The 144,179-nt window shown below is 36.3% G+C and overlaps 1 long non-coding RNA gene across 1 annotated transcript; it reads right to left on the bottom strand.

Annotated features, from left to right (window-relative positions):
• Nucleotides 1-58,194: 58,194 nt before the first annotated feature.
• Nucleotides 58,195-136,025, bottom strand: LOC309673386. The gene is made up of 3 exons (XR_014269307.1): nucleotides 135,895-136,025; nucleotides 133,295-133,365; nucleotides 58,195-58,376 (listed from the first exon to the last, which is right to left on the bottom strand). It is a non-coding gene; the product is annotated as an uncharacterized lncRNA (long non-coding RNA).
• Nucleotides 136,026-144,179: the final 8,154 nt, after the last annotated feature.

The following is a 144,179-nucleotide window of genomic DNA, read 5'->3' as shown; positions in this document are numbered from 1 at the left end:
AAAAAAGACAAAATAATCCTAAGATTAAAAAACCACCCTCAATGCCACACAGCTCTTGTGACAAAAACAAGTAACAAGATCACCAACAACATTTTCTAGTAGCACATTTACCATTCTGCTGAAATTTTGGTAATACCCAATTGCAGATCTACTTAAGACAAGGAAAAAAGGTCAAAACGGTGAGTAAAAAGGACTTCATTTAGAAAACATTAAACAATTTTGGCAGGCAACTCTAACTTTCTCCAGCCCTACAGTGAAGTAATATGTTCTTAGAACAGTGAATCATCTAGTCTGACATTTGAGAAACTACCAGGAGACAGGACCAGTTCATTGGACAGTTTGGGTCAGGTAGAAAAACAGATAGAAATCAGAAACATTATGCAAAGAGCTGTAACAAAATTCTAGTCCATAGCAAGGATTTGCAACAATCTGGAGAGCAGCTACAGAAAAAGCCTGGACAGTAATTGAAATACAGACAAAACTTTTTTCAAAGACTGTGTGTGTATATGAGAGATTTGCGATCCATAGAGAAATCAGAAATATTATTCCTAGCTGACTAGATTCTAATGAGCTAGAAAACTGAAGTATAATCATCAGAATAGATCCTGGTGTTTATAGTTTATAGTCCTGCAAATAACTGATGTTACTTATTCTAAAGAAGAAAAAAAAATAGCTCAATTTCAAACCATGGATTTAGAAACGCATATTAATCAGAGTTGAAGAAGGCAGTGTTTTGGTCTGTAATATTTTCTTCAACTTCAGAATTGGACCAGTTTTGCAAAACTATCAGGATGGCAAATTTTCATTTGTCCAAAATAGCTTAGGAAAGTGTGCTCCCTTCTCAGATCACTCACATTAAGGCAGGACTTAGAGGACAAATATTCAGAAGATGTGATTCAAAAAAGTTGATCGAGTAATAGAAATAAAGTCTTTGATGTCTTAATTGAATTACAGGGCCAACAGAAAGTGAAGTGGATGTTAATGCTGTTTTGATATAGTACAGTAGCATAAATTGAAACAATAACAGTGAAATAAAATATGTAGGTATTACTCAACCAAAATACTTTGTAATTCTGAAATACTTTTTCATGGTTTTATTCAAATACATAGCTAAAAGAGCAGAAAAAAGTTGGCATTTTCTCAGAATACAATTCCTCTGTCTTGCTAGTTGCAGTGGAACTGCATTCTCCACCACAGGACCCAGTCATTTTGCTTAATAAGTATTGCTCTTTTCCAGACTACATATGCTCCTGTCTCAAGCATTAGTTACAAGTTTAATTTTGAATTATTGTTAGAATAATATAGTTGTTAAGTCAGAAGGCCTGTTTAAACAGCACTGGAACAATGATGTAAGATTTAAAAAAAAAAAAATCCCTAATTTATTTAACTTACTTTAAAATTACACTCGATCTGTATACAAAAGGCAGTATTTCTTGATTTCCTGAAAAATCAGTCCTATGCTGCTCTCATTTCCAATCTATTAAATTAATTTAATAATTGCTCATATAGCCTTCATGGCTGAGGACATGGTTTGACAATGCAAAGGTGATGGTAGCAAAAACAACTGAAATGGTTCCTGTGCACAACAGTTTTTATACAAATGTTCCACTTCTGAGCTGTGGTGTTAAAACTCTTTTTTGGACTGCTTTGAGGTAGATCAGGGAATTGATCTAGAGTAGAAAAGGAAGAAAAAACAACGTACTGAAGTAACTGAGGAGAAAGAGGAACTGCTTAAGCTAAATGATTGTACCATGGATTCACTATGGGTATCATTGTGGCTTTCTCTTTTTAAATCTGTCAAGAACTGCATTGAAACAATCAACACAGTTCGCACTGGCTTCTGTGTCTAGCTTTCATTAGAGAGCAATGGCATTTAGTCTCTGCCAGGCTGCAAGGGAAAAATTTGCAATTGCTTTAAGATGACAGAATATCTTGAGTTTAATCTCTATTCCTATGATATTTAATATTTTATTTACTCTCTGTTAATTTTTAAGAAAAACAGAATAAAACTAAATACATAAATAAAATAAAACATAGCACAACAATAATCCATGGAAATCTCTGCGACAAAAAGATTCAGATGCTAAGAAATTATCTGCCCTTGATTGAAGACCTCGGAACCTTTGACCAAATAAATTAATTTTTCCAGTTCTGAATAAGTGACGCTCTCTACAAAGCAGAACTTGCCCTTCTGTGAAATGTGTTAAAGGAAAATATCATACATATAGTGAGAATGTTGGATTACAAGGACACGATGTTAATCATAGCGGATCACAGTGCTACGGCATAGCCAAAAATAAAAGCAGCAAAGACAAGGAGAAACATGTACCACAATTTAAAATAGAACTCCTATGCTTACAGCAGGATGACGCTAATGTATTAAACATAAAGAACTTTTGGTAAGTGACCTCCAACAGTTATTATATAAAACACTGTATACAGACTGTTAGAAAAGAGAGCTGTTTAATATGGTAAAAAAAAAAAACACTTTTTAAACATCTTTGGCAGAATGACTACCTTTAAAAAACAGTTCAGAAAGACCACAGATAGCTTGAACTATTTGCACAATCCCACTACATTGAATTGTGTGCCATAGTCAGGGTTATAGCAAAAGAACCATTCATTGCTGACTCTGTCCTTTGACACTGGTATACAAAACAAAGAATCGGACTCTATTTATTATGCTTGCAGGGCTCAGATTGTCAGAACAGGAAAGGAAGAAAAAGAGATTAAGCATGTTCATTATACTGTGAACAAGTTACAAGTTAAAAATAAATAAATAAATAAATAAATGAGAGAAGTACTATTCATGACTTAGGAGCCTGACTAATAGTTCTACAGCTGGAAAAGTGTGATAATGAGCAATATATGATTGTAGTACTTTTATTAAATTTTAAGGTGGGTTTTATTTTGGAAGATGTAGACTATAAGCACTTCTACAAGTGATAAACAAATTCTGCACTTAGTCCCATGAAACTTACCTTGCAAAAAAACCCCAGAAATATCATAAAACTTGTTCTCATTAAAACAAAAATTAAACTATATGGTCACAAAAGGCCTTAGGAAAGCAAAGGGTCAGAAAATGCAAGCACTTTGCAAGATCTTTGGGTTCAAATTCCATATCTTCACACCTGAAGCTAGCACAGCACCTTTTAGCAATTCTAACAGAAAAAGTAACAGGTAAATGATAATGGTGTAGCAGTCCTAATTATAAAAAACAAGGGTTCATTACAAAGTTTTGAACTAAGATGAGCTAGACATTTCCTAGCTTCAAAAAAATCCTGTCAAGATATCAGATTTATGACTCCTTCCTTAGATATGGATATTTCAATGAGAACAGGAAGAATGAAAATTACATGAAACACCAAGAATCACCCTCCTGTCTTGACAAAATGATTAAGATGACTGCAGATGTGAAGGAGAAGAAAACATGGCACGGAATATCCATAGATACAGAAAACGGAGAATTTACGGTACCACAAGTTAACTTTCTGAACAACAATTACTATTTTTAAGGAATAGCTGAGTAAGATTCTTGGGTGCGAATTCCTCATCACCCAAACTCACAGCTAAATTGTTGTAATATCTGATCTCTTATTATGACTTTTAAAAATTTCTTTGTATGTCCCTTCAAAGGAAGTGCATCCAGGACTTCACTATACAAATGGCAGCATCCATACACTAGATAATTTAAAACCGTTATAAAATTCTGAAAAAGATTTAGTTTCTATAAGTATTTGGATTAGAAAATTCTACCACTGTGGCCATTAGCCAAGTTGTGAGAGAGTACAGACTTGAGGAAAAATAATTGGTTCAGAATCTTTCAAGGAAAGGTGAAAAATAGCTCGGTAGTTTAAAACTGGGCAATATCAAAAGGAAAGTAGGTAAAGAGGAAAAAAAAAGCAGCTACAGGTGTTCTAGGTGGCCAGACAAAGCTGCCACATAAAAATGCAAACAAATATTCTGGACACTGTTCACAATTGTCTGCAAGGTAGCTAATGATGCTTTCCTAAACCCCTGCCTTCTTTCTCAGTGTAAGATCACAGTAGAGCTCATACCAATTCCTTGTAGGAAACTGGTTAGCACATCACATATCAATAAGTACTTTTAGCAGCTCTTAAGTATTTCTACTAAGTGCAGACCACTCCTGAGTTTCAAAAGAGGTGGGAGTAAAATGCTACTTCTACAGTACAAAGTGATAAAAGAAAGGACCTTCCAGGAGTTCAATTGACATCTGTGTAGAACAATGGAAGACAGAAAAATAAGTAATCTGCATCAGGAGGATTCAGAATCATGTTTGGAGACAAGTTTTGTGAACAGTGAAAGGAACAAAGCCAGCCCCACATATGTACTGATCTCTTACCTCATTGGCTTGACATGCACTTTATTTGCTCTCCATGGTATTACTGATACAAGAACTTGTTCTCTTCCCATCTGGTTATCACTAAATACAATAATTTTAATGAAAATGTTACCTCTCTTTCTAAATAGGTTCAGATTTGCCTGCTAACACCTACGAACAGAATTAAGAAAAATATTAAAAGAAGGCTAGCTTATCAGGGACTGTGTCCAAAGAATTGAAGACACATTTCATATTCACCTTTGCCTATCGATGAAGTTCTGGGTGACCTATTTGATGAGATTACAATAGTAACAAAATATCACCAACCCAAAATTCCAGGCAAGGCTCTACTAGCAAAATAAATCACAGACCTTAAGATTTATCACTTCTGACTATTTTAACATGAATTAAACAAAATTATTTACAGGAGTTCAGTTTTGCTTCCAAGGTACGTTTTATTTATGATAGCACTTATAGACTTACACACAAAAATGTCTAACATCTATTAAATACTTTCAAACAAATCTTAGATCTGTTTAAGTTCTGAATAAGCACAATTTTTTTCAAAGTATTAGGTGAGAATAGTTTTTAATATAGTATACAGAAAATAATAGTGCAATTACAACCTCCTCTGAAATGTTAACTGTTTCAGGCTTTCTTTTGTTTACTTTACAATCCATGAAAAGACCTTCTTAAACTATTTTGTTTTCCATATCTCTCCAGCTGTACCTAACATTATTAATGCTCCTTATGATCTCCAATATTTACTGCAGCTGTAAGAGGGGTTTTTCTTCCCTATTTTCTCCAGGTGCTTTTCTACATTTTCTGGAAAGACACTACTTTTCTTTTCACAACATCAGAACTTTGATATTATTTATTTTTTGTAACCTTCCATCTCATCTTTATTTTCTCTGTTTATTCAAATCTGCCCACCTATTCTTTCAATAGTAACTCTGTCTTGAGCACTATTTGGCATCCAATGGTGGACATTAATTCCAGAGTTCTACAAATATGTTTTTACTTACAGCATGGTAGTACAAGGGTCCTAGACACTTGTCATATCAAAGAAACAGCATTTGTCATCAATAAAGGAAAACTTTCACACAATTCTACTGTTTTTTCCTTCCAGAAGTCAAAGGCAAGGAAGAGAGGAGAAAAAAAAAAACACCCTAAACAAAAGGCAACTGTGACTGATATTCTCCCACATTCTGACTACAGTAATTTTATCTCAGATGTGTTTTGCATAAGATGTGGGTATGTTTTAATCAGCAGAGTATTACTTGTTTCTTGAGTATCATTTAAAAGTAAAATACAAAAATTAAATTTTCACTACTGTAAAACAACTAGAAATATCATAGTACTATGACTAACAATATCAGCTCCTCTTCTCCCTTAACTTAAAAGTTACCTTAACAACTTTATACCATCTAACCAAGAACATCACACAACTATTTAATTTTATTCTAGATCATATTAATGGAGTTGATTCTGCCATCTCCTTAGTGTATGAGTCACTTTAACCACATCAGCAGACCCATGCAGTGAATTACAATTTGTATCCTATATTCTGGTTCCAGATAGGTTAGTGTACTAACCGGCAGCAAAGCAGCTAGTAGCTTTGATATGAGTTAGTTACTAGCAGAGTGGAACCCCCATTTTTTTTTGAGGGAAAATGTCCAGTAAGTTAGTTGCTATTAAAAGGCCTGGAATGGAAACAAAAATGTTTCATCTTGCTTCCCATTATTATCTGGATACAAACTAGTTTCAGAGCCTAGATAACACTGCCTGTGCTTTAAGTTAGAGAAAATAAATGTACTTTATCTTGTTTATGTCTCCTGTTTCCAAAACACTTCTGTTCTTGACAGTGTCAGAAAGGCAAATATGCAGGGCAAGATATGTCTAAAATCCAGCTATTACTACTGTAAGAGCGGGATACAGAGAGGAATAAGGTTCAAAAATAAACAGAGAGAACACTGAATCAAAGCTAAAAGGAATTTTATAAGATGTAGTCAATAATCAGTATTTGCAGCTGTATAAGTGGTCTGGTACTAGTAGACATTAATAAAGTGAAACATTTTAGTTTTATGTTAATTTTTCCTTGCAAATCTCTGCTCTTTTTTCATATCACGGCGGCATTGTTTTACATGGTTTTGATTAAACCTCTTTGAATGCATTTTCTCTGTATGAATATAATGACCCCCAAATAGTAATACTTTTGAATTTTCAAAAGCAATGTATATTTGCATGTGGTCAAATCTTGAAGATGTATCATGGAGTTCACACAAAATTACAAGTTTCAACGCAGCTGACAGAACATAAATATTTACTGAAAATAAAGAATTTTGAATAAAATGACTCAGCAACACAAAACAGAAAAAGTAAATCAATAATTTTTTTAACGTTGTTACTTTAGTACTTTTTTCTTGTGAAAAAAAAAAATCTAAATTGGGAACTGTTATAAACTGTTGAGGTAGCTCTACCCTTAAAAAATATAAGAGACATTTTAAATTAAAAATACACCAGCTAAGTTTAGGCATGCAAACATACCAGTATGAAAAATGGTCTATGCGTTCAGTAGTGTGAAATTAGCACTTTGTTTTGTTTGTGAGAATTAAAAATATAATTGAAAGACTTTCCTAAAAACCGCAAGGAATATTGCCAGCTCAAAAGAGTAGTCACTATTATTAATCTACATTCACCATGTGCTGCTTCCACTTCTTTTTGAGGAAAAAAAAAAAAAAAAAAAAAGCTTTCATTTCCTTTTGCTAACTTGCTAATGCTTTCCCTATCAAGGCAGAGTTATAGTGTTAGGAAAAAGAAATCAAAGATGTACAGATAAAATATTTTGTCCATGCTTTTATGACAATTGAAACGGATTCCTGAGGGGAATGGAAAAGGAAAGTAGGGAAATACGTAAAATAAATCTTGCAATGAATGACACAGCTTTGTGATTTTATGTAGCAAGACAACCTGAAACATGCTTCTGAGTATTTGGTATATATTTATATCCTACTGATATAAACTCATTGCTTCAGCAAGTCAAACAGAAATTCTCAAATTCTTCTGGAAGTTTGCTCTAGTGGCCTCTGGAAGAAGTGCGCTCCTCAGTTTTCCCCAGCTAACATACAGGACTTCACCAGCTCCAAAGGAAGAAAAGACTATTTTTCTGAATACTTTCATTACAGTGTTTTCTGAGAGAAAAGTACAACTTTGAAATGAAAATACAGTATGAGGGGAAACTAATTTTCTTTTTCTTGAAATCAGGTCTCCACTGGTGAAAATTCACAGGCTAGTTCCCTCCATTAATTCAAACTTACAGGGAACTCAGTTAAGAAATGTAGAGAGGTAAAAGAAGACATTAAAAAGTTGGAAGCAAAATACCCACTTTTACTTCTGCTGCAAGGTTTAATTCCTATAGATAGTATTCCCAAAGCCTGCTGGCCATGGGAGTTGACATATGCAGTGTTCTGCAGATGTAGCTGCAGTAACACAGCTGGATATAATGCTTTATGCATCTGGTGCACAGATGTTTGATTGTGTCCTTGGTAGCTAGCCAGATTCTGAAGGATCCATTTAGTTCTTGGAGTGAAATTGAAAGAACAAGAGAATAGTCCACTGGTAGTAATAATACTCCAAATTTCTCTTAACTGCGTTAACCACTCTCGCTTTCCCTATTAGGCTGAGTCATGGTAGTTTTCTCTTACCTTTTCCAGAATTCATGATCTAGAAGAGACAAATGAATTGCAACTAAGCTGTCAAAAATCAAAACTTCGCTGAAAGTTCTTTGCTATCCCAGAACTCTTGCTTTCAGTCTCTTTTCAGTAAGAACTCAATCCAAAATTCCTTGGAAACAATGGAAAAAAAATATTGAGCTTTGGCATCAGCCCTGAAAAAATCCAAAATAATTACTCAATCTGAGCAATTTCAGCAGTGCTATCACTGCTAAATTCTGTCAGAAAAAAAATAGCCTTCTTTAAAATATATGCTCCTTTTACTCTGCATAAATTACCAACATTTTACCAACGTCCTCTTCAAAATGTTTCAAACTTTGATTTCATATCAGTTTTAGCTACAGGTTATCTTTAAGCTTTGCAGTGAGCTATATGCAGCATTCCAGAAATATGTGTAGCCACATTAGAACATAAGGTACATGTGTGCTCTTACTGATAAAAACTCTGATTCACTTTCTCTCAGCAGAATTGAAAATCAAGTAAAATTTTAACAAATAAGGAATAAACACACAGACTTTAAAAAGACACGTTCCTTTCTGGGAATACTTTTTGTGTCTTGGATCATCCATTCTTCATGAACCCAGCAAGATACCTTTATCCATGGTATAATGTTGCAACTGCAGTTGCAACTACAGTTCATTTATTAAATAGTTACAATGGTAATGGCCACAATGGCATAACTGTATGGAGATAAATTCAAAAATATATGCACAATGAGATGAAATTCAAGGTGTAAAACCAAAAGGATGTATCTTCGTCAGAAAAAAAAATGGAAACTTTGCAAGTGCAAGGTCCTGCACCTGGGGAGGAAGAATGCTAGGCACCAGTATGGGTTAGGGGCGGACCTGCTGGGAAGTAGCTCGGAGGAGAAGGATCTGGGGGTTGTGGTAGACAGTAAATTATCCATGGCCCAGCAATGTGCCCTTGTTGCCAAAAAGGCCAATGGAATCCTGGGCTGCATAGGGTAGAGTGTGGCCAGTAGGTCGAGGGAGGTCATTCTCCCCCTCTACTCTGCATTGGTGAGGCCACAACTGGAATACTGTGTCCAGTTTTGGGCTCCCCAGTTCAAGAGGGACAGGGAACTGCTGGAGAGAGTCCAGCGAAGAGCAACTAAGATGATTAACGGATTGGAGCATCTCCCTTATGAGGAAAGGCTGAGAGAGCTGGGACTCTTTAGCCTGGAGAAGAGAAGGCTGAGGGGAGACCTTATTATGGCGTACAAGTATCTAAAGGGTGGGTTGAAGGAGGATGGAGCCAGGCTCTTTTCAATGGTTCCCAGTGACAGGATGAGGGGCAATGGGCACAAGTTAAAACACAGGAAGTTCCGTTCAAATACACGGAAAAACTTCTTTACGGTGAGGGTGACCGAGCACTGGAACAGGCTGCCCAGGGGGGTTGTGGAGTCCCCTTCTCTGGAGATTTTCAAGACCCGCCTGGATGCATTCCTGAGTAATGTGCTCTAGGCAATCCTGCTTTAGCAGGGGAGTTGGACTAGATGATCTCTAGAGGTCCCTTCCAACTCTGAAAATTCCGTGATTCCGTGAAACTATTTACTTTGACATTTCATATTACAAATATTGGCAAAACTGACATATTTCTGTTTCAGAAACAGAACATTTTGATTTCAACAATAATATAATTTTGGATGGAAAGTTATCACAGTAAATATTTTTAACTAGCTTTTAGTAATATAGCTGGTCTTCCTAATCCCATAAGCAACACTAAGTTCATTAATAATATAACAGTTAACTTCTTGTTACCAAGTTTCTTCAAGCTTCTGCTTGCTCCCTGTCTAATGTTTCATGGTGCTGACCTAGAAAGACAGTAAAAAAAACCCTACTGAATAACTAAATCTCAGTGTGAGTTTCATGCCTTCATTGCCCATCTCGAAAGCTGATTCCATTACTGGCTATTCAGCTACACTGGCCAAAAAAAAAAAAGAGAGACGAGTTTGTATCTGGAGCAGTACAGCTCATATGTCTGACCTGTCCTTTTGCTAATTCCTGAACTGTATGCTGAGATAGAAAATGGAGAGCTGACTGTTGAGCGGTTAAAGGTTTGTTGAGAAATGAATCTTGAGTTAAAATTGAGACTTGGCACTTATACATGAGATGTATCAGTTTCGAAATTCATTCAGTCCTCAGACTTCAAGAGCAGCTGAAGAATATTGCAGTGGTGGTTTTCATCCATAAATAAAGTTACACATTTAACAGCTGAGAAAGCATGCTAAGCGAATACTAAACATTCAAGGGGAGAGGGAATTTTTACAGAGGGGAATCTTTCACCTCCCTTCCTGAGAACACAAGACTCTGGTACCCAATAAGCATAGAATTTATTAGAGCATAATCTAAACCCTGAGGTTTTTTATTCTAATGAGAAGTCTTCTCCTTTAACAATAAAATCAAACAGAAAATTAATTTTTTCCTTCTCTGAGGATCCTTGTTTAGATTGCATCATCTAATTCAAACAAGTATCTACAATCCAAACCATGACGTAGAACAGATAAACCTGAGTGATGACAAGAAAGCTACAGTAGCACATCAGCAACTTAAACATTCCCCAAATTTTACTCAACTGATTTGCAATGGTAAAAACGGAAGTTTTCTGTATTTCCCAGAATGAGATTTAGCCCCACTGAAGCCAATTTGAAACATGCTATTGTTTTAACTGGAAAAAGAATTTCACTGCAGCATAATTCAGTCCACTCATGGCATAGAATTCCAGACAATTTTGATTTTTTGCACCTTTTGTCTATTAGTCAGAACACATTTCCATACAGTACATAATCATACTTTGAAAGTCATTGCCAGTGGACATTGTGGAACACACACAAAAATCGATTAAACAAGTTCATGGAGTATAAGTCCATTACTTAGACAGTACTTCTGGCTCAAGGCATTCCTGTATCACTGATTGGTGCAAGCTGAGAGCATATAATAATGAAAGGATGACTCTACACTGGCCCTTTTTCTTAATTTTTTTGTAGGCTTCTAGTATTGGCCATGCTTAGAGACAGAAGAATGGTTACATAGCCATGAACTTAATAGATTAAGTGACTTCTTAGATAATGACAGCAAATTATGGACATACTTTTAATTATTCTTGACATTTCCTCAAATAGATGACAAAAAAGTCTTCCCCTTTTAGTCATAGAAAATTAGTAAAACAATCACAATCTAAAATGAAGAGAGATGCCACTTGGAGTATTTATTTCATTTATATACATACATCTATAGAACACAACATGCACAAAACTTTTTGTAAGTTTCTCTCCCCACCAAAATCTGTTCAATTACACTAAAACGAGAAACAGCACACTCCTCTTTTGAGCCTTTGGAGTCTCCAAACCATTTGAGAGCTGTTCTTTTAAAGATATGGGAAACCTACCAAAATACCAGATGTTTAATCAATACTCTTAACATTTTGGAAGTCTAGAGTGTGGAAAGAAAATGTCAATTGAATCGCTCTGGAAAATCGGATCTTTTGATTTTCACAGTCTGCAATGCACAATATTGACAGTCAGAAAAAGCTGGCTTCTTTTTTAAAATTACAAATCTGTGAGTGAAACCTTCACCATCTCCATACCATAAATATATTTGCTTAAAAAAACCCAACACTGTAAACAAACAACATTTTGCAGAGTTTCTTTGGAGATTTTGCCTGCATGATATAAGATATAAAATACTTGATCTCTTATTTTTTAGATGGACACCTCCTTAAAAAGAAACGTATTTTCAACTTCTGATGGTAAACAACATTAACTTTTCAGAGTTCTATATCTTTACAGAAATTTGCAAAATATAAGTCCTGACAGCTAATAATAATTTAAAAATTATTTTAATATTTATTTAAGTTTAAGAAATCTTGATTCATATTAATACATAAACCAGCTATTTTTGTTAACTTCAGCCTCATTTAATCATTAGCGTTGCATTTTTATGTTGAAGACAAGAGGATTCTATTATACACATTTTAATTTATCATTTTAGAGTTTAACTCCAGGACATCCTCTTCTGTTTACTAATAGATGCCAAATTGCAGTCTCTGACTTCAAATAGGTCAGGAGGTGCTTTTTGCTGTTTGAGACAGTGCTTTTTTCAGAAACATCTCTACTTCAAGAATTTAATTCAAATGCTTCTCCACTCTCTCACAGTTCAGAAGGTAATACTGGAAGGCAGAGGAAGTACAGGGTTCCAGTTCCTGCTCCCCAAAGTATCTGACTATTTTATATTAAATATTATGGAAGCAGCAGGTAGAGATTCATCCATCTGTCTCCACACTAATATCCTGACCACCGGATCATAAAGTTCCTTCTTGTTTACCTTTTCAGTCCAATGAATATTTGTTTATTTCATGGAAACAGAGCATATTCTTGCCTTATAAGCTGATACTTAGAACTCTCACATGGGAGACAAAAGTGGTGGGGCCAAAATCCGCCAGGAAGAAGTATACGCACCACTGCATCACAGACACCTTGTGTCGTTAGTGCCTGTCCAGCCAAATGTTCCACAACATCAAAAATGATATATTCATATCTATTAATGCTGGACTCCAAAAAACCAAATAGAAATAATGCCACCTCTATAAGCCTTTCTGTCTAAAATCCTAACCCATTCATAAAATGAGAAAGTTTAGGAAACCACTCCTAAATGAAATGTCAACAATAAGCTGAACTGAGTCACACTCATCTCAGGTAAAATCTGCAGATCTGACAGAAATAAGGAGAAATCATACTCTGAAAGTTCAAAATTTCTAAAACCTAAACAGGCAACCCCACTTGAAAATATATACTTCTTTATATATAATTATCATCAGAAGTATGGTATTTCAGATTCATGATAGATGTCCTTTGTTCTTGCCTGTCAGTCTGACTGAAATCATTAATGGTAAAGTTTTCACAACCCAAGACTTTGCTCAGGCCTAGCCCTGAACTTCACCTTTGCTTTGAACAGAAAGATGGGAAATAATCGTTTCCTGACTTAAGTGGAATCCATTTACATCACCTGATATCTGCACCCATCTTATCTAAGAGGATCACTCCGTCAGCCACCCATTCTGCATTCTTAACCGTAACACGAATCTCTACCATAACTACAGTCCTAGACTTACTCAAAGGTGAAGAACACACTCCTAAGTGCAATTAAAAGATTAAAACACTCAAAAATACTGACACCTAGTCTCAGTTTATGTCAGATGTCCTGACTGAAATCAGCTAAAATCCATGATCCTTAGGTATAAGCTTGTGAACCTTAGGCTTGATTTTAGAAATGTGGGTCTATAAATTAAGTAGCAGTATTTTTTCACTCTTGTCCTCAGTTTAACCTTATTAGTTCTCCTAAAAAACAAAAAAAGAAAAAGGAAATAAAAACAAAAAAAAAAACCAAACCCCACAACCAACCACAAAACCCAGAAATAAAATAGAGCAATCATTCTAAGCAACGATAAAACAGAACCCTTCAAATTACTGCAGTAATTCAGCTCTGTGATCCTTCCACTAACAAACACAGACTCCATTCTCAAAACCTGGCCTAAGCTTTTGCAAAGAATAGCAGTCCAGGCTACCCAAAATGTTAAAATAAGTTCTTTGAATCTTGCTATCTGTACACAGTCATATTCAGAAACTGCTGGAGTGAGCAATGAGCCCATGTTCTGCAACTCCAAGCCTTTTTAACCCTAATCCTTACTCCCAGTTGTAGTACTTAAATATTTAGTAGGCATGTCCCTCTTTTTAATTAGACATTCAAACCCACTCCTATCCTCATCAGTGTAACTTGCCAGATCGTCTAAAACACAACCCCAAATCCCATCCTCAACCATGAAGGGATAAGAGAGGGCTCTTTGACACTTACATTCAGGAGATCCTGAGTCCTGAAAGATCAGAAGTTCCATTAGAAAGGAAGACACTGACTTTTATTATTATTTTTAAGGGCACGTTTACCCTGACCTCTTCCTTTCTTAAGCCTATTCTGCCCTGTTATCAGTTTGCTTCAAGTATGCTTGACACTACATTTGGCTAGAGAACTCAGGATGTTTAAGTCCTTTTGCCAAAAGACTATGAGTTCACCCAGAAGAAAACTCATAATCGCTTTTTATAACTAGTTCTAAAGCTGTTTCAATTAATTGGCATATATGACACAATTCTTGCATTATATAAATCTGTCCAACCCCTTCCCAGTGTGCAGTTCCTATAGCCAAGCGTAAAGAGGATCAAATACAGTATAAAGCAGACTACCAGAATAAGCTGTGTTCTGATACCAAAATTCAATACATTATGATAGTGCTTGTGCAACCCCAAACGAGAATCTAATGAGCCTAGTCTGACAGAAATACACAACAAAAACAACCCCCCCACTGACACTGAGATCCCTAAATTTAAAAAGAGTAGCTAGACAAAGGATGACAAAAGAAAGTGTTACGCAAGATTTACAGATGAAGTGTGGAAAAAAAAAAAAGACTCAAGTTCACGTACTAAGTTAGCGGCCAAACCTGAAAGTGAATCCATATAACTTTAGTCTATGTTTATAGCAGAGATCAAATCCAGTCTGATCCAGAAGATTTAACCTAACAAATCTATTGCCCTTTGGAGTTCAAAGTCAGACTTGGGTGTCTGTAGATTGAGTGAGGCAGTAGCTAACAAGGGAACTTGGAGTTAAGAGTGCCAAGTTCTCCTTTTCCTTCCCTTTATTAGGGGCCAAATTCTGCTAGCATTGAGCAGTAAGAGTTAAGAAAACACTCCTCAGCTCATACTGGAGTTTGCTTCACCATAATGGAGAAGAGGAGGTAAACTATAGATCCGGTCTCAAAGGTGAAGTTGTAGCTGTTAGCTGCAACTTCATAACTGAAACGGAGCATGGACACAGGACTGCACTCCTCCCTTATGCCTATGGGAGGCAATGGCTAACCGCATCCCTTCCCCAAATGAGATGTGAATTTGCCACTTCAGCAATGAAGAAAAGGAGATATGTGCATTTGGCTTTGATTTCAGCAGAGAAGAGGCACCTAATGGCTCAGAGGCAATTAAAAGCATCTCTCAAAAGTGACTCTTGGCTGCAACTCGGCAGCTATTCAAAGAGTAGAACAGAGCTGAATGAAGTGGACAAACTTACCACTCACCATGGGACCTATACAGGTAAAAGCTATAATGAGAGCTTTAGTAATCTGAATACATGATAAATTAGAGTACAAACCCAGGCTCTCTGCTGGATTTACCAGAGAACATAAACAAAGCTTAAATCTCAGATCAGTACCTTAACCAAAAGACCAGTTTCCTGTGGCAGCAATCCTTTGTTTTATAGTATCCTGATGACCAATCCTCAAAGGAATTCAACATGCCAACTTCATTATAAAATCAATGAATCAAAGGCATTCGGCACCTTACAGGACCTATGATTGGTAAGAAAGCCTTAGACTCTCTTCTTGTTATTGTGACAGACAAGACTCTACAAAAATCACAAGGAGAAAACAGACCATCAGTCATTCAGTAATTATATAGCAACTGCAAGGCCATTTAGTTACTGTGGGATAAGCAATAGAATGCTTAATAATTTAACCAATTACCATTCATTATAATAGCCAGGTTGGCATTTGATGATCCACAGGGGTCTCACCTGCCTCTTCACATACCCAACATTTAGTGTTGCTATAGTAATGTTGTTCACACCTCTCCAGTTCAACTTCTGTCAGTCTTCAGTGTAAACTCCTATTTCTAAAACTATCAAGAAAAGGCTTTCAAAAGAAGTACAAATTATATAATGCCCTGCTGAAGGCTATTTTTATGGCACCTGTCTATTCTGACAGGTGTACTATTGCCTCAACCATGGGTCCAAAATTTGTTTTCAATCTGCTATACTTATTTGACTGATATATTTAAGATATAAATGAGAAGGTAAAGCTCTGCTGGCCGCAAGACTGAAGTCTACTGTCCTTACACTGTGGTGCATTAAAATGACTGAACAAGAGCATTCATAATGTTTTGTATTGGCTAAGCATAATGACAGTTTGCCTTTTTTTTTTTTAATGGCTATAGTCATTACAGTCACATCTGATAGATAAATATCCTATTGCTGTTCTCCTATAGAAAATGGCAGTTGAATAACATTCAGAAATCTTTGAGTGAATCTATTAAACCTAACACAATATAGCAGTGTGGTGTTGTTTTGGAGTCTGGGGTTTTTTGTTGCTTTTTGGTTTTGTTTTGTTTTGCTTTGCTTTTCTTCCCCTAATTGTTTTTAGGAATGCAGGCACAAAAAAGGAAACATAAAGTCTGAAACACAGTATTATTATCCAAATCCATTGACTCTTTCCATTGTCTTCGATAAGCTTGGTATGACACTTTCAAGAAGAGACTTGCGAGAGATACAAATGATTTAACTACTATAACTTCTTATTCAAAAACGGAAAGGCTGTCATTCTTTATAATCATATTTACATTCTCAAAACCAGTTTTCAGTCTCATCCCTTCTGTTGTACTCATTTGAGCCTAAAAAGCCTGAAATCCTGGACAACATTATTTCAGGAATATTTGTGTCTGGGCACAGGCTTAGGTATTCTGGCTCATTTATAGTTCAAGGTCTGCTACAAACCCAAAACTCAGAGCAAATCTGTGAAAAGAATGTATAGAGGCTGAGTTAAGCTGGTCTTAGCTTTATCAAAGAAGTTGATTCAGGGCTTTGATTCAACCTATGTCAAAGGTGTGGTACTGTTTGTTTAAATGGGATAATAAAGGAATTCCTTATTCCACTTCACTTTAACATTTTAGGTAAAGTTTAAAGAAAATCAGGGCTGTGAACCTACAAAGAATGGAACTAAAATAAACATCCAGAAATTAAAATCACTAAAATGACATGCTAAAGGTTAAGTTTTACAATAACCTCTAGTTATTCTAGAGAATAATTTTAAAGATTATCGTCTAGACTATGGAGTTGCAACAGTCAGGAAGAGACAGTGCAGTTAGGTGAACATGCCAAGGTGAAGCAAGACAGCTGTGCTTTCTGTAAAGGAACAGCTTCTGCAGGCTTTTAAAAATACCTCGTCAACAATCAGAACTACATCTTACATCAGTCTTCAGGTTTGTGTTACATAGTTCAGCCATTTTGTGATGTTTTGTCCTCAGGAGGCTTTGTGGACCTTTACTCACAGCATTCTTCTGGGTGTTGCAATCCAAATTTTGCTAAATTCAGTTTGTGCAATCCCTCCGATTTATGTGTGTTGCACAGTATCCTACCTACAAAATTTAGAACAGCAGCTAGTATCAGAATACAGTGCTGATACTATGTAAAGAGCTAAAGCTGGAAAAAAAGTCAGTTTAAAAAGAGAGTAGGGAATGTGAAGAGAGAGCTAGGAAATAAAATCTTTAAAATATAGATGAATGCAGTATCTCTCTCCCACAAATTTATTTTGGCTTAAGAGATGTTAGCAGGTGGCAGATATGTGACTGTGTGGTCTGCAGTCAGACCAGAACTTTTCCTAGAGTTCCTTAAATTAAGTGTCTCAGAGGAACCAAACAAAGTAATTATGGTAGGTACTTAAGCAAATGGACTGTTAATAACCAGATAGAGGTGATAAGCCTCCCAGGCCAGCTGGAGACTTGCTAGTGAAAAAGAGGAAAGAAATTGAGGAGTAGAATCCGTTTTACTAGGGAAAAGGATTCTGTAAAATGATCTAATTTGTAAAAAAAAAAAAAAAAACAAAACCAAAAACAAAACAAAACAAAAAAACAAACCCCAAAACAAAAAAAAACACCTGTCATCAATGAGCAATCTCATTGATGCTGAAATCTGCTGGCTATCTCCAGCCTCCAGCCTCCTAAATTGCTGGCTGAAACAATTCATAACTAATTTGTTGCATTGTCCTAGAAGAACTAATGGAATGATTTTTTAAATTTTTTTTTTTAAGTTGATGCACGGCATGACTTTCTTTCAAAATGTCTTCTGTTCTCGACAGTATATCCGTAGTCTCTGAAGAACTATAATTGCTATCAAAGGATATTTACCCAACACACCTTCTGGTGATCTCTCTAATTAATGGGCCATAAAATTTCAGAAAAGGCTTTGAAATAATAAATGTGGAAATACTGGGAAACTTTTTCAGTGTAGTCCTTGACAACAGTGGAAAAAATAAATGAAAAGTGCAGTGAGATCCAGGCTCACATCTTGAACAGAAGATACTAGAAATATATTACTACACTGTCTGGACACTTCTAATAAACCACAGAAGGGACACAAGAGACATTATCATAATATCATTTCTTACTAGTATGTTACTCTGGACAATCTGAGTAAGACTTCTGAGGCCCAGTTTTTATTAAGTCAGACTGAGAGGGTCTGGCCACCAAAAAAACCCCTCTCCAACTTCAGACTATAGGAGTCTACAGAAGCGCTTTCTGTTCATTGAGCAGCCCAAGGACAAGCTACAGATCTTAAAAATTCTTTTGCACAATTCAAGTTCCTCCTGTGCTCATGCCAAACAAGCCAGCTACAATCCATGTAGCACCCTTCACACCACACTGGCCTCAGCCAGTCAGCTCTGAAGACAACCTGACAAAATACATTTGAGCAACACAAAATATTTCACTAAATCCCACCCAAGAATTGTCAATACAAGAGGCGGCCCACTCTGTGACCTTTCAGTCAGTTTATATGTGTACCTATTTTTTGCCCTTCACCTACTTCCTCATTCCTTCTTCATATGTCCCTCACTATGCATTCTGTATCCCTACTCAGAATAAAACAAATAAGGTATTCTTTTTTAAAAGCTCAGGGTTTAATTCTGCAAGGTAATTTGGGGGCAGGAGAGTGAGGGGGAGAGGAAGGGAGGAGGGATGTTGGTGGTGTTTCTTTGTTTTTTAATTCCCTGCTGCTTCCCTCCAAGACATACATGTGATTGAGAGAGTTATTACAAACAAGTGGTGCTTACCGCTGTTGCTCAGTTAAATCACATCTGATGTACTTTCTAGGTGATTTCAGAACAGGAACATATATGCAAATACCCAATTGAAAGACTGAGCCTTGTGACCTCACTTGGGACTTCTGGGCCTACTGCTGATCATAACGCACTGACAACATTAGTACACTACACGTAGCCTCATCCATGATTCTTTCCCTTTCCCTTCAGTTTCTGAATACACAGAGGAAAACCTAGATTCAAATAATATTACAATTAAAAAGTCAAACACGCAAAGAGAAAAATGTTCAGTACTCAAAATATCCGATTTGTTTAAAAGGAAAGAGTACAGGAGTTTTTCATGTAAATGATTTGGGTTTTTAATGTTGCCTTGTTCTTGAACATGGTTAAACTGTTTTAGCTGATATTCCCCAAAACATTCAGCCTGATGCAGGCCATCAGCATGTTGAACTTCAAATCAAGCAGCTAATATTTTTTTTCAAAGTTTTAAGCTCCCAAAACATTGTCCCATAACAAAACATCAGGGAAACTTTATAATAGACATAGGTACAAAGCAATACATATAGATGTTCTTTGACAAGGACAGTACAATAGTAAGGGAAACACAAATACAAAAAATTATATTTATTATCAATGGTATTTTAAAATACTTGCTGGGGTTCTATAGTATATGGTGAGGTTGTTCCATATATAATTCTAACACTCTGGGTCCCACTGTTACTTTAAAATGCCTGAACCAATTAATCTAGTTACAGGTGTGCCTAGATTGGAGGGGGAAGGTGGGGAATGGGTGGGAAGAAGACCTGAAGTTGTTACAAAAGTCAGCTCTTACATGGCAGCAAAACAAAACTCTGAAGACCTATACACATCAGCACAGCCCTAACTATATTTCTTCATAGTGTGTCCATTAGTAAAATCACAATGCTTGGGATTTACAGATTCTGGAAGCACAGAGTTTTCTAAACAGGGAGTACCTGCAATTGTCATTTTATATTGTATCAGACAACAATGAAGAACATTTCAGGTAGCTGAATTATCTGATAAACCTGTGTATTCCAACCTCACTTAACTTTATGTTCCACTTGCATAGTTCCTTCTAAGCATATTCATAATTTCTTATACCAGCTATACAGTTTGATGATTGTACATGTTTAGCAGACTTTATCCTGAAAGATCTTGTGTGCTAAAGTGCTCGACCTACAAAACCAAAACATATTGTGAGCTACTTATAACTGGGTGGAAAGGAAAAATCTCCACTGGTGAACTATACCTGGTTGTGGACCGTGTCAAGATGTGGCCTTCCACCCTGGCATAACTTCAACAAGTGATTGCCACATTTTTAGACTTGTTGCTTACAGGTGAGCTAACACAATGCACCCACAAATGACATGTCACTTTGGAGGTGAAAGGATAGATCTTCTGACCTCATATTAAATCTAAAATAGGCAAACATCCTCGGAAAGATTACTACAAACTCTTCCATACATCAAGCTGCTGTGATCTGAAGTTGAAGGCCAGAATCTGTCCTTGGCTATCCAACCAGAACAGTCAAGATCAGTTTTTAATGGCCTGTGAGTGCATGAAATTCCAGACTAAATCATAGGAAAAATAAGGCTTAAAGGGATCTCTGGGGGTCATCTTGAAGCAGAGCTAATTTCAAAGGCCTTTACTGATGTATGAAGTGGTTCCACCCCTTTCATACCACATTCTGTCTGTTGTCTTCGAGTTTCAGTGAGGTTTTTGTCAGTCCATTTCTCCAGCCCGGTAAGGTTCCTTTAAATGGCTGCCTACACCTTCATCATAGCAACCACTCGCCCAAATTTTGGGTCTTGATGAGAACACATTCCAACATATTATGCAGGTCATTGATGAGGACATTAAAAAGTATCAGCTCCAGAGGAAAGCCACTCATAACCAGCTGTAATTAAGACTTTGAACTACTGACCACTACCATTTTACCCCAATACTCCAACCACTTTGTAGTCCACCCATTTTGTAGTTGACCCATCCAGTCCATCTGTCTCAAATGTGGCTATAAGGATACTGTGCAAAGATGTGAAAAACCTTGCTAAAGTCGAGGTAGATAATGCATATTTCTCTTCCAATTTTCAGCAGATTCAATCATCTTTTCATAGAAGGTAATGAAGTTGATCAGAAATAACTTGCTCTTGATAAGTCTATGCAGACTGTTCCAACCATCTTCTTATCTTTCATGCGCTTGGTTTGCATAAAGATTTTTGATGTTATTTTCTCAGGCTGACCAGCCTGTTGTTCCTCAGATCCTCTTTCTTGCCTATTTTTGAATGTGGGCACAGCATTTGCATTTCTGCAGGTCTCAGGGACTTTCCCCAATGAACACTACCTTTACAAGAAGACAGGGGCCTCCTAAATGAGTCAGACAGCTCCATCAGCACCCTCAGATGCATTCCATCTGTCGCCGTGGACTTGAAGGCATTCCTAGTTAAACTCTAGTTCAATCTTCCTCTGCCATGGGTAGTATCCTTCTCTCCCAGACTTTGCTACTAGGTCCAGAGACCTGTAAAGCAGATCTCGCTAGTAAAGACTGAGAAAAGAAGGTATTGAGTAGCCCACCACAAGGTTACCAGCCCCATTCAGCAGTGGGACAAGAATTTTCTTTGTCTTCATTTTTGTTGCTGATGCACCTGTAGAAGACCTTGATGTCTTATATCTCTAGACAGCTTTATCTCCATCCATGTTGTGGCCTTCCCAATTGCATTCTCAGGTCTGCAAGCAGGCTTCTGTTTTGCACCCTGTCTCTGCTTCCACCTCTCATATACTTCTCTAAATTTTAGCTTGGTCAGGAGTTCACTGTTCAATTAAGATGGCCTATTGCCACACCTGGTCATTTTCTTGTCTGCTGGAATAGGTCATTTTTGTGCCTTGAGGAGTTTGCCCTTGATAATTAACCAATTTCTCTGCCATGAAGGGCAGCCTCCCATGGGACCACACCTTCCAGTTCCTTAAATAAGCTGAAGCACTCTGAAAACCAAGGGTTGTGTTCTGCTGCTTAAATGCATCACTTCCCTCTGGATCTCAAATTCCAGCATTTCCTGGTCACTGCAGCAAAGGCTGCCATTTACTGTCATCTCAACTAGTTCTTTATTCATGAGTACCAGACCTAGCAGAACACCTCACCTAGTCAGCCTTCCCAGAAGATGTATAAAAAAAAAAATCATCTTGTACATTATTCAGTACTTTTGACTTTGTCTTCCTTTGGAAAGTGTTAAGAAAAAAGCACCTAATTTTTAAAAGAAGTTATTTTGTCAAAAAAAGATAGCGCTTGTCTCATATATCATACTTTTTTCCTTTAACATTTTCAACAACATAAACCTCTGGGTTTCCAGGGAAATATTTAATGAAAAAACCTTGTTCTTTGTTTTTATGTACATGTTGAATTGCAACTGTATTATTTTATGTTTCCCTCAGAGGCTTGTTCAAAACCAGAATCTTCAGTGGGGCTGACAAGCAGCACAGTAATACGTATGTATGACTCTCCCTTCCCTCAGGATCTTGATTTAAATGAAATTACAACTAGAAATTATTTGATGAAATTGACAGGATATTAGTTGTGAAAAAACTCTTACATTGTTTTTACAAATCCCAAAGTAGAAATGAGTAAACAGTACTATATTTATGGAATGAATTTGCTTAAGCTGAACTGTTGCGTGACTTAAATTACATGGCACTCATGCTGTAATACCACTAAGAAGACTTGGGCATAACAGGCACCCATGAGGAAAAGGATCAGGTTTAAGGTTTAACATAACAATGTTCCAATTCCAAAGATATTCATTCACATGAAATTCTCGTTTAAGGCCTGATCTTGCAATAAGCTAAGTAGTGTACCTTAGTTTAGACCATGCAAGTTTTGTCAGATGATCTGGAATGCTTAAAATTCACATCCATTACTTTTCAAGGTGAGTGTCATTGTCAGCACCTTTTTAATCACATGCTTTTAGTCAGATTTTTGAGACAGACTTGTGATAACAGGAATTTAAAGTGTTGAACTCTGACTCTAATGACACCTTTTCTGTCTTTCTCATTTTGCCTTTTCTAAAATATCCTGTGTTCTAACTCTTATGCAGAGAAATTTTTCAAGAAATACAAGTAATTTAACTCAGATTTTAGATCTCCAAACAATAGTCAGGAAAACTGAAAACTGGACAAAATAATTCAGTAAATATTTTTGACTAATGTATATGCTCCAAAAATTTGTGACCCTTCTGTCCTCCTGAAACCTCATGGACTTTCTTTCCTTTGAGAGGAGAAGAGGCAAACAAAGTTCCTACGAAATCACCATTTTACAAGCTGTTTCCTCAGCTTTTGCAGTGGACAGAAATAACTTAGACTTTCATTGCTTTAATGATATTTCTAGAGGTCAGTGCTTCTGCCACTGCCTTGGTGAACTACCTATCCATTCTGTGTTTTCTGATGTAAAACCAAGTAGCTGCCTCTGGGAAAACTTAGATTGAGATGCTCTAGAATTGTTCTTCCAGAGTATTGTAGATCTCTTTGTAAAGTAAAAGCCCGAAAATGCTGGATAATTTCTGAGGCTCAGCACTGGTCTGCTAATATGCCAGGAAGAATAAGCAATTATGATTTTCATCTAAGCAACATATGCTGTTTGCTGTCCTGTTCTGAACAGCTGTAGGTTAGATGCTGTTAAGATTAGGCCCCTTCTCTCCTCCATATTTCAAAATTCAAATTAAACTAAAATAACAGCACCTGCTGAACAAAAACACTATTTCAAAATGTGTACTTGCACACAATTACTATGAAGAGGCTGGCCACCATTGTTACCAGTCTATTCTTTCTGAATGGAAATGGCAGAGAAGTTTTCGATGCAGCTGCAGCTCTTCAATTGTATAACTAGTGCTGGCCCCAAGCCAACCCTCAAGAACTCAAGTGGCACCAAAAGATACTATATTGATTTGCAATCGAACATAATAGGCCATCAGCTTAATTATTACTGAAGTGACAAGGTTCTGGATATTTCATATTTATATTTCTGAGGCCTGTGAAAGATGAATGTAAATCTTTTAAATGCCTACATTTGCATATCTTCAGAAGGGTTGAGTGCTCTTACTGTATTCATAGCCTGTGAAAGACCTAAAGGACTGGCTATTCAGCTCAGGTTGCTGGATCACACAGTCACTTACTTGCATAAGGAAACTAAGGCTATAAAACTAAACACATTCCTACAGGAAAATATCATTAGATCTCTTGTAGACAACAACAACAAAAAAAAAGTATGTTGATCACTAATAGTATACTCATGGACCTTTTCCTTTCCCTGCTCCCTTAGGGAAAAGATTGCTTGAGTATAATACACTGATTTGGTATCATCTAGTACTGTGAACATCTCCAAAAATACCTATTGCACTGAGTTATTTCTTCCCACTGACTATCACCATATCTTTATGACAGAAGGTCTGCAAACAGGACCCAACATTTTGAAGAGGTGTATTCTAGTTGAATGCAGGGACATATACTGGCTAGAGAAAGAGACCAAGACCCAGGATTTCAATGCTGTCACTAGCCAGCTCCGTCACGCTAAGTCATCAGCTAATGACATGCTTTTTTTTTTTTTTGTTACGCGTATACAACTTTCACATTCAGATCCTATAATCCTTACTTTGAATTACAAAAATGATCATTAAGACAGGTTGTTTTAATTATATAAAGAACCACTTCTATTTAATGACCCTAAAGCCAGTTACTATTTCTATACTTGTCCTGTACCTCTTATCTTCTGTACAGGTTCCTTGATAGCTAGGTCACATATTTACTGAGCTCATATATAAACCAAGCACTGTTTTCTCCCATGTTCCTAGCCTCTGAATTGCAATTGTCCTCAAAAGCATTCTGTTTTGCTTACCATTGGCATTTGCTGTAAATTGCTTTTCACATATTGTTATGTGGATAGCCGGGGGAAAAAAAAAAAAAAAATTGTTTCTCCAGTTCCCAGGAAGATAAACAAGACACAAGTGAAAACATAGTTATAAATATGACCACATTCGTTTTTGGGTTTGCAGGGTGGGAGAAAAGATTTGTTGCCACGCTTATCCTCCATCTCCTGTTAGTAACATTATTCCCAAAGAATTTAGACTGGTACATTCAAGTATCAATGCCCTCTACTGGAGATAATATGCCTGAACTCCTTATGATAAGAATAATCTTTTCTAGTGCTATCCATTTGATAACTTTTAATCACTACCTAAAGACAAGTCCTGTTCTGAAACAGATGGCTGACAAACATGTTTTTTCTGTATACCTACTGGATCCTATAAGACAGTAACTTTGTTCAAATTCTTAATATTAAAGAAGTCCAGTACTTTATGTTTTCAATCTCCATTAAAAAAGAAAGCTAGGGAAAGATGTGCGCCAAATAGAAATGGAACAAGTTTTCAGGGAAATGTTCTTCTTCCTTGTCCTCTGTCATTCTCAACCCCCACCCCTGAACTAACAGTAACCCCCTCCCCCCAATGAAACCACCAAAGTCTAATGTGTAAAGTCAAGGTTTTCCAAAACAGCTAGTGACTCTGTGTGCTTTCCTCTATGAGAGCTCAGTTATGACACTTCAAGACAATTCTGAGAAGCAAACCAGTTTACACATTTCCACTTAAGAGTGTAAATGTAAATACAAACCAGTTCATAACTGAAATCCCATTAAAAACAAAGGGAAAACTAAAAACATAAGACAGGAATTTAGCTTTGCCATGAGCAGGTGTTACTAATTTAAAATTCCTGGTTCAATATCTAATATGGATTTGGGAAAACAGAATGAATTGCTGCAGCGCAGAGTTGTCTTCCCTTTATTTCTTCTTTCCCTCTCTAGTGTACGTCGATGCTGTTTGATTACTTCCTCTTAATAGTATTACAGGAAAGGCAGCTCACAACACACTTGCAATCACTGTTTGTTATCAAAAGGATTTAAAACAAAAGATGAATTCTCAAATATGATGCAAGCAAACAACATTATATGAACAATTTTGACATCATGCAAAAATGCTTGAATACAAACATGGCATTCCTGTGAAGATGTGTCGGGAAAGAGTGACTCAGATACAGGAGTAGTTCAAAAAGTTCAAGAGCTTTCCCTTGGAATTTGTGTCTAGCCCACATAGTTATCATCTAATAACTGATATATACTTTGTGAAGTGACCGTCTGATCTCCATCTCCTGGAAATAATACTGTGTTTATATCTTAAAGACCATTGTCATATTGTACATTCATGGGAGAATACAATGAGACTACAAACCAGCATGCTGATTTAGCTTGTTCTCTGGGTCAGGGTTGGAGTGTATTGCTAGAAAAATTTGGGGGGCCTTCTATTTCATTGCTAATAGCTGTAATGACTTAGGTAGAAATGTACATGTCAAAACATTAATAGAGGATACTGATATAATTTTGCTTACTTATCTTGAAAGTAGAATATAATTTCCCAATCAGAAATGTTCCATTTTTCCTGACAGTAACAGGATGGTCATGAAAAAATTCAGTTTGATATAGTGCTTTGGAATGTGGGCTCTTTTGATGATCATCCTTTAGCCATACATTTGAAATACACTAGAAAAGGAGGAAGAACACAGAGAGGTTAGAAGAAAGGAAACGCACAAGACCTATTGAGACGCACCTATTGAGGAAAAAAAGGTTTTTCAAATTTGGAGGCAATGTCCCTCAATTTCATTTGGACAATGACTCGCTACAGACTTAACAAAGTAAAGTATTTGAACATTGATGCCAAGAAAGCTGCAAACAGACTGCAACTGCATCAAAGGAGGTATATTTGAACGGAACTTCCTATGTTCCAACTTGTGCCTGTTGCCCCTCGTCCTGTCACTGGGAACCACTGAAAAGAGACTGGCTCCATCCTCCTTCAACCCACCCTTAGATGCTTGTACACCATAATAAGGTCTCCCCTCAGCCTTCTCCAGGCAATCTCTAAAGACTTCTCCTAGTGCGATCCCTGCAAAGTGGCCTGGTCTAAAACCAGTCTGATAACAAATCACGTGCATTATAGTCATGCAAAAGGAAAAGAGCTGTACAGCAACCACCTGCATAAGCAATTTCAAAATAAAAGGACGTGAGGATGAAAATTGGGCAATTGTTACTAAGTAGCTGAGAATCCAGCTGAGGTTTTTGTTGTTGTTAACAGGCACAACAAAAGCCCACTTAAAATACAGACAGAAAGTATGCACAAACCTGTAAGAAGTTATCTATATTAGTTTTCTATCCTGTAGGGCCAAAAGGCATCTTTATAATATGAAATATGACTGCTTTCTAATTAAAGAAAAATAAGTGCCTTGAGTAGCACAGAATTAATACACTCTGCTTAAAACAAAGAAGAAAAAGAAAAAAAAAGCACCTTCATATTAGACTTATTTATCAGTAAATAAGAGGGTACTACTCCTTTAAATAATTCATCAATTCATACCTATACAGTGATCACTACGAGATTTAGTTTTTCTCCATTTCTGTATAGAGTGATGGATAACAACTGGTAAATATGTACAGCTCAGTGCAGAGAAGTAGCACAAATAATATAATCTGTAATGGAGCTGACTGGTCTTAGAACACCAAAATATCCCAATCATTATTTAGGCAATTTGGAATTAGAATCTTCAGATTTCAAGCTTGCAATAAGACTTAAAGTTTAGATTTTTCAAGAAATTGAAAGCCAAACACTGAAAAACAGGAAAGTGGTTAATAAAATATTTAAATATTTTTAATATAAAAATCAATAAATGAATGGACCATCTCAAAGAGCTAATACCATCCTCTATCTTCTCAAGTTATAGGCTGGGTTCTGAAGCAATCTCTTCATATTGCTGAGCAATAGGTCACAGGAGTCATTTCACTAAGTCTGTGTAATTACTCGAGACAAGGGCTCATGAGTGAACACAAAAGCTTAACAAGCTGACACTAAAATAGCCCAGCAGAAAACCCAAATTACTATAAAACAAATTCTATATCAAACCAAGCTGTACCATGAAATAGAGAAGAATAAGTGTCTTCCTGGATCTCTTGATTTTATATTACAGAAGTTTTTTTCCTAATGCTTCTTTCATATTGTTTAAAACAAAGACGTCTGTTAGAAGGAGAAAACATTTTAAATTCAGAAATAAAAATATCACTGATTTACATCACATATGCTCAGAGATATTTATGAAATTAATTGATCCTTTTTTAGACTAAAATTATATAGTGAATATTAATCTTACTATATTTCTTCTGTGGGATTTGTCTGAAGGTTTACAGAATAACCATGTAAATTCCTGTTCTCTGCACATGCTACATGCAGGAAACAAAATCTGAGTCAGAGTCCTATTCATTCTAGCAGAAGGCTCCACAGTTTTCTCTCCTGTATTCTCCAGGGTTTATTTTCCCAACTGGTCTCCACAAAGCATGGTATGTGGCTTCCCATGGCTGCTTCTCCAAAATTACTACAAGGAGCATATATTATGTAACTTCAGGGAGCATTAGCTTCCCCAGGTTTTTGAAAGGATAAAATGAATAAACTTTTGGCTCTGTTTTTTCCTGCTCTACAGAGTTGGACTAGATAGTCTATGCTTATGGGAGGTGCTCTGGGAAGAAGGATGCAGAGGCATCCACCATCCTCCCATACACAGTGTTAGTCCAAAATATAAGCCTGGTTTGTAGCCCTAGCACTGACTTCTGAACAACTGTTTCCTCTTTTTCTGAGTTATTTGAGGCACATATCCGTAAAGCATTTTGCACAGCAGGGACCTACTCATGACTGAGACTTAAGTGAAATTGGAATGTTAATACTAAAAAAAGGAACATATGACAGAGACAAAATCACTGGATAGCAAAAAACAGCAAAGCCTAGTATACACCAATAAAGGAGGGATCTTCTCTGCTCATGAAGGCAGACAGGCTAATAGACTGTACATGTCCCAGAATCAAACAGCAAAGTTCTTTGAAGTTTTTTCTTTCCCATGAATACCGGAAATAAGGGAGTGGCATATTTACAAAGAAAGCAAGTCTTAAAAGAAATGTCTGTTACCCTTCATTATTAGAATTAAACCCTGTTTAAATGAGTTAATGAAGTACATAAAATTAGTCGTCATGAAATAGGAAAACTATAATAGTGTTTAAAACTTTATTTTCTTTCCTTCAGCACCCCAAAACTACTGATCTTAGATTCAGCCCCAAATGTTGCTGACAGAAATAGAAGTTCAAACTACATTGTTGACTAAGAAATACGTACATAGAAGGATAGTAAAGCATTGCTTATAGTGGTAAGCAAGACTCTCTAAAATTGGAATAGCTGTAGCCTATATTTTTCTCTGGAGAACAAAAAGGGGGGGTTGCCCTTGGAGTTGTAATTTATCTTCAGTCTTCACAGAATGGTTGAGCTTGGAAGGGACCTCTAGAGGTCATCTTGTCCAGCCCCGCTGCTTGAGCAGGCCCACCTACAGCAGGCTGCCCAGGACCACATCCAGATGTTTTTTTAATATCTCCAAGGATGGAGACTCCACAACATTTCTGGGAAACCTTGATCAGTGCTCAGTCAATCTCACAGCAGAAAGTTTCCTGATGTTCAGACAGAACCTCCTGTGTTTCAGTTTGTGCCCATTGCCTCTTTTCCTGTCACTGAGCATGACCGAAAAGAGCCTGGCTCGATCTTCTTTATACCTTCAGGTATATATATATGTGTGGATAAGTATATAAGCCTTCTGTAAGTAGATATAAGTATACATGCCTTCTTTTTGCTAGGCTGAACCATCCCAGCTCTCTTATCTTTCCCTCAGATGAGAGATGTTCCAGTCCCTTCATCATCTTGGTGGCCCTTGACCATAAGGAAGTAGATCCATCTCTCTCTTGTACTAGGAAGTTCAGAACTGGAGACTACTCCAGGTGCAGCCTCACCAGTGCTGAGGAGAGGGGAAGAAATCACCTCTGTTGACCTGCTGGCAACACTCGTCCTAATGCAGCCCAGGATATCATTACCCACCTTTACCACAAGGGCACATTGCTGACTCAAAGCAGGACCAGTGTAGATTAGTTTGCTCACTGCCTGGGCTTATGGTCATACACGGTCATTTGTCTTGCCTTATTCCCTCTATTAAGTATAAAATTTACCATGGGCTTGATTTACCTACATTCCCTCTCCCTTTATTTTTGTTTAAATTTAAAACTTTGTATGCATGGAATATCTCCATGTATCAAAACAGAAAATCCAGCCACATTCTTAGGCCCCATGTTAGAGATGAGGGCAGTAATAAACCTATAGAAAATAATACTCTTTATTCGATGTAAATATGAGTGGATGGGAATGAATACCTTGGATAAGATTCCCCATTATTAGGTATCTTCTGTAATAACTGTCATCATTGCATGGTGAATAATAAGGGAGAGTAAATTAGGAGGAGTAATCCTTCCATGAATTTTGCTGCACAGGAATAAATTACAAAGTTGTACAGAATTAAAAATTATAGAACATGATACATCAGTCAGAATCATATCAGTGAAAAAAAGCAAAACAACTTTACATTTTCTGATTGTTCATATAGAGTATGTTCATTCTGTCCTGAAACTCTGAAGCTTCTGAAACTGGTAGCATCTAAATGGTCTGAAGAAACAAAATGTTATGTATTCACGTAGGCCAAATATGTGTCTTTGGTGTATCGCCCGTTGGGATCAAAGAAAACAATTTCAGTGTGGCCACTGAAGTCCCGACTCATCTCATATGCTGAACTGAATGAAACAGAGAATAAAATTAACTAGCATTATAATATATGGATGTTCATGCAAATGAGAGGGGAACTGATTGGACATTACCTTCCCTATTCTTTCATCTTGTGTAAGCCAGTATCTTTTTCACAAATGAAGAAAGTCAGAACGTGCAATATATTATATAAGAATGTAAGTTCTTTAACCACCCCTCCAGGACAAAGTGCAATTTGGCAATAGAAACCCATCTCCCAAACTTCTTATCTTTCCTGAGGGAGGAAAGGATAAAAGATATTCTTTAACTGTCCTCTCAAGTATTGCACTGAAGACAGAAATTACCACTGAGTCTTTAAAGTATGTACTTAATGTCCTCAGAAATGCGTCTACAGAGAGATGATAGGAGAGAATTACAAGTATACACCTACACACACTTATTTTATATCTGGTTCATAACATTATTAAACTTCACATAAAGCTGATATGTGAATTATGACCATTGAACAAACAATGAAACATTAGATCTCTTCTAATTCAGGCAGGTAAAGTATATCTGAGGAGTGCATCTGAAGCAACTAATGCACAGCAGCAGAATTTCCATTTTTGAACAAATATATGCATTTTCTATAAAAGACCAAACATAAAAAATAAACTGTTATCATTGTATATCAACTCTACCTATATTGCGAGTCTTCCCTTGAAAATACTATTCTGAATCAAAGATGTCTAAACATCTTTGACATCACGCATATAGGGTATCAGCCTTACATTTAAGAAAAAAAAAAGCGTGTGTGGGGAAGGTATCAAGTTTCTTTTGATATACTAAGTATTCCTGTCCATCCCAATCCATTAGTAGAATTTTTCAACACACCTGGAAGTAAAGTCTGGGCTGCACTGACATTTTAATTTTGGAACATAGTTTCATGAAAATATGCTGATTAAATGGGTTGTAAATTTACAGGTTTCTCAATATTCCTCAAATATTTTCAATTTTCCTCAGTTGTGATATCACAGAAGGACTCTGCTTTAAAATGTCTTAGAGTAAATGAGAGATCAAATTTCCCTGGGCCTGACGGGGTGAAATAGTACATACGGAGCTGGTCCATGTATGTAGCTGCTAGGTTTCTCCTAGCGGAAGTAGCTACTTAAAACTTAGACGCAGCCAACTTATTTTCTCTACATTAATTAAAATGAACAGGAAAGATACATAATTAAGTTCAACATATGCACAAATATTTAGAAAGCAGATTTAGCCTAAAGAAGAGACATACTGCATATCATATATTCTGTTTCAGACAAAGCATTGTCTTTGTCTTTCTTTTAAGCCCAAAATTAAGAACATATAGACTCATTAAAGATATCTTGGAGATGGAGAGTCTGTATGTTTAAAGTGTCCTGGTTTTAATGATTTCTACTAATCTGAGAGTCTTACTAGTTCAACTAGTATTCCTCTACAAACCTATCCCCCAAATGAAAAAAAAAAGCTAACTTGTAAAAGGTACTTTAAGTGTGAACAGCTTTAAATTCGGTACTTGCAGAAGTCCACAGAAAATAAAGAGCATAAGTGAAACAGCAGCACAGAGTGCAAAAGGAAAAAAGTAAGTAAGAAAACAGAAGAGTGACACCAAAACCCAATATATTATTTTTTTCATCTTATTTTTGCTTGAGCCTATTCCTAACTTAGCTTTCACAATCTTTTTTAAAGGAGAAGAATACGTTTCATATTTGTCATTTGCGCTGTAAACAGATTGTCTCTTACAATGGATTGTGATGGACTGATTATATGATAAAATTAAAAAGAAAATCAGGTTTGGATGGATCAAGATCTTAGTATTGACAGAATCCTCAACAGAAAACTAAACAAAACCAAATTTTTTCTACCCTGTTCATAGCTACCTGTGATAACTTTAGGTAGCTATAGTAACTCAGCATTCCTGCTTTCCTGTTAGAAAAAGGCAAAAATAATGTTTCTGAAAAAGTCTGTCAGTCTTTTAAGTGTTGTACAAAACCATAGAATATTTTCACTGATGCTGACAAGTGTGGAAACTAAAATACAATGGTCAATTGCCCAAATTGACTTCAGCTGACGTGGAGGACAGTCAATGTTAAACTTAGAGGGATTAAAACATATGGGTATGAATACCTCATGAGCAAAAATCAAGCAAAAAAAGGCAAAAGCATTTTCTAGATAACCTACCCCTGATCTTTCAATAAGCAGCACAGAAAAGAGATCATGTATCACTGCCTTTTAATTTCCTCTTCCTCTAGTGCTTTTTTAGCTGTCTTGTGCTTGACTAGAGCAGAGACCAGGCAGCAATATTCTAATCGTCTGAATGTATATTTTTCCTCAGATGTCAAAAATCATCTAAAAATGTCAAGGAGAAAAAGAAAAATGGTGTAACACAATAACTAGTCAAAAAGAATTTTAAATGGCAGTCTGCAGTAATAGGAGTCTCTAGATGCCTGTGACTGGCTGAGATACATAATACAGTAGTAATTGCCTTGGTGACAGACAAAACCATATAACACAACATTGTCCACCTAAGCAAATGTACATTTGCAGCCATGAAAAGTTGTACTGACAATTTACAGAACATAATTTAACAAAAATTAAACAACCTTCAAAATGGATAGATCTCTAAAACAATCTCAATACAGATGTGAGATATTAACATACCAGATAGAAAAGAGTAAGACCTGTTGAATGTCTTACACCAGTTATGTTTTATAAGTTTAGTAGCTGGATCCAAATATCTGTTCAGATACTGCAAAGGACAGAGTTTTAGCACAATTTAAAATGCAAAGACAAAAAAAAAAAAAAAAACCAAAACATTCGAATTCATCTATCAAGGGTGCATGAATTTCAGCTGTTTTCTAAGGGAAATAGAAAATTACGTAGAACATCTAAATGAACAATAAAAAAAACCAACCAACCAACCAACCAACGAAAAAAACCCAGCTGAGTTGGATCAGAATCCACAGATTCTATGTCCAAAGAAGTCTGACAGTTAAAATTACTGGAACTTAAGCATCCATTTCACTTTACCAGTCTCACACTGATGTACTGCTTTGTATTAACTCATTGACATTAATACAATGCCAGTGAAGACAGCAGCAAATATAGTTGCTGATTTTAAATTTGCAAATCTGAAATTTAATGGGGTTTCTCTGTTTGGTTTAGAATGCATCTAATGCCAACAAAGCTGCAATCGCAGAAATAAGTGAACATTTGCTTGAGTTTCACAAATGTGCTCACTAACTTGGGTTTGTAATGATCTCATTTAATGATTCTAAGAAACTCGTCTCCTAGAGGACAAATTTTTCTCAAGATTTTTTGAGGGATCTCAAACAATAAAGAAGAAATAGTTGGAAAAATCTCTACTACGTATAGTAGTGCAAAAATCCAACATGCTAGAGTGAGTCTTTAGAAGTCAGTCAGCATGGTGGTGAATACTCACTCAATACAGGCACAACCAATCACCATGTTCCCTATTTCTATAATGTGCTCAAAGTTTCATCAATGTCCTTGCAGCTTGCAAATGATAAAAAAAACCTCCATTTAAGTCTATGGAACTGAGTAAGGATGATTAGAATCAAATGCATTATAAATGACTAATGAAAGACATAACTATATGAAGATCACATAATACAGAAAGCCACAGAGTTGCATTTAACCATAATACCTATCCTCTGTGTCCTGGTTTCTGTTCTGCCTCAAACCAGGACACCTTGAAATATTTTAATGACTACCAGAAGCACCACTAAAACCAGAGACTTTCAACTTCACTAAACTGCATGGTAAGTAGTGCAAAGCTAAAACCCGGGACCCAAACTCAGCTTTACTATAAGTCCATGTAATTTGGTAATACTACAAATCTGTTCCTCAGACTACAGTGAGTCTAGAGCCTGAAATACTTTACCTTCACTACGTGTCATGAAAAAATTATTTAAATCTCTTTCCTTCTCGGAAGATTGCGGGAGAGTAAAGAAGAAATAAGGAAAGACTTATGGGCAATTCCACTGGCTTGAGCTAGCTGACCTTCATGCAAATTTGATAGTGCTACCGTTACTTGAAATAGGATGTGGAGTAAAAGGATGGGAAACTGTGATGTGCATTCTACAGCACGTGGACTAATAATCCCGGGCTAGCAAAACATCCATTTTCATTATGCTGTCCTCTGTTCCAGGGGTTTCTTGGGTTAGAAGAGAAAAACACGGGCACTATAAATAGTTTTAGCAGGTCACTCCATGGTGCCTCTTTCCCATTTCAAAAATGCCATTCATCACGTTAACCCCCAAGTGCACATACCTCTAGTCATATGACATCCTCTGTCATGGAAGAATATGATCACCCATCACGTGGTGCAACTTATTGCTAATTTAGGGAAAAGTTTATACAACAGGCAATCTTCACTGAAGGCAACAGAATCAAAAGAGAGATTTCAGACTTCTGCAAGTAGAACGTTCCTAAAGGGCAAGTACTGTGGGAGTGAATAACGCTGGCAAAGGCAGCAAAGCAAGCTTTAGACAAACAACCTCAAATACTATAAGCTGTATAAACATGGTAGCAGAAGATCTGAGTAGCGTTGTGTAGTGAAATGGCAGCCTATCTGGCTCTAGATCATACGGTGGGTTTGAATCCCATTGCAGAAATTTTAAGGTGGTTAATTCACTGCATCTTAGATCCTCAGCTAGACTAAAACACCATTTTAATCAAGGAGGCCGTCCTCATCTGTACCTCCTGAGGAGCTGGTCTTTATATTCCTCTTATATTCCTCAAAATGTTTTCCTCAGCTGCTGTAAGGTTTTCTTATCTGCTTTTTGTTAAATAAGCTACAGAACAAATGCAAAGATATCCATGTTATGACTAAAATTGCAAGCTTAGCTTTGCAGCAAACATACAAATGCTTAACATTCAATTTACTGAACCTTCTACAAACAATTTCATGCCTCATTTTCCAGCTCTAAGTTGCTACAATGGATATCTTCACAAAACAAAAAAAAAAAAAAAAAAGGAAACCTCCGGTGTTAAGTATTCATTATATACACTCTCCTGCTAAATTTCTTTGACCATCACAATATTTCTTTGATGTCCCAGCATTTTTACATTTCAAAGACTAAGATAACAATGTGATTTTAAGAAGTCTGGAGGGGAATAAAAACAGAATACACATCTAGCGTACAGCAAAGAAACTGCATTTTCTAAGGCAGTTACAGTACACTAGTTCAATTGTCCTGACTTAGTTTTGATTACTGTTGGTAGGTTCTTTACGTTTTGTCTTTTTAAATGGAGCAAAACAGGTCATGGAAATCCCTGTAATTAACAGTGAAAGAGCAATGTTCTTGTAAATTATCACTTGCCCCCCCCCCCCCCCCTTTTTTTTTTTTTAAATCACTTGAATTGTGATACTGTGAAGCAATTCTCTCACTTCACTTTCAATCCTCCACAGGCAAGATGATGAAAGGAACTCTTCTCACACAAGGGAGCCTCCTTTTTACTACACAATGCACAAATGGACTTTACATGGTTGGACTGAAGACCTCAAGAAAAGAAAACAACTGGGAATCGGAAAGATGTGGAAATTGATATTGTTCAAAGAAATTAATATATTGTCACTGTGTAGAAAGTCACTGCGTATCGTCACACGCAGCTTATGTTGCATATTGTCTGTCTGATGTATTTGGTTAAAAATTAGGACCTCTAAAATTAGACACGTTAATTTTCTGTATTGATGTGCAAGTCAATTGTGTGGCTGATTTCCATATAATGGTAGTGAAATCTATCATTTAGTGAGGAAAAAAAAATGCTAAAATAAATATTCTGTAGTTTGTTAGCACCTTGCTACCTGATCATGTTATGTTTACATGTTTCCAGCTCTAAAACCAGCTAGTGAAGGAGTAAGAAGTATATGGAAGGTCGTATAAAATGCATGTTTATTTAAGAACACCAAAACCTTTCCTTTATTTACAGATGCTAAAAGAAACCATAATCCCAAACTGTCTTATGTTACTAACGTAATGACTTTGGCTGCTCAAAAATTAATTAATCCGTTATTGCAAGACACTGTTAGCACAGCAGCATATTGTTACATATGTGGTGCCAAACAGGTATCATTGTCTAGGTCTTGTAATCTAAGGAATGACAAGAATTTTACATGTGGCTAATGTTAAATGATATTTGACTAGGCACGTGAAGGGAAAAGTCAAAATACTCTACATGATGTAGCTTAAAAACTCTAGAGTTCTCTTTTGACTACAGTCTTCTAGCCTAGACTAAACTAATCAAATACACATAGACTAAAATTGCTTTTAAAAATGCACTGTAATGAAGTTTGTGTATTTACAGAGACACTGCCATAGCAATTTCTCAACATCTCCCACTCCTAAGGCCACGCAAGATCAAGATGCAAGTATTATTATTATCCATGTTAGAGAGTAAGTTAAAACACATACATACCTACAGCCTGATTCAGTTCAGCACGATCTAGATACAGTATGGTGTGACAGAGATGATAGCAGAATATCTTTCTCTACAATTTTATACCTTAAGAATTAATCCCCATGTATTCTAATTTCTCCATATTTGAGATGTCCAAGGAACTGGACTTTTTCTATAGCAGTTCCATGCCTAGAGACTGTAGAACAGGGTCCAACATTTTAAGAACATTTTGAGCCAGAGATTTACTCCTTCAGATCTTGAGAAATTTGAGCTGAAGACATCTTGTTTTGTCTGCCAGAACTATATCATGACTACTTCTTGTTGAAGCTTGTTCTTTTTAAATGTCTATTTCCATTCCCTTGTAATTTTCTAAAAAAGGAATTTCTTTCACGTTGTCATATTTCATCTCAACAATTTTTAGTAAAGTCTCTCAAGTATCAGGACGGTTTGTTTTTTTACTGTATCCTGGGGGCAGAGAGGTGGGTGGGGAGGATGGAGAACAAATATCCCTCCAAGAACTTTGTGTCTCTTTTCTGATAATTAAAATATTCAAGAATAAGTAGTTTTAAAACCATATCTTTTCCCAGATTTATCTAATGCAGCTCTCGGGGGGGGGGGGGATCACTGGAGCCGGAACAATACATTTTACAGAAATGTAGGAATGTAGTTTGAGGCCCTTCCTTCTAGATCTTCCCTGTTCAGAGATAAATCAAATGGACATCTTCTCTTACTCATAAAAACAAACAGTGCACATACTTTGGAAAAAGAATGCACAAAACAAACATTATAGACTAAAGGAGAGACATCAAAATCTCTGAATATTTTTTTTGACTTCTGTGAGAAAAATGTGTCAGTGAGAGGGAGAAAAAAAAAAATCAGAATTCTAGTTCTAATTAACCTATCAAAGCCAGAAATTGTTTTTTATTATACACAATGTTTATTTTTATTCCTTATGCTATTTATTATATCAGGGGACTGTAAAATAACACATTTACCTAAAGCTGTTAGAATAGTTTTAAATTTTTTTTAAGTGTGTGAACATACAAAGTCTAAAATAGCTAACTAACAAAATATATGTAATTTGGAAATCTTCAGTCTAAAAGTCAGCAAACATTAATTGTTCTTGATTTAAACATATACTGGACTTTCACTTATGGGCTGCTTGCCTTGGCAGAAATCTTTGACATTTTGACAAAGAACTCCAAAAGGTAAGGCATCAGCAGAGCTGATGTATAAATACAAGTTTAAAATTTTGATCTCTTTTTTTGAGCTGCAATTGTTTACATGGCTAAACTATATTAGGAGAATGCATGAGTTAGAAAAACAAATTCTAGACTTATCTCTATATCTAATTGCTATGTGTTCCTCTGTGTATATTCCTCAGCTGAGTAGTTCTACTGGGTAGATGCTGCCTGTATATTCAGAAACTTTTAATAGTGTAAAACAGTTTCTGTCTTTACCATTCAATTCAAATAAGCACTTTAATAATAGATTACAAATAAAAAAAGTCAGGAAAAATGTGCAGGAGGTATTTGATCAATGAAAGTTTTATCATGACAAAACAAACTTAAGACAAAAAACCTACAGAGTATGTTTATAACTCAAAACAATATACCAAGAGAATGGCTTATGTCAACAATTCTGTGTTTCAAATGCAAATTGAATGCCATTGTTATGGACAGGGGGACAACATTGTACTCCCAGATTTCTGAACTCCCAGAACCTCTGATGGGAGTAAAGAATCAGCACAGTACAAGATGACAAGGATGCATTCATTTGTGGACTGTTTATGGTTAGTAATGAAATATATTTGATGAAAATGACATTTTCCTCTTTTTCTGAGCATATTGATATATCACACATTGGTTTTAAAAAATAGCTCCCACACTCTGCTACAGTAGAACTAGTGACTCATTTGGCTCAAGCTGAGAGGCTTTTTTTATTACTATTATATGACTTTTATATAAAGGGTTTGTGACCTGACACAGCAATTAAAAGATGAGAGAAGACAAGAGAAGACCACACTCATTAACCTTAATAAGTTTCAAACCAAAATAAAACCGAAAGTCACATCTCAGTTTTTAAAATTATTTGCCAGTATTGTGATGAAGTAATTTTACTGTCTCTGGCACTTCACTGTATCTGCTTTACAAGCATCATTCCAAAATTATTTTGAAATGTATTTAATTTCAATCACACAAAAACATAAGGTGAAAGAAAAGGAGGATGTGAAGTACTACATTACCACTGCGTATGTCACACTAAACGATACCTAAGTGGCTGAAGATGATGAAAGAAGTTGAACAGAAGAGTTAACAGAAAACTGAGCTAGAATGAGCAGCACCTTTGGCCACAGAACTGCTGTCATGGTATTTATTTTTTTTTAATTAGCCTATTTGTTTTGCTACTTTAAAAAAGGAAGAGATACACAAACACAAAATTTATTTAGAATAGAAACACAGCTACGCCAATGTATGTTCTTTACCTACATTACCTGCAGTTTATACAACTTGACATTAGAAATTTACAGAAAGATAATGTTTATTATTTCATAAAGGAATTCTGGTTTGTGAATTCAAATTGTATTTCAGACAGGCTTGCCTCCAAGGAATTTTTATTTATTTTACATTAACCATTTTTGGCTGAAAGGTTTTGTTTAACTGTTACTTATGGGATTTCTATGAATTCCTTGGTTTGGCACTATGTAAACACAAAATAATACACAGCTGGTTACTTTGGCATCAGCTACTAGGAATAAACCAGTAGTGCACCTACCAGTTTCTCAGTTTGCTCATCATCTTCTTAATTAACAGTGGGCAACAGTGATTTAATAACACACACTATTTTGAAGCACTAAGTTTAGAGTCCCTAAAGGCAACACCAAACCATCTCAGCCCTCCTGAGCAACAAAATAGCCTGAAAAGTGTAAGAACCAACACATGCCTCGTTTTCAACTCCAGAGAAGTCTTCCACCCACAAAGCAGTGAAGAACTACATATTCAGCCATCTCTTCAATCCATCACACTCCATACAATAATTGCCACGCATCCTGACAAAGTTGGCAGAAGATATTGAACATTAGAAAATATTTAGCATATAAAAAAGACTTTTCCAAAATTAAAACCTTTTAACCTCTACTATTCTTTCAACAGCTGCCTCTTACAATTTGAAGGAGTTACGGTGGGAATCCCTTTATTGTTGATCTTTAAAGCTGACACAGAGACATGTTTCTCAAAAGATGACCAAAACTGTCAGATTTGTAGTTCAAACACGGAACTTCCAACAGAAACAAACAGAAAGTCAAGCTCTGAGCATTGGTACCCTCTACTCAGTGGCATATCCCAGTATGACTATCAGGGGAATCTTTGTATGGATTTAATGATTCTGTTTCACTGCAAATTCTATTTTGTATGAAAGACTGGTCCTTGCCTTGATGCTGTTTTTTACCTTTTGTCTCCAACTAAAGCAGCTAGGAGATGCTTTGTAGAACTGACAATAAAAGTGCTGTAAAGTTAAAAATCTAGTTTATCTGAACAATGAATTCATCCCTACCAAGTTGCTGCAGACATTGTGGAAGAGACAAAGGATTTCTTTGCACCTTGGAATATTTTGGAGTGAACCTTTCAGACTGTATGTGATGTTTCTGTCTAGCTGTTTCCTGTACATCTCCATGTACAGACATTAATTAACTGAGTTTACCTATGAGAATGAAGGCACAAAATGGGAATCTAAGTATTGCTCAAACAATGATTCCAGAAAAGAAATCACTAGAAAGCGCTATGCCTCCATCAAAGCTATGTGTTCTCTTCAAACCTTTTTGAAATGTTTTGATTCAACAAACTTGCACTTTTGACCATCAAAAGGCACATTTCTTGCAGAAATTTTAAATATCTATGCTTCATAATGATAACAACAACGTCAACTATAAAGCCATGTATGAGAAATGGACATTACAGGGAGCTATACTCTGTTCTGGAGCTCACAGTAACCCGTCTGGTTGGTTGGTGGTTAGGTGGTTCTTCTTTTTAGTAGAAGTATGGGAGAATCTTTGTCCTCTGAACTGACTATAAATATCTGTATTACCTTTTCTCTGACAAAATATAACAAATGAACAAGTCCTATCAATTACTGGTATGAGCAGGAGATACCTTGGACTTCCAGGTGATTATAAATGTGGAATTCTTTTCCTCTTACTACAGCAGGTGATCAATTTGAGTTGCAAACACCATGAAGTGCTCATTAAATAGTTTCTAGCCATCATTATCTTCATGATGCTTGCAAGGCAGCATTTTCCACGTGTATCTAAACTACTGATAGCTGATCTTCACCTGACAAGTCATTCTGTTAAGAAATGGAAAATAAACAGCACCAAGCTTAACAGTCTTATCTGGGATTTCTGACTCACAAAGACCTCCTCCCCTATCTCCACCAATATCCCACAAGTGAGGAAGATGTTCATAGCCTTAAAATGAGATCCCCTTTAAAATGTGTCTCTCCGTATATGCCTTATCACTCCATGTATCAACACTGTTAAGAGGTTCCTTTTGTATTATTGGATTGAAAAGAATTTGGCAAAGTAGAAGCATGTCTGAAGTTCTCTAATCGTATCACTGGCACATTCTCCCAAATCAGCTTCTCAACTGTACTGTAAATCATTTTGATACAATACTTTCTATATTAACAAATCAAAATGAGTGAGTTTTAATGAACATTCTGGATTCATCCTATAGAATCCTCAACAAGAGCATGCATTGAGTTATGCTGTCAGTCCTTAAATATGGATCAGAACTGTTGAGATATTCTTAGCCTAATTTTTCTGTTTCGTGCAGAAACCAGAATTTTCCTTCTCCTGTCCTGAAACAAATAGTCTGTTTGATACCAACAGACTAAAACCTCAAATACTTAAAAAAAGTGGAATATATTGGAAATGTAAATCTGGCACAACACAGAAAATCCGTTTCAGTGGAGTTTAATTCATGATTTTATAGGTGCTTTCTGTTAAATATATGCAGACCCTTAAAAATACAGGTTTATTTTCCTTGCAGGAATTTGAACCCATTCTTCCAACCACACAAAATTAATTTGAATTAAGATTTTCTTCCCATTTTTTATTAAGTTGTTCAACCTGTAGTTTTTCTTTCTCATTCCACTTAGGCTTTTGGTACATAAAACCTTTCTAAATGTTTTCACAGCTGCTCAGAAGGTGTTGATTCTTAGTGTCAACTCATTCACTCAACTTAACATAATCATTCCCTTTTAATAAAACAGTTAACAGGAGACTGACAACTATCATTTTACTGATGGGGTCCAATAGCTGGGAGAGAGAGGTGACAGTGGTGTAATTACCAGGCCTGACATACTTTGTTCACTTTTTCCCACCTTTTTAGGCAGATGAGGTAGTACTGCACAATGTCAACAATCAAAATGGAAATGCAGGCAGTGTGAAGACCCAGGTGAGTAATTACCAGGGGCTGCAGACCTGTGACTACTCCCAGTGTGGCAGGGCTGACAAGGTGCAGATTGTTTTTTATCCCCTAGTGTGAATTTGGCTGTCTTGCTGTTGATAGATCCAGGTGGTGGTATTAATTAATACACCAGCAGGAGCTAGTTCAGCTCTTGACAATGCATTATCCTTATCTGAAGAGAAAAGAGAAGGCAGCAGTCTACTGTTGAGAAAAAGTCATTCCTTTTGAATTCTTTCTATTAAGGTTGAAAAATACAGTACAGCTTGAGAACTAAGAGTATATCATGAGAGATGGCTTATACCAACAGATCTAGTCTTACTGTATTTCTGTCTTTGAAAGTTGGATATAAGTAGGGCCACATTATTTAATGATATTACACTCAGAAATGTCAATTCCACTTAGGTAGTTCATATAAGAAATGTTCGGCTGACTAATCCTGTATGTAGACATTAAAATTGTCTTTTCTGTTTAAATTTTTTGGACCTATGAAGTTTCCTTCCATTTGACCTGCAAATAACTTCCAGTGAAAAATACTGCTACTGAATGGCAGTCAACTACAATGCAGACTCAGATTGTGGGTGCAGTTACCACTCTGTATGTTATCTAAATGTACAGTAACAGCTGTCAATGTCCTAATCACCTGTAAACTATTAATTATACTATTACTTAGAGAATGATATTTTTTCGTTCAAAATTTAAATTTGAATATATTTTACAATATATGTCCCATTTGGATGACTAACTCCTGTAGCAAGACTATTTCTTGTGGGAAAAATATGTAAGTCTAAATCCTATTTTCAATAGTGACTTTAAAGTTTCTTATGTGTCTAGTAAATCAAACGTGTTTTGTATCATGAGCCATGCAACACTTCATCTTTAGCTGGGGTAGGTGAAGGGGTATAAACTTGAGTCCTCAGCTACTTAACTCACTCTCATGCAAACTCTGTCCCCTCTGCTCCAACAGTGGCTTACTCTTGTGAACGCTCAATAACCAGTTTTAGCCAACATTGAGCCAAGCCTTATTATTTAAGCTGTTTAAAACATATCCATTTATTTTTACTTCAGTGGATTGGTAACGCTGGCACGATGAGGAGATAATGCTGATGATAAGCTTCAGGAGCATGTTTTAAGCTAAGTTAAAAAGAAAACATAGGTATGATGTTAAATGTATAAAATTGGTTTTGAAAACAGGTCACTGGCTACTAAGTCATTGGGTGCTTCTTAAAAGTTTACAGCTTAAGTAATAACTACTCATGTGAGCATATTTTGTTAATACCATACTTGTAGCATAAAGTATGGAATTTTAAACTCTTCTTAATCACACCCGAATAGTTCTTTTGCATTCAAATTTCGATGTCCAAGGGAACTCAAGAACTCCAAATATACAGGAAAAAAGAGAGCTGCTTGAAATGTAACACTCAAAATATTACACATAGATCAGTATATACACACCTGAAAATTCATGCCTTAAAATGGTCTTGTATAAGAATGCACAAAAATGCATAAAATGTATATACACAAGTGGTATTATCCAAAACCGATATACAAATTTATTGCTGCTATGTCACACATGCAAAACCAATCTTATTGCAATAACACCCAGAATTAAACTTCATCCCTCAAAATTTTACACTCTATTGAAAGGAAATAATAGTGTCAAAGAAAAGCTAATCCTGTGATCTTTTCACATTTGGCTGCAGATGTTATGCCATTTTCAAGAGAAATATTTGCCTGCCTGCCTTTCTACTCACTCAGATAGTTACTGGGCTAGACACACTGCACTCTCCTTGAATAAAATAAAATACCCTGTTTAATTGAATGCCTGACACTCAGGATTGAACTGCTGAGACAAGCCTGCACATGCAGTAGTCAGAGGCAATATTAAAAATAGACTCTACCAAATAGCAGAAAAGCAACATACAACAACAAAAGCTGGTAATCACTACTGAGAACTTCTGATGATGGATATGAAAGCATACTGGAAAAAATGCAAATGAAATCTATGCAGGAATGCAAAGAAAGAAAAATAATTTTACACCTATAGGCTATAATAAGATCTCTGATTGTTGGTATCACACCTGTAGACCTCTGAACTACTATGGCAGGAATACAGGGGCATGACTCATTTACTGCAATAAACAGCTTGCTGACTGATGAGAAACAAAGTAATTTGTACCTTCTATTTAAAACTTCAGTGAGATGATAGGCAATAAGGCACCCTCTGTTGTGAGGTGGCAGTGCAGTCCCTTATGAGATGCTGAATGCCCACAGCTTCATGGATTTCAATGGAAAAACTGCATCTGTATGGTTATTAATCTACATTTCCCTGAACTAATTTTCCTTGGCATCTTGAAACACCTATAATACATTTTATCACTGATTTTATTGACTATAATTTGTTTCCCAAATTTAGTGTAAAAAGACACTTAAGGAGATTAATTTTCTTACACGTTAGCAACAAGCACTGTATATTCCCGCTTATATTCCTTACTCTAGTGATACTTTGGGCCTAATTAAATTTTCACATCAGTTTTACACAGGCCTGTGAACAAGTGTAACCTATTTTAGACCTTTTCAGACTTAGTCCTACTCCAGGGTAAATGACAGCACGAGTAGCTGTTTTAATTTCTTGCCTATTATTCAAACTGTTGATATAACAACAACAAATGTGAAAAGTTTATTAAACATTCTTGATATCAACTTTCCTGGGTACTACTTGTACACAGTGAGCTGTGTTCAACTATCCTCAGTCATTCCTTGTGTCCTTAGTAAGACTAAATAAGAATATGATCATTAGAAAAAGGTAATATGTAAACTGAGTACAAGCTTTTGCATGCAAACAAGAGTGTGCCAACAAGTGCTCCATACCTCAGCCAGCATTCTCCTGTCCTGTGCATTCCACAATAAATGTGAAATAATTCAAACCACGTAATCTTACAGTGAAAGAGGTACAGCTATTGTATAGCTACTATAAAAGTGCGGGTGGGCAGGGTATACACGTAGGCATTAACTTAGGATACTTAATGTTTGTTAGTCCACAGAACCTTACCCATCTGTCACAATTAAAGAGGTGACAGAATCTAACATTGTAGGCATAAATCAAACTATTTTTACAATAACATATTTGAAACATAGCTTGCTTTCTGTGTTCTTCATGACAGCATCTATCTCCAACACCCTATTTTCACATGTCCTCCCCTCCCCCCCCAAAAAAGAAAAGTATACACATACCTACTTTAAATCCTACCTTGGCAGTACTTCCAAAGCTACTGTTTCCATGAATTGCACCCCAGAAGTGGGGAACTGCATCTATATGAAGCGTGCCAAGTTTTTTTTTTTCCTGTAGTTTACACCCTTCATGGTTACTTTCAACTCTCTGGTTTACAAAGTGAAAAATCAGTATGAGAAAGATAATACTCATAACAAGCAATGACTTCCACTTGATTTTGAATGCTCGTTTGATTTTGAATGCTCATTTTGGGATGGTAAGTGTGTTTGTCTGCACCAGATGACTTATCATAAGACTTAGTTTTCTTCTGAAACCAAAACAATGCATTTTGCAGCTCAGTTAAAACGTGTGTTTGTTTGGACACAGCCAAATCTTTCACTTAGTGGTTCAGCTACAAATTTTTGAAGCCCTAATGCTGATTTCCCCCCTGCCCACACAAACATTCAAATTCCAAGTTTCTCAAAGTTTGGGGTTCATCCCATTTGTCAATATCTTTCTGATCTTCACAGTCTCTGGAAACTCGGAAGAGCTTAACTTTGGCCAATAATAATATTTTTCAGATGAGAGACTGAAAATGTTGCTGTGGTGGGTAAGCTAGAAAACTGGAACATTAAGTTAGGCAATTCCTAGGTTTCAGAGCAAGCAAACCAGAACCACAAAGAGCACATTTCCAAGTCTGGTTATAATGGAACTATTATTTTCTTGGGAAACGCGTAATTATACGTCTATGAACTAGGCAACTACCTAACGGATGGCTGACAAAGATCACAGCCCTAATCATCACAATCAGAAATCTCTATTAAGAGTGAAAGTACAATTTAGTAGTTTAGGAATTAAAGACAAGAATTGGGGACCTTGAATTGAAATACTCTAGTGGTCTTTGAAAGAGATTTAAGAAGTCAAGACAGTACCACTTTTATTTCTGAGTATACCTCTGCCACCTTGTCTTGCTTTTTAAAAGTCAGTTAGAATTAAGCCCAGTCAAAGGCTATGGCACTGGCAGTGGAACGGGCAGAATTTAGTTGCTTAGATGCAGTGTTCACCTAGGGGACAAGAAATCCAAACAAAACCAATCCTCTCACAACTGTTTAATTCTGGGAGTGCTTTAATTAAAAAAAAAAAAATATGCATCTTTCTCTGGTTTTAAAACACTAGGACTCTGCTTCTGTCAACTATACCTTACTTGAGCATGGTTTGGATACAGAAACTGGGTCTAACTGAAGATCACAACAGAGCAAGTGTCCTCTGAGGTTCTAATAAACCTGGAAAGGATATCTAGAAAACACATTTGTTCCTACTACTTTTCTTTTACAGTAGTGATGGGGTTGTGTTCATCTTTTGATATAAGTTGATTGGTCAGATAGATATGGGAGGACAAAGACTTTTTCATAGAAAATACAGAAACTGCTCTAGGATCATTAAGCTAGAAGATCATGCTTTCTTTTGCATTTTGTCTGTCCCAGAAGATTTCTTGTTCTTGCTAGTACAGCAAGAATGACTTCTGTGAGAAGTCTCTTCAACCCAGCTTGGAGCCTGTTAAGTGTGGCACTACCCTAAGAGACTAAAGACATGGATTGAAGAACCTCAGACTGTAAAAGTAATTGACTTTAAGTTATCCCACTTTCCAGGGAAAGTGCCTCCCCTCATTTTTCTTCTCAAGAAGGAAAGTGTGTCTTATTCACTACAACTAAGAAGGTAAGTGTAGGCACTTACCCTAAGTTGGCACTCAGTATTAAATGGTCAGGTATAACTCATTGCAGCCCCAACCGAGGTATCAAAGTCCTGAAGGAACAGCATAATCTTAGACTTACTTTCTACTCTGTGTTGGAAATTTTGAATCTCACTCCGTTGTTCTGAGGTTTGAGGGGTTTTTTTTGTATTACATAAAAAAATATAAATGTTTAACAGAAGGTTCAACACAGGGGAGCAAGGCACCTAAAATCTAGTACTGTATTGAGCTTAAATTTAATGTCTTCATAGTTTGGGCTTAAATTATCCATGTGAAAAATATAACTTGGAATAAATATACCTATTATATCTAACAGGAATTTAATGAGCTTAAATAATTAATTCCTGGGAATGACTTTGAGAACCCCTGAAAAAAACAATATAATAGTCTAAAATGACAACATTAGTAACTAGAGAGTTCATAGAAATTTTAGAAGTTATTCATAATGTGAAAGGGGCACCCAGACATAGTAGAGAATGACAGAAAAAAAGTTAAGAAGAAAAAATGTTTTGGACAAAGATGACCAAAGATAACCTCTAAAGTGAGTTAATGTCTAAGTTGTGGGAATTAGCATAATTTACTTTATCCAAGACTTAGTTATTCAGTTTTTACATGTTGTTTTCTGCACCTATGAATCTGTAAGAAAAATTCTGATATCCTTTTTGCATGACCATCCAGCTTTCCAAAATAAACCTATATTCTGCTTTGAACAAAAAAAAAAAGCTTTGCACAAAAGCTTCGCACAAAACTTTTTCTGATGCATCACTATTAAGAGTTCAAAAACTGGTAGAAATCATTATTTATTAGAACTATGCCGAGATCTGTATTTGCAAAAAGTCTTCCAGTCTTCACACTAACCTTTATGATCTAAGTGTTAAGTATGGGCTGCAAATACAAAAGACAAAACCAAATTTAAAGCATTGTCTTAAAGCTGGAAGAAGAAATTGTCAATGCTAATAATATTCTGATTGCAGATTCATTTATATGGTCTTAAATGTATAGTAATAATGTATTTTAACAAAGGAATAAAATCAAATGATTTATTAAGAAACTATGAGTGTGTATCATGCAATTCTATAAAACTGCGATAAATTCATGTTCAAGCAACGCTGTCAAACTACAATACTCAGTCTGGCTTAGTATACATATTTCGCTCACACTTTATGGATTTTCTTAAACCCTTGTCTCCATGCTTTTTGATTCATCTACATGATGTTCTTTTGAATTGCCATCCCTATGAGATCATAATGATCCGTTAATAATCAATTGATAGCAAAAAGTGGAAAGTAAGAAGCCAGTCTAGGCTTAAGCAGGTTCATTGTACTCACACAATTTCTTCCCCTCCCCCACAGTTAATTTACTTTACGAATATATTGGAATACAAAAACTTTGTGTTTCTATTCCATGTGTATTAACAGTTAAATTGCTCATGTGTGTTAGTATAGTCACACAACAATAAAACATCCACCTTGAGTGTGTTCAGAGAAATGCTTTCTGGATTTTTAGATATCCCTTCCCAAAGTATATTTTTCTCATAACCTAGGGTTTCATTTCTGCAAACGTAACACAGATTTTTCCAGCAAAATTGACAAACTATACATACCCAGACTCACCCCCCCTTATATTACATACAATATTTAAAAAGATACGTAACTTGGATATCATCACGCAAGCTTGAATCACTGTTTTTTGTAAAGAAAAATATAACACAATAGCTGGTGTACATGTACACATTACTAGTTTCTTTTAATCAGCATCTAATTAATGACTCACTGGTTTTAATCATATCAGTCTGGTAATGCTATTTATGCCATACAGAATAATGATCTACTTTATAAGAAATCAACGTGGCACATGTTGACATAGGAGCGCATCCAGCCATAATTCACTCTGTGTAAATACATCCACCCATACTTGGATTCTGAACAATTTAGAAAAGATACACTAACTTAGCTGACAAGCATAGGAAGAGAGAGGAGGGAAAGAGAGGAAGGGAGGAGTTAAAGAATGGAAACAAAGGAAAGTACATAGTTATTTTGCAAAATATCAGCACTCTCATGCTTTATATAATATATACCCATCAATATATTTTACATTCAAATGATGATAACTTTATAGTTCATCCATGCTGGCAGGGTTAAAAAGCACATTCACATGTTTAATTTTCATGAAAGCTGTTCAGGTATCACAGCAAAAAATTTATATAGTAGATAACTGACAATAGATGAAGATGATTTTGAAACTATCATTCTATTGGAGGGCCAATAGTATTTCAAAATGCCCACAGAGTATTTCAACTGTACTGAGAGCCTAACAAACTCAGCGGACCAGGAGGGATTAGGTGGGTATGAACTAATCTTCATTCCGAAATAGCCTATGTATCTTAGTTGAAGATCTGTACTTTTGCTTTTTAAACATGTCAAAATGCCCAATGGGTTGCTCCTCCAGATATGGTACTATTTCAGAATACGCACACAAAGCTGAAGCTTTTGATTTCAAGTTACACATTTACCTCTTTCTTTGAAAAAACTCTTTGTAGGTATTTAATGCTTACAATGTTTCTTGAGGTTTATTTCCTGTTAAATAATTTAATTTTCCTTCAAGTATATTCAGAAATTCAATTTGAAAGCTGTATGATAGTTTATTTACTTAAATAATCTAGGCTCACCTTGCAATAAAGTATTAAGAGGAAGACAAGGAGGATCTTTAAACTCGCATTGCTTAAATCTGTCCATATCACAGTCTGTGCTCAGCAATGGTTTGTCACCTGCTACTAAGACTGTGCAGTATTGTTGAGATTTATAGAAACAAAAACTGAGAGAACTGAGGGATAGATTTGAGAAAAAAAAAGAAAAAGAAAAAGAAAAAAAAAAGAAAAAGACAGATATAATAATGGAAAACTAGAGTGTTTAAGAACATGTGATTTATTAAGCATCAGAAGAATTTGCTTTCCCCAGTCATTAAAACGTTTGCAAATCCTATTATTCCTAGTTCTTAGAAAAAGGCAGAGCAGAAAGAAATATTTTTCACTTCTCCTTCTCCAGCTAAATTAAAGCTTTGTGATGATTTAGAACAAAGTATATCAATGAGCTAATCAGTATAAGAATGTAATTTTCATTGTCCTGCCTCTTCTTTTGCAATCGCAATTACAATCATTTCTTTCAATGCAGAAAGTCACCTCTTTGAATCAAGATTCACTTTTTCTCACATACTCATGCATTACTCCACTGAGTTTTAAGCAATAAACCGAGTTTCAATTGTCATCCCAAATCTGGGTTCTTTACCCGGGGTGCAAGCCAATAACACACAGAGCTGAGGTATTTCCAAATTTATTCCACTAACGCGCAGAAATGGGGTGCTCACCCCAAAACAGGAGCACACCTTAGTTTCAAAAATCTCCACTTTTATACCTTGTTTATTACATATTTAAAACAATTAATACAGATTCATTGTTATTCTCTTTAATGATTGGCCGAGATTTCTTCGCTTCCTATGTAAATTAGTGCACAGACTCTGTCGTCTTCTTCCATTGTTCTTTTTTAAGTGGTATCGTTTGGGTAGGTGGTCAACACGTTGTTGGTCGCGATCTCCCCCTGCCGAAATTACCTTTTACCTACTTCTCTAATCTTGGCAGTTCCAGGTGGTTTTCTTGGTTTGCTGGCCAGGCCTACAGTTCATCACTCTCTTGACAAGAATATCCTACTTATCAACAAAGCTACATTGTCTAGTAGATAGTTCCTCATTAAAATCTTAGATAAATCATGTCTAGTTAATATTTATCTATTTTAATATTAGGTAAATAATTAAATAGGGTTGGGGTTGCATAGAGGACTTTTAGCAGCAGCAGGTTTTCTTGGTTGCTTCAATTGCATTTTACTTTTTTTTCTTTCTTTCTTCTAGTTAATATCAATTTTACTACAACATAATCATTATCACTGTCCAAATCACAAGCAGAGTTCAGAGGTTACAGTGTTAAAAATAACTTAATGACTCACTTCCTTGTTTTACAATGGTCCAAAACATTGAAGGCAGCCTGCATTCTGTCAGGAATGAAGAGAATGAAAGAATCCATAGTTTACTGTAAATTAAATCAGCCCTTTCCGTTCTCTGTACATACTTTGCATAATGGCTTCCTCCTTAGTTAGTATATTTCTGTGTTTTGGTGGGGGCTGTCTTTGCTAAATAGGAACTTTAGGGGTTTACCATGAAAAACTGCTGCTTCCATTATCGGAATGCTACCAACTAACCTCTTCTACTGTTCCGTACTTAATGTTGTATCGCTCTTCTGTTTATGTCCCATTGTTTTCACTGTTTAATTTTAAACATCAAAATAGTAATATATGGAAAAATTAGACCAACCAATGATATAATTTTTCCAGCATTGGGCCCTAAATACAACAAAAATTAGCAGGAGTCTTCCTAAATCGAAAAGATGTTTTCATATATATGTCCTAAATATTAGGAAATTGATAGCTCACTTGAAGGAACCCAAACAACTGTATTAGGGTCCAGCACAGGAAATCATCTGCTTAAAGAAAAAAAATGTTTACAGCTCTGGCTCTTCAGCCTTCTGGGGAAAAAAAAAAAAAACCAAACCAAACCAACAATCTAAATTTTCACCTTACAAGAAATACTTCTCAATTTAAAGTATTCAAGATACTGCTAAATGCAAGTGCACAAGAGGAGAAACTTTTTAGAAGCACTCTCTCATTCATGTAACTAGTTCCATTACTCCAGTGGAAAAAAATAAATCACACTGCAGTAGTACGAGAAACTGATTTTAGGATAGATACTGACTCTACAGGCATTAAATAAAATTGTCCGTATAAACATGGAACTGCAAGCCCTTCTAAGGTCCCTTTTAGTTTTCTATCATTTTATGAAGTTAGCTAGAATACTCTACAAGTTAAAACTCTTGCCACAAAGCCTGAACCCTGCCCCTCCCTGAACCCCATCCCCCCAAACCAAAAAACAAACAAGCAACATATATTGTGTACTTTTCAATGGATTAAAACAACAGGAAGTATTACTGCCATAGCTATACCAAGTGAGCTCTGAAGAAATGAAGTTTTACCTCCTAAAAACATTGGTGCTTTTGTATAATTACAAAACAGTATACGTAATGTTTCCATGTTTGCTTATGTCAGGTTGGTTCTTATTGTATTATGCATATAACTTAATGTATCTTAATATACAAAGTACATACATTTTAAAACAGTGTGTAATTTTAGCTGACAGCATACAGTAGGCTTCATAGAGAGAAAAAAAAACATTTGTCTTTTATAGTTATGATCCTGGACAAACTGCAAACTTTGAAAGTGCCACTACCATAAATCTTTAGCTATTGGACACACTTTTTTTTTTTTTTTAATTCAATTGTCAATGCAAAGAACATACACAGAACCAATTGCCATGCAAGTGAACAGACAGTCAACCACTCACATACAATTTGCTTCATAACCAAAATCCTGTTAAGTATATTGTGGTTTTTCAAAACTAACAGTAATCATGAACAGGTCTATAAAACATACATCCCATACTGAAATATTTAAAAACACAATATTGTAAGAAAACAGTGATATGTGTGAGTCGCTGTTTTTAATTTTCCTTTCAGCTGAAACAGAGAACATAACTGGACTATAGGAACGTATATTTTTAGACAGACAACTGACTTATGTAGATACACTATATACGTTCCCAACAATTTGACCATGGTTAAAGGGTATTTATATTCTGATGTGGCTAAAATTGAACATGTCAACACTAATGCATTTTTCTAGGAGAATCACTACTTTCACCATAATTTCCATGGAAAATTTGTGTGTACATGCAGTAATAGACACATTTATAACATCAAAAGGATTCAATTTTCTTTTCAATCATACTACAGTATGAATAGCTTTTCCTATTGAATTTAACAATAAGGCACATTACCACAGTCTAAAGGATGGGGTACTTCTGCTTGCTCATATGAAAGTATGTCAAACAATATATAATATCTCTCACAATAGTTCTGGGTTAACTGCTCCTTTACATAGGTTTGTTTCCAAAACATTTGTGTCAGCAGATTTTTTTAAAATATTATTATTTAAATTTGTAAGATCAGCAGCATTTAAAATTCTGTTTAACTCTCCATAATATTAATGGACTATTTAAATATTATTTAGAGGTATTCAGTGACTTTGTATCAAGAAATTACTTTGCATTAAGAAATCAACCAAAAATCCACGCTTAGGTGTATAGGTTTAGTTTTGTAACACTGATAGTCATTTTACCCACTCACAGACATCATGGTCTCTGTCACTGCAACTCATGAAAGAGAAAGGGAAGATCTTACGCATGAATTATTGTCTCAATCCTGCATGCCTTACGCATGGCAAGAAAGAAAATGAAAAAAAAAAATTGAGCCCTAATACAGTTTTGTTTGAACTCCACATTTATTTTGCTGTCATGAAAGAGGATGCTTTCAGAGCCTTCAAGTCAATGAGAACACCCAGCTTTGTAGGAGTCCAATTCTTACAGTCTAAACTGCTACAAAGTACTGTATTGCACATTTAACGATTTTAAGAAAAAAGACAGGTCCATACAAGACCGCAAGTTTCTCTACTAATCAAAGACACTAACTGACATGTTTTTAAGATTCGTATTTAGGCTTTACTTATTTTATAGCCCATATGAGAGAGAACATGTAATAGGACTGTAAATCTCTTTGAAATTCCTTCTCATCATGCAAGTGTTGGTCATGCCCAAAAAGTGACTGGCATTTGCAAATTCAAGAGCTGAGGAAGACATCTTACTCAAACAGTAAAGTGGAGAACCACAGTGTCCAGATCTGATTAGACATACTTCCTCTTTCCATTTTCCACTATTGAATTCACTCACTGCTTATGAGTAAAAAAACTGACCTGCAAAACATGATGCTACTTGCTCTCCTTTCTATTGCTGCTTTATTCTTTATTAGGCTGAGCTCTGCTCTAATGGGATTAAGACAAGCAAACTGCCTGTGGCTTTGAAAATCCCAAATTCATTTCAGTCATTTAGACAAATATTCCTCTTTGTTAACCATGGGATTTTGTGACTTTTTTTCTCGCTTGTTCGAAATAATTTGTCAGAAATCATTCTTCCGTAGCTTTTTCAGACTTCCATTAAAATGGCAACATTTGACATGAATCACTTAGCCAAAACCAACGAGTTAACATAGTATATAAGATTCTCATCTAGTCATTCACCCTGTACCACAGGCTGCAGTTCTAGCTATCACTGCATTCTTCCAGTTTTATACTTAATAAATTTGGATTGAGACAATGGTGAACTATGTCTTTGAATCTGGAGCCCAAAATAACCTTAGAGATCTCTTGCAGCTGCCAGTCTGTCATGGAAAACGAGATGTGAACCATTCAGCACAGAAAAGCCTGCAACAACTAAGAGCAACGTTGTTGCGCAATACCTTCCAACTGTATTTTCTGCTTATTCTCGCTGACCATTTCTTACCACTGTCACACTATACTGTCCTTGCAGTCTCCATGTTACAGTGGCCACCTTCTTTCATTTCCCTCTATGCTTATATCTCAGGATATCATTATATCAAGCTTTGAAAGGCCTACCACTCATTATTAGAAGGGGCCATTGTAGTAACACAGCAGACCGTGTGGTATACATCTGGGATGGCTCTCGGTACTTTTGGGCACTCATTTCAGTGGGACAAAGCTGGGGACTGAACTCTGTGTGGAACTCAGATAAATTTCTGCTCCCTTGAAGTTCCTAATATTAACATTATAACTTAGCTGTTGTCTCTGTTTTGCATTAGTACTTGTTATTCAAAAGAACACTAGTTCTAAGATCCAGTCTTATTACTTAAAAAGCAATCAAACCTTGCAGCACAAACATTTCATGCTTTCAGTTCTGACAGCTAATTAAATTATTTAAAAAAAAAAAGAAAAAGGAAAAAAGCAGAGTAAATGTCTTACTGTAAACAAAGGCAACTAGAAAAAGTTTACTAAACATTCAAACCTAATGCAAACATTTATGGAATAAAACGTGTATATTATGTAATTTTTTGTGTTCTTGGAAGAGTTTTATCACAGTTGTTCTCTGAAGGCTTCTGTGCGGATGGATCTGCTTTTGAGATCACAGCACGCAGATGGAAGGACTCTCTTCATGGTTGAGAGATTATCTGTCATTTCCCTGAGATTTTAGTATGTAGGGACATTAGATTCATAAAACAAGAAAGGCAACTGACAATCTACTGCTAGAAGTGCAAAAATTCCCAAAGATGACAGAAGGCATGTTTCCTAAGGGCAGGGAGAGTAAAAGTGCAAAGACAGCATAAGCAAGGGACCAACAAAAGGCACATGCCTCATCCAGTTTCTACAGCTCAGCAATACTTCTTCCTTCCACCCAGCTGCAATGAGTACTTAATATGGCAAAGAAACTAATCTCAGTCCTGAATGCATCAGAATTGTAGAGAAACATCTAAAGAAAAAAGCTAAAGACCACAACCCCTAAAGAGAGTTTCTCATGGGTACCACAGGTTCTTTAGTTTCATCAGCCAAGCCTGAATTCATGAAGCGTATAATTTCTGTTGGAATCCTTATTCTTACCTTCTGTGCTATTCATGGCCAAACTACATTAGTGTCATTTTAACCATTTTTTTAATTTGATTTTGCAAGGGGGGCAGAGGCACAAGAAAGAAAGAAGCTAAAACTGTGAGGTGTTTTGGGTTTATGTTTTTCGTTTGGTTGTTGTTTTTTTTTCCCCTACATTGGCTCTCCCAAAGGTGTCCTTTTTCCTATGACCTTTTCCTTGTAGACACTTCAGTTCTACTTGTTGTTTGGTATTCGCAAGATCTGGCCATAATCTGGCCCTATACAATGAATCATATATTATAAGTCACATTTAGTAAATTATTGTAAAAGATGATTTTCTTGTTTCTGTGACTCTCGTGTCAGATTCTAATCTGACTCAGACAACATTGAATGCCTAAGAGCTTAAGGCATGGATGTATAATACGCATAGCGCATAAAGCCAAAGTTGTATGAAAGAGATCAAGTCATCTTGTTAAACTGAAGGTAAGTTTACTTTTAATTTAGCACTTAGGAGCTGTGCTAACTTTTCCTTAGCAGAAAGTCATTCACAAAACCAACAATATTTGGAACACATAATTTTGCATTTTCATTCATTTTTAACAGCAGTAGAAAACCCAAATATTCCTCCTCTGCCCCCTAGCTCAAAAAAACAACTCACTACAACTTTAAGTCATAATCACACAGCAGGAATGTCCGTTTATCATTCAGGAAAGGTATAGAGATGGGGTTTATGAAAATAGTAACATTAGATGTATAATCAAGGAGACATCTTGCTCTATTCTGGTGAGTAAACAAACATCAATAATTTGGACATTACATCAAATATTTTTTCTGATTAGGACACTCATTTAGTGAAAGAAATATTGTCACAGGAATACACAGCAAATGACAAACTAAATACACAAAAACCTTCAACAGCTTGAATAAAATACTGTAGAATTCACCTGGGAAACAAGTACCTATAAAGTCTCTCACAAAGAGGCTAAGTTTGGGAAAAATAATTACTGGACTCCCTGATTCGCATTTCAAATACCTGTTTTGTTTTTCCATGAATTCAAGAGGACTATTTTCACTATTAAAAAAGAAAATCCATGTCTTAATTTGGAACTTCAGCAAGAAAATATTAGTTATAACCGTCCTGTTTTGTGACAAAGCGACCTCACATTTAACTCAGAGTAGTATATAGCATTATTTTTATACAGACTGAGCACCATAACTCCCTTCAAATTTCACCTGTGACCTCAGCTTCCCAAAGGTGCTAGGTTCTGACATGTACTGACCTGAGGTAAACAAAGAGTTTTATAGGAGCTATATTTTGTATATGAACTTCAGACTTGGAGTTCAGGATCCTGACAGCTATCCTGATTACTATCAACATTCAGTTTTGCTTTTTCCCTATCTTTCCTTCCAGAGTCTGCCGAGACACAAAACAGAGGAAAAAAAAAAAAAAAGTTTGGGTTGTTTTTTTTTTTGTTGTTGTTTAATATATATAGCAACTTTTAATAACTAGTTTTCCTTGCCATTTGGAAGAGTGAAATTATATAATTATTACTGTTGTTACATTTCTATTTTTGTGATATGTAGAAGCACAATGACAAAAGGGGATGTACAAACCTTCAAAATGTAGATTAAACGTTATTTAAATCTTGTAGAGGTGTAGGCACCTTGGAACATGATCGCATGTTATTGCTTAGGTAAAGAGCATCACAGACAAGCTATATAAAAAAAACCCAAACAACCAACTTTCCAAAACCACACTAAAAAGAGCCAGTGGCTAGAGGTTTGTATAAAAACTAAATAACACAGTAACATTTCCCTGTGCCTGTGTTCCTTTTCTTTGCAAATACTGATGATCAACATTATAGAGTGAAAGGTGGTTTTTTACATCTTTAAACCAAAATTAACTTTTCTTTTTATTTTTATATTGCAAACTATTTTTATATTGCAAACTATTTCAATTTGGAAGGAAAGGAGTTTAGATTTCAGTCAGCAAATTCAGTGAGATGCTACACCCTATACAACTCCTTTACTCATTTGTTACTAGAGCAACCACTTCAACTAAGTCATCTTCCACAACAGCTGCAGTATCAACCTGGTCTAGTCTGAAGCGTCCCTGTCTATTGCAGGGGGATTGAAACTCGATGATCTTCAAGGTCCTTTCCAACTCTAAACCATTCTATGGTTCTGTGATCACCACTTTTATCGATCATGCCAGGATGATCGTCCAAAAGAGTTCTGAAGAAAAGGAAGGAGAGAAAGGTATTTTGATCATCCACGAAGTACAGAAACTTCATGACTGTTTAATTCAGTAGTGAAAACAATTATGTTTACATTCAAATCCCTGAAGAAAGGGTTCCAGTCTTGGGGCTTGTGATGTCTTCTCAGAGAGAACACCACTGCAAATTACTCTAAGTGAGCATTTAAATAATTTAAAATATCATTGCCAAGGATGGCAATGGAATACATTTTCTGATTTATCACTACATTGTACAAAATCAGGCATACAAATAACGCTCGCACAATCCCAGATCTTAACTCCACCCCTTTTCATGTGTGAGACCCATTAAATAGCAAAAGAGTCACTAAATGGGGAAAAGAAGGGAACGCACAGGGTCTATGTCCTGTCTACAACCAATTGCATTTTCTTCACAAAGAATTGTTGGTGCAGTAGTATTCAGGAAGTGAAAATATAAGATACAGATAGATGACTGTCCCTTGTGCAAATCTTTAGCTCCTTTGTCTGTAACAAAATGATGACATTTTCATGGAGAATCTGCAGATCTGCTTCCTGACAAAGACATAAAGAGTCTAGAGCACATATCTGGGAGAGAACGAAGGGACACAGAGGCAGGGAAATGTCTGTTCAACCCAGCTCCCATGGAAATACTCATTGAAGAGCTATTTAGGAAAGACTTTATGCTTTAAAAAATTTGGATCTTCTAAGAGAATAGATTCAGTCTAGGGAGAATTTGTAGCAGTTAAAATGCTATGAAGTTTTTCTTCAATTGAAATAAAATAGTTTCTTTGTTAGATAGTTGAGGAGGAACCATATTTATCCCCAACTCAACCATTAGTTCTCCCTCTCAAACACGCACTCCCCTGTATGGATTACAGAGATGACACAAGTAGAAGAAGGGCATGGGGTGGGGGGAAGAGAGAGGTGAAAAGACATCTTTAAATTTAGATCATGCCCCTCTGAAAATTGAAGCTGGGACATACTGTAGTATGTGAAGTGCTTTCTTGTTTGACTCGTATAGATGTAGAGTTATAACAAGAAATAGAATAAAATGTAAAATTATTTAAACATGTGAAGCACAATTTCCTTTTCCACAGGAGAGTCATCTTTTGGAAAATGAGAAGGAATTAATAAGAAAAATTACAGTTGAATGAAGCAAGAGGGTTGAGAGACTTTTTTTAATTCATTTTGAAAGTCCCACTGCAGAGAAATCAGAAAGCTCTTTATTTTTAATTTGGAGGTTCTTACAGTATAATCCTAGAAAAGGCCAGTTGCTAGCTGCTGACTCTGCAAGTCTCCCTGCATACTGTTGGTGAGAGAGTGATCAATGAAATTGACAAATGACACTGAATGCTGAGTCAGCCCTACAGAGGTTCAGCTTAGTGAAATTTGCACACTGAAGAGTCAAAGCCTGAAAAACAGAAATAAAACCCACTGAGACAGAGATGTCTATGCAGAAGGAAGCAAAGAACAGAACATGAAGGCAACGAAGGACACAAAGGGGGCAAATGGGTGGGTGGGAAAATGCAAGGCATTTTATTGTCTATAATTTATGAACTGTTAAAACTGTTGAAGCACATGATGACTTGGTTCAGCATTGAGAGAGATTAAGAGGATGGAGGGACAGATCACAGTATAAAGAACAAAACTGCTTGCTCGTGAAGTTCTCTGCAAAGGCGTGACTATTTAAGACAAAGGATGTAACAGATATTCCCCCTGGGGACAGTTGAGCTGGTAACAGTCTTTACAGATTCTCAAGCTGGTGAGAGCAGATCAGAGTTCAGACGTCTAAGAGCTAGACATACAAATCGAGCTCAAGATTCTCTAAGAATTGAGTGAAATGAGTCCAGTTTCATCCTAGAACTTTGTGCTGATGAACTGAAGTGAATATGTCATTTAGGAATCAGAGATGGTGTTAATACTGAGGCTGCTAGAATAGACACTACGATAGAAAAAAGAATCATCATGACTAATCACGATACCAATGCTCTATTAAAATTTGCAACATACACCAATAAAATTAACAAATCTTGCCTTTTGGCCATTCCGTTTCAATGAGCCATTCTCCCCTTAAATTTCATTTAGTCATAGAATACTCCAGTTCTCTTTTCATATTTTCTACCTCCCCCTTTTTTAAAAAAAATGCATCCTATCACTATATGGTACAAATGAAAATGCTTTTCTAGTGTTTGGCATATACTTTTTACTCCACTTCTTTTTGTAACTTCCTTGCAGTGGGGTTCTATAAGAAGCACCTGCACAACTCTTTATAAACCATACACTTTCTTCTAGGTTTTACAGCAACTTGGTCTAGAGTTTCAGAGTTCTCTTTACCTTTCAGTAGGAAATCTCAAGTATGAAATCTCACCTAAAAGTTATCCATTCCAATTATTACATAAGGAATTTTTCAGACAACCTATCTATCAAGTCCAAAGAAATAACTCCTCCAATACATTTTAAAAATCTTCACAAAGGAGTAGAAGCTCCTCTCTCTCCATAAAGCTCAGTATTCTGTTCTGCAGAGAGATAACTGAACTAATCTAATAACTAATAACCGAACTAAGGGAAGTGATCATTCCCCTGTACTCAGCACTGGTAAGGCCCCACCTCGAGTACTGTATTCAGTTTTGGGCCCCTCACTACAAGAAAGACATTGAGGTGCTAGAGCGTGTTCAGAGAAGGGCAACAAAGCTAGCGAGGGGTCTGGAGCAGAAGTCTTATGAGGAGTGGCTGAGGGAACTGGGGTTGTTTAGCCTGGACAAAAGGAGGCTGAGGGAAGACCTTATTGCTCTCTACAACTACCTGAAAGGAGGCTGTAGAGAGGTGGGTGTCGGTCTCTTCTCCCAAATAACAAGCAGCAGAACAAGAGGAAATGGCCTCAAGCTATGCCAGGGGAGGTTTAGGATGGATATTAGGAAAAAGTTCTTCACAGAAAGGGTTGTTAAGCATTGGAACAGGCTGCCCAGGGAACTGGCAGAGTCCCCATCCCTGGAGGTATTAAAAAGACAGGTAGACATGGTTCTTAGGGACATAGTTTAGCAGTGGCTTTGGCAGAGTTAGGTTGATGGTTGGACTTCATGATCTTAAAGGTCTTTTCCAATGTAGACAATGACATGATTCTATGATTCTAATGACAGCAAAGATCACATATCTCTAGGTTCTGAGTCAACTGAAATATTAGGTCTGACAACTACCTTTAAGGTAAGCATTCCACCAATCCCTAAGATAAAATGTTCTTAGAGCAGCCCTTTTAAGAGTGATCTCACACTTTCTCAAGAAAGGCAAGAGCAGCAGCCAGTTGAGTTGGAAAGATGCTTGCTGTAATTTTAAATAAAATTAACTCTGACCAAGTCAGGTTCTGCAACCCATAGCCTCATCCTCCCAAATACATCAAACCAAATTCCTAGACCCACATCTAATGGGTTTGAGGCTCAAAGGAACTGTTACATAGTTCTGTCCTAAATAATTTTTGAAGACTAAAATAAAAAAAAAATATCCCTGTGCAACTCTTTTCTTTTTTAAATGAAAGATAATAGATATTATAATTTCAGCACTTTTTTTGAAGTTTAGAATTGAATTTTTCAAAACCCAAACCCTTAAAGTTTGGGTTGGCTCTTGTTTCAGCCATTTATTATTATTCAAGAGTTGGCCTGTACATTACAAAGAAGGTTTGCAAATAGAAGTACTGGCACTGTCTTTGCAATATTTCCCCTTCCAGGTCAAATAAATTTTCAAAAGTAAATTTTAGAAACTGCTAGAAGCTTCTGACAATATTTTGGAGTTTTAAATCTTTTGAACTCAGGTGACAAATATCCAAAGAAACATTCAGATTGTTGAAACAGATGGAAAGCTTAAATATTTATTTTATAAGATATCTTAAACATACATTCACTTATAAAACATTATACCTAATCTGTTTCTGCCACTGTTCTAGCCAGGAAAAAAAAAGGGAAAACAATGTGACAGTGATAGCAATAACAATCTGCTCTTTGAAAGTATACAGAGTACAGTAAAGGAACACAGGAATTAGTCAGATGGTAACATCAAGGGAGGTCTCAAATGATGGTTTGTGCTGTGGTGATATATTTGAATGGTAACATATTCAAAAGATAGTCATCAAAATGGCAAAGTGGCAACCAACAAAACATACAACAACATAATGTAATTTTGTAGTGCTCTGGGCCAATGCTCATTTATGATGCCTGGTCTTATGACTTTTTGTTCAGTTTCAGTTTTTTTTTCTCCCAACACTAAAAGTAGAATTTTCTCAGCTGCAGCACTAAAGTGGCTTAATTATCAACAATTTAAAAAAACAATGGCAACAAAAACAAAAAAGCACTCAAATAGTACTTCAGGTCCAGATATGTTAATGTTTGATACAGAAAGAAAAAATAAGCAGTGTTAAGAATTTTCCAAATGAAGAATATGTAGACTCTTCCCCTTGATAGTTATACTCTTTTTTTCCTTAAAATTGTGATGCAGGCCAACATTACAAAGCACTGTGAAATCACAAAATACAATGAATGAAATTATTTGCCTAAGGAAAAAAAAAAACAAAACAAAACAAAAAAAGAGGATGCATCATACATAAACCCTGTCTGCTCAGAACCCAGGGCTAATAGCAAGGTAACCAAGGAGTTGAGTTACTCGAGTGATCCGCTCCTCAAAATCTACCCCACTAATAGGAAGAAAGGTATGTCTCTGTTTCATTTTTTCACCCACCCTTTCAGAAAAAGAGATAGCAAACTATTCAGAACTGGTGTACATGGAGAATTTTCACTAGAGTAAAAAAATGTAACCAGCATTTATGTAGCTCATTATGGCCTTTTATAGCTGTCTTTATTTTTCGCCCACAGTACTGAAGAGACTATAATGGCCACAATTTGTGTGAGAGATTAAAAGTCTAGATGTTTTACAGGAAAATCCTCATCCCTCTTTTCCTGTTTTTGAAGATAGCTTTGGTGTCTTTCTATCTTATCACAAGTCTTGGGTTATTAAAAAGTCTTCTAAAACCCACACATTCAAGAAAAATCCAGATACGCTGAAAGTTTCATGAAGAAATACGTGTATTAAGTGCAGTCCCCAGCAATGTCAAGCCATAGCACTTGATTTTATTGGTTTTCAATATCAGGTTGTATGTTTCTGATTAATGAAGCATTTGTTCTGCATCACAAAACAACAGAAGAATACCCTTCTAATGCCAATGAATTGTGTCCAAGAGTTAATTACTATGTGACTTTTGATCGTGCTCTTGTTTTAGGACTAGAATCACCTATTTTAAGCTTGAAGAAAGTTTAGAAGTAAGAATATATATCTTTGAAATAATACCCATAGCATGCTTTGTATTCATATAGTACCCTACATTTAATGGCCTGATTTTAAAAATCGTATCACAAAGGTTCATCATAGCTCCATCACACAAGCACATAACTCATTTATAAGACAATGAGATCATATAAAAAAATCCAGATGAGGCTAATGCACAGCTCTTCTGACCTGCTATTCTGTGACAACAATAATCAAAGAGAGTAAAATAAAACAAACTAACCACTCATCACACATAGGCTTTTCTTGCTACAGAGAAACCTAAGCGTAAATATCATGGTTAAGGAAGACTGTAGAAGGATCATCTTTCTGTTGTATGCAGTCAGGCTTTGATTGCAAATTCTGACCTCTGATAAACCAAAATTGGTCTTAAAAGAGTACAGCATAGGCAGGGTTTCCATGGAACTCAGCCAGCACTACATGTATCCTTCCTAGGAATACAAAACCAACACTCTGAAACTACATTGCTCAAAAAAAGTACATACCGGGAAAAGCAATAGTTTTGTTTTTCCTAGAATAAACAAAAAGAAATATTCTCAGTAAATCCCTGCTTTTAAAGATATTTGAATGCTGCTCTAGAACTAGGAACACAGACATCATCAAGCTGGATCAGACTTGTGGTTCACCTAGAGGCTCCACTTTCAGCATTACAAAATTCTCTCTAGTTCAAAACTGAGCAAACTTAGTAAGCAAACTAAACAAGTCTTTTATTATATTCCAGTACAAGGCCCTTTGAAAAATACACTTCCCAGAATTTTAAATACCACAGTCAAAATAATTTTTAAAACAGCTCATTCCTAATGGAACTTGAAACATAACACTCTTGCAGTCTGTCACAGTATTCTCTCCTGTGACTGCTAGAGCACTTTTCAGCTGACAATACCAGAGAATATGTAGGAAGTAGTGCATCTCAGCTTTGAAGAACAATAACATAAAATAGAAAACATACAGTGTATTTAATCTAGTAATATTCTTATATAAGTTTAGCGAACAGGCCATTGGTACCAACCCTCAGTAACATTTGATAGAGTACTGAACCAGTAGTGTCGTCTTAGCGTGGATAATATGGGAAATAACAATCAAAAAAGTATTTGTTTCTTATTACTAGTCGCAGCACTTACCCACTGATTTATTTTCATTCCCACTTACTCTCTCCTGGCTTATCTATTCATAAAATGGTTAACGCTAGGCATAGAGCTTTTTTGTAGCTTAACTGTATTTCTGTCAATTACAGAAACCCACCAACCATTGCAGAAACCTTACATAGCAAGTAAGCACAGCAAAAGCTGGTTTAGGTCCCAAGTCAACAATATATATACACGTCATTATCTCCCATTCATTACAGCTGTACAGTCAAGAACAGATGGAAAGGACAGGAAGTAGAAGACACCAGGGAAAGCAGGGAAATACAATCAGGCAAGGAAAGTTCACTGCTTCCTTTGGACCTCTGTCACCAGGATCCAGGCAAAGTCTCAGGTACACCCTTAATCTTGCCAATCACTGGCACTTAGACAAGTTTGCAGTTAGTTGCAAACTGAGGTGGCATCATACTATTATACTTCACTACAAAAAAAGTAATAATATGTAAAAACAGGTTGTTTCTATGCCTTTGCTCTGCTACTTTGTCATTGAAGAGTGGGAAAGTTTGGAAATAAATCAAACAAGACAGATAATGGTCCTGTGTTTAAATGGCACTTGCAGCTATCGGTCTATCTAACGCACAGAAGTATACCACCTCTTTTATTCAGAAACTCACCTAGGAAACAATCTTTGGATAAATGAAGATACAGAAATTAGCTTGAAAAAGAAAATTAAGTGGCGTTTCATGAGGATATAGTTTATTAATTTAATATATGCCCCCCAGTTTTATTTGGCTTGAAAATAAGGTCACATTTTCATTGCCCCTACAGCTGCAAACTGCTGCCCAGGCAGGTTTCAGCGTACTTGGGGGTCACACCTCTGAGATTGCCTTCTCCTTCAAGTACATTCCACAATTACAGCTATTCTTCTGTTCAAACTCTTACCTACTCTGTGCTTGTCCACTGTTGTTTTTTATTTTTGAGTGCCAAAAGCAGGTACAAGTCTTCAAGAGCAAATAATTTAAAAAGTGGGAGCAAGCACCATGCCACACAGCAATCCACATGTAGAACAGAATGAACACCACAAACAAAATGCAATTCAAGTGTCCACTCGTCCTTATTCAAAATCACAGCTTTTACTCCTTTTGTCACTCTTGTTTGGTTCACTGTCATCATCCCTGCAAGAGTTTGGCAACCAGAATCTGACAGAAACTGACAGTAATGCAGTCATCCTTTGCTTTTCTTACAGCGGCAGCTGTCAGAAGCTATACCACATTAAGCCGAAGTACTAGTCATCATAAAGCTTTTCCAACATTAAAATTTAAGAATATACCTTTGGAGAGTTTAAAGTAAGTTAGGATTGTCATTTCGCGATAGATACAGAGATGGATGGATAAAGGAATAGATGAGTAAGAGAACAAGTGTTACAGCATTATATGAACAGACCATTTTGAAAACCCAACTTTTGCACTCTTGTTCTACAAATTCCAGATATAATGGTAATATCACACAGCATAGCATTCCAGGTCTCATTCATTGACCATATTAATAGTATTAAGGAACTTTCTCACTCTTCTCAGTAGATAACAGATTAAAATCCTAATTTTAACATTTCAGAAACACCCCCACCATTCTCTCGTAAGTATTGTTAAATTGTTGCTTGTTCTCTGACATCAGCTCTGAGATTTGTCATTTTTAGGCCAGCTATGTCCTGTACAAGCCAGTTTCTCTGTCATACATAGCCTGAATCTATAAACATACCCACATACCTTTCAAAATGCTAGCTGCTCATAGGACAAGTCAACCAGAAAAAAGCAACTAAAATCAGCAACATCGTTAAAAGGAAAAAGCCAATGGAACAAAAGAAATTAAAAAATTGCCTTCCACGGGTGAAAATGTGTCTCTTTCAGGAAGTCCCATCGAACAGTGTTTAAGAAAACACTAAAGCAATTTCATCCACTTGGACTAAATAGCAATACTAAAGCAATCTAAAGCAAAATAATAATAAAATGAAAGCAAATAGCATATAGTAATTATCAATATTCACAGTACTTAAATTTCTTAGCATCCCTTGTTCACGTAACTGCAGAATGCTTATGATGGAAAACACAAAATCTGATCTAATGTGAACATGTTGGCATTACATATACACATGGAACGTGTAACCTGAAGACAGTTACCTACAGGCTGTCTCACCAATACATATGAAACCATATGTACGTAGTGACAGAAATTATTTTTAATTTCCCTGTTCTATAATTCTTGATCTCCCTACTGCGGAGCCAAGAAGAGTAATCCAAGGGTTTGTGTGCTAAAAATCACAGGGTTGTTTTTCATGAAACAAACAAACCAAACCTATCCACAACTGCATTAACACCACAGCAGAATCCCAATACTTCACTAAACACAGGAATATGACTCAGTAAGATCTTACTAGTTATTACTGCACACTTAGTTTGAATAGAATTAGTGTCACAGAATTACAATAAATTTATTGCATCGATGATTTGAATAATATTTTGCCCCAAAATGTTACACGTAACTATTTTACTCATGGAGAAAAACAAATAAACAAACCAAATCAACCGGCAAGAAAGAGAAATCCAGGCAATCCTGCAAACCTGCTTCCAATCAAGCCCTGCAGGGTAGCAAGTTAATGCACCTGTCTTACAGGAAAGGTCATAACAGCTGGTGAAGGCTTTTTATTCAGTTAATACAAGGTGGATGGAGATGGACAAACAGGGCAAAAAAGTAGGTACTTCTATTACAGAAACTCCCAGTGGCTGAATGTTCACAGGCAAAAAAAAACATTTTAAATTGATAAATTCTAGGTTAGTACAAGAACTGAGTTATGGTTTTCCAAAGAGCCACCACCAACACGTGAGAAATCAGCTAAGTGAAGACCAGTGGAAGCCATGTATTCAGGAAACCCTGACTGAAAGGTAGAGAAAGCCCTAAACTGGGATGTGGGTGAAACACACACACAGAAATAAAAAATAAAAGCGAGATACTTGTTCCTTCACTCCCAAACATTACATTTGTTTAACATCTTATCTTTTACCTGTCTGCGATCTGCCAACGGGCTCTGCACCTACCTCAGGGCTGGCGGCAGAAGGGGCGCAGCGTTAGGAGCGGGCACCGCTCAGCCGCTGACTGACCGTTGGGGCGGACAGGCGACCGTTGGGGCGGGGGGCTCGCGACCTCCCCTCGCGCCGGGCCGCCCTCAGGCGCCGCGAGGCTTCGCGAAGCTTCCAGGTAGAGGTGCGGCAGGTGGCGGCTGGCAGCGGCCCGAGGGGGCGGTGCTGCACAGCGGCACAGGTGATGCCGTTTACCGCAGCGCGCCTCCAACGGGACCAGCCCCGGGCAGCCGCCTGCCCGCTCCCCCGGCAGGGGTGGAAAAGTGGCTGTGCCTGGGGTGCTCTCCTCGAGATAACTTATCCCTACGAGGCTGACATTTTTGATTTTTCTGTCTTAAATTCCTTCGCATTGTCTCTGTGTGCATACAGGGCTTAAAAGCCAACACGAAGGAAGCGGGAAGAGCGGGGGGGTGTAAAGAAGAGGGGCGAGGCAGAGTCACAGATATCCCGGTGTAAAAGGTACTGCAAAGACCAAAGGAGTCAACCATCTCCCGCGGTCCTTACGTGTGGAATAAGCATACACTAAGTATAAACTGTAGCAAAAAGGATTTAGGTTAGCCATTAGCAAAAAGCTCTCTGGCAACAGGACAACCGGGAGACTGCAATAGTTACAGACTTAAAATGTGGGGCAGCCTATCGAATACAGTGCCCAGCTTGGGTGGGGGCTGCTGGCTAAGATAAAGGGCCTCCTGAAACCCTTCCAGCTTGGTTTTCTCCGAGTTTTTTACGTTCCTATAGGATTGTGTCAACTAGACTAATTTTAGGAGCAATTTATTTTCAAGAAGGGAAATATTATACCCTCGTATAAAAGTTTGGACCTATGTTCTGAGAGAGCAGAGCAAGATGCGCTCATGGAAAAAAAAAAAAAAAAAGATGATTTTCATCCTGATGAAATACTCTAGTGAGAAAGAATTAGGCATGAATTTAAATAAAATTTTTGGTGAGATTAATTCTGAAACAGTTGGGACTACATTTGAACTACTCAGAAATAATTTCTCATCCATACCAACATTCCCTCTGAATGGCTCAGCTGACACTTGTAGAAACAGCTATTAGCTGAATATAAATAGCACCAATTTTCGCATTTTACGCAATGCTCTGCATTCCAGCTTCTAGAAATTTCCTACATTTTCTGGATGGCTATCTTTGTTTCTACATACTTTCTCTCTGCCTCATCCTTGAAACCTATTATAGCAATATCTTTTAATATAGGCAGCACAGAAGCAAAATGTGTTTTTAAAAGGAGAAAATTATTCAAGCTATGTAGAGAGTTAAGTGAGGTTTTTGTCTTTTAAAGAAAAATATTTGCATGGTGGATAACCTACTTCTAAAAGCTCCACCACGTAAGCTCCAACAGAATTTCTTTTTTTCTAAACTTGGTCTGTTCTATTAAAAATACAGTTTTGTGCTGTACTGTGCTCTACAGTATCCATGCATATCAAGAAATGGTGACAAGATATAGAGGGACAGCAAGACTATTAAATATCCATCATGCCACTCTGGATCAGGCTTAATGCAATCAGAAACACATGACTACATCAACTTATCTCCTTTGATCAAATGTGATTAAGTAAGTCATTAATTTTCAAGACAAATAAAAAATGCAAGATCATTTTATTATAAATGTAAATGCCTGTCTTCTTAAATGATTTTTCTAAAGGAAGCCCTTCTAATACAGAACTTTGTATACTTCAGAGAACAGTTGTTTTAACATTGGTTTTAATTTTAATGAAACATTATGTATTTGTATGCATGTCTTCTTTCCTTTTTTCTCACACTGCTCATGTTGTCAAGCAAAATTTGTGCATCAGCTTGATCAAGATAATTTCATTATACCATTGTTACCATTATGACTTGGGCAATTAGTAGTTTATAAGAATAAATTTATAGCAATCAGTGATTGAGGCACATTTGCAGTAGTCAGGGTGTAATAAAGCCCAATCAATTTCTTTCATTTAATATGTAGGCTGTGACCCTAGTTTTGATGAGAACTCTTAGCTATTTCATCTTTAAATAAAAAAGAATGTCTGCAAGCAATTATAGTGGTGTGTTAATTGGATATTCCTTTTTATCTTTTATACTACAGAATGCATTGCTAACGAAATCCTTGTTTTCTCTCTCATTCCCTTTCTCTCTCCCTCTCTGTAATGAACTGATATTGACTTGGTGTATTTTGCTAAGACAATGGGCCAGATTTTGATTTTCAGTAGCACTGGTGTAAATCTGGAGTGACTTCTCTAAATTAAATAGAATTACTGAGATTTCTATGCACATAACTGAAATCAAAACCCACTCCTCTTTTTCCATTTTTTGTTGCCAATAACAGAGGACCTGATTCTGCAGCCCTTACCGGAGCTGAGTGCTACTTCAAGCTATGATCAGTCATTGTCTTATATATGAGCTAAAGCATCAACTGTCACGCAGTATTCAAATGGACAATTCCCAAGCTTAAAGCATTGGGAAGCCTTAGTCTTTGCCTTAAGGTACTTTACTGCATTAATTCCGAGCTGATTTAAGGTATCTGATGATAGATGAAAGTAGTACATGTTACATGAAGAAATGAGACTCCAACCCAGATTCAATCTGCATTGCACAGGCCAAGTTGTCCATGTTTCATGTTCCATGAAATCACTCCTTGACCTGAATAGGTCCATCATTTGCGTAACAAGTTTCTACTCACGACTAATATGGGCATAAGTGTTCAGATAAAACGTTTTGTGTCTAGCTGTGTACACACAGGAACAGTAAACCAACATTTTTCCTGATATTTATTTCCCCCACAGCAGAGATTTAAATCACAAGGCAAAATTTCAGTGTTTCCTTGGTTTTGTGTCAGTATTTTGAAGATTTCTCCACCACACAATAAGGAAAATGACAAATATTTTTTAAAATGTCTTCTGGGATTTAATCTCTAGTATTTGGAAGTGTGTTCTGCAATAGAATTCTGGAATAATTAACAAAACTTGGGGTTTGTGCTTTAACAAGGGTGTAACTTACCTTGGAAATGTCTTTATTATCTATTTTGTGTCATATCAATAATTACGCAAGTAAGATATTTTACAAGCAACAAAAATTATACCATCCTTCAGTGTCAAATTTTCATGTCCTGTGTCTCTTAAATTTAGGCATAACTGTTTGTGTAAAATTTCTCATTTGTATCATAAAGCTAGAAGACCTTCAAAACAATCAATTGTAGCACTATCTGACGAAAGGAAAATACTGCTGGTGACTCCGGGGCTCATACACACAACATCTAATTCTTATTTAAGTGTCTCCTGATCTATTCAAATGCTTTACTCTAGTTCTGTGATTTATCAGTGCTTGTGATAGTTTATTACCTACAGGCTTTATTTCTAGCATAATTGCAATAAACATTTTACTTGATGTTTTCTGAGGCTGGGGGGATGGAATCCTGAAATCTTTAGTCCTTAATCAAGCAAAAATCCCACTGAAATTAATAGGAATCTTGTTTGCACATAAACTCAGTGAAGACTGAAGGGTTATACCCTGCTTTGTACATCAGAAAACTTAGCCCCCCAAAAGTGTATTTGAATATATTATGGGGGGAAAAGATTATTAAAATACAGAAATAAATAAAGAAATCCTCAAAACCTCAGGGTGAATAGTAATAGTAACCTGGCTCAGACAAATGAAGACCAAGCAAAAAATCAGGCAGCAATGCACGGTAGGGAATAGTTCTTGTTCATCAGTTGGAAGTATTTTGCTGGGGAAAGTTTAAAAGACAGTCACCAATGTATGTACATATATATATACATGTATGTATATATGCACACAAGTATGTATAGCCTCAAAAAAAAGTACTTGTATGAAAGAAGAAACTGATGTCTAACACTGCAACCAAGATGACAAAACATGATCCTTGTGGACGGCTTAATGTTAGAACTACCTTCTGATCATTTTGAAGAGGAAAGAAAACATATATTTTTCTTTGTACACTATAACTTGGAAATCAGCTTTTCTGAGTTTAGAAAAAAAAACAAGATTATAATTTCTAAGCTTGAAGATAATCTCTGCAGAAATTCACCTATGTCTAGAGCTTCTTACATAGCTATAAATGTTTCAGAAGAATATATGAGGCAGTGTCTAATGGTTGGGGATACTATGACAAACAGTGTTCCGTATATTTAGCTTACTGATTTTGTTGTGTTCCTTAGTTATTCATAGTTTTAGAATCATGGAGAAGAGTCAGATAGATTAATTTTTAAAAAAGGTTGAGGAAAAATTTCAGCTCTCAGTTCTGACACGGATTTCCTCTGTGTCTTTTAGAAAATTGCTGAGTTGACCCAGGCCTCAGTTTCTCTTCTGCAAAATAGCACCTCCTAGGAAAACACTTAACATTTTCCTGGTTTAGAGGTTGTAAATAATTTTTGCAACTACAGCCCTAAATAAAAAAATATAGCAATATCATTTGGAACTGCTAAAAATATGAAGAACTGTATTGTTAATGAGAAAAATTACAATATTTTCACTTACACATCTTTGTAGCTTTCCCATTGCAATGAAAGATTTCAGGACCAAAACTTGCGCTGGCTTTAAGATGGGTTTTGATTGCTACCCTTCTTCAATTCACTGTTTAGCATGTGATTTTCATTACCTTTTTAATATGCCTGTAATCCTTTAATCAATAACACCAATATGTAAGCTTTGGGACCCAGACATAAAACTTAAAAAACGTAATTTTTTTTCCAAGAATTCTTTTCAGACAACATATGCTTGCTATTGGAGTTGCAGGATAAACTGGCATTGGTCAGTAGGTTACACGATAACATACCTATCTCTGGCTAGTCTGAGTACCTAAGTTTTGCTATACAGTCCTTATTTCTGGCACAACACCATGGACAGTTCTGCAGCTCTGACTGATGTCAGTTGAAGGCAACTGACAGGACCAATAGTGATCACTACCGAGTTACCATGTTTTTAGTACTTAACTTTAGAGCATGACATACAATGACAAATAGCTTTACAGGTTATGCATGACCCAGGCAACCAACTGAACCAAAAAATTCCTATTCTGGTACCCAGTGGGACCGGTACATGATTTTTCATATGCATTTTCATAGCAAACAACCAGTCTGCCTTAGTTATTTCAAAGGGTGATGAGGGAAGCAAACTCCAAGGTGTGACTATTTCACACTAAAATACTTCTTCAGGACTTCTGCTTATTTCTATGACAGACTACTATCCAAACACCTCCAGCCTAAGCTGTATGTGTAAGCATAAATGCCTATGTCGCAACCAACCAGGCTTTTCCAGGGGACATCTGGACTCTGTGTGTGTACAGTGTATGAAAAAAAAAGAGGATAGCACATGTGTGCATGTGCATATGTGCGCTCAGGCCCTCACAGATGTCTGGGGAAAAATATACAACTAACAGTGCCAATCTGCCCTGCCAAGCAGCAAACCCATGGAAAAACCAACAAGAAAACAACTTCACAGAAACTTCCCTGGCTTCTGAACATTAAAAATGCTTACAAGTTAAAAAAAATAAAAATAAAAATTCAGGTGCACTAACCAATTATTCTGGTGATTTTGAGAAATTAAGTGTAAAATATATTTTTAAACTATAGTGATACTACTTATTAATTTTGTTTAACTGAAAAGCATCTAAGACATATTTGTTGTGCAGGACTAGCCTAGTCAAGTATGATCACAAGTACGAAGTAACTAGTCAAATACCCAAAGGGTTTACAGCGTACAACAGATGTTTCAGAAGGTGTGCTGACTTTGCAGGTTTTTTGATATCAGATTCTGTTACATGGTAACACTGACAATATATGAAAAGAAAAGAAAAATATTAGTCTTTCTTTTTGTCCCTGTGGGTAAAATATTGTAATTCAGTCATACCATTTTCCACCACATGCAAAAAATAATCTACATTATGACAACAATTTTGCATCACATATAGAAAAAACTATAACTACTGGCTTTGAAAAGAAAAATGAAAATATCTATTGCCTTTCTACTTAAGATGTTGCTAACTCAGTGGGTTATTTCTACAGAAACTGAACAGGACAGTATGAAAATTCTTTGGCTTGTATCAGAATTTTGCATCAGCATAAGAATTTGGAGATGAGCTTAAAAATAGAGTTTAAATAATATCTTCTCTTGGTGTTATCCAGTTGCCAGAGTTTATTGATTTGAATGATACTTGTTTGCAAGATGGGGGCAAAACCAGTCGTCTTGTTGTCACAGTTGTTTTGTGCAGCTATTGATGCGATGAAACAATTTCATTTGTGGAATACTGTAAAGCAGCAGCTGCCTAATGGAAATGAAATACTTTAAGAAATTGCATGCATAAAAGCTTCTAGGTGTTTAAACCTCTGGTCAAATGAGACAATTTATAATGTTAACAAACTTAATTCCAGAACAAGTTGTATCACAATTGGACCTGTCACTATACTACAAGTAACTGTCCCTCATGATTCATTATGACCCACCCTGCTTGACATGTGGACTGAGTGCAAACAGAGTGTGGAGAGTGAGTCGGGAGAGGGGAGATAACAGAGATAAATCTAAATTCATTCTGGAAGCAGTCACACTCAATGACATATTCACTGACTTCTTCAACAGCTCATTTGATAATGTTCTTTCTGCACTATTCATTTTTCTGAAAGATGAAAGCTGGCTGAAGATCTCATCTGCTCACTGATGCAGGGAGAAGATTTGAAATTAGCACAAAAATAAAAAAAGGGAGGGGTGGTATGGTGTGGTGTGGAAAGCAAGCACTTTCTGATTAACAGTTTCTTAGTCCTGACAGGGAAGGCTAAACACCCTGCCTTTTCAGGTCACCTTTAATTAGATATGCATTATAATTCTACAATATGTCAATGGGCTGGCTCTGTCTGGCAGAATTGTGCTTAGAGAAGAGGGAATACATTAATCACAATAATTAATTGCTTGAAGAATGGAAACATTGTTTTCTGTCTCAGCTTGTAACGTGATACATATTTGTATAAATTTTTTATTACTGTTCTACAAAAGGCTCAATCTAGGAGGTTAATAACATGATTGTAATAAGAGCGCAAAAAGGGTCAGTAATTCTTGGCCTTTTATAAATTCCTGGTTTGAGTTTCCTTTTTTTTAAAGTGAGGAAGTAAGGGGAGGAGGAGACAATGCTAATTGCATTAGCCAGCCAGAATGTTACATAGTTCATTACTGGAAATGAGAATTAAAACACCAGCTAACTGCTTTTCTCCACTGTTACTGAAAATATACTACACCTGCTTCTGCTGATTTGCCCGACTTGTTAATTATCCAGAAAAATCTGGGTCAGTATTTTATGACCAAATTAGTTACCAGCTAAAGATTACAACTGGCTTGCCAAAAGGAAATTAAGAAGTGTCACATTAGGTGGGGATAAAAATAAAAATGTGATACTTACAGGTTATTTTGGGGTTTTGCCTTTAGAAAATGCTTTAAAATAATGCTTTCAATTAAATCTCCTTTAAATTTGCACTAAGAATTTAAAACGCCTGCTAACATTTCAGAATTGTCAAGAAAGTTTATCAGCTCAGAAAAGTGCCTGGTAGCCCATATTTGCATGAACACTAATGGCCAAAATATGTGTATCTATAACCACACAAACACTGCATCAGCACTTCTGTATCTACTCTTGAATGGGGACACAGAAACAAACTTCTGCTAATGCATTCCTTCACCCTTTTTCATGTTCTTCATTGCAAATATATGCGTGAGCATACACATTTTTGTGCATGCATGTCCATATCAACATTAGCCAAAAAAAAAGGAAAAATGGCAGAGTCACAGAGAACTACATGCTTACTGATACACAACGCCTAACTCTTGGATTAGTTAAATACTTGTTTGCTTATTCAGCACTCCACACTCTAGGCCTCCATTCAGATACTATCTTTGCCTGCCCTTACTAATCATATGACTCATTTGTTTTCCCTGATCACATCAACAATCTTTCCTGAATAAATTAGTCAGTCCTCTCTCCATGCAATAAACCTTTTTATTTTGCAAATTCATAATTTCTCTTATCCAACACCCACTTTTCTCACTTCCATAATAGATGGGAAAAGAAAGGAGATGAGAGGGGTGCATGAAGGGAATTCAGTGAATCATATACCTACATTTCTATGGTAAACCTGCTTCTTATTTAAATCAGGAGAGAGAAAAAATATGAACAACTACGATTATATTCACAAATTTCTTTGACATTTTCTAACTGTACTAAACTCCCTTGAAAAAAAAGAGAACTTGCAAATATTACAGGTATATTTTAAGAGGCTTCCAAAACATTTGTCACTAATACAGCTGTCTACATTTGTGCTCCTTTTTCACTCTAGGCAGTTTAGGGTTGTTTTTTTTCCTCTGAAATCATGACAGAAAACTATATAGCATAAAATCTGTAATACTAGTACTATTCCGTTATCTGAAATGCAAAGATCAAATAAATAGCCCACAGAATAAATACAATTAAAGACAGAAAGAACTAGTACATTAGATCGAATAAGATTCCATTAGATGGAATAAGTAAATACACAAGTAAAAAGTATAACTTTTTGTGAAGCTTATATAAGAAAAATACCAAACAGTAACAGAATGTGATCCATAAATTTCCACCCCTCCAGAAAGACACGCATTTATGTACAAAAGGAATGAGAAATTAAGTACTTTTTTAATCAAAAAACCCCAAATTATTGGTTTTATTATATTCCAGATAAGTCCAAAATTTCACAAAACAGACACTCTAACAGAATGGAATGTATTTGTATTTTTCCCCTCAAAATAGATAACAATAATATACAGGAGCAGTATAGACTGTTATTCAGCAATTGTTCTGTGCAAGACATAAACTGAGCAGTGACAGTCTCAGTCATTTAAGTCTTTTTTATTAATATAACACATTTCCAGTCACATTAATTTATTTTTTTTAAATAAATTTAGGGCTTTTCTTTCTATGTTGTCTAGCCGCTTATGTTGTCTCATTTTATACATGGAAAATGAGCCTTAAATACTGTCAAATAAATTGCTACCGTTATGTATTCATTTTTACGGATATAAAAAAACTTGCAATACAGTGGAGAATCAGAATCAGAAGTTGGTAGATACTTCAGAAGTCATGACATATTCCAAAGGGAATCACTATGAATATTTTTTACACATGATTGTGAGACTGAATCTGCATCAGTTTGGTCTCCTATGTGTTGCCTAGAAGACTGTGAAAGGGAAAGTTTTTCTGATCTAAAGGAACAGCAAAACATCCAAACAAAAAATTCTATTGCCGCAGTTATTCATTTCAGAAAGAAAAGCTGTGTAAAAGTGAAGTTTGTTAAAAGGAAATCTCCTTATTAGAAGGAGGAGTGAAAAGGACGAAAATTTTAAGGCTATTGGGGAGACTATTTATTTAGGCAACATCATCGTAGAGGTTTAAAAGGAAAAAAGAAATTCATCAAAGTCTAACACCTACAGAAATACCTAGAATGGTCAAACAGAGGAAAACAGGAAACAATGCATGTAAGCTGCCAAAATTGTTATGAGAATTATTTCAAATTCATGTCAAACAAAATATTATTAAAGATCCTTTAGGACTCATACATGAGAAGTGTAATAAGGACAGTTAAGGAACAGCAGGCTGGAGCAGAAGAGTTCAAGTAACTATTTGCATCAAAATGCAAAAGGAAGGAGCTGGAGAAGTTGCCCTCAAGGGGAGTTTTATTTTATGAGGAATGCAGCAGAGGATTTGTCTGAAACTGAACAGCCAGCAGAAAAGGTAATGGGAAAAAATCATTAAATGAACAATAGCAAATCGTCCTGAATAGACAGAATTCATCCAAGAGTTCTAAAGAAATGCAAGTATGAATTTTATGTATTTCGGTCGTTAACTTAAATCAGCCTAGATAACAAAGAAATGAAAGGTAACAAATGTGAAGCAAATTCTTCATAAAAGTTCCAGGAGATTTTAGGGCGCTATAGAGCAGTAAATCTGATTTCTACAACAGACATGTTGGTAGAAATATAATGAAGAGTAGAATAGGAAGACAAATAGGTAAATAAGATATAGTGGGCAACAGTCAAGACGTTTTTGTAGATCAAAGCCAAGCCTCACAAATCTGTTAGATTTTTGAAGGAGTCAATAGGCATGTTGATAGGAGTAGTCCAGTTGATACGTACTGTACACCTGAATTTCTAACAACCTTATGACAAAGGTCCTCACCAAAGGCTGTTTCTTAAAGGAGTTTCTTAAGAGGAAAGCATTAATAAGTGGAAAGTAGGTATCTATGTATCTATACATTTCAGGGAGTGTGAAAGACAGAACTCAATAGTCAGTTTTGACAATGGACAAGTTACCAGTGGAATTTTATGGTCATGTATGCTTCTCAATGTATTCCTGAAAGATCTGGAAAGGAGCTAAGAAGTTCGATATCTTCTGATAGCAAAAAAATTCTCAAAATATAATGAGAAAAAGAAAAAGAAGAAAGAAAAAAAGTGCTAGCAAAACGTTGCACTAGTGTCTCACTATATGGAGTGACTGCACGATAAACTGCTTGATAGAATTCAATTTGATAAATTCAAAGTGATACATACAGAGAAATAAAAAAAGCCTAACTATGCCTACCCTGTGATGGATGCTAATTTAGCTATAACTAGTCAGGAAGAAGTCATTGGCGATCTTGCAACGATACTTGTATGAAAATGTCAGCTCTGCTCAGCAGCATCTAAAAGGACAAACAGAACATTAGGAATTATTTGGAAATCATTAAGAGCTTAGGACAGAAAACCTTATTGCCATTAAGAAATCCATGGCATTCATGCAATTCTGGTCACCCCATCTCATGAAGGATATAACAGAACTGAAGAAGATGTAAGAAGGATAAGAGGATGATCAGAGACCAAACATTATGTCCATTTGAAATTAAATGGATTAGCTTGCAAGGAAACAGCTAAGAGGGAATACCATAGAGGTATATATAAGTATGAATGATATGCAGAAGGGAATTGGAAATTATCACTCAATGTAAGAAGTGAGAAGTATCCCATGGAATTTTCAGCTGCAAATTTCAAACAAACACAACTTAGCACTTTTTATATAAAAAAGTAATTATAATGTGAAACTCATCACGAAAGGATATTGTGGAATTGGAAAGTATAAATGGTTTTGAAAAGCTATTAGGCAAATTAATGAAAGAAGTATTTATTAAAGAGTATTGAACAAAAAGGTACAGCTATAATACCGAGCCCCACTGCAGATTGCCAGAAGCTGTGAGGGGAAAAGTGGGGAGTTATCACTGCGCACTTCCTCTGTCCTTACAGCACTCCATTAAAGCATCTGGTACATGTCACCACCAAGGTCAGTTACTAGATTTGTTTGATCTGAAGCAGTACAATCATTTGAACCAGGTGCCTTTGCCAGATGCTCTTCCCTGTTCTACATATGGATAATGCCAAATCCAGGAAGGAATGGAGAAGATGGAAGAAAACTAAAACTTCACACAACTTTTTCAAATGACATACATGCTTTCTGGAGCCACGACTATCCACCAGAAGTGTAATTTAGATGAAGACTTGAAGTGTTATCTGAGGTATGTCATAAGAGGCCAGGGACTAATAACCACTCATAAAACTTCATTCCTTATCTTTACTCTTGTTGGTAAGTTCTTGATACAGCAATTAGGGATAATACTGCCACATTATGTCCTAAGTATATATTCTTGCAAGTATTGCAAGTTAGTAAATCATTCCTAGTGACTGGAGAATGATATCTTACCTGCAAGTATTGTAAGCTGAAAAATAGATGCAAATATGTTTTGACACACTCAGTTATCAGATTCATAGAAGAAAAGAACTTGGGAAGAAGGAAAGAGAACAAAGAAGATAGTTCCAATAGAACTCTTTTACTTAATATAATGTTACTTACACATTCTTAATATAATCTAAGATTCAAGCCATGGTCTTTAAAATGGAATTAAAACTCATTCTCTCCTCTTCCCCCATGAATTCCTAGAAAATAAATAAAACAAACATAAATTTACCAAACACTGGAAGATACTGTGTACATCACCATGAAATGTGTAAAGCCTTTCCCCTCATGCCTCAGATAAATGCAGCGTATCATGGTCATTGACTGGAATGATAGATTCTGTGCATGTATCAATATGCGTTAAACAAGATCTACAGAAGTCTCCCATCTGTAAAACAGGCAGGCAAGATTTGAGGTTTGGTCCATAAAGTATCGAACTATTATTTTTATTAGTTACAACTGATGTGTCAAAAAATAATCTATTCAAATGAAGAGTCAGTCGAGCTTCATCTTAGGCTTTTGCCACAAAACATTTGGTTATAAATCATAGCAGGAGCCCACACTAACAAATAAGTATATTTCTTTATTCTCTTCCGGATGATAAGCTATTTGTACAGAACAGGGGATAAGTAGAAAGTCTGTAATAAACTAAATAGAGAAAAAAATATCAGGGCTACACAGCGTCGGAAACTTATGTTGTCTTCTTGACACTATGCACCCCAACAAACTTTCTTGCTCAGATAATGAAGGCCTAAGACTACAGAAAAGCTGTTGGGTTTAAAAACAAACATGACATCTTGCAACTTGTATCCATGCACCAAAATATGGTGCGTATTTTTTTTTATTTTATTTTAGATGTGTATGTAACTTCTCAGGAACATTCAAGAAAATAAAGTGCTGTGATCAGGAGTAACGCAGCAATGCAAGTTTAAAGACAATGAAGAGAAAAACTCTGAATAGTCCTCTAGTCCAGGCTTACACATGCAGGCAGCAAACCTCTAACACTCTGGACCTCTGTACACTTGAGCACATCTCTTGGGAAAGCAGCACCTGGCACATCCAAACAGGTTCCTACAGAGCACACTGTCCTTATAAACTCTATCTATCCATCCATTGGGGGGCTCCTCAATATTTTCTTCGCAAGACAAATAGCTGAAGACGTGTTTTAGGAAAAACACTCCTTCTGCATGGAACAAATAAAGAATATTTATTCTTTGTATAACTAATAGCTCTTCTTTATGGATGAATCCTGCAGGAGGTGTGCTATTTCTTAAAATTTCTAAATAATGCAAGGTAATGCTGTTAAAAGATAGTTATAGACTTGATGCTGCTTAAACATTTAGAGCAAGTCAGTAGGAAGGACTGCTAAAATAAATTAAAAAATCTTGAAGTGTGACTAAAAGGACTTTTCAGAGTGCTTAGAGGAGTTAGGAACCAAACTCCTCAAATTTTTTAAATTGTTTTAAATTTTTGTTTAATTTGTTTGAATTTTAGTTTTTAAATTGCTATTCCCTACTAAAATAATAACCATCACAGAGGAGTATCTGCACGAGGCATTTGGCCCAAACATGAAAAGCAAAAGTATTCTGAAAATAATTGCTCACTGGTGAATTGTATACTTTTCCTAACATACCAGTCCTCAAAACTATACAGCTTCTTCTTCAATGTATGGTAAAATGTTTACAAAGTAAGTTTGCCTTATAACATGTGCTTTAAATAATATTTTCAATATATAGTTTGTATAAAGTTATTTCATGTTCTTTCATCAAGAAGGAGCTTCAGAAGTGTTACACGCAACTGTGACCATTTCACTCCCTTTAAAAAAATATAATAATGTAAATAAAAATCTCACTGTTACATATTAAGAAAAATAATTACTGAGCCACTCACTGATAAATTAGAGAGAAGCAACTCAGAGACCAAGATTATTTTGTTCTGATTCTGATTTAAGCTGTTCTACAAGAAAGCAGGTTAGCTCTGCAATACCGTTCAGTCTTTTTGTTTCTACTCTGAAGATATTTTGTTTCTGTGTCTAGGACAATACTTCAGAAGATGCAGCTTTATTTTAAATGTTCTGTACACATAACAAAAGCAAAGTCTCCCCCTGCTTTAAGTTAAGAATTTTATAGAAAAATAATCATAAATTTGAGTAAATAGCACACATTTTTCATATACAGTATTTCTTATCTAGCACACCTCAAGCGCTATCAGTACAGAAATGAATGAAATATAAAAATACAGTCTCAGTGCAATATAGGCCTTAATTATTACTCGCTTTTAGCCAATAGTAAAGTAATTGCCAGCTAATAAATACCATGCCAGGAGGTAGAGTGAGGTATTTCTGAAATTTTCTAGTTCTATCAGTTAAAAAAAAAAAAAAGCTGTTATACACATTTATTAAGCCATATATGAGGCTTAAACAAGCAGGAACGAAGAGCAAGAATTGTTTATTCCATTACAATTTCAGAATTCTGGGAAGAAAAAGCAGGTTTTAAAGACTGCATTTCTGTAGTATCTACTTTCCCCTATTTCCATACATTTTACCCTTCTAATCTGTGAAATACAAAAGAAAAAATCCAATTTCCGTGTTGCTCAGTGCTACAGATGCTGCTGCTATGGAAACTACCCTTCATGTGCCAGAAATAAAGACATACTGTTGATGTACAGTTACTGCAATGCAAAGCAGCATTACTTTTTAATTTTTCCATTAAAAGTCTAATATAAATGCCTAAAACACTGCTTCAATGCATTATGCATTCTTCTACTTCTAGTGAACTCTATAACACTTTTGACTACTGAATGTTGTAAGAGATTTCCATGGAGCTGTCAGCTTATTGTCTGAGGCATACAAAAGAACATTGTGTAGTGGAAGTTGGAAAACATAGGACTCTATAATAACCTGTTTGTTTATAAAACTGAAATGATGACATTTATCTAATAACAGCTCTACCGAGAACCTATGTATACTTGAAAACTAATGTAGCAAATATTAAACATCGGTGAGTGTTTTGATCATAACATCTTGGACCAGCGTGAAGCTCGGGGTAGAGAGGAAGTGACACCCCCCCTCCCCCCAAATTATGTCTATAACCAGTTTGTATTTTGTCCTTGCTGACACTCTGGACTCTTCTTTAAAGGTTACTGCTAATGTTTCTCCTCTAGCTTTCAATCAATTTTGGCTTTGTCTCTTTAATTCACACTATGATAAAATTATAAGATAAACCTCTGAATCTTATTAAGTGGGCCCTCATCTGTTGGCTATGCAGGTTCAACTGAGAAATGTTTGTTATTAGTACTGCTCATTACTACCAAAATTTTGTTTAGAGCTGAAGCCACGCTTTTGTTCCGTTTCCGTGCAGCATCTTCCTAAACCATTACCACAACCTCTAGTTGCCTCTTCTAGATATTAATTCAATAAAAATAATAATAAAAGAGAAATAGCAGCCCCAATGGGCCTCAGTCAGTCTCATTTTTCAGGAACTGTTAAAATGGGAAAGAAACAAAAATGTAACACAGGGACAAGAGATGAAAAAGAATTGCTATAATGACATTAGCCACAGCTATTTGTGCTTCATTTTTTTCCATCTTAATGAAGAAAAAAAAATAATTCTTCACTGCTTTCAGCCAGAGTTTGAAGGAGAGATACAAATTTCAGTGAAAATGATTCATATTTTAATATCAATCCCAAATTCCCTAAATAGCTAGTGCTTCTAGAGAGGCCCAGAGTCAGACTTTTGGATTGTTTTTTTATAAATACTTACATTACAATTCCACTGGTGAAGGACTGCGTGCTCTCCACCTCTGAGCAATTAACTCAATAAAATCAAAGTATGAATATCCAAAATTGAGAGGGCTGCAGCTGCAGAATTTATTTATACACGCATAGGAGCACATTTAGTCATGGAATGTCCTATCTGACCAGCTAATTGCATGCACCAACATTTTGCTTAGTAATGGGTGCACATAACGTCTAGGACATGAGTTAATGCTTTTCTGAATCAGGGCCTATCTTGCCATGATCAAGGCACAGATCATTAAGTGCTAACGACTGAGGTGGCACCGAGTGTGTTCTCTTATTTTTCTGCTGTAAGTTATACAAAGAGTTTGGAACATCCCTGGATTCACAATTATTAATCCTTGATTCCTCAAGGAAGGACAAAATGTCTGCCTCACTGTGAAGCAGACAAAAAAACTAAGCCTTCATAACCTTCATACAAAATCTAGCTTGGAAGAAGTCTTGTGTTCAATTCAGCCTAAATAGAAACGTGGGCACATAAGATTCTGCTGCAACAGAAATGCCTTCATGTCAAAGGTGACAGCACAACACATGACTTTTGGTATCAATATTTTAGTATTTAATTATCACTATAATGTAAGATTGGAATACCCCTTTCACACTACTATAGCTCAGTGAAAACGTGATTCCTCTCACTGGCTGTAGAGATAACATGGGCCTGGACATCAGGTGGTAGTAGAGATATCACAGTGTAACATGGGAGTATTTTTGCACTAAAGGCAGAAAATTTGCACTGGGATGAGGCCACATGGGAACAGCCTATGAGAAGCATCAACATTCCCCCAGTTCTTGCCATCTCAAGAAGGCACGTCACTGGGGCTACTGCTTCCTAAGCATCTAAGTGCCACAATAGACAACGGGTTCTCTTGAATCCCATAAATGGCACCATAATGAAATCCTCTGCTACGTCAATAGCAGAGGAATAACTTTAACACAGTAGTAAAGGCAGTAAAAAATGGCAAGGACACGGGCTGCACTGAAGTGCTACTATTACTAGCCACAGACATATACTGCAATTGGAGACAGGACATCAGAGAGCAGGTGTTGTACCTAAGAAGAAATCATATGAGCTGGGAAGGAGAGAAAGAGTTTAAAAGTTCTTGCTCTCAACAGCGCTCCCCCACAACAGTCTCCAGTGGTTTTGTACTACTTAAATTCCAGCAATAAAAAGCCGAATTTTGTTCACAGAGCTAAGACAGAAGGTAGCAGAGCTCTCCTAATCCCAGTCACACAAAGGTAAACCATTCCCACGTCTGGTCTTTCACTGTCCAGGGTGGGACAGCAGTCTTAGTCCTTATCCTTCTCCTGGCGCCATGTCCAACTGTTGAAGGCTTAGCAAACGCAAACATGAACCTCCTTTTCCACTCTTCACCCACCTCACTGAACAGCATATGTGTGCCCACTTCTTCTAAACTTACACCCATCATGCAATATCTAGAAGCTTTTGGAAATGATAGCTCATCGTCCTACACAGGTTATCAGGAAACAGAAGTAATAAGAATCTTGCAAGAACCATGAAAATGAGGATACATTTTCTCTACTATGAGGTGAAGAAAGTGCCAGCATCATGTTTAGATCCGTTTGCTCAGTCTCAAGAAGCAACCCAAAAGGATGACAAACCACAGTTTAACCCGTGTAAAGTAGAGAGCAAAACTTCATTAATACTTGGAGCACTTTGAATCAATATTTAGACATTTAATTATTTTGTTCATTTTACTTGAATACATTAGTAAAGCCTGATAGAACTATTAGGACTCCCTGTGATTAACATACTTGAATCAGCAAAAGGTGGCAATTAAATAAAAATCTACTTGTTTTTCTGGTCTATCATAAAATTTGCATAATTTAGCAATTATTTTATCATTTTGAATATATATTAAAAGTGGTTTTCTGCTTTTTAATTGTAAGCAATATTCTACATATTTTAATTCTAGCTGCCTTATGAATATATTTTGAGTCACATATAAAAATATTTTTGGCTGGCTCAAATTTGTAAAATTTTTGTCTCTTCTAGCAGCAAAAGGTGCTCACGTATCAAAGATCATTAAGTGTGATTTGTGATTTGCTCATTAAAAGCATATTTACAGATTATATTGTAAATTAGAGGGGGGTTGGGGATAATTATTTTTCTAGTAGCTCAAAAAATATTTAGCTAACTCCACACTCTGTCAGATAATGAGACTTCCCTCTGTACGTAATTTTAGTGCTTTTTACAAAGACTAAAGCATACCAATGATTTATGCTGTACAAATATAGATTATCAAGTAGATCTAAACAAATTGATATCACTGGAAGTTTACTTCAGAGGATTTTGGATGTGAACAATGTATCTTTAGTTTGAAATTTAATCTCAAAACACTGAGTGTATGGTGAGGATAGTGTCCATCACAATCCCGCTATGTTCCTTGTCTTTATTCCCTTTCTTTAAAAATTTATTTCAATCAGATAGTGTACTGAATCGGGTAGTGTACCGATCAAACTGCATCTTTTGTCTAACCACAGAGCTTTTCATAAACTTTCTATTCTGTTCACTGAGGTTGCTATAGTTTATCATAATCTTTAGTTTAACCTGTGGTTTACAAAGTGAAAAAATAATTACACAAGAAGTTGCGTGTAGAGTATAAGGAGCAGTTGTTTATAATAAAGTATTTCTAAAGGCATTTTGAAGTGTATTACTTTTTCTGTGGATCAACAAATTGATGCCTGAACAACAGTCACATTTGAAATTAGCCTTATGGCCAAAAGCAAAAGAGTCTGTTGGCCTCAGCCCCACTACAAACCCAGGTATGTCTGTATTGGTGATATTTCTAACACAAAGGGAACAATTCAAACCCTAGGTGATCACATCAGCATTAAAAACATAATGATGATAGAGGCAAACTAACCTAAATGACCCATAGAGAGTTCAGAGGGAATACACAATATGTTGTACGGTGTACGCACAGCAGCCCCACTGCATTTAATGTAAGGTTAGGCAGAGATCTGAATTCCTTTTGAATGGAACAAAACCAAGTGATGGTCCAGAAGCACACCTAACATGCTCCAGGTGCTAATGGGTATTCAAAGCATATATAAAGTGTACATTTTGTCCTGAGCAGCAAATGTTTTGTGCTGAAGATGCACTCCTACTGCACTGCACTACTTGCTAATGGAGAAGTAACTACAGAAATTCATGTATTAAGTGTACTGTATGTTACACTAAAGAATATATTATGCTGAGTTACTCATAACTGTCCTAGCATACACAAAATAATAAATCCAGTATGTTTTGTTCAAGCTGTTGTTGCAAATATACTCTTAAATTGCCTGGAGGAATAAAAAAGAATTACAGGAACAAAGGGTTCCAACCACGTAAACACCTTTTTCTCTAAGCTTCTAAGACTCATATTGAGTTTACAGCACAGGGGAAAAAAGCCATACTCTGTCAAAAATATTATAAAGAAGAGAGGAGGGAAAAAGATACAATCACTTTACCCCTCCCACAAATTTACTCATGATTTTCCAGAAATAAATGAGTATGTTAGGAAATCCTGATGCACTGGAGTGGGAGTTTTCAGTCCAAATCTATGCAATCACGACTATCGCTTGAAAAGTGATGGCTTCCCTTAGTTTATATACCAGAACCCAACACAGAGAAAATCCTCTGGGAAGTTCCACAGTTGATAATTTAATGGCATAGGCTTTTTTATTATGTTATCAAACTAACACACTTCTGTGGGAAGGACTGTGTGGTCTAATACTTAACATTTGGTGGAGAAATCTTGTCCTCTTGGGCTGTGTTCCATTTTGTAAGTTCTATTCCTTGGGATTAAATTTTGCCTCCGTGCAAAAAAAAGATGTAAAATTGGACTTTGTTGCCTGCAAGGCTATGAAAGCAATATGTGTCTGACTTGCCCATCGATGAATAATCTCATCTGTTGGAAAGATTATTATCAAAGTGCCATAGCTATGTTTAGAGTCTGTATCTGTGGTTTTGACAATACATTGATATCTTGACCACTGCATAACAAAGGGTGACAAGGTATGCATGAGACTATACTATCAACCTGAAAATAAACATCAGTCTTATTAATGGAGTTAAATATTTATGAGACAAGTAAAGCTAAAAAGTTTTTTGTTAGAATTACTGATCTAAAAATGTAAAACTTTAATCAGGTCAGACTAGAACATATTAACGCAATCCTTAGAAAGAGAAACTTCACAAAGGGTATAGAAGATGAACATAGGAAAAATATCTACAATGCCCGCAGACTAGCAAATGTATGATTAGACATCAATGAAATATCTCCTGCTAAATTCGGTAGGATCATACAAACATAGTCTGAACTCTAAGAAACCTCACTCAAAGAAGATGGAGGTGACCTTGGTATTTTCATTATGGTCTTATAAGGCTTGGGTAAGCTGTAAGCAACTCAGCCTCAGAAATGTTCCAGAGAGTTGTGTAGTAAACTTTTCCCAGCAATACTGATACGTTCATCTGTCTTTACTTCTGGACATAAGAACTGTTCCAAAACGTCAGGGCAGTTCAGTAATTTGAAACATAAATTAATTTCCTCTGAAATGCACATACCAGTGAAAAACACTTAAAAAATACTGTGTTGTAAGGAAACCTGTTATGGGTTGGATTTTGTGAATACGGTATATTATTTTTTTAAATAAATAAATTTTTGCATATGCATCACAACCTTAATTGTTCAAGTAGAGATGTATACTTTCAGCTGCATCTAGTTATAAATAAACAATTTTACCACTGTGTTAAACTAGGAAACTGAGGCTGAAATAGGTTATGGACTCTCCAGTAATTATGCCTGAAGTCCTGGTACATGTGATAACATGAGAATTTAACAGTTGCTTTCTGGTTGCAAAAAGGAAGAAAAAACCCACAAAAATTCTTAAGCATATTCTGTATGTAGAGAAAAATACAATCCTGAAGATGATCAATTGATGCTGCAGATGAGAAAGCATCTAAAGCTCAGAGGACCATGGTGGTGAAACTACAGTTCATTTAAAAAATAAATAAATAATGAGACTTCATTAGCTTACACTGAAGTGGAGAAACTTAAAAGTCTTCTCTAAGTTAAAAGCTGTAACAAAGAAAGCAGAGGAAGCAAAGAAACAAAGGAGCAAAGGAAATAGAAGAATGTCTTGTGAAATTAGGCAGTGGGGTTTTTCCCTCCTCCCTATGTCTTTGACAACAGAGGAAGTCAATGAAAATGATAGACTGATGTTCAAGAAACATAACTTGATTATTCTAGCAGCAGTGAAAGGGAAATGCTGCAAATAATTCATCAGAATACCAGAGAATCAAAAAGGGAAAAAAAAGGAAAAAAAGAAAAAAGCCCATGACAATATACTGTATATTCTGGCATGATAAGTTGCTTCACAGAGTAGATAATTTATCCAAGCTGTGTGATACATCTCATTAAAGGAGCAACCACCAAAAGTAACTTCTGATTTGCTACGTGCTGCTCAATCTATCAAAACCCAGTCTCTTCATACTTGTAATGTTGGCACCAAGAAAAGTGTTGAAATATGTCACCTTATTTCAAAATACCTTATAGCAAATTAACATATTCTACATTACAAAGTACTTTGTTTACTGAACAACAGTATGTTAACTACACTCGGTGTAAAATGCTGCAGTAAACAGGGTTACTTTCCATTGATTTTTAGTGCACTGTGTGATGAGTGTATGCTAGTCCAATGCTTCTTGTCTGACATGATAGATAAATGGACAAAAAAGTTTAGGATGCCTGATTAATTTGATAGATTAAAAGGTATACCACAACCGAGGAATAAGACGCAATGGTACACCTTTACAGGGTTTAAGAAATGAGAGAAGGAGAGGAGATGTACAAGCAGATTGATTATAGTATCTACTATTTCATGCAGTCCTACATTTTATTTTATATTTCTATATTCAAAAGATGAAAGGAAAGAAAAACATTTTGTTTACTCGATTGGTAATGTTTATTTCTTGGAAATAGCAAATGTGTCAAGTAACTGCTACTGAACATTCCTATATGGCCTTGACAAATTTTGATACAAAGTTTGCACAAAAATGTTCCCTGAGAAACTTATTGCCATTCTGAATTTCTCAGAACTGCATAATGTCATAAAACTTTACATTACTAAGATAGGAATTAAAAAATTAAGAGCCATAACCTTACGAGCTTATAAACAGCGTGACATGAAAAGCAGCACATTAACAGAAGTCCCAGTGAAGCGTACAAGATTTAAAGGTTTACAGCTACAGCCTTTTCTTTATAATAAAACCAAAAATAATCAGGACCTCAGGCAAAAGTCGTATTTATGCTGCCATCACAGATGTCACTGCTTCTTGGGTAAACATAGCAGGTGTGCTAGTTCTAAGCTTGTTTGGGTGACTGATAAAAAGCAGCTAAGAGCCCCAGAAATCATAAAGCTGAATGATTATCCAGGTGGCAAACCTGTGGTAGGTGCTACCATGGTTTCGCGGTGTTTGCTATCTGAACCAGCTAGCCCACCATTAAAGCTAGCCCTACGGGACCTAGGCCAGAGGTTCAGGATTATGATTTAATTTATTTCCTCTTGAAATTGTTGCCTCTAGTCTTATGGTCTTAAAATGAGCCCTGCCACTCATTAAGGTTTGTTATACTGTTAACAAAGGAGCAAGCCATAGATAAGATGTAATTTAGGAAGAAATTTTTAATAACCTCTCAGCTGTTAATTGCTGCTTCCCAAAAGAGACCAGAGACAAGAGTGTATGTGTATGAATGTTCCTCCTCCCCTCCATTCCCCGGAAAAAAGCTGACACACGTCCCAGCTGGTTAGTTGCCATTGCCAAGAACATCAAAGAGGAAATGCACTTGCACAAACAGCTTAGATGACACCAGACAGCTGGGGTTTGGCTCTTCCTTTTCCTTCCGTTTCTGGTAGCTATGCCTCCAAGGAACAGAAGTCAGAAGGAGAACTGCAGAAGACTTTTGTGTCATTCCATCTGTTAGCATAAATACACATTTCTGAAGTTCCTGGAAGCCAAAATCTTACAATACAGAGGTTAGATAGGTATCTTCCACCTACTGTTTGTGCCTGACACATAGCCTGTGGACAGCATACTAAAATATGGCTTAACACATAACGTAAATGCATCCTGTGATTGCATAAACCATTAGCATGCTTTTGACTGGAGCAGAAATACTTTTAAATGTTACTGTGCAGTAGTAAACTTTATGCTAGATTTAGATTGCAATTTAAGTCGTATTTAGAAAATAAAATGTCCCAACAAAAACCCCATCCTTCCCTTCTAGCCAGTCCTTAGTGATAAAAATGAGGTACCTGTCCTCTTTAAAAATAAGCTTGGATTTGCATAACTGCTACCATGTCTCCTCTTCCTGTCTGACTTTGCTTTCATCAAATGACCAGTTCACACTTCCTGAAAGTTCCCTTTCTCCAGTTCTAGCCCACGCTTTAGCCTGTTTCATCTAGTTTGACCTGTTCTTATCAATGTCTCTGATGACCTTTCCATAGTCAAAATTTATCTCATCTTTGACTTGTCAGAGCTTCTCCAGTAGCTCTATGCCTTACTTTGAACAACAGACGTCAATGTCATACAGACATCACACATGCAGAACAAGTAGCTTTTAACCACACTTCTGTTTCAGGCTTGTTAGTGCTTTCATGCAACGTTTTAGCCATTAGAAAAAGCTCAGCATATCCGAGAGGGCTCTTAATCTTCCCCGTAAGCCCTCTGCAGTATGACCTCTATGGACCACTATAACATCCTCCCTAGCACTCCAGCCAACAGCCAGGGCAGATCTCCAGTTTCACCTTTTTGTAGGTTCACCTGTACAAGTAACGGCTAAACATCCCACATTCTTTTTCTGCAGCAGCATGAAGAAAGTAATCTCCAATCCATCCACTCAGGTAAGATGATTTCTCTCATTGGTCTTGACTGCTAGGATATGACTTCCACAGGATTTGACAGTTACACTTTTTGCGTAGTCTTAAACAAAAACCTTGCCTTCCTGCACCAGTTGAAGAAGTGGCTACAAATGTTATGTTAGTATATATGCTTAAATTAGATCATCTCCATCACCTTCCATCTCGCTACCAATTTGCCCTTCTCTACTATGTCAAAGAGGAGCTATTTATTTTCATATTCACAAAGACTTACACTGTTGCCATGTCTGACTGAGTACAAGGCTGACTATTCTGTTGCTATCTCCCATCATTTAAATCTTCAAAGAATCTTTATCCTTTTCTGGATTAGAGCAGCAGCAACACTTTAAACTGTGACAGTCATTTCTAGAGTGCTCATCTGAAATGCAGGCAGATATCCCAGAGAACATATTTGCAAAGTGATTAGCTCTGGAAGATTTGAGCATCAAAAACGTCTAGTGTATGATTAGGAACTCTCTATGTTACAGAGGCAGCCAAAATTTTGGGATCAAACAATGTCATACAGAAAAAGAAAGAAAGAAGGGATCTTAGTTCTGAAACTTGAAAAACATCAATAAACAAAAGAAAACATTTCAAAGTTACCAACATTACAAACATTTTCAGAACCAGTAGCTGCTAGTAAAGTTGATAAAGTACAAGAATGAAGAAAGGAGAGATTCATGAAAGTTGATGGACAGAGATGAAGAGTAAGAGATAACTGAGACAGTGAGGGCAATAACATGCTAAAGTATGAAGGGACATTGATAATCTGGGTCAAAGTAGTGTGACATACCGGAAAGGAGAAGCCAGACCGAAAATTACCAGCTATAATACTGTTAAATGGGATATCAATTCTTCAAGAAAATATGGCATGTTTCAAAAAAATGGGAGTAGCAGGCAGACCAACAGTCAGAGCACAGTGGAATCATATGGAAACTTTGGAAGGAGAATGAGGAATCAGAGAGTGGTGACAAAAGTGGAAAAGTAATTGACAGGGTTAGAAGTGCACTGTCCATTAATGCAATCCTTTAAAAGTTTACAAATAAGCATTCTTTCCTTCTTTTTCAGATCCCACCATTTCCCTGCATACAGAAAATATTCTGGACCCAAGCAGGTATTGCGGCGTGCCAGACAGTCCAATGTTTCCACAAAAAACCTTGATCAATCATAGGCAAAGATTCTTATCAGAATTCATCTGACCGAGGATGTCTTTCATAAAGACAAGAGATGTCACTTCAGAGAGGGATATCACAAAGTTGCACTGTCAAATTGTCTGAAAACTAAAGCAGCCCTTTTCTTTTGCAACTTGTTTGCAGATTGAGATTCTAAGAAATTTGCTACTAAACTGCTTGATTATTAGTTGGCAGTAACTTAAACTATACGCAGTAAGCTAAGTAATCTTACATTCTCTGATTCTAGGCTGACATAGCTGGGGTTGTTCAGCCTGCAGAAGAGAAGACTCCAGGGAGACCTTTATAGCAGCCTTCCAGTACTTAAAGGGTAGAAAGACGGTAGATTTAGATTAGCTATTAGGAAGAAATTCTTTACTGTGAGGTGAGACATTGGAGCAGGTTGCCCAGGGAAGTTGTGGATGTCCCGTCCCTGGAAGTGTTCAAGGCCAGGCTGGATGGGGCTTTGAGCAACCTGGTCTAGTGGAAGGTGTCCCTGTTCAAGGCAGGGGGGGTGGAACTGGATGATCTTCAAGGTCCCTTCCAATTCTAACCATTCTATGATTCTATGATTAACTGACTTTCAGTATGTTGTTATAAAATGCTCTGCCCAATAACATTAATTATATGTTCTATGTTTCATAACTGTCTTAATTTTCTTAAACATAACAGCTGCTTCAATTGCATTTTCATGATAAACTGATGTGTAACAAAAAGAAATTTGTATAAGGAAGTAAAGATACACATCATACAAACACACCAAGAATATCCCACTTATTATAGTACATTTAATACACAATATATAACACAGCTTTTTTTAATAAAAGAGACATAGTCTTTAAAACACATCCTCTACTATAGAATAAGGTATTCTTTACAGATTTTCATGAGAAATTAAGGAGGAATAATGGACACTATTGCACCATCAAAAAAACAAAAACAAAACAAAACAAAAGCATCAAAAAAAAACCCAACACAAAACCAAAAAAGGGGAAGATGAGAATCATATTGTCATTAATGTATGTAGCAAAACTACCAATTGCTTCCAACAAGTAAAGGGTTGAGTTTAAATGGCAAATGACAACATCATCAGCTTTAGCTGGATTTATAAGCCAGGAGGCTGGAGTGAATGACTGGAACTCTACAGAGAATTTAACACTTGGTTCTGCAATACGATTATGTATTTCATTGAATTATATTTGCTTATTTAGATTTGGATATATGCATAAAATTAAGCAGAAGAGTTAAATCACTATATTTATTGTGTATTATAGCCATCAGTAACAATCAAGACCATCAGCTTAAAAACTGGTTTGTAACACAAAGTTATTTAGATAGTTTTCAATTCCATGCTATTAGGAAAAAAAGAGGAAGAAATTTGTCTACAACTGAAATCCTTTTTTCCAGGAACCCCGTGGGAGCAAGATAGTGCATTGTTGCTTAGAACGTGGCTTTTAAAATTCACTAAGACTGCTGTATAGTATGATTGGCTCAGGCATTTGAACCAGCATACAATGAATACAGTTGTAATTTTTGCAGTCACAGGGCAATGAATGTTCCATGTTATTTTGCTTGTTGCCTATATGTAGAGAGCAATTTACGTGGAGAACATTACTGTATCTGTCATGTTCCATCTAAAAGCACTGATGCAGAACTGCTTGGAGACAGCAGCACTGTAGTATTGATGCTCATGGCAGAAGAGATTTAGATACCATGAAAAGTTAATGGTGTTAACTAAAGAATTCCTCAATTCACATCAGCAGAAAGGGAACATTTAAAGGAGGATTAGTTTAAGAATAAATGACAAAAATTCAACACATTGAAATTGTGCAAAGTGCATATTGTAGCAATTATGGAGACTTTTTGATACAGTACTGAAGAGCTATATTATGGCTGTGCTGTATATTACTGTTCAGCATAGACAACTGCTTTTACATTGGATGACTTCTTATTTTAAGGACTGCTATAAAATTATCTTTGTGCTTTAAACAAACACACTGCAACTGTGCACAGGCATATGCACCTGGAAAAACTCCCAGTTCCTTTTTTATCCTACACACTTCTCACTCACGCTTAAAGTTTCTCTCCCCACTGTGAATTTATCTTCTCAATTTCTCTACTGAAGTGGGCAACAAGGGTAAAGCAGAAGTAATTTTGCCTCCTATTTGGGCTGGAGAGAAATGACTGCAATAAAGAATGACAGTTCTGCGATGAGACTGGTAAAGACTATGTGGGATCTGGGCAGGAAGTTACGTTAACTCGGTGCTGGAGGAAATGGTGTGAAGTGTTCTCTTATCAAAAGTGTTTTAAAAGCTGATAAAGAAAGGATGGAAGGAATTTTCTACTCTGTTCTGTACTGTCGGAAAACCCGACCTTGGGCAGTGAGGACCAGTTAGGCATGAGCTGCCAAGTTCACAAAAGCAGAGGTGGGATTGAACTTGTTGTCATGTCACAGTGACCCGCATTCTTTCACCGCGTCGTTCCCACAAAAGAAAGTTTTCACTTTTGTGTTGAGTAGGACTGTCACCAATTCACAAATAAGTACTGCCTAAGAAAACACACTTATATATCCCATTTCTTAGCAAAGTCAACTTAGGATGGTATTCCTGTTCTGCTTTTCTTTGAAAGGATAATGAAATTTGACATGTATTTATTATGATAGATATATGTATGTACATATAAATACATACATAAAGTTAGCCAAACTCCAGAATATCAGAATGAGCAGAGTAAGAAAATAAAGAGCGTTAACTCTTACCATGAGACAGAGTACTCTCTCTAGTTCTTACTTTTGAAATACTGATGAGGATATTTTTTCCTAGCTATATCAACTAGTTCTCATTAAAGGGAAGCTATTCTCTTTCAAATATCATCATGGTGTTATGTATGTGTATCTTACAGCTCAAATTAGCTCAGTTTACAAGTGAAAAACATGGCTGCTTCTATGATTTGGCAGCAGCAAATCTCAACTTGGGACTCTAAAAACCAATCAACATGTTAATTTTTTTTTTATTCAGTTATAATAGTCTTCCTTCAAATTCCTCTGTTCTTTTTGTAAGATTCATCTTCAAGACAGTCAACAGTGGTTCAGATGCTGTACTAGGGCCATTTTTTTTAATATATACAGTGTTATTCTCAGCCTATTATGTCATATGGTGAGTAACAATATACTTACACAAATAAATTAGATCTATTTTACATCTATTTAGTTCCTACTTTGCAATTACAATCTTGAGTATTTGCACATAAGATTAACTGCCTAATTTTTACTCCTATTTTATCTTCTACAGTTCCTATATTTCTTCCAGAGTTCCCAGTAAGACTCCTAAAAATTATGTATTTATCTCCAAAATTTTCTTTTACTCTTTTTCTCATTATGTGATAAAATTGCAACATCTTTGCAGAGACAGTACATTTGTTTTTCCTATCTGTATAAAACCCAACACAAAGGAACTATGATCTTTGTTTGAAGCATACAAACAACAAGGCAACAGAAAAGATATTGAGTATATCAAGAGGATTTTATACCTTTGGCAAAAAAAAAAAAAAGATGGAGGAAAATAATGTTCAAATGTTCTGTGCTTCAGTTGCTTCAAGTAATTAGATGATTCCGTGCACAGTGCCTTTGAATAAAAACAAACAGGAATTTTTTGTATCATCTGTCTGATTTTTGTGACAAATTATCTCCTTGCAAACATTTTTAGTATTTATTTGGGATGCTCTATGTTGATTAATACTTTTCATTCCATTTGTGTAAAAATCTCAATTAATATTTCATATTTTCTTCTGATTCTTTACTTCTTTGAACTTATTTTTAGATATTTGCCTATTCTCTTATGTGTCTTATCAAATAATTGCATTCAGCATATCATACCTTGTGAACTTTGGCAGAAAATCATGTTCAACCCAATTATATTTCCTGTAAAAATACTACTTTCTGAACATTTTCTTGCAGGTATTTTTAACCACAAAATGCCAACAATGACTACAGTCTGCTACTGCCAACTACAATAACACGAAAAAAATTCAGAGAGTCAATATTACATCAATTTAAGAAAGGCACTCGGGAGGGTGTAAAAGGCACCCACCAGTGGTTGACTATGCAGTACTTTGAGTACTACAGTTGAGTAGGGAGCATTTAAATCTATTTTCTTTTGACCTATAAAGACTTCTAAGTGAAGAAAAAACTTGGCAACAGGTACAATCTTTATACATTAATTTTCTGATAGACCGAGTCTTTCCAGAAGACATCAGGGCAAATGTTTCAAGTTAATGGAGGGCATACTGTGGTGATTTGTATCATCTGTCACACACTGAGGACAAGTAGCCATGGGATAACATTTCCTAGAATCGACTGTAGTTAGACAAAAATATTCAATTTAGCTCTTTTGAAATCCATCACAAAGATGCACAGCAGAATGTATAAATAGCCAGGCTAATAGACAGGCTGGCATAGGAACATCTGTACAGAATACTGTTCCATTTAATAGTAATTTGTCAAGATAATTGTGTCAAATGCTGTATAACCCCAGATTAAGTCAATATTAATAAGAATTCAATCTTTGTTATCAGAATATTAGTAGAGTGCCCTTAGACCTTGATTACTTTTATTTCTGAGGCAGAAAAAAACATTTGTGTTTTGCCCTGTCCTATTTTAGCATTCTCCTTGAAATTAATATGATAAAACTATCAAATATTGTGCTCAGAATTCTTTAAAAGAAAAATGATACCATTCAGGGTAACATAAAGAAAACATGTTGAAAAATAAAGAAAAAAAGAACTAAAAAGCACATCTAACTAAAGAAAACTTTCCAGTTTTATTTATTAACCTTTGAAAGCAGTTTTAGGAAATATTAGAGGTGTGCCTGGAACTTTTAACTACTCAAGTCCTAGGAGGAATTGTTCATAGGTACAGTAATAGTGCTGCACAATAAGAAGTGGCAACTGTTCACGGTGATTCATACCAGGAAGAAACCCTGTACCCAGCCACGTACAATGATTTCCAGAGCATGGTATCCTTTGGCGGGAGCCAAACAGCACAACTTCAACCTGGCATGAGTCTAGCCAGTAGGACATGTTTTGTCCCCTGAACTTCTGCAGTTAAGCATTTCACTGCATCAGTGATTTGATTTGATAGAAAGATGCAAATATTTCAGTGCCTCATCTTAAGTAGGATTAGAAACAAAGAAATCTGTGAATCTTTGTAAATATTTGTTTGCGCTTAACCTGATTTTTCAGTGTATAATTAACATTTTAGGGCTTCAAATTTTATTATGAACACATCTTACAGCCTAAACTGGAAAGTAAAACACATCTAATAATAAAGTCTGCTTTTTGCAGTAAAAAACCCCTCATCCTTCCAAAACTGAATTACTCAAAAAGCTAGTACCAGGTCATTAACAACACATTTTAAGTAAATCATGAACTTCCACAGTGCATGTACTGATGCTCAAACTTTGTGCTTGCTGTGTACATTTATTAGATCTGAAATTTAACTCCTTATAGCATGAAACGTATGGGGAGAGTTTTGTAAACATGAAAGAGCTACGTCTGTTTCTACGAGGACTGGATGATTCTACGAATCTTGGTCTTTTCTTTCCATTCCCTAACTTCCGTTTTGTCTCAGCAAGTGAGACTAGAAGCGGATGCAGCAGAGCAGCTAGGAGAAAGGAGGGATGTAGGATAAAGGAAGATACTAAAAAATTACTCCACTGGGAAAAATTAGGTTGGTCAGATTATATTGTCCCCTACTGATCACTAGAAATTGAGCTAATATTGCTCACCGTGTTTGCTTGATACTAACTGCCATTCCAGGTAAGTCAGTGCTGCAACACATTTTCCAGAAGTCATCAAGGTGGCAGAATTAAATTGGACAGAATACAGGAACACAGCTTATAGGAAACAACCCTGCCAGGGAAAAGGATGAAAAGACAAAGAAACGGTTTTCCAAGACTATCGTGTAAATGGTACCCTCCATTTTTCTAGTCAAATGATTATGAATAAGCAGCACATCCTTTCTAGAGAAGTTTTCGGTGCATGTATTTAAAAGCTTCACTGAACTGTTTCTGCATCTGCAGATAAATCATGCTGACATATTTCTCATATTTTTCTGTTTTTGCTACATTTATCCAAACATATCACCAGATATAGGTGATTAATGCATTTCTTAATAGTTATTCATTCTGTCAGACAACACAAAAGCTCTCACAAACATTCATGACAAAACAATGCTGATCAGTGCCAACTTTTCACTTCATGGGATCTCTGCATTCTGTAGCAGGACATTCAAAACAGTAGCCACAAAAAAAAATTAATGTAAGTGGCGCTTAGGTAAGTCAGGCAAAAGTAGCTGCCTTCTGTATATAAACATTACACTGACTTCAGCAGAGAGATTACCCTGACTTTCTGTCACTGAAATACGACTTAATGGATACGCTTAACCTGTGTTCCTCATCACACGTACACAGAGCACTATCACCTTCTTCACCTAGGCAAAACCAAGCTGTTCGAATCACAGCGGAAAATCCAAGGCACAAGCGTGTTTGTCGAGCTGTATCTGGGTAGTACAAGTCTGGCTCGCAAAGTATTGCTGTCACTCTGAGACCCCTGCACTGTTACAACTTGACATCTGATGAGCTTTTCACTCAACACCACACCATAAACAGCTCCCCATCGCACTCCACAAAAGGCTGTCCCTAAAACAAATGGAAACTTAAGTTTACTCTGGAACCCGATGAACCTGAAGAGCGCAGCTCAACAGCACAAACGGGGAACAATATGAATTGCCAAATTTTTTGAATAACAGTAAAATTGAAACTGCCTTGGGTACATGCAAGCACAGCTGCAATAGCTAACTTATTAATGTCTTTTCATTGGCAGCTACATCTAAACAATCTGCCAAAGAAACTTTAACAGCTTCTCCTGTCATAAATGATTCAGCTGAAAGATATACAACCTTGTAAGCCAGGTGGTGAGATGTAAAAGAGGCTACATCCTGCGTGGGATACTATTTGTTTTTTTGTTTTTTTCAGGCTATGCAGAGAAGCCCATATCATTGGTTGAGGTAAATAACTCCTAAGGGCCTTGAAGGCACGGATATTAATGTTAGGAAAGGTATTTGTTTCCAACCTACTCGCAAAACTTTTGTTAAGAAATTCCCCAAAGGATTAGAAGTATCAGACAAATTTACTGAATATAAATGAAATGAATATTTTGACTAGGTGTGTTATTAAGCACATATGGAAAAGATTCCTTCCAGTGTCCAACAAGAGCTTTGAAAATACTATAAAATGCACTATTAAAATTATAATCCCGTCCTGCTTTCAGCATACGCGTTCAAATAAAGGAGTAAAAGAAGGTTTCTGGCTTTTTCTCCAGTTAATTCCACAAAAATGACAATGAGACAAAGAAAGGTATAAATGAAGTAACAGCATCACAACTATTGTAATATATTACCGCAGCTAAACTCTTAACCAGTGACAAAACCAATGTGAGAATAATTTGTTCCTGATTGTCGTTTTACTTACTATGGCAATACCTAAGGGCTACTACAGACTAAATGGTAATCCCAAAAGCTAAGCTCTACTAACAGAGAGAAGCAAAAGGCTCTGTGTCAAAAAGCCTACAGTCTCAACTGGCGAGACCAGCTTAGGTTGGGGAAAAGGGTACAACACAGCAGAATGCAAGTCTGGTGGTGAACGCCACGCCTAACACTAAGGTGGAAGAGGTGTGTGTTTGAATTTGCTTTTCATATTTGAGGTGCCCGTGTTTACACAGGCACGACAAAAGTTAAAGGAAAAGAGATGCTGAAGTAATGAGGAGTGACAAGAAGAGGTTCCCATATAAAAAGATTCAGTGATAAAAACATTTCTCTTTCTGATATTATACTATATATGGACCAATCTACTATATTCAGTTTTAAACTAGCATTTGAAAAGATCTTCAGCCTTGTGGGAGGTGGCAGCCTATAGCAGCAGTAGGCAAGTATTGTGCTCAGTAGCTAATTTAAACTGCATGCTGAAATGATAATACACATAAAATAAAAGTAGAGAAGAAGCAAATGGTATTAAGGAGAAAAAAACCCACCCAAGTTTCTTCAAAATACCAGTTTTGATGCCATATTCACCCTGGCCTGTCATATTCCGTCCTGACTTACTGCTTTTTCTGTCTTTGTCGAAACATGTGACATAACCTTTCCAAGTCCATAGAACATACTAATTTTCCCCTCGGGTACTTTTCATTTGCATTAAGTGAAACAATGCTTACTTTGCTTTCTCTAATGCCTAAATGTGAGTACTGTAACATTTATGAACGGCCATGGAATTTAAAACAAACTAACAGTCTGACGTGAAAGATTTCTTGAGCAGAAATATAAACATGTCAATGACCAAATGGGGAACAATAGCCTTGCGACTGTGGACAGGAGCCAATTAATTCACTCACGGCATTGAGGAATGAAGCATTCAGCTCACTGCATTGAAGAAAGCACTTAAACTCTCACTCTGTTGATTGCCATAGGCCAGACAGTACGACTATGGTGGCAGCAGGTTTCTCCATTTTAGCATGTTAGCTCTACTATCAGCCTTTGTTCCTCAGAGGAGGGAAAGGAATAGTGCAGGAGACTCTTCGATGCTATTGTTTAAAAATATGATTTGCAGGACATCCAAATAGGACGCTATTTTGCAGTGCCCAACAATGACTCTCTTAGGCCCTCCTTCTTGCCCTCTTGCTTAGTATCATTGGTACCTGACATTATTTTTGAAAGATTTATGCTGCAAATCTTTTCTTGTCTGTTGTAGGTCCTCCCATACCAGTCTGGCCATCATTTCTGCAACTTCCGTGTTCCTCCTGGCATATCAGATAAGTTACTGGCTAGTCCTTCTTCCTTGGTGGGTAAGTAACACTGAGTTCATGGTAGAAGTAAAGTAGCTGGGTAGAAGTAGAAGTAAAGGAGTAGCATGTAGCATGGGTAGAAGTAAAGTAGCATGGTAGAAGTAAAGTAGCTGGAAAGAAACCAGTCTAGATTTGGTGTCATGTTTTTATTCTTCTCTAAATGAACACAAGCCCTACTGTCGATAGAATGAAAAGGACAATTATAGAAATAGTAAATAAAGCACAATGTGACTTTTAAAAACAAGGCTCTAAAAAATTCTAAGGTATGGGAAGAAGCGAGGGTTAACATGGCTACTTCACTTTGCTTTCCTATTCTTAGTATAATGCAAAATGGAACATAAATAAGGTGTTTAATCAGGGTTTGGTAACATTTTACTCATACATTTAAGTATGTATATTGGTGACAATAAGATCTGTAAGTAAATGGAAGATCAGTTTATAACTGGACTAGAAGAAAAGTGGCACTATTGAATTTTTAATTTTTCCTGGTTTTTCTCTGTGTTTGGTCACAAGCCTATGCCTTACTCATGCTGAGCGACAACCACCTATATTTTGGACTCCCTGGGGCACATTGCCAGAGTGCATTATAGTCTATCCATGGGCTTGGAAGCAACATGGTGTGGGTTCTCTGTGGCTGCATCCAGCCTGGAGTGCAAAGAAGCTTTAGAGTGTACCATGTCCCAGGGAGGAGCTGAAGCATACGGGGACATTTCCCTGCCCACATACTTATTCTTTTTCCTCCAGAACAAAAGGATACAGTGCTCCCCTGAATCCCTTTTTCAAACACTGCCTTCATTCAGAAAAAGATGCGCAAGAGAGCACCGGAAAACACTGGAATTTCTATAGGTCAGAAAGAATCCGAGCAGCCATTTATATATTTTAAACATTTCCTACAAATTCTTGTATATTTTTAGGTCTTTACATCTTAAAGCAAATACACACAAGACAGCAAAGATAAGTTTGCCTTGGCTAAGTTTTTACCAAGGTCTTAAGATACTACATTAATAACATGCATGGTTGGTTTTTTTCTAATGGTATATGCAGGGCAAGAACACATTTTCTAATACATCACAGACATCTTAAATCAATGTGACACATTTAAGTTAATTCAGTTCCTTCTATCAGCACAATATCACTAGCTCTAGGTTGCTCTTATTAGCCATTTCCCCATTTCCCGCTTTTGATCCCCAGGGAAAAATTAACAAACCAGTTTGTTTAAACTCTTCTTGAAATATTAGCTCTCCTGTTAACCCAATTGACTCTGAAAACTCATTTGGAAAATAGAAAACGTAGCATACATCTGGATGACTATACACTATTGTAACATACACATATTAGCTACTCCTTCTGTATTGCTTAAGGGACCAAGAGTACATTTATCTTTTATGGAAAGTTTTACCTAGCATTAGAAGTAGCAAAAAAATAAATACACGGAACATCATGTAATTCCCAAGGCAAACATTAATCAGTTATGAGAAATATTATGATACAGGTATTTCAGCTTTCTTTCCCCTGCGGGACTCATAAGGTAAATAATCTAAGCCATTGGATTGATTACGGAAAACATTAAACTTATGATGTCAAGATATTTATGATTTGTGCAGCCAGATATTAATTTTCCAATACTTTTAACTCGTGATTAGCTTTTCGCTATCTACACAGAGATTGAAATGATGGTACCTTTTAAAACTGGAACTTAGCACTTCAGTAAAATACCAAAAAAATGGTATTTTACTAACTGAAGGTTGCGCCAGGACCATAACTTTTCCACTGAGCTACAAGGCACGATTTTTCTTAGTTTATGTGAACATTTTAAACATTTTTCTACATCAACATTCCAAAGAGAACATCTATTGATACCATAGGCATCCAAATATGAGTTACTTTGTTGTAACTATGTACTGAAAATTTCAGTCAGGAAATTCCACTGATGCCAACTAAAGCTTTTTTCCCTGATAAAATTTTTACAGATTTTGACTTATAATTATATTCCCAAATATTTTGTGATTTTTCCCAAGGAAAACAGTTTATTTGTTTATATTAGAAATAATAATTTTCAATATTTAGAAAGTTTTAGTCTGAAATTTTTTTATCTTGAAAAATTTCCACCCACATATGTTAATCAGCATCAAATTTTTCCAATGTAACACAAGATACACGAATCTAAATAGTAAGATGTTTCAAATAGCATTCAATAAAAAGCAGTTGTCCTTAAATGAGCTCTGTATAAATAGAGCAATTAATTTAATATTTTGATTCTTGCTATATGCCATTAAATATTGTAGGTATAATAAAAGTTAGGCACAACTGAAAAATACACACAGAGGGGAAAAATTTATTTTCAAGAAAATGCAGCCTTTTTTCTAGATGATATCCTCATATAATGAAAAGTTCTGAAACATTAAAGGTTTAATTTGGTTTTGCTCCAAACCAGAAAAAAAAAAGTTAAAATGTTTTGTAATGCAAAATAGACATCTCTAGCTTTTATCCACTCCACTCATTAACTTTTGTTAAATCAGTGCTATTCATTATGGGTGAGTTTCTTTGTGAAATACAAAAATAAAACTAAAAAGTCTGTAACTCCAATCCCCAAGTTGTTCAATTGCTCAATTTTGTGAAGAACCATTACTTTTTCTCTTTTGGTTTTGTTCTTATCTTAGCTTTAGACATCTGGCTGGTTTCTGTTTTTCCAGTGCATATTTTCTTTAATGTTTGGGATTTACAACAGCATTTTAGTCACAGAAATCAGATTTCATCGGTCCTCCAAGCGCCAAGATTAGGTGCAATTGATTCCTACTCAAACACTGCATCTCAACTCACAGCTAATTTTGAAAATTTTTGTTTGTTTGTTTGTTTTGTTCCTGGCCATCATTCCTTATTTCCACCCTCTTTCCCCACACTATCTGAAACAACCATTTTTCCCCCTCTAAGAAGGATATTGATAATCGTCCACTTCAACAACTGACTGACTTGTAGTGACCTGCATGGGTACATCTTTCTTTGTAAAACCCCTTCTACCTATCACTTGCCCAAATTTGATCCAACCTGCATAAGATTTTGTCCCAGGCTCACCATTACATGAAAATTCTATATGAAATCTGTAAAACGAACATAAAGTACAGCCAGAACAGCTCTTCATTTACAGAAGATTAATACATCTAAGCAGGACACTTTTAGCGACAAAAGGTGACAATCAGTAATTGATTATGGACAATTTAAGATGAACCTTTTTGAATAAGTAGAAAATATAAGATTAACCTGAACTAGATTTAGTGAACTAAGATGTTTGGTTTCGCAACTCTAATTTTAATCTTTCATACTGATTTCATAAGAAACAAGACATTTAAATGACATTCACACACTTCCATCTTTGTATACATGGAAATCTTCATACGCAGGACAAGTGCATGTGAGAATGTATATCTGAAACGCATAACAAAGATTTTGAGCCTTTTCCTCTTGCAGGAATTGCAAGCAGCAACAGAAAGTGGCATATTAAAGTTCTAATTTAAACAACATAGCTTTCAAAGTCGGCATGTATACTTGGAGGGTCTATGTACTGTGCTTTATGTGCTCACACAAAACCAAAGTAAGAGCAAAGATGTGAATTTTAGGTGTTGACACAATTCAACAGTGTTACTAAACTTTGAAACCATGACCCACATTGGCCAAGTGAGGACACAGGAAAAAGATATTGAGTAGAAGTACCTTGTTGTGGAGTAACATTTGAAGTCTGTATTTGCCACCTGTCCCACCCACAGAGTTCCAGTTCTCTGAGTGCTGATCAGATTTGCAGCATCACTTTCTATTGGGCTGCGGGAAGTATTTAAATCCTAATGAAAAATTACTTATAAAAATACTGAATGAACTATAAAACCCCCAAATCTTGGGCAATCACTGCCCTGAAATTCAATATTATTACTTTAGGCAGTATTATTACCTTAGAATAAGGTGTCCTGTTTCACAAGTAGAACTAACCCACCTAAATTCCTAGACGTAAGACCTTGTATTCAGCTATGTTAAACACACATAGTCCAAATGAACCCGCTTATCAAGAATACTCAGTCTAGTTTGTAAAACACGTTTATCTGTGCTATGATTTAATATTCCATTTCATTTGCTGCGAACTTTACAAGGATTTTTTTTCCCCAGTCTACTGATACAAACCAAAAAATTGTGATTTACCTTTTCCCTATAGGAAACAACTTCAAACAACGATAATTCCATCCTTGCAAATTTTTGGATGTATTAAACAGCCTGGATCTATTTAAGACTTTCTGAACTTTAAACAAACAAAAAAACAAAAGCAGAATTAATATCCTTTTCAGAATTTCAAGAATATTGTGCCATAATCCCTATATTAGGAACCATACATATTATACCACCTTGCCTAATATTAGGTAAATTCTATAATTTTTTCATTCCATACTGTCTGGGCCCCAAATGCCCAAGTGCAACATCAGGCTAATTTGTTAGTTGATATTTATTTAACTTTATCTCTAACATTCCTGTACCACTATTACCTTGATAACATCTTTTTACATCTTGGCTTTTTTTCACCTAGCCTTAGCCTTTTTGTTTCCCCAAGTTTGGTCTTCTTTTCCTATTATTTCTTCCACTGCATATATTTCATTCATCTGGATCCAAACTGCGTTTTTAACCTCTCATAGTTTTCACACTGATTTTATTGTTGCCATTTAAGAAAAGCAAACCTCTGGCACTGACAGGATGTTACGTAGCCCACAAACTAAAGACTTTATACTTCTCTATTTTTAATTTTGAAAGCTTTTAAAATACTTTCCTTTATTAAAAAAAAAAAAAAGCTACAATCACCAAAGTTCAGTTCTTAAAGCAATTTTTTCTGTCTGCACTATAACTCTTGTTGTCAATAGTATGACCAAGGACATATCAGTGTAGCAATTAAGGAGGCAATTTTTTTTTCAAAGAATACGTAACATTGCACTAGGCAACAAGTCTGCAGTGGGAAATGTCTGCTCTTGGGTTTTTATTATAGTTTTGTGAGCTTGTGGAGTTTTTGTTAACAGAAATTCCTTAGTATACCCCTAAGGAAATTAGAGAAACAGTAATAATACACCAGTAGGCAACGTGACTGTAATCTATGAATTAAGATGCGACTGCAATTTGCAGTATTTTCCTCTTACTATTTCTTACTTGAAGAACAAAACAAAAAAACTTATCTCAGAACTTCAAGAAAGGAAAAGTCTTCAGTGTTGTTTTCTGATGTTCCGAACCTTTATTTCCAAAGTTTTATTATGATCACTCCCTGTCAATTTTTTCTTTCATAACAAACAAGCTAATGACCATAAAATAATAAAAATCAAAGCTAACAACAACCAAAAAAGCAAAGCACACCAGTAAGCAGCAGTTATGCCCACACAAAAATCATGTAGATTGACAAAATCAGCCAACACTGGAAACCTGAGCTGCCAAAGGAAAGTCTCAGCAGGGAAAAATTTCAAACTGGTACTATAAAAGACCTTGTTGAAAAAAAAAGAATCTGAAACAAATTCCCGAGCTACACTGAAAATGTTAGCGCCATAAATACTATACCTATGTAAAATTTCACACTGATTAGCTCTAGTTGGCCACTAGTATCAAAGAAAAACAGCCCATTTTACAACAAAATACTTCTTAAAGAACGGTTACTAGGTTTCTTCTTATAAAGACCCTCGATCGTTACTTCTGTTATAAACATACTTACACAAAATGGACATAAAAGGTCCATTTAATTCATAAGGACTAGACAGACTATAAACAAGTGTAGAACTTGGCTGAGTGACTGTAATTACCTTGTGAAGCAGAAGTGAATTTGATGCAATTGCCTGAGAGCTGTAGTATAGATGCCAGTTGTCAAAATTAACACAAATTCTCTAAATATTGAAAAGGTAGATTGACTATAATATAAGTGTGAGAGTTGTAAGAAACTCATCCTGTCCCTTCCTACAGAATGGAACTACTGACTTTAATTTTTACTCTTTACGCTGTACGTTAAACGTATTTAAGTCAGGGAATTCATATTGTTCATTGCAAGTCTAACTCCATTTATTTGAAAACAAATTATCCACATGCACTCAATAGCAGCAGTACTGCAAGTTATAATATCAAAGCCAGGGCCTGATCCTGTTTTAGACATAAAGAAGATGGAAGGGAAAGTAAAACAAACATGTAGATAGAAATCATTTTTGCTAGGTGCCACTAAAACTAACCCCACAGTTTTTACGGGCTTACTGTTACATGAAAGAAAATCTTTCTACTAAATTGACCACTGCACATCTGAAATTTACTTTTTGGCACAGAGAGTAAAAAATAGAGGTCAAAGAAGATGTTCAGCTACCATCCTTCCACAACTGTTTATCAAAATGATCTGAATGAGCCTTTCTACTTTCTAAGGCAGAGAGCTGTGAATATTCCTTGTGTTCTGCTGTCTACCACAAAGAAATCTATGTCTCTTACGTATCTCTTATCTTCTCATGGTCTCGTTCATCAGGCTACTTTAGAGATACTTTCGAACCCACAAATTGCTAGCTAGTTCGAAATTTTCCATAATGAGTTCTCCATCCCTAGTTCAAAGTAAATCCGGGACTCAGGATTAGGGAGGGAATGATTTGACTAGTGTGTGTGCAAGGTAATTATTCCTTTTCTAAAAGTTTAACCTCGAGCTTTCAATTTAGCATTATTTAGATTAAATCATCAGCATTAAATATATGGATATTACAACCTGCAAAACCGTGCAGAATATAGCTTTAGCTTGGAAAAATCATGCTGTATTTCATTAGTCTTTTAGATGCCTGGATCCATTGTGTGACAACAAAGAGGTTATTTGACATAAAGCAGTGTGTTCACGACCTTTATCAGGAGCAACTGATAAATGATGTGAAAGGATTGCAGTGTTCTGCCAAAGGAGAATATGCACACCATGGGTCATCTGGCTGCTGCGTAATCCTCTGCATTGGCCACACTGAGGGGAATCATGCCAAATTAGTTAAATCTTAGCTTTTATCTCACCTGAAACTTTGGGTTCCCTCACGTCAGCTAACGCACTGTAAGATGATGTAACCAAAGACACATACCTTTTTTTTCAGCATCACACTAGTGCAGTAAAAGCATTTGGAGCACTATAGCATGGTTCATGTTCAAAAGTGGGGTGAAAAGAGTAGGCATAACAAACTGTGTGCTTATTCTTGAGGCACAATAGGAGGCATACATTTCTTCTGTGATAAAATATCAATGAACCATGTTATTCTGCATGTAGAGTCAGATAAAACACTATAACAACTTTTCAGCAGGTATTCACTGAAACCTAAAGAAGAATTCATTTCAGATAAGCTCATGCTGCTTTTGTGTTCCCTTCCCTTAATCATTAGAGTGATTTTACCTAATTTAAATGGGACATCACAGAAAAATGTTAAGAGCTTTGAATACTTGTGTACCTGCATGTCACTGTACATGAAAGGAAACTTAAAGGAGGAAAAAATCCTCACTAATAACCCAACATAGAAGTAAATTGAAAGAATCATGCCAAGATCTGACTTCACAGCAGTAAGACAATGCATCTCATCATTTCATGAGAGCAAAATGAGAGAATCTTGAACTCTGCACCCAATTAATATTTTGAAGGGTAGGAAAACTTAGAAGAATTTCTAAGGCAAGAGAAACACAGACCACAAATGGTACAGTTTCACATTAGCCTCCATCTTCATTCTTAAAATCGTGTGCCACTTTGTCCTACTACTGCTTTCTGTTTGTGAAAGATTGTTTTATGCAGAGTAACTTAGGTTCTTTTCAATGTAAGTGTGAGATTCAGTGACAGCTATGATAGTCAATGACAGATAATATGGGTAGCTCAAAGCAACGCAGAGTGGAAAGTACTTGCAATCTGGTCCAGCATCCTTTCAGAGAGGTAGGGAGGATGGCTGACCAGCAGCATCAGTTTTATGAGAATGTTTGAATATATATTCTGTTGTTGCCATAGGGTATGTCATACATCAGCCTCACGTTAACTGAGAACATACAAAATGAGAGCTCCAAACTCACTAATCACTTTCACTAATACAGGCTCCAAGTTTATGAAACTGGCCATTTGTGATGAATTTTAATCGACATTAGTTTGACCATGATCTGGGGTCTGTTAGTAAAGAAGATACCATAGACAAAAAACAAGCTAGCATATGACTGAAAATTTGCATGATTTGTTTTACAACCATAACATTAACATTGCTCCAAAATATAACACTTCCCTCAAAGAATTAATCAACATAGAAATAAATGGTTTAGCTTAAATGGAATGGCAGATTCTATTCTAATATTGAACAACTACTTCTCTACAGTCAAGAAAGAGGAAGGACAGGAAACATGAAAAAACAACTTGCTTTCCAACATTGCCACAGTCTGGAATTCTACTGACTTTCTTGCTCAGGTACAAATAGGGAATGAGCCCTTCATGATTTTAAATGGTACAACCTCAGTGGAACTGAAAGAGTTCATCAGGTTTACACTGTGGCAGAAATTATGATACTGAACCTGCAAGATGTATGCATTACTAAGCTAAAACATAAAGTTAAGTACAGTATATAAATCTCTGCCAACTTAAAAGCCAATATACTGTATTCCTTGGCATTCCCAATGCTCCACAGGGACTACGGAATTAGCTCTTCTCAGCAGCAACTGTCACTTGTGGTAAGCAATATGGAGCACACGCAGTTATGAAAGAACGAACCGACTTCTGGTTTTTTTTTCAGATTATCTCATCGATAAAATTGTTTGTTAGAGTAGTGAATTATGATAATACCAAATAAAGAACCTATTCTGATTACAGAGTGAGTTTGTATGGCTAGTAGCCACTCTGCCACCAAATTTTATAGGAGAGTTAGCTGTTATCTACATAACAGAGACTCAAGCTATTAAGGTGCAGGAGTAGCACTGTGCTCCATTGGTGTAGCCGTACGCCTTCCAGAATTCAAGCTCACCTTGGTGTTTCCAGCCAGCATTGCAGACTCTAGCATCGCTCCATGTTATGACCACAATATAAATGCTCATTTATCTGCCCCCAGTTCCATAAAATACTTGAGGAAGAGCCTAGAACTTCACAGAAATATTGTGTCTCATAAACTAAGCATTTATTTTTGCACTTGCCAACCACAGCTGGACCTTCAGACTGAATCTTGGAAGATAATTAATTTCAGTGTTTTCCCACAGCATAGTTGAGTTGACAGTCTCAGTTGTCCCAGCAAATAATCTTTTTTTTTTTTCCTTACTTGCTACTTTCCTGAGTAGAACTTAATTTATCTACAGACTGAGGAACTGGTACAATTTAAAGATTTCCTGATTATTTTTTTTTTGCACTTATACGTGGTAGATAAGCCTAGGAGGGAATCCAGAGCATTTTCTCAACAGTTTTCTCAAAATATTGCATAAAACCTGACTAAACATTAGGTGGAAAAAGACACGGATATAATTGATTTTTTTTTTAATTACTTTGAGCTCAGTTTTCTACCATGAAGTCAATTTTGCTATTATCAGATTTACTGTTAACTTCAGTGGCAGCAAGAGCACACTTTTATGTATAAGTGATACCAATGAGGTTAGCCAACACAGGATTGCACACAAAAATAGTTGTTGAAGACATTAAATAATGCAGTAGTAACACCATCATATATTGATTTGGGATAAAGAAATTTGCTTGGGAAAAAAAAAGCTGTCTTAAAAAATGCAGTGAAACTAGAAAAGGAGTATGACACGCATTCTAAAAATATGTACTTTGCCATTCAGTTTTCTAAATGTAAGCCCAAATGCTTTGTCTTCGGGCTTAATTTTAGCTCCATTCTACTGCAGGTAAGTCTTCTGCAAATTCTAGCCTGAGGGTATACTTTTTTTCCTTTGTGTTTAATGCTGTTTGAAGCTGCCTGAGTGGAACTTGTGAAATTCCCAGCATCACAAGAGAGGTTTGTGTTTTCCATTTAACCCCTGAGTTCTAACTTCTGCTCACAAATTGTCTGAGCAATATGCTACATGCAGCATTTTCCACATGCTGATATGGATGTTGGGCTCCATTCAAATGAAAGCGGAACATGTTTATTTAAATCTTGTTTCCACTTCAGCATCAATATTTTTGACCATAAAAGCTGTACCTGAATGTTTTGGAAAGTGGGGAGGATCTAGATAATACTTCCAATATTTTTTTTCAGTAAGAACATAAGAAAACAGCCCAACAAAGAATGTGCCAAGAATCAGGAGGAGAAAAGATTTAAATTACACGGGTAGATATTTGGCAAAGACTACAGTGGTTTATTTTTATAGACAAAGTAAAAGCCTTATATAAACAGAGGAGGAACTGGATGTACTAGCTTTAAGGCTTTATTCAAAGAACTTACACCTGAAGTTAATATATTTTTAGGACTGATAAAACAAATGCAATTTAAAGTGCTCAGTGTGCTAAATCTACTTGGCATGCTCTACAGCTTCCTCTTTGCTGCTGTAAGATTCGCTGCCTATAGCTTTTGGCAGTCCCAACAGAGCTAGCTCTTTCCACTAACAAAATACAAAATGCAAAATTAATAAAAGGACCCTTTGAAACTGACAAAAGTGCCTCAGGCAAACTATCTGCCCAGCAGCTGGTTAAAATTTAATCAGTTATTTTTTTCCCGTCCTGTATATCTTTTGTATGGAGCTCCCTAGACTGAGTGTGGTCAAAGTTTGTTAAAAAGAAATAATAGCTAAGTCTTCCTCTTTCAGTAAATAAGTTGTAGAGCTAATTTATTTCTGGTTTTAATTGACAAATTAAACTAATTGTTTTGGTCTCCTCAAAAGCATCTGAAAGATCTATTGACAGATTTTATTTAAACATAAGAAAATTAACACCTAAAACCGGGTTTGGAATATGACGAAGCTGTGATGCTTTTTATCGTGTGTTATTACTTTAAACCACAAATACTTTTTGTGGAGGTGGATTTTAGCACCCTCGCTGTTTTTAAGCATTAATGCTACCTGTTACTGAGTAGTCAGATGTGAAATATAATGTCGCTTTTCAGTTCATTTAGTTTGCTTACTTAAAGACCGTTCCCAAGCATTCAAGTGAAAAGGAGGCCTTTTCTTGAACCATGGAGTACCTTAAGAGTGGACCTGCATATGGAGATCAGCTTCCTTTCTAGAATCAGTCTCATCTTTGAAATTAGACCTTCAAAAACAACTACATGCAAACAGTGTTTTGAATAGTTTAGGTAAACTTTAATTCCAGGAATATATTTCCATGCACTAGACTCAGCATACAAAAATTTACCTTGTTTGAATATAACTTTCAGCTGCAAAAATTGTAGCGGGCAGTATTTTTTAAGAACTTCCAATAAGCTCTAACACTATTAGCATATGTTTTGTCATAACGCTTAGGAACTGTAGCCTTAGAAAAAGATCCCATTGCATTTCGTTTCCTACCGTCACACCATCAGAGTGGAAGTTTCCCCAGAATGCTTAAAATAGAGAAAAGGCGGCTGTTCTAGGAAGCAAAAAGTGAGCACGAGAAGTATGTGTTCAAGCAACTGTATAATCTAAGTATTTTAAAATTTCTTTATTATTTTTGACATCATGATAAAGGACAGCTTTAAAAAAGGACCTGAAGAATTAATCGAGATTAAAAAATGAGCCTCTGAATCTATCCACATATTTCTATTGTTTTTAATAGTATCTGCTTTTTTCTTTTTTTCTTGTTTAAATAGAGCCTTCACCGGGATATTTAAAATAGGTTTACTTTTGTAAAACTTTTAATATTTCTGCATTTCCACTGCTATTTTCTACTAGACGTGTTCACTACTTTTACCCTTATTATGAGGCTTTACAGGACTTCAGGGGAGGCTTTTAAGACTTAATAATCTCAACATCCCCACCAAGTTTCTTATGAGTCCATGCCTTTATCTAAAAGAAGATCATCCTTCTATGACTCTCTGAAAAAAAAATATTTGTTCTTAATTGTACAGCTATTATTACGAATCATCTTTCTGACACCACTCATCATGCCAGAGCAGATACTTAGTGTATGCAAGAGTTATTTATTTTCTTAAAACAGGAAGAAAAATCATGCTCAAGAAGAATCTAAAAGATGCACAGACATTCTGTAGGCTCTTTCAGGTTATTGCCTTGACATATTGATAGTCACAATATAGAGAGAAGAAAATTTTTTTCTTTTGGGTATATTTTTCCACAGACTTTGAAGATTTTTGTTACATGAATTTAAGTATCAGCAAAAGGATAAACTGTAAAGATTAACTCAGGTTATGAGAGATGTGTTGTTAATTCACTGGCAGCATTAACACATATAACCAGATGTAGCTACATCTTTTTAATTTGTTTGTTTGAATTACAACTGGAAGCCCATCCAAAACATGGAGTTCAAGGTAATTTTTCTTTGGTATACCACCTGCTGGAAAAGCAGACATGGACTTTTTTTAACAATTCATAATATCATAGTGGTATCAAGTCACATTTACAAAGCAGAGTAAGGAAGTTTATTGTGACCTATAAGTCCAGTGCAAAATGGATTCTGTGAAATCTAATGTCTGACAACCTCTCTGTAACTGTGGGATGGCATCCCTCCATGCCCCAGCAGGTCTCCCTTGATTCATAGGAGCCCACATGTAGATATAAAGTTCAGTCCAATGATCATCTGTTGCCAGGATTGGTCACCTGGTGTCTAATAGGCTTTATGTATTTGCATTTTGTAATTCCTTGTTTTTCCCGAATTTTCATTTCCAGGAATAAAAAAATGTATAAAAACGCTCAAATCTTTCAATCTGCTGAACAACGTGGTATTCAGTAAATCCATGGTACAGGCAGCTAGCTTATTAAAGTCATCTCACTAGTATATGTTTACCCTAATGTTCTTGCAGTAGTAACTAATAAGTTGGTTCAGGAACATTGCGCTGTGTAAGACACTGCCTCAGGCTCTGCAATGAGCCCAGGAAGCCCAAGGCAGGCCCCAACTACACCTGCACATAAACAGATTCAGTTTCAGGTGGAAATGCTTTCGAGCTATTTACCTTGAGCAGATCGTATGTCTTTCCCTAAATAACCAAGATTATATGGCCAACAAAACCTCCAAGCACAACCTACTTATAGGTAAGGATTTTTGACAAATTATTTTCTTCATAATCTTAATGCCTATTCTTTATTGATTTGGCTCTCTACTTATTTTTAATAAACCCAAATGTCATTAATTGCAAATTGCAAATTTCTCTTTTCATTCTTTAAATCTAGCAAGGTAAAAATAAGAATATGAATACTAAAGCATTATAAGAAGAGTTAAATAAACCTGCATTTAACTAAGAGAAATAAACCAAAACCGCAAACTACATTTTAGTTGAATATTCAGCAGGAGAAATAAATTCCTTTTATCACAACAATTCTCTTTTGTTTATCCACCTCTCCTGGTATGCTCTGTATTTGTTTATATTACAATGTTACTCATTCTTCCATTACTATTCTATTATTAATAAAGTAAAATGGTGTTGCATTACTAGCAAGCATCCACCAATGTAATATATAGCCCCTAATGCTTTTGAAGTTTTGACGATATCTAATTGAGGACAAACTCTGGGCCTTTCTTGCTCCTACAAATGGATGACCAGAATTTTTGCTTTGCTCAGGAAATTGTACTAGCAGCTCTGATATGAACACCTACCTCCACCTGTGCTTTGATTCACAGCCATAACACTGCTATGTCAATGTATCCTACAGACTGAGGGGCTGCTCACAGTAAATTCTTCTGGTGTTTCTGTAGGTCAGTCAGGTATATTCTTTTGGCTTTCTGAGGTTCACTAATTATGCTATTTACAAATAAGCTCAATCTAGAAGTAATCATTGTGACACCAGTGCAAGTATAACAACTTTCACATACATGTATCTTTACAAGTGACTGAAAAGAGATGTGAATCATTTACAGACAGCAATGACAAGAGTCTGACTCAGGCAGAAGTGCAAGTAGACAGTCCTATTCCAATTCATAAATAGCGAACCTACAGTTGGGCTTTTAGTTTCTACCTGTTTCTCATAGCTCATGAACTCTGGAATTCCTTACGAAGCTCAACAGTTCCACAAGAAAATTATGGAACAATCATAAACACACAATGCATAACAACCAAGGGACATATTTAAGGTAAATATATAATATATAAATGTAAGACCAAGTTACTTTAGGGTAAATACAAGGTCAGGTGCAGTTATTTTTATATTCTGTGACATCTCATGAAATCCATAGCCTAAAAGTGGGCTCATCAGCATACAGAAAGGAAAGCTGGATAAATTATTCTTAGGAGACAACAAAAAGCACATCTTCCTGATAGACCGGCATTTGGAATATTCATCTGACATGCAAAGTATCCTGGTTCAAATGCCTTTTCAGGTTCTGAGGACGCTTGCCTGGATAGCCATTAGGAGATGAAAGAAATAAGTTCATTTCACCCTCTCTATAATTATGTGAAGTATAACAAGTTATAAAGCAGTGAATGGGAGAATTCCCAACTAGAAAATCCTTTTTCAGATTATCTACTAGCACAAACTTTTGCATGGGGAGTGCTCTTGAGATAAAAGGGAAGAACCATCATGTTCCTCTAAGATTTGCACTGTGCAAGCCCCAGGTCAGTATGAGTCTTGAATAAATCCTTACCTTAATTGGACCCCTCAGGAAAGACAGGTAGAGGATCACTTTACTATGAATTGTAATAGGATCTGTGAAAAGATCTATAAGAGATGTTGGCAGTCTTTATGTGTTCTTGATGGCCCACAGAGACCTACCTAACTATTGCAGTTCAGCATTCTATGCTTTTACCAAAGAATGCCTTACCTGCCAAATTGCCTTCCCTATTGCACTCTTAGACTGTCCAGAGCTTTGTGGATTCTTTTTTTTTTTTTTTCTTTTTCTTTTAGTGCTGTTAGCACTTAGGACATGCCTAAGGGTATTGTAACTTTGCCTGAAAAACAGCTTTACAGACCTGTCTGTTCAGAAATCTCAAGAGTTAGAGAAGTTTTAGCACCACCCAAAACCAGATGTGCCAGGGAGAGAAGATACCTATGTTGTGGTTCGAAGGATTTATGCTCTGATTTCACCACTACAGTAACCAGTGCATCTATCACGTGAACTCTTTGGGGTTTACTACAGAAAATGTATTCCTTCATTCTTGTATGATATGAGCAGGGCTGCTAAAATGAGCTGCAGTGAAAAGAGCAAAGCAAGACCACAGTTTCATCTCTATTAGTAACAAGAACTTAAATTTGTATGAGTAGTTCTAATTGATGAGATGAAGATAACGAAGAAGACATCAGATATGCTGCTCAGCAATACCCAAACACATTACCCCTCTAAAATGTCCTTTCCCTTCTTTCTTTTACAAAATGAAAGAAGTGGGCAGAAAGTCTCTCCCTACTGGTAGTAACCTCTCTCTCTTCTGAGCTCCAGAACTGTAGGAATTTACTTTAGGGTAAATACAAGCTTAAGGACAGTTGTATACAGAATAGATATTCCTACAGTATAAATTTTACCTGAGCCTCTTCAGATATTTTCCCTGCTTTCTAGCATGAATGAGGAGGAAAAAAAACAGTTATATGTAGATCCTATTGAGAGGACAGGGAAGGGACTTTGTACTATGAATGAGAATCTAAACAGGACTCACACTTCTGTTTATCATCACAGCCATCACTCACTCTTCAAAAAAACTGTGGGAAACCTTCCAAACTCAATAATTATTTTGGACTCATTGATCTCCTCCTCTAAACTATTAAAAAATATCTATATGAAAATTCAAGTAGATAGTAGTAGACATACAGCCAAATAGCACTAAGTACTTCCAAACCAATAGTAGAGTAACATATCAAGATGGTAAAAAAGCTCAGTTTTACCCATTATCCCTACGCATTTTCTTCTTTATCCAAGGTCACCAGGCCTGGGAGGTAAAAGATATAATATTCATCTACGAGTTGAATAGACTGAGAAAAATATTATTAAAATGCTTAAAAGTGTAACGATAGCCTTGATGACTGCATTATTCTGTGCTATACAAGAAAGGTTTAAAACCTGGTGGTAAACCTCTCAGATCACTGGGTTTAATGATAAGATAATTAAGATAAAGAGTGTCAGGTTACCAAGTACAATTAATTTGATCTGTGATTAATTTGAGGAAGGCGGAGATTTGAGAGACACAGATGAAATATACTAAATGAGCGTCTGATTAGGAAGAAAATATGTAATAGAGTACTTTCAGAAGAATAAGAACATAACTGAAGACAGAATATAGGTATATTGTGCTGGAAGTAAGTTACATATGTTGGAGGGTCAATTACAAGTTAGATCAAAAACTAAAGCTCAAATCTGAACTTTTCAGGTCACACTCAATCTACAATCCTGAATTCAGTAATCCACTACTTGCTCCCAGTACCTTACACATTGATGATGGAATACCCTGAAATCAGAGGGATGGTTTTCCTATGCATCTTTACAAAACCAGCTAGTAAAAAGGCAGAAATCTTCACATCCTTGCCATCCGTGAATTTTTACGAAAATCCATTTCTCATTTAGAGGGTCAGATTCTATCACCATTAATATAGCGAGAGTTGAAACTGTTTTCCCTATAATGTTATTAAAAGTAGCAGGGATGTGTAAGGGGCAGCAGTCACTTTGGATTTAAGTGACAAAATCTGAAATTAAAAGATGAGAGAATTTTAGGCTCTCATTAACCATCACCTTTAATTAAGGAGGTTCTGTAAAGATATGTCTAAAATCAGTTCTTAAGCTAATTACTTTGCAAATCCTGTTGAATCCTGTGAATAAACCTACTATACAGAAAAGACATTATATGTTACTGAGTTACAGAATTATATATCCTGTTTGGTATTTTACTTAGGTTTCATATTGTATGTATAAATAGCTGAGACACATCTATTAATAGATCAGCTAAAATTAGAGTAATTTAAATGCAGGGAGCATCAAAATAAAAATCAAAGAATACAAAATAGCCTTAATCTTTATACTGTAGCAGCTTTATCCAAGCTCGTCTCTGTAGGCACCCTGACATTGCCCAAGAGTTGTATATAGTACACATAGCAAACTACTGGAGCTTTTACTTTGCCGGAAACCGTAGACATTTGGTTTTATTAGCATATTTGAGGTATACTAACTTTATGCCTCTACTGTGAAAAAGACAGGTATTTAAGTAACCATCTAAAAGTATAATTATAGACAATTTGCATATCTTTCATGGTTCTCTCTTTTGTAAAAAGATGAGGCAACAGTGATTGTATGAATTCCTACACGTTTCCCATCTCTGTTTTCTGATACTAGCTTTTAGACTATCAAATTAAAAGCGGACATGTGGGTCTATCAATTATATTGAGAGAAAACAAAAAAGGGGGGTGAGGGCTCTTGGGCTTTATATATAGTTTATACTCAGCTAACATTTCTGAAAGAGCTGCATTCACAAAGGTTCCACTTCTGTAAATTTATGGGGAAAAATACTTTCTTCCCATTGTTCCCCCAAATTCCACCAATTTCCCACTTCTGAACCCATGTCCTGCCCCCTACATTAATTTAGCCTACTATCACCCCTTGACTAAGCCATAACACTCTCTGAACTACAGGTGGAGGCAGGTAGGCATCACAGTGGCCTTACCAGATTCCTGACTTCTGGCCCACTCTGTTGTGTTTGCTGGAAAACTTGCATTTACAAAAACAACCTGGATCTACTTTCACATGCAGCCAATTGTCAGGGTGAATAATATTCTTTTCAAGAATAAATTCCAAAGTCAATGACTAGGCATTAGGAAAGACTATAGGACCTTTCCCGGTGGGACATGTTCAGCTGTGGTTTTGAATGAGTATGATATATATGGCATTTGAGACCATACAGATGGAGTTTTAGGAAACGCCTAATGTTTTCAACATCAGCACAGCAATCGCTTGAGAAAAAAATCCATATGAAATTCTTCAAATGCATTATATCATTATCAGACCATTATACTGGCTGACAGTGCAAGATCAACAATTTTCCTGTCTGAAAACAGAAAGCATTGTAGATGTTCTCCCTAGGACCCCAGATCTTTTTCAGATACTGACTTCAGCGCATCTTATCACTGAAAGACTCTGAAAGGGAAAAGGATTTGTACCAGCTGTGCTTTGAGTTTTTTGAAAAAGGTTTTGAGACATAATGACATCTGTAGAGGGAGGAATGCAAAAGTGCCCATATCGTTTGCGTCTGAACCAACAAACTGCACATGGCAGGATTCAGAAATCAGTGATCTCTTGGAAAATTAACTGTATGTCTTAACTCATAAATTAGAGGTGTTTAAAAAAATCTTTAATTGGAGGGTTTTTTTCATGCAAAAATGCTGTTTGGGGCAAAATTACTTTAATGATATACTATCTCCTATGGAAAAAACTGTAAACTTAGAGGGTTTGGGGGTTAGGGGGTTGTTTACATTCCACAATGAAAATCTTCATACATATTTTAAATTTGAAATATCATATTTCAGAGCGAATACATTTGCTGCAGAAATAAAGAAATTAAAGAAAATTGTTTTGTTCTGGAGTTGAACGATGGCAAACGATAGTATGATAGTGAATGACAGTAAATTCCAACTGCAGCACCTACAGGACAACCAGGTGATCAGGCCCAGTCAGCATAGGTTTAGGAAAAGAAGGCACTTCTTGACAAACCTGATCTCCTTCTATGATCCCCTTAGTGGATGAAAGAAAGGCTGTGGATGTTGTTTACCTGAACTTCAGTAAAGCCTTTGACACATTCTACTGGAGAAACTGGCTACTCATGGCTTGGATGGGCATAGCCTTCGCTGGATAAAAAACTGGCTGGAAGGCCAGGCCCAAAGAGTGGTGGCGAATGGAGTTACATCCAGTTGGTGGCCAGTCGCAAGTGGTGTTCCCCAGGGCTCAGTACTGGAGACGGTTCTTTTTTATATCTTTCCCCTCATCCAGGTCGTTGGTATCAAGTGCACCCTCAGTAAGTTTGCAAATGACACCAAGTTAGGTGGGAGTGTCAATCTGCTTGAGGGTGGGAAAGGTCTACAAGAGGGATCTGGACAGGTTGGATCAATGGGCTGAGGCCAATGGTATGAAATTCAGCAAGGCCAAGTGCCTGGTCCTGCACTTGGCTCCAACAACCCCATGCAGCGCCACAGGCTTGGGGAAGAGTGGATGGAAAGCTGCCTGGCAGAAAAGGACCTGGGGGTATTAGCTGACAGCCAGCTGAATATGAGCCAGCAGTGTGCCCAGGTGGCCGAGAAGGCCAACAGCATCCTGGCCTGTATTAGGAATTGTGGGGTGAGCAGGACCAGGGAAGTGATCATTCCCCTGTACTTGGCACTGATGAGGCCCCACCTCAAATACTGCGTTCAGTTTTGGGCCCCTCACTACAAGAAAGACATTGAGGTGCTGGAGTGTGTCCAGAGAAAGGCAACAAAGCTGGTGAGGGGTCTGGAGCACAAGCCTTATGAGGAGTGGCTGAGGGAACTGGGGTTGTTTAGTCCGGACAAAAGGAGGCTGAGGGGAGACCTTATCGCTCTTTACAACTACCTGAAAGGAGGTCGTAGTGAGGTGGGTGTCAGTCTCTTCTCCCAAGTTACAAGTGATAGGACAAGAGGAAATGGCCTCAAGTTACACCAGGGGAGGTTTAGGATAGATATTAGGAAAAATGTCTTCACCAAAAGGGTTATCAAACATTGGAACACACTGCTGAGGGAAGTGGTGGAATCACCATCCCTGGAGGTATTTAAAAGATGAGTAGATATGGTGCTTAGGGACATAGTTTAGTGGTGGTTTTGGCAGTGTGAGGTTAATGGTTGAACTCGGTGATCTTAAAGGTCCTTTCCAACCTAGATGATTCTATGATTCTATAAATAAAAAATGTCAGTAGAAAGTATAAGTCTGAAACTATAGTTATTTGAAAACTACTGAGATGGGGATGATATAAGAATTTGACATTGAAAATACCAGTACATGTATTTCTCAAAACTGACTGTAACCTCTGCCTTTCTTTTGGGTTTTATTTATATTCCAGTATTATTCACTGGAATCCACTAGTTGCCTAGTATGAGTAGCTTACAAACCTCTTCATGCTTTCTACAGCATGCATTAGAGCTTCTGAGATCATTACTTGTATGCAATTTGGAATTTCTCCTTTTCTCTGCAAGATTAAAAGTTATTCGTTCAAACAGGTGTGCAGTATTCTTCTGGGTTGATTCATTTCTGCCTTGCTCTTTCATTCTAGATGCCCATGAAAATCTAGATTTAAGATAAAATTACAAAATGGAACAGAGCGTATGTAGATGATAGAGGATCTGATGGGTAGATAACAATATAACTGACTTAAAAAAAACCACCTCGCCTTTCTGATTACAGAGATTAAGACAGTAATAGACCAGGTTTCAGAGCCAAGAACATCACAAAATCTTTCCTGTGGATGGATATTCTCCTTACTGCCTATCAAATAATGAACAGGGAAGACTAAAGGCGATCTCAACTTGAATTATGTAACAAATACCTACTATGTTATTTATCTTTTTCTTCTACCGCTGAGATCCCTGGTACCAAAACCCACAGAGTTTTAAACTAGGAAACTATCTGTCAACAGAGGAATCCTAGACCCCACAGGTATACCTACTGACTACTGCCCTAACAAAGTATAGCTTTTATTTCTCTCAAAGATGATAAATTAATGAGCACAATTCAAACACATTGCTCAGAAGTTTTAAACGCACTGTATGAGAGACTTTTAAAGAAAGGGATATTGTTGCAGCGCACACACAAAGATTTCCTAATCTCCTTATGCATTGTTCCATTGATGGGATTACAGGCCAGTTTTAACACCACCGTAAGATGAAAGCAGTTGATATTATCACAGTAGGTTACAAACCAGAAGGCTCTGCCTCCACTTAAAATTAGTGGTGCGTTAGAATGGTTATCAGAAATAATCTAGCCTTCCTTCTGACCATCACATCTTAGTTGACTACAGTTAGCTGCCAGTTTAAATGAGGCAGGTCAACACATTCTCTACCCCAACTCAAGGGCATCCCCAGGAGTTGACCGCCCACACATATGCACGTAAACATATTATGTTTGAGTGAAAAGGTGAAAACGTCATTTGAAAACTCATTTTGTCTTCCAATTTAGACTATCTATGCCCTAACATTGATGACTGAAATTCTGAAACAGGTTTGGAAGCATAATCTTCCACCTGTCTCAGCTTCCATTTTGGAAAGCATACAGCTACAGTTGCTGTGCTGTGCAGATCTGGTATATTTTGACTAACAGAAAAACAAATCTGGAAATCCAAAAGCTCAAGAAAATCTTGTCTCCTTGACTTGCATCTTTTATGACTTCAAAATCAGTAGCTTGTGGTTATTGAAAGGTTGGCCCCATTTCACCCAAAATATTAGAAATATTTAATGAATCCTATGAAAAGCAACGAGTTTGTTAAATGCAGAATCAGGAGGAGATCAGTGATAGGAAGCTTATGGTAATACCTTCTCTGATAGGAGTGGAGCTACAATACGAGACTTCTGCCCAAGGTCTAAGCTAATGTTACTAAGTATAAGGAAGGTCATCAGCATGTAAACTAATTATGTTTCACCCAGCTTTTTAACAAAAGCAGGCACTTGTTTTACAGACAATTATACTGAGGTACAATAAGAACAACTGTCAAGTGTGGCAGAGAAGGATATATTAATAGGAGAGATTAGAATGTAGTAGAAGTTTAATCATATGTACATGGGCAGATTTCTGAAGAAGTGAGTTCTGACAGCTAATACCTGAAGACTTTACTCTGGATTTGTCCTCATAAACTGGATGATCGATTAATAATTTAGAAAGGCAGAAAAGAAATAAGAATGTACATGGAACTGTACTCGGATCAAATAAGGAACACCACAGTGGATATGGCAAACTTTCCAAACGAAGCAGCAAGTGGCTATAACATTCAACCTTATGGCTGTGATATTTTAAAGGTTGGGGTTTTTTTTTGTCCTAAAAATAAAATCTCATCTCCTCTGATCAAAACAAGTATATGTTTTATATTGTATATACACATTTATAATATTTAAAACATAATTATATTTATATTAAAGAAGGCACTTTACAAAACGTAAGCATCATTTTTAATAGATCTCAGTGATTTGTAAACCTCAGTTTCACTACGGGTACTTTCCTATGGGATCTCTTGTTTTTCTTCTAGTCTTTGAATCTTTTAAAGCCTCTCTCATTATTTTTGTTGTCTGAAGTTGGGCAATAATGTTTCTGTGATTAATTAAGCAAAAAGACATGGAAATGGGGGTGTGGTAATCATCAGATAATAAAGCCCTCTGGGTCTCACAATGCATGAGGTGCAGCCAGGACCCTTTATCCCCAGAGGTCTGATTATCTCCAGGAAAACTACACCTCCCTGTACTTGCTGTATGGCTATTATGAAATATCTTTACATTTTATAGATAAAGTAAATTACTTTAATCACTGAAAATTGCCAGTGTTGTGAGGTTTCAGCTGTGAGGTTCACAGAGCTTAATCTGCCCATTTCAAGTCTGAAATAACCAATAATTGTTCTAATAAAAGCAGCAGTAAATCATTATTTAAATGCTGGGATCATCCCCTCAGAGTGGCAAAGGGATCTTCTGTATATTTGATGACACGGGGTGCTCATTTAACCATAACCCTGGAAGTGCAAGCCATAAGGGAAATACTTTACCAGGGCTATTTAGTGTGTGTAATCAATGTTTTGTTAGAGCATCAAATTATTTTCTGTCATTCTGCAAAGTCCTGGGTCAGCAAACAATAACATCTGCCCAACATCTGAAAATCTCTTCAGAAAAATTCCAAATGTCTTTAATTTGTCACACTTCCAATCAGGCATTTTTCAGAAAATCTTCAGTGGCTTTTGTTCAAAGGAAAAATAATTTTTCCCATCTCTAAATCATTGGAATGCACATGAAACATGTTTACTAATTGCAAATATGACAGGGATGTCAGTGACAACTCTATCCTGCCCTCCACATGCTCTGGAATTGTGAACTCACAGCTCTGGCAGAAGCCACGGTCAATCAAAACACGTTTCAGTCTTACCACTGCCAGCCCTGGGACCGTGATGTTCTCACCTTTCCTTTCCATGGATTAGGACAGAAGTGGAAATTCCAGAGTTACATCACAGCTGATGCAAGAGTCACTGACTATCACCTTCAGGAGCGTTCCTTTCAGTAAAGGTATTTCCAGAAATAAAAATTAGTTACACTAATAGTTATTATCTTACCCTTACCTGTCATATTACAGTAATTTGTTTAAAATACATTAACTATTTAGAAAGATTTGCAAGCAGTTACACAGGACTATGGATTTCCAGCAGCCTACTTCCCAGAGGCTTTTAGTGAACTAGTATACTATGAAAGAGACATTATTGGCTACGACATATAACAAAAAAACCCGTTCCTGATTATGTGAGTATTCAGAAAGACAATCTGTCTGAACTGTGTAAACAGATGAATTAAAACCACTCCAATGTCTTTTTTCAGTGCAGCATTCACAAACACATGAGAGCTGAAGACTAGTCTCCTAAGAAAGCAACTAGTTATATTTATCAGACCAACATATGACACAGTTTCCACTGGTATGTCAAACTGGAGAAGGTTTACCTAAGTAACAGAAAAACAATATCTTTAGGAGAGGTGAAAAAGCAGAACTAGGAGGCAGAGGAATATGGGTCCTGATGCTATTTATACTTTTTTTTTAAAGAAATATTAAAAAGGTGTCACATTTCTCATGACAGGAAAATAATTTTATTTCAGAAGGAAAGAGTATGCTATCAGTAATTCTCAGGAGAAATCTGAGATTATTGTGCCAGAGGCAATTAACCCCGAGTAATAAAAACTTCTAGCAGCCTCAAATGACAACCTGATATAAGAGCAGATATTTTCAAGGGAAAATAGTGACTTGCAAACAAGATATCTTTTGCTTCTGTTCTGGCTTTCAACCCAAGCTTTTAAGCTTCCTGCAGTAATTTGTTTACCAAGTTGACTAATGAGAAGAATTAATCAAAAGAGTTTTCATAGGAGAAATATGACCGGTAACATGAGCAAGAATCGTATGATACAGAAGACCAATGTCATCTGCTTCTGGAAGAATTCCAAATTGAAAGATTGAATTCGGTTACGAGTTACAGCATAGGAGATGAGAAGGAATGCTCTGTGGAAAGATGCACTTAGCAAAACTAATTGGTAAAAAAACAAATAAGAATATCAGTCCTAGCAATGAAGGTAAGATTAATGTTAAGGCTAAACTTGTTCACTCCTTAAGTATAAGTAATGTGAAGAACAAACTGGTGAAGTCAGTGAAGGGACTGATGTCAGAAAATCATATGAAAATAAGAGGGAAAGATTCTGTATACTGATCACTAATTTGTTAGTGTTGAAAACTTATTGCATTTTTTGAGATTCAAAGGTATATGTTAAAAAACTCAGTACAGGCAGAAGAGTTGTATGCTTTGACGAATAGCAAAGTATTAAACATGAGGAGGAGCAGGGAGGGAAGGTACTGTTCACAAGAGAACAGAATCCTGAAGAATGTGGGTCAATACCTGTATCAGAACAACTAAGGGTGGAGGGACATATTGAAATTTACATCCTACATTATTTCTGTACAGTTCCTATTGTGGCCCTGGTCCAAGGAAAGGTGTGCTAGGGAATCATCTCACTGCCTTTCTGCCATGCAGAAAGGAAACATTCTTTGAAGCTACAAATGGAAGGGGAATTTTGTAGCTGGATAATCCTCAAGACTACAGAATGCTGAATACAAGGAATGAGACTGATTCTCAGTGGTTGGAAGTTATCAGTATCCCACTGAAAAGCAATAGAGCCAGGAAGAATTTTCCAATATTTTCCTGAAACATTTCTATGAATATGTTGGTGTTCTCAAAATAAAAAATTAAATGTGACACTTCCTACAATGACTATTTTTTTCATGTATGGTTGAAATAGTTTGTATGAAGGTTTTTCTGTTTGTATCAAAACAGTGAAAGCGCTACATTAGTTTTCTATATTTAAACATCAAAATTATAAGTAGTAAAGCAAAAACATACCAAAATATTCCACTCTGCAAATCCTGAAACACTTCCTTAACTTTTCTCTTCTTTGGGGGCAGAAGGGTAGTTTGCTTGCAGTGTGTGTGTGCACATGTGCCAAACCTGAGATGTCATTAAAAACAGCATATCCTCAAAACTGAGATTTTTCTGTTAGCGCCAGTGGAATCACCATTTCAAACAACAACAAAACCATGAAAAGTGAAATTTTCTGGAAAGTGTAAGTCTCATCTGAAAGAAGTAATAAGAAATAATTTTACTAATTTTAGAGAAGATAATCTTGGTCATCTTCAATGCATCCAAAACAGAGAAGAATTATTATACAAAAAAAATACTATTCCTGCAATACAAAGTACAGGTTTTGTACTTAAAATGTCACAAACTTTACCGACATTAAATTCTAGTAAAGTTCAAGTTTATTCCCCAAACTGGAAGAACTCTCATGTCCCACATATCTCATATGGTGTTCTTCATATAGCTAACTAGAGAAGAATCATAGTGAACATTTTGTAACACAAATGAAAGTCATCAAATTAAAAATATTTCCAAATGAAACAGACAAAGTAGCTCCAAAATTTCTATCTACATAGAGTTTAGCTGATGTATCTCATTGGTTAATGCAGTTTCAAAAACTAACTTATGTCTTATAATTCAGAAAGACAGAGTGAACAAAAGATAACAAAACAACTATTCTGAGAATACAAAAGATAGTCAGGTTCTCAGGAGCTGTCACTGAAATAATGCTTATTGAATTTTAGGGCAGGTATCAATTAAAGTTTTGTTTAGGTATGTGTCTTAAAAGAAGTGCACAGTTCTCTCAAAAGTTACCTATACCAGAACTAGACTTTACGTGGTACATTACGCATTCAGTAATTTTCTTATGCAAAGGAAGTAAAAACATGAAGTTATCTTCACCATACTTCAGTATTTCTCAAGGTAATTCTCTGGTGAACAGGCAATTAAAACCAAATTTAACAAAAATTTGAAAATATACTAAAAAGAGGAATTGGAAACTGGCATATTTCACAGAGTAATTCTTAACAAATATATAAAAGCCTTTCTCATACTTTTTTTGCTATGATTGAACACAGCATAATCAAAGCTTTTCCTAAGTATGCTGCTACCCAGTACCAGAGCTTACAGCGTGTGTACAGATGAGAAAAGCTTCCAAACAATTCCAGACAGATGGTATACCTAAAGTAAAAACACCAGACAGAACCTTGATTATCTTGGAATGGAAATATTGCACTGGTTGACCCCAGAGTCTTAGGTTCCAGCATTGCAGCTTGTTCTCAGTAAAGCATCCCGGGACAGCTCGCAGAAGCAGCCCTCCTCCTTGCCTATGGTCAGTGAGGAGAATGGAAATGTCCAGGTTTACTAATTATGTTAGAAAAGGATTCATGTAGATACTGGGTATCAGGTAAACTCCTAGCCTAATACAGAAAGTGAACTCATGTAACATTCATGCAGAAATATTTTACGTAGCTACAGTAAATATGATCAAAGCCTTTAATTGTAAAACAGGCTGGAGCTTCTTGTGAAGAATTTTGGGTAATAAGCAAATATGAAAGCCAACTTGGGGGTTACCTAAAAGGGTGAACAGCCTTTGAGGTACCAAACTTAAAGCCTCTTGTGCTTCAAAATCTATAATATTTAGAAATGAAACAGAGAGCTTTGAAGGCGTGAAAATCCTGAGGCTTCACGAATATCTTATTTAGGCTGAAGAACACGTTACATGAAATGGGAGAGGGCATTATGAACACAGTCTAACAAGGAAACACAGAGTAATGTCTCAACATGCTTTTTGTTCAAACTTTATAGGAAATTAGATTAATAATGCATGAGTTGCTTCATGTTGAGGCTATTCACTCACCCACCCCCTCACTTATTTTTCTTTAGGAAGTATTCTACTTTTACATACAAAATTAGATTTTTCACTTCTATTCAATGTGGCTATAAAGATAGAGAGTTCTCAAATATGCTTAGATAAAGCCACTATTATCACGCCATGCAGAGCAGTTCCATTTACGTGGGTATTCTTTTGCTTATTGCAAAAAGTAGACAATCTAAAGAGAACCACAACTAAATTATACAATTATTTTTGCAGCATCATCAGTCACAGCAGAGACACTATTTCAGTAACTTATGATAAATTGTAAGTGACACTTATCAGATCTCTAGGAAAAACCAGTACATGTTTGGAACCAAACCTCTTTTTTGCTGTGGTGGAGAAGAACAAGATGTGGTCTAGAGAACATTTCCATCATTCTCCCACCTTTTCTTTGTGGAAAGAGGATCAGGCTTATAATAGCCCCAGTTTTCAGCTAATAGTTAGGTAGGAAAAACTTAATCTCATTTTTATGCTGAAGAGAGACGGGTTGCCATAACCCAGCATCTCCTTCAAGTCACCGAACCTCCACCTACTCCTCCTAAGAGTCAATGAGAAGATTAAACTATATGCAGTTCCTACGTCTTCTCTCATGAAGCATGAGGCATTTTTGGCATTTCTTGCCTTTAAATGCAATTAAAATAGAGGTAGTAGATGAGATAGGGACAATTTTTGCTAGCGGAATGCAGCTGTGCGTACAACAGGGAGGAGACATCTTGAGCACAGTAACTTATGGATTATCAGAAAGTCAAACATACATTGTGATATTTCTTTAAAGGAAAAATCATCATCAAAAGAAAGCTAGGAAATTGGTGTCATCACTTTTGAAATAGGGGAGAAGAAAGCAAAAGAGAAAGAAGTGAACTTCTCCCTTAAAATCATAAAACTTATTAACAGAACAAGAACAGGCTTTTCCATAACCTTTTTGTTGACAAGTTCTCACAATCATTAAAATCAGACAATTACAGGGATCAAAAGGACCTCGGTAGATCACTTTGTCTAATACCATGACCTGAGGTAGAGTCATCTGTACTTAAATAAACATTTACCAGGGAAAGCTAACAGTTCTTTAAAATCTCCAGTTGCATTCCTTCCTTTAGGGAAATTGTTATTTACCTTCTTACTTATCTGTACAGTGAGATTTTTTATTTTTTTCTAAATGGAGACATCTTCTTTCTACAAGCTAAGCCGATATTCTCCTGTCCTTCATCTGACAGATATCAGCTTGTTCCTGATAACTGTTTAGACACTGAAAGGCCACTGCCAAGATTCCTCTTCTTTTCAACAGCAGAAAATAAATCCAATTCTTTCAGCTGTTTTCTTAAGCTTTAAATTCTCAAACTGGACTGTTTTATCAGCAGACTTAAAACAGGTAAATATAATATAAACTAATATATCCTTAATGAAGCTAGAAGCACTTTTTGTCAAAGGACTTACCACTTTGTCATTAAAGTCACTGTGAACTTTTTCACTGTCTTCACTAGGAATACCATTAATTTAAAGAGAGAAAACAGAGTGCAAAACCAGCATGATAATTATGAATAATAGCACAGCGGAAAATTTTGGCCAAACCTTTTTTTGGAAGACACACCCATTCCTTAACTTCAGAGAGAAGTTACATGTGGGAGATAAACAGGATTTGACTGTATAAGAACTCCCTAATCACGTACACTAATATTTTAAGAGGTCATTATCTGGCACACAGGTAATATTAATTAAAAAAAATACATAATTCCATTTTTCTTGCTTGTAATTAATATTTTCATTGCCAACGTTCCCACAAATTGAGAGCCAGCAACAGGAATCATTTTCTGTAGATTATTAAAGTTAATTTCCAATACATTATGTATATCATTCTTTAAATGCCATATCCAAATGCATTTTTTGTGACTGATCTTAATTTTGCATATGCTTTTAAAGTCATATTCATTAAAAATTAATCTCAGTGAATTGACGTCAGGACCATGTTTCATTTCGTCAATCAAATTCCTGAAACCTTTTGAGACAATTTCTTGCACATCATTAACTATACCTGGGAAATGATTGTTTCACTCTCACTTGAACTATACCCTGAAACATCAAAAAAATATTAGGACCTTACTAAGGAGCGATCCTTCACTTAAAGTAAAAATAGAGGATGCTACACTACTGCACTGAGTTTTCTGAGCTCCCTTCCCTGAAGCCTGGATTCCAGGTGAACCTCATCGGCTGGACAGAGCCACAACAGTCCACATTTGGTGACAGGGATGGGTTTCCAGGGTGGTTCTTTGTGAGGTACCAAAGGGACTGACCTTCTCTGCATATACATACACATTTCTAATTCATCTCTGATTTCAAATTAGACTGAAAAATCAATGAAGAGCAGGTTTTGCTTTAATTTACTCTGAATTTCATAATGTAATAACATCAGAGGAGTTAATGTACAGCTCTATTAATTGAAAGTAGAGCTCCAGGGGTTGATGGAGCTCTTTGGTTCTTTTCCTCATTTCTCTGTACAGAATGAACTTCGAATTTTGTATTTTCAGCTCCTGTAGATTTGTGAGACAAAACATTTTTTTCCTCATTCTTGCCACAATGTCATTAGGGAAAAAAAAGGAGTTTTTTTGCTGGCTTACTCCTTTTTTTTTTTTTTTTTACATATAATGACTCAGATCAGCCAGTGAGTCTAAATACTCTTACAGTGTCACAGCTTTCAGTTATGTTCATTTTAATAGTTCCTTCTGGCTGATAAAGAAAATTGTAAAATAAAGTACTCATATAAAATGTATATCTGAGCAGTTGGTTTTGTGGAGAGATATTAAAACCCAAAATGTTGGAGAAAGGAAAAATTGAAAACTGAATCAGATTTCAAACAGCTTCCCATCAATATTTGGAGGAATCCTAGCATTTTTTTCTAGACAGCTCTAATGTCTGTTGAAATCAATTGAGACATTAAAGGCCATTTTCCTTACCTAGTGTCGTATCAACTGGTAACTGAAGAAAGTAACAAACAGTAATTCTTTCTTCTACCCAGCACAATAATATATAAAAAGAGATAGGACTAAGAAGCGCAGTATTTCCTTTCACATGTCATAAAGGGAAATCATCTGAGGTTCACTGAGATACATCAGCGTACACCTGAGTACACATCACTGCTGTGGTCGGGTAGGAAGTATTTTGTTTATCTGTCCTTCACACTTTCATATGGAAATAAGTATAAAGGTAGGTCTTGCTGGAAAAAAGAACAAGCCTGGAATAAACAGCAAAATACCTAACATAGCACATCCCAGTCTTAATTGCACTGTGACAAATTCTTAATGACTGTGATCGGAATATAGCCTACCATGTGAAAGATGACCAATACAGAAACAGGTACTCCACAGCCCCAAACTGCCTCTATAGCCCATTCTCTCTTTGCACATCCTTTCCAATGCTTTCTACTTCTGGATATAAAATCCAGCAGCAGAACTGGAGGCAGAACTCTTCTCCGAGGAAACACCTCATGTCATCCATAGAAGATACCAGCCTTTGAAATCCTGGACTAGCATCTGCTCAAGGCTTGCAATCCATAATAAAAGTACATCTACAACGTGGATGAGTGGGTATAGGTAATGCTCCTGTAACCCATAACAGCAAATTGAGGCCTCTAGCAGCCATGAAGCTATGAAGAGATATAACTTGCTAAAACAGACAGATACAAGGCAGAATCAAGTTTTGTATATTTTGTTAAGGGGCATGTTCAGTAAAGAAACAAGCTCTGCTTATAAATTTTCTTCAAGCTTAAAACTTCTTTTTTTTATTTTTCTATTAAATGTATTATAGCTTAATGTTAAAATTAAGATGATGTTTAATTCAGGTAAGGAATCGCATTTCCCTCTTTTGAAAAATCACACACACAGACAAACCATTTCTCTCCACCCTACAAATACACAGACACACTCCCCCACGCAAACATCTACAAATTTATATAAAAACCCAGTATTTGCATAAAATCTGTCCATTTTTCTGCACTTCCTCTAAGTGGAGAGGATGGTCATGAAATCTGGCTGCTAAAATCTCTACCTACCTTACAAGCAGAAGAGAAAGAGGCCTAAGAAAGAGGTAAGCAATGTACTGGACATTGGGTAAAATTAAGGTCTTTCACTCCTATATTCACAGATTGATATGAGAGTTCTATAGTCACAAAGCACTGTAGCAGTTTGCCAGAGGATTACCTGGCCTCATCTAAATCACAGGAGAATCTAAGAAGTCATTGGGACTTTCTGTTTGGACTCTATGCTTTGTTTCTTCCTTTTAATAAAAGTCACATTCTGGGACAAACTCTGTAACATCCTGGGAAAGTGTAGCAAATTTTAGTTTTTCTCCAAGAAAGAAAGCATTAAAATCTACCTACCTACCTAGCTCCATATCATACGAAAGCTATATGATTCCTCAGAAAATCCTCCTAACTGAGGTAGAAAAAGAATCGTCTAAAAATTAGATTTGTTGTCTGTTAACACCATATTTTGTATTCAATTTTCTTTTGTCACATTCCAAGAAAGCAATTATTTTTGCATGTACAGACACAATGCTCTTTCTGAAGGGCATGGTTTCATATCTTTGTCCATCCCTTTTGATTTACTGCCTCAGTGTCAAACTAAGATGGCTGTGCCAGCATTTTGAGACTCAAAAAGGGTATTTGCTCCACAGAATACAAATGTTAGTTCAAAGAAAACCTTCACTTGCATTTACGCTTTGAGAAAACAGATTTTAAAATCTTCAAAACCTGTTTTAATTTGAAGATGGTTTACTGACCGTATCTGTCCAGTTATGACATGTACCTCATTAGCTCCTGAAGGGCAGCAACATAGAAAAAACACCATCGTGGTCTGCAGGTCAGTAACAGGTGAATCTAAATAAAAATAAAAATATAATAAGCAGAGATTATAATTTGGTAAAGCATCTAAAGTATAAAAATTTAAACAAAACTGATGGAAACTTCCAAGTATTGGAGCCCAGAAGTGCCCAGAGCTTTCTGTTCTGGCTGGAATACATTATAGAAGTGATATTGGCAGGTGCATACTGAAATATCGTAAGAATATTTTTGCAACTCAAGCTTTTTATTTGCATCACCAACTGTTATTAACGTTTACTGAGACAGAATCACAGCCTATTTTTGCTATTGGGGCGGTAATCTGCTAACAAGCAAGCACGGTTCCCCTCACCAGTTTTGTTTGCTCAAGATGTTTATACTTTTTGTTTGTAAACACAGCAACATTAACAAAATTTTCCCATATTCTTTGCTTAGTTTCTGAAGCCAGAGAGATCCATTCTACGAGCATGGATGAAAACCTTTCTTTTCTGTTTCTATGGGACCAGCATTTATTCATATTGGATACAGTAAGGAATTTGAATGAAATACTTCTATTTTCAGCTGAATATTACTGTACATAACAAATTTTCTGAACTAAAAAAGCTTTAATAAAATAAGATGAATTATTGCAGACTAGCAAGTGCTCTATATATTTCTTCACAAAGGAGAATAACAGCTGTGAATATCAAGCAGAACTCACTCATTGAAAATGCCCCATAATTTACAGAGTTTACAGTAAAAAGTGCTGGGGGAGGGGTGTACAGGGGCAAGGGGGAGACTACTCAAACATTGACCAAATCCAAAAAATGTTTTAGCTTACTGCAATATCTTTAAATTCCATCTACATCACCACTTTTAAAAAATGCTTTGTTTGAAGTGTATTACGCATTTGAAGGCATTTCATCAGTGAACACTACAGGTTAGTGCTTTTTAGTTTTAGTGTGTAAATAACATGTCCACGCATCACACACCCTTGCAATGTACCCATGCTGAAAACACACGGGACCTGTGTTCTTAACCCTGTGATTTGAGAACAATAACTGTTAATGTAACTCAGTTAACTGTATTGCTTTTAATTGAAGATAATCTTGATTACAGCCAAAGGGCACTATTAATACTCTGAAGAAATGACTAAGGCTTTAGCATTTGAATGTTGTAGAGAAAATAGAACTAATTAGCACTAATTTAATTCTAAGATTAAAGAAAATTCTTTTTTTTTTAATTTTTAATTTAAGATAAACTATTTTACTCAGAACAAAGAAAGAATAATAAGTACTTTTTCCAACTGAAAGGCATTTTTTACTTTTGCATTATTTCATTAATATGGGAATATGGGAATCATGACCCCATTAAAGATCAAATAATAAGCATTTAATTATTGACAGCAAATAAATTTTTAATAAAGATACAAGGGTTTTGCTGTATAAAAGAAAGAAAACAAAGTACCTCTGACCCAGAAATTCATAGAGGATCTCACACCACTATATAATCTATAACCTAATTTTAAAAGGATAGGTTCACAAAGGGACATGTCATTTTTCTTTCTTCTGTACCACAGAATGAGGTAAGTATAACGTCTGTGAAAATGCTCCCCAGAAGTACCCCAGTTCTATCTTAATCATGCACTTAAACTAAATAATACATTGAATATGTCATAACCAGGAGGACATTCATGATAAAAAGTGATTTAACCCCTTTTTACTCTACAAAATAATACTTTCTTTTCTTTACCTTGGGACTAGTTGTCATTTATAATTTCTGACCAAGGGAGACATAATGGATTTACAATGAAACCCTGATGCTTTTCCAAGGAACATGAAGATGCAGAAAATAAGCACCCATTACATTAGCAGACAAAAAGATGTTTTCACTGGAACTCTGAGCTTCATTCTGATGCTGGCAAATAAATGGACTGTTTGCAGGTTCTGAAAGCATAGTGGCTGGCGAATCATGATTCTTCAAGGTAAAAATAAAATGAACTTTTTCTGAACCTTTTGATGCATCGCATCGAAAAAGATTCAACACGACTGTTTCCAGCTTTGCATTCATATGCAGAAGGGGCCCAAATCCACAAGGCCCAGTCCAACCAGTCACTACCAACTACTCAGATTAGTTTCCTAAAATTATAAGAATTATCTACATGGTGTAAAAAGAAGGAATTGGGAACTTATTACCGTCAGAAACTCTCCTCCTAACTCTTTTCCTAAATTACTTCTTCTGCCACCTGTAAGTCTCATCAGAAACTGCATCAAGGAGAAAAAAATCCGAAAAATGTAGAGTAGAAGAAAAAGAAGAGCTGTCAGAAGCCAAGATATTTACTAAATTATGGAATCTATTTAGTCTTTTCATAGTTTAAATGAAATAGCATATTCTTGACAGATGAGCAAATTTCAAAAGATTCTATGTTGAGATTCAGTTTGAATAACCCACGTACTCGCTGAGTTTCATGAATTTGCGAAAGTGGGTTGAACTTCTCCTATGCACTCCTTTTCTTCAGATTCCTCAGACTTTCAGAAGAAATATAAATACAAATAGGGATAAGTGAGTCACATGAACATTAAAAAATACCTCCTCGACAATCCAGTCTATGAAGCATAAGATCTGGGAAGTCTTTTAGTTGTCCCGTCCCCAAAGTGCTGGTAGGAAACTGGCAGCAGTCACATGCATGTAGCAATCATGGAAATAGTCTTCATTTTGTGTCTGGCACTCGGATGATAGCAGTATGAAGTAATAACCCTCATTTTCCCTGTGTTTCACAAAGTAAAAAATCCACAAAAGAAGGTGCTTTTCATACAATGTATTTCTCATACAGTCCATATGAACTTCTGCATGTACAGTGGTCAGATTTACAGTAGCATGGCCATGGCACATGGCCTGCCTGCCAACATAAACACCAAAATGCTGGAGTTACCAATACTACTTTCAAGGATATCCAGAACGTTCATGAGTAAAAGCAAACATTTTGGAAGGAATACGACCGCTTGAGAAAACCAGACAGAAAACTGGAAATGGTTTAGCCTGCGTCTTCCTATTGTAAAATTCTGTCAGTTCTTGCGAAACGTATGGTGCAGGCCACTGCTCGAGGACAGGGTAATTGCTACTCCATGATTTGGACCAAGCCTAAAGGACCATTTAAAGATAAGCTCTTAGGGCAGGTTTTCCCCGTCTCCTCGAGCAGGCAGACTGCAACTCGGCAACATCTGCTTTATTGGGAACAAAATTAAGCCCCTAGTAACCACTTTTGAAAACCCTTTGTAACAAAAATTTCAAGCCAGCCTTGTTATCATCTACTAATGTTGTAAATACCAGTTTGATTTTCATGTTTTTTCTAACATAGTGTGGATTTTTAAAGTGTAAAATATAGTGTCTGATGCCTTTGGTTGCTTTGTTTGTCATGCAAGTGCAGTCTTTGTGCATATTTACAGTAACACGGTTGTTATGCAGACAGCTTCCCAGCCCGTTTGCCAGGGCAAGCACAGTAACGTTGGGATAGCACCTCCAGTGTGAAGGCTTCCAGTAACGTTAGAATTAAGGATCCAAAGCAGAGCAGCATAAAAGTGAGCACCTGTGAATGATTACAGGCTACTTAAAGGAAATATTCAGAGATAATGTATTTGGGGGAAAGGCAAAATCTCCCCAGATATACATATGGAGTACAACAAAAGTTTTTACTAGCAAAACATTATAAGAAGTTTGTATGAATTGAACAGCCCGCACAGATGAGAAGCACTGCTACCTGAAGCTTCTCCAGAACATGAGCTGGCTGCTGCCAAACACCAGAGAGAAAGAAGTAGTATGAATCAACACACAGCTCTAAGAGCCTCAAAGTGGTGAGACGTATCACATCAAGACGTAGGCATGTTAAAATGCATGGGTTATGGGAATATGGAACAGAGAAAGTTTCCGTGTTTGATGATAAGCTAATAGCCCTACAAATTAAAGTACCAACTTGAAGAAAAAAAATCCATTTTTACAAATAACCACTGTGGATTTTTTAGCATTAATGGAACAATTATGTTTCTTTATCCTCTAAAGGATGTGTACACTCAAAGATACTGACCCAAAGCCATATCTAGTGCTAATCACTGGAGGACTTTGGTCTGCAGTAGATCAGATACGCATTTACTCTAAGATCAAGCACTAGAGAAGCATCAGTCAGATATACAATATGCCTAAGGATGTACCTCTGTTTAATAGGCTACTTTTGGAACCCGTCCACAATTACTTTAGTCATACCCATTTAGCATCAGTATGGTGTTAGAACATGACCTGACCTAAGGGTGGCATGGATTAAAGGTGGACATATACTCCCAAGAATCCACTATGCAGTATGTCAGTCTTAAAAACTGAAAGATCCATGCATAAAATATGATCTTAATAAGGCTAACATCATGAAATAAGTAAGTACATACACGTTGTCTTTGCTTTTATAGGTGTATCCACAGACCTCTAGCAGTACTACAAAAAAATTACCATTCATTTGCCTACCTTAGGATTTGACAAAAAAGACAAACAAGCAATGTTACTTTCTTACAGGTGGGGTAAAATTCAGTGAAGCCAAAAACCAAGCCCTCTTCCAAGGTACATTAGATTTCTCCTCACAGCTCTGTCTAGACTATTCCCTTCTAGTCATGCTTTCCCCGCTACATTAGCTTCTCAACACTGCTTACCGAATCTGGATTAATTTTAAACACAAATGAGGCCTTATTCTGCTTAGCTGTGGACTTTTCTCAACAATACAGGAGCCCGCCTAGAAAATGTAGTCGGTAACTTCATTGCCACAGTTTTATGCCACATTCTCTCCATTTACAGCTTCTACTTACCAGCAAGGACAGACAAGGACAGTCCATTTCCCAGACACTCCCACATCAGAGCTTTTGGGGATGAATGGTACATAACTAACTGTTCAGTTCAGCTCATCTGAATTTACCAACTTGATTGAGAGGGCAGAAGGCATCAAAAACACCTCACCTTGGATGCAAGAAAAGCAGTGTCTCATCTATCCCTTAACCAGCCTCTGACACAGGCGAGACCCACCTACTTTCCAGTGAAGACTGGTTATTGAATAATCTGACACAAAATGAAGCTTTTACCAATAGCTAAATGAAAATGGGAACTTTGGAGGTGATATAACCAGCATGTTTTAAATATTTCTTAATGTTAGCAGACCTTTTTTTTTTTTTTTAAATCTTGCTAAATTCTGTAATTCAGTGGCACCTTTTATCAAGGAATTCTGCCGGGAAACCAAGTGAAAGTATTTCTTTTTATCAGTTTTGAGTTTGCCTCCTTTTCATTCTGTTGTATATTTTCTTGGTTTAGTGTTATGAGAAAGGTTGACTAGTGTTCCTGGTCTACCTTCTCTATACCAGTTATTACTTCTGATCCCTTTATCATATTTCTTCTTATTCATACTACTCTGAAATAAAAAGGTTTAGTATTTTCAATATCTTTTCATATTATTCTTGTTGCATAACCTCAGTTATTCTTGTTTTCCCTTTCAACACCCTGTTTATTTCTTCCACATCCTTTTGAAGCTACTGTGCAAGTAGAATTGAATATTTATTCCAGAAAAAAATAACAGATTTTACTTTAAGATATTAGACTAGGTTTTTTATTCATCACCAGCCTATTCTTTGCACAAGCTAATATATTCTGCTCCCTGGAGAACAGCATCCTTCAACAAGTCCACTGCCTTCTGATACTGCCCTTCAAGAAACCGTATCAACCAACTTTTTATTGCACTCCAAGTCTTTTTCTCTTAAAATGATCAAATAATCAAAGGGTAAGAAGTTAACTAAGGCAAGGAAAAAGCTTGACCAACACCCTTGGCAGACAATCAATTTCCATTTGTTTTCATGGGCTAGAGTTTGAAGTACTGACACCAAACTTTCATCATAGTCCTACGAATAACTTCAGATTTATTTTTCTTTTATCAGTAATTCAGGGATTCTGTGAGTGTCAGCCATGAATGGACTTTGCTCTTTCAAGTAGGCTGACGTCTAGTTGGTTTGGGGCAGGGGAGAAGACTCTCAGAAAGAGTTGTCTTTAGAAAACAAAAGAACGATTATTTAAGAATGTTAATCTAATAACATACTGCACCCCTTACTTCTGCCTGATGGTTTAATTATTAGTAACTCAGTGCAGTTCATTAGGGACCTATTGTGCTGCTGTTGGCAAAACAGAAATGTCACTGCATGTTAAATAATTAAAAGCAGTAAAACAAACATTATCTTTTGAGTCCTGTATTTATAAATTGCTGTTAAGCATGCATCCCTTTAATCAATAACTACTTATCTATTTTGGTTTTGTGAATAATGAGTATAAACTCTTTCCTGCCATTCTAATTATGATTTGAGGAGTTCCCAATTCTTCCTACAATAACTATACATATTTTATTTCTTTTTTCTTTTTTTTAACAGAGCATAAAAGTGAGCAACATCCCATGCATCCAACAAGTTCTCCAGCAGTACTAGCCTGTGTTTCCCTAATTTAATCATTGCATTTTTTCCCTTTTCTGGGGGGGTCAAGTACTTCTAGGGGATGAAATTGTGCACTCCTTACTCAGGCAGAAGACCTGTCTGTGCCACGTCTTGGTCCTGCAGCACAGGAACTGGTTCAGACACAGTCCTGAGCAAATTGCAAACTTGTAAAAAGTTCAGGGAGAAGCAGTAGTGAAAGATTATCGAATAGTGTTACACTGCTTATGTGAAATAAAGTAACAGTCTTGCTGGGCTCAATCCCCCAAAATTTTGAGAGGATTAACTCCTACTTATTAGCAGTGGGGACTTTGGTGTTAAAGTAACTCCATGCATTCGGTCTTTAGTTCCTAGGGCCCAAATTGTTACCATTATTGAACCCTGGTACAGCAAAGACTGAACAAAGGTACAGTCTGACTCAGAAAACTTTGCTAACAAGCAGAGTTTTTAGACTGGAATAAACACAGGAGGGATTATTTTGGAACTGAATATCCTCATTCTGATTTTTCATCTTTTTGGTTCTATTACATTATGGCAGTCTCGTCAAGAAATTTGCTAGCCTCAGTCAGAAGCAGACAGAGCGCATAATGAAAAATAAAAGGCAGAGTACATCTAACTTAAAAATTGTTTCTGCTGACATGAAAGAAATGCCAAGTGGAGAATAATGCCTCAGCTGCCGACATTGTCACAACTTGGGAGAAACTTTCAGAACTATTCAGAGTCACTTCCACATCACAATTTCAAAACAGAGTTGGGCACGTGTGGGCTGGATCTTGAAGGGAAACAAACCATTAAATCATCATGTAGGCATTTATATTGCCATATTAGCAACATTCACATTTTAAAGCCAGAGCTAAAGCACCACCTACCCTTTTCCTTCACAACTGACTTTTCACTAATTAACCAAAGCAGGCAGAGTGCTGCCATCCAACAGCTAATGCCAGTGGAGAATAATTATTCAAATCCTTGGAAACAGGATACTTAAATTGGCCTGAGGAGCATCTGCCTTACCTGTTGGGTCTTGTTGTAGCTGTGTACAGAAAGCCCTTATAATTCAGTTCCCTTTCAGCAGAGGGCAGGTTAACTGTGATAAGAAAAGGCAGGTGTGATCACAAGGACACGGCAGCATAAGCATGGGAAGAGAAAAAGGCATTTCAGATACTAATATGAGGGCTAGTAAGTGCCTGACCTGACTTGAACAGCTCTCTGTAAAAGAGTTTAGTGGCATAAAGAAGAAAAAACAGCAGAATTTAAGATCTGCGGAGGAAAGTGCAGTCTCCCTGCACTTATTACTTTAGAGACAAAGTAATTTAATACACTGGAGTGACAAAAATTATTTATTTAAATAATCCATTACAAGCTAGTCATCACAGCTACTTCTACACTTTCTGTTTCTTTGTTTTCCTCTATTAGGTCTCTTACAACTGTGACTTCTGCATTTCTGTTTTGTTGGTTTTTTTTTTTTCCAGCAGATCCAAAGAATCTTTCCTTTACCCAAAAGCATAGTTGCATGTGGCACAAATAGGTAACACACAACTACAAGCACACCACTCCTGGCCTTTGCTTACTACTGATGATAGTGCTTTTCATTGTACAGTATCTCAGACTAATCAGTTTTGCATTGCCAGTACCTGCAGTCTAGCTTGCAACACAACAATTTTTATGTGTATAACCACTACAGCTAGTGAACATAGGAAGACATGTTTAATATTAAAAGGGAAAAGCTCAAGTAAAGCCTAAACCCAAATGCCAATATGTACATTTATTTTCTTCAAGCAAAAAGACAGCAAGAAGCCAAAGAAAAAAACACCTAACATGCACTGAAGAGCCCATCAAACTTGAGACAGTCATGGTGAAATGTACTTCAGCACTGGCACGTACACAATCCATATGATGCATAACAATGGTATAGGTCCCTAGCTGTGGCAAAGGAAAACAAAGTCATTTCTTATGCTTGATCTTCCACAGGCAACTAAAACTGACAGATCTCGTTTTTTCCATTTTTTCCTAACAGTTCAGGGGATGATAAATGCATCTCCCATCACATCGTCTTCAAGGCAAAGCTTGCTTTTGGTTTGTTTGTTTCTATGTGGGTACACAGCACAGACAGCTGAGGCCTCCAAACACTACCAGAAAGCAAACTATAAATTTCAAAAAACAAACAGTAAATGGGAAAGAAGGAACATCACAGGGAGGACAGAATCGGTGGGCTCCCCCCTGCAGGACTCTAAATGAGAATGAACAGGGGCTTAAACAGGTGGGAGATGGGCAAAGAGAAGGGAAAAATCAGATTGAAATTGCGTGTCAGCTCCCAAAACCTCACCAAGCAGTAGTTAAAACTTTAGCAGAGAGCAAATTGTAAAAAAAAAAAAGAAATTATTCATGTTGCATAGGCACTTCATCATTTCTTCAACATCTTGGAGGCGTATGTTCTTCAGGGCTGGTGCAATCTGTGCATATTTGCAATCTGAATGAACTATTTTTAGAAGACCAACAGGATTGCTATCTGCAGAGTAAACATTAGTTGGGGTCCAAGATCTAAACTAAACCGAAGCATTAACTCACTGTTCACTTGACAGAACACCACGATGCCAACAGGAGAATCTTTTCCTCCTATTTTTCATGTGGGAGCTTTTGATTTTATTTTAGGCAATCATTTCTTTCACAAGCTCCAGCTGATAGTTCATTTCCTTCTCGTCCCCTCCGCTCCCTAGACTCAATCATACTGTCTCCCTAGGTGCACGTTATTCCCCACAAACTCCTCAGTTTGTCTTTGCAGATGATGCTGGATCCTTGGGCAAACTGGTTCTTTGCTTTTAGATATTTGCATTTTCAACTTGTTTGGTTTGGTGCCGAAATAAGAAAAGAGCAATGGAGAGAAGAGAATCTGTAAAGAGACTGGAATAAACTTCTCAGCATGAATAAATCCAACCACAAATCCACGTGCACTTTCAGACAAAAGTGATTTCAAAGGAAAGTTAAGGAAGATTAATATTTCAGGGATTTTATCCATATATGTGTGTGTATGTGCTTATTTATACTTACACATATATTACTAAGGCTAGAAAATTCAAAGTATAAAACAATATTTGAAAGTGAAAAACACACTGCTCGGGTACCTAAGAAACCTTAATTTACCTATTGCCTTACCAAAAAGTAACCATGCAAGTTTGAAAAGCACCTCATAGGCACACAATTAAAGACTAAATTGGAGTAATTGTTAAAAACGTGTTTTCATTTCCCTCATATTGATAATTAAGTACCACTAAAGTTCTAAATTAACCAAGAAAACATCATCTACAGTCAAAAACTGTTGTAGCTTTAGATTACAGGTTCTTCCTCCTTCCTGAGACCCCTAGTGTTGGAGTGCTGTTTAATGTGAAAAATGAACTATGGCAAGTTCTTGCTAACTATTGTGGACCACCAATCCATATGGGCAGGTGTCACCAGGTGGTGGTGTCAATCAGCCTTCTGACTTCTGTTTTATTAAAAAACAAAAATACAAATGAGATTTTTGCCTGGGAAAAATGCTTTCACCCTTTGTCTGTTGCATAAACTCTGAACACACAGATCCATCAAAACAGGGGGAAGGCCAGCTCTGCGAGATCTGTTCCTGAGACGGAGCAGCTTCCTCCTCAGTGAGGTCTGACAGTCTTAGAGGAGAGGAGATATACTTATGACTACCCCAGGTGCTGGGGCACACGCATAAATACAAGAAGTTTACTTTGCAATATAAACATAATTCGGATCTTTTTTTTTCTCTAATGAATGTCAATCTGTAACGCTAGAAAGTGCCAGAGGGGTAACATTAGTATTGGCAGCAAGGCAGTACTGTTGAAAGAACAGCAAATCTTTTTTTTTTTTTTTTTTTTTTTTTAATGAGTTTGACTTCATTATGGCACCAAGGAGACATAATATTGATTAGAAAACAGAAAGGAAGAAATGGCAAGTATCTCAAGTTGTTGTTGCAATTAATGGCCCAAACTACTAAGCAGTAGTCATGTTTTGTCAATTATGTCTCTCAAAGTTTTTCCTCTTCTTCCAATCTACGCATTTTTCTATGTCACGTCACACACTGAAAGGTCATTCCATCCGTATTTTCCAACTCCTATTGCAAACTCAAAAGTGTTGCTACACTTGCAAAAATTCTAGTTTTATCATGTCTGTTGTTGGGAAAAAAAAAAGGGTATTAGCTTTGCAAACAGTCTTGATGCAGGAGAAGTTAAAAACTGCTGACTATAATCTCTTTGGAGCCTGTCTGTGTATTGTTTGTACTAAAGAATATTGGAAGTAGTGGAACTCCAGAGCTGAACAGAAAAACTTTTTACAGCACAAAAAGCACATATCAGAAGGAGGTGGAAAAAGTTACGTAGTGAC

The sequence above is a fragment of the Vanellus vanellus genome, assembly GCF_965231255.1.
Source record: "Vanellus vanellus genome assembly, chromosome: 6".
Classification (NCBI taxonomy): domain Eukaryota; kingdom Metazoa; phylum Chordata; class Aves; order Charadriiformes; family Charadriidae; genus Vanellus; species Vanellus vanellus.
The sequence above is the reverse complement of the archived record's forward strand: the minus strand, read 5'-3'. Positions and strand labels throughout refer to the sequence as shown.